The 144,179-nt window shown below is 40.5% G+C and overlaps 1 protein-coding gene across 1 annotated transcript; it reads left to right on the top strand.

Moving 5' to 3' along the window:
* The first annotated feature begins 36,885 nt into the window (after positions 1-36,885).
* PAK5 (p21 (RAC1) activated kinase 5) lies at positions 36,886-143,165 on the top strand. The gene is made up of 8 exons (XM_061208651.1): positions 36,886-37,089; positions 99,314-100,099; positions 119,541-120,032; positions 121,253-121,386; positions 125,949-126,075; positions 138,477-138,602; positions 140,695-140,829; positions 142,928-143,165. Exons 1-8 carry the CDS (start codon positions 36,886-36,888, stop codon positions 143,081-143,083), a joined length of 2,160 nt encoding a protein of 719 aa, XP_061064634.1. The 3' UTR covers positions 143,084-143,165.
* Positions 143,166-144,179: the final 1,014 nt, after the last annotated feature.

Genomic DNA, 144,179 nt, shown 5'->3' with positions numbered 1-144,179 from the left:
GGGTCCCAGAAGAACAAGAGAAAAAGAAAGGGACTGAGAAAATATTTGAAGAGATTATAGTTGGAAAATTCCCTAATATGGGAAAGGAAATAGTTAAGTCCAGGAAGCACAGAGAGTCCCATACAGGATAAATCCAAGGAGAAACATGCCAAGACACATATTAATCAAATTATCAAAAAATTAAATACAAACAAAAAATATTAAAAGCAGCAAGGGAAAAACAACAAATAACATACAAGGGAATCCCCATAAGGTTAACAGCTGATCTTTCAGCAGAAACTCTGCAAGCAAGAAGGGAGTGGCAGGACATATTTAAAGTGATGAAAGAGAAAAACCTACAACCAAGATTACTCTACTCAGCAAGGATCTCATTAAGATTTGACAGAGAAATTAAAACCTTTACAGTCAAGCAAAAGCTAAGAGAATTCAGCACCACAAAACCAGCTTTATAACAAATGCTAAAGGAACTTCTCTAGGCAGGAAACGCAAGAGAAGGAAAATACCTACAATAACAAACCCAAAACAATTAAGAAAATGGTAATAGGAACAGACATATTGATAATTACCTTAAATGTAAATGGATTAAATGCTCCAACCAAAAGACATAGACTGGCTGAATGGATAGAAAAACAAGAGCCATATATATGCTGTCTCCAAGAGACCCACTTCAGATCTAAGGACACATACAGACTGAAAGTGAGGGGATGGAAAAAGATATTCCATGCAAATGGAAATCAAAAGAAAGCTGGAGTAACAATTCTCATGTCAGACAAAATGGACTTTAAAACAAAGACTATTACAAGAGACAAAGAAGGACACTACATAATGATCAAGCGATCAATTGAAGAAGAAGATATAACAATTGTAAGTATTTATGCACCCAACATAAGAGCACCTCAATATATAAGACAATGCTAACAGCCATAAAAGGGGAAATCGACAGTAACACAATCATAGTAGGGGACTTTAACACCCCACTTTCACCAATGGACAGATCATACAAAGTGAAAATGAATAAGGAAACACAAGCTTTAAATGACACATTAAACAAGATTCACTTAATTGATATTTCTAGGAAATTCCATCCAAAAACAACAGAATACACATTCTTCTCAAGTCCTCATGGAACATTCTCCAGGATAGATCATATGTTGGGTCACAAATCAAGCCTTGGTTAATTTAAGAAAATTGAAATCGTATCAAGTATCTTTCCGTCCACAATGCTATGAGACTAGATATCAATTACAGGAAAAAATCTGTAAAAAATACAAACACATGGAGGCTAAACAATACACTACTTAATAACCAAGAGATCACTGAAGAAATCAAAGAGGAAATCAAAAAATACCTAGAAACAAATGACAATGAAAACAGGATGACGCAAAACCTATGGGATGCAGCAAAAGCAGTTCTAAGAGGGAAGTTTATAGCAATACAATCCTACCTTAAGAAACAAGAAACATCTCAAATAAACAACCTAATCTTACACCTAAAGCAATTAGAGAAAGAAGAACATAAAAACCCCAAAGTTAGCAGAAGGAAAGAAATCATAAAGATCAGATCAGAAATAAATGAAAAAGAAATGAAGGAAACAATAACAAAGACCAATAAAACTAAAAGCTGGTTCTTTGAGAAGATAAACAAAATTGGTAAACCATTAACCAGACTCATCAAAATAAAAAGGGAGAAAACTCAAATCAATAGAATTAGAAATGAAAAAGGAGAAGTAGCAACTGACACTGCAAAAATACAAAGGATCATGAGAGATTACTAGAAGCAACAATATGCCAATAAAATGGACAACCTGGAAGAAATGGACAAATTCATAGAAATGCACAACCTTCTGAGACTGAAAAAGGAAGAAAGAGAAAATATGAACAGACCAATCACAAGCACTGAAATTGAAACTATGATTAAAAATCTTCCAACAAACAAAAGCACAGGACCAGATGGCTTCACAGGTGAAATTTATCAAACATTTAGAGAAGAGCTAACACCTGTCCTTCTCAAACTCTTCCAAAATATAGCAGAGGGAGGAACACTCCCAAACTCATTCTATGAGGCCACCATCACCCTGGTACCAAAACCAGACAAAGATGTCACAAAGAAAGAAAACTACAGGCCAATATCACTGATGAACATAGATGCAAAAATCCTCAACAAAATACTAGCAAACAGAATCCAACAGCACATTAAAAGGATCATACACCATGATCAAGTGGGGTTTATCCCAGGAATGCAAGGATTCAATATATGCCAATCAATCAATGTAACACACCATATTAACAGATTGAAGGAGAAAAACCATATGATCATCTCAATAGATGCAGAGAAAGCTTTCAACAAAATTCAACACCCATTTATGATAAAAACCCTCCTGAAAGTAGGCATAGAGGGAAATTTCTCAACATAATAAAGGCCATATATGACAAACCCACAGCCAATATCATCCTCAATGGTGAAAAACTGAAACCATTTCCACTAAGATCAGGAACATGACAAGGTTGCCCACTCTCATCACTATTATTCAACATAGTTTTGGAAGTTTTAGCCACAGCAATCAGAGAAGAAAAAGAAATAAAAGGAATCCAAATCAGAAGAGAAGAAGTAAAGCTGTCAGTATTTGCAGATGACATGATACTATACATAGAGAATCCTAAAGATGCTACCAGAAAACTACTAGAGCTAATCAATGAATTTGGTAAAGTAGCAGGATACAAAATTAATGCACAGAAATCTCTTGCATTCCTATACACTAATGATGAAAAATCTGAAAGTGAAATTAAGGAAACACTCCCATTTACCATTGCAACAAAAAGAATAAAATATCTAGGAATAAACCTACCTAAGGAGACAAAAGACCTGTATGCAGAAAATTATGAGACACTGATGAAAGAAATTAAAGATGATTCAAATAGATGGAGACACATACCATGTTCTTGGATTGGAAGAATCAACATTGTGAAAATGACTCTACTACCCAAAGCAATCTACAGATTCAATGCCATCCCTATCAAATTACCAATGGCATTTTTTATGGAACTAGAACAAAAAATTTCACAATTTGTATGGAAACACAAAAGACCCTGAATAGCCAAAGCAATCTTGAGAAAGAAAAACGGAGCTGGAGCAATCAGGCTCCCTGACTTCAGACTATACTACAAAGCTACAGTAATCAAGACAGTTTGGTACTGGCACAAAAACAGAAATATAGATCAATGGAACAGGATAGAAAGCCCAGAGATAAACCCACGCACATATGGTCACCTTATCTTAGATCAAGGAGGCAAGAATATACAGTGGAGAAAAGACAGCCTCTTCAATAAGTGGTGCTGGGAAAACTGGACAGGTCCATGTAAAAGAAAGAAATTAGAACACTCCCTAACACCATACACAAAAATAAATTCAAAATGGATTAAAGACCTAAATGTAAGGCCAGACACTATCAAACTCTTAGAGGAAAACATAGGCAGAACACTCTATGATGTAAATCACAGCAAGATCCTTTTTGACCCACCTCCTAGAGAAATGGAAATAAAAATAAACAAATGGGACCTAATGAAACTTTAAAGCTTTTGCACAGCAAAGGAAACCATAAACAAGACAAAAACACAACCTTCAGAATGGGAGAAAATATTTGCAAATGAAGCAACTGACAAAGGCTTAATCTCCAAAATTTACAAGCAGCTCATGCAGCTCAATATCAAAAAAACAAACAACCCAATCCAAAAATGGGCAGAAGACCTAAATAGACATTTCTCCAAAGAAGATATACAGATTGCCAACAAACACATGAAAGAATGCTCAACATCGTTAATCATTAGAGAAATGCAAATCAAAACTACAATGAGATATCATCTCACACCAGTCAGAATGGCCATCATCAAAAAATCTACAAACAGTAAATGCTGGAGAGGGTGTGGAGAAAAGGGAACCCTCTTGCACTGTAGGTGGGAACATAAATTGATACAGCCACTATGGAGAGCAGTATGGAGGTTCCTTAAAAAACTAAAAATAGAACTACCATACGACCCAGCAGTCCCACTACTGGGCATATACCCTGAGAAAACCATAATTCAAAAAGAGTCATGTACCAAAATGTTCGTTGCTGCTCTATTTACAATAGCCAGTACGTGGAAGCAACTGAAGTGTCCATCAAGAGATGAATGGATAAAGATGTGGCACATATATACAATGGAATATTACTCAGCCATAAAAAGAAACGAAATTGCATTATTTGTAGTGAGGTGGATGGACCTAGAGTCTGTCATACAGAGTGAAGTAATTCAGAAAGAGAAAAACAAATACCATATGCTAACATATATATATGGAATCTAAAATATATATATATATATGGTTATGAAGAACCTAGGGGCAAGACGGGAATAAAGACACAGACCTACTAGAGAATGGACTTGAGGTTAAGGGGAGAGGGAAGGGTAAGCTGGGACAAAGCGAGAGAGTAGCATGGACATATATACTCTACCAAACGTTAAATAGATAGCTAGTGGGAAGCAGCCGCATAGCACCGGGAGATCAGCTAGGTGCTTTGTGACCACCTAGATGGTTGGGATAGGGAGGGTGGGAGGGAGGGAGACGCAAGAGGGAAGATATATGGGGAGATACGTATATGTATAACTGATTCATTTTGTTATAAAGCAGAAACTAACACACCATTGTAAAGCAATTATACTCCAATAAAGATGTTAAAAAAAAGTAAAACTTTAAGATTGGATTAAGTAAAAAAGAAATAACCGTTATATGCTGCTTATAGTAGACAACCTTAAATATAATGGTATATAAATGTTGAAGGAATAATGCTAATAAGATAGATGATGCAAAATTAAAAACAAAAAGCAGATATAGATATGTTTATATAAAACTAAAGTGGATTTTAAGACGAGAAGCATTTTTAGAAGGAAAAGTATATCATACTTTATAAAATTAAAGGGTGATTCCACCAGAAAGATATCACAATTTTTAATGTCTGTGTGCCAAATAATAAAGTCTTGCACTCTCGCTTACACACACACACACGCACACACGCACACATGCACACAGCTGACCCTTGAACAACTTGGGGATTAATTTACCTGTAACTTATACTCGGCCCTTTGTATCATGTTTCCTCCACATCCGTAGATTCAACCAACCACAGACCATGTAGTACTGTAGTATTTACTACTGAAAATTATCTGCATAGAAGTGGACCCACACAGTTCAAACCTGTGTTGTTCAAGGGTCAATTCAGTAAGCAAAAATTGATAAAACTAAAGAGAGAGACAAATCCACAAGTCTTGGTAACTCTTGAACAAAAAGAATAAGTTATAGATTCAGACAAAATAATTTGTAAACTTGAACTAATCGACATATAAAACACTGCACTTTGCAATTGAAGAGTATACATCCTTCAATTGCTAAGTGGACATGAAATGTTTGCTAGTGTGATCATGTGCTAGGTTAGGGGTCTTCATCTCTCAAAGCACCTCTCAGGCATCCTGTCCTCTGGGAAACCTTCCTTGACAGTGCCCCCACTCTGGTCTGAGCAGACCCTGTCAGTGTTCCTTAGCACTCATCATTTTCCCACATGCCTTTAGCTTCTTTCTGCAAGCACCTGGGATGCCCTCCTGAGGACTTTGCTTCCTCATAGGACTTTGCTCAGGCCACACACATTTCAAGCTGGAAACTCCAGAGTTAACATGCCAGGTAGAGTTTCCAACCTGTGAACAATGGGAATTGCTGAATAAATTGTGACCTCTCAGGTAGGACAATGCTGGGGTACATTCTACATCACCCAGAGGTGCTTATCAGGACTAAACCCCAATTGCTCATGGCATAACCTGCTTGAAAACATACCCTGTATTGGCTGCTTTTTTCCTTTCTGTCTAACTACCTCATATTCTCTCCATGCATCCTAAGATCACCTCCCAAATAAAAGGCTCACACTGAAACTCTTGTGCACAGGTCTGCTTCTGAGAACCCAAACTAAGACAGTGCCTCTATCTGTGCTCCCTAACATAGCTTTAACCAGGTAAGTTACAACTGCCCATTGCCTCTTAATAGGGAACTCTTTGAGGGCAGCGACTCTACTTTTATCTCTGCATCCTAGATCATGGCACCTGGCACATAAGAAGTGCTCAGTGAGTACCCAATAGCAGTTGTCAAATCGATGAATGAGGCTTGTTTTGAAAGCCATCATCAGCTCTCTCAGGACAAGGCTGCCTGAACAGATCACACAGGCGAGGTTTTAAAAAAGAGAGAGTGGAGACAAGTGTGAACTCCTAGAAGGACAGGCCTGGATTACGTGCTGCAGGAAGTATCCCTAGACATACTAAGATGTCAAGAGAGCCCTCAGGGCCTGCCTGGGAGATGCACTCATAGCTTTTGTGGAAGAAGGACAAGGCTGATGAGACAGAATGTCAGGGTTCCTGAGACAGGTTTTGCTATCACATTTTGCCTGGAGTCAGCCTTGCTTATAACATGAAGAGATGCTGTGTTGATTTGGAATTTTATTTGCGATCAATCAGTAATTTGATTTTAAGGGAAACTCTGGAAATGAAAACACCATCCTATACTCAGAAATTGTCATTGAAAGCAAGGTCCTGCCACATCACTGTGCCACTCTGCTGTTGCACCCTGACTATTGAGAATGCTTTATTAATCTATTACTCCTGGGAAAATAGCCTTTCCTTTATTCCTTAAACATTTTTTGAGCGTCTGCAATGTAACAAATTACTATACCAGGAATTGGGAGATGAAAAAAAGTGACCTTTATCATCTAGAGACATAGGCGTGATGGTACAGACAGACACACAGACTCAAAATAGAATCTGCTAAAGGCTGAAGATGGGGAATGCACCAACAGTTTTAAAAGCACAGAGGAGATATATTTAAACATCAGGGAAAACCTCATCAAGCTTGTTCTTCCCAGAACGTTCTTAAAGGGCACATTTTTCAACAGGGATGAAGATCCCAAGAAAAGAGCTATGAGATCAAGACATGAGGTCACGAAAGGTGAATGAATGTTTTTGGAAGAACAGCACCTAGTTATAGGAGAATCATGGAGTAGGTAGAGGGAATCAGTAGAAACAGGCTGGAATAGGGTTTTAACCTTGGTTTGTGCCAAGGGTGGGGATCTGGTGAACGCTGTAGGCCCGTCTCAGCATCATTTCAATTTTTTTGAACTGCAGTTACCAGAACATTGAAAAAAACTTGTGATATGAAAATATCTGTGATTCCCATAAGTGAAAGTGTCACAAGTGACTCTGTTCCTTTTATGGTCTGTTGCTCCATGCATCATTGAAGGAAATAATCGGTTTCTATTAATGGTTAATAAAGATAAATGTTTAATTTTGCCCATCCAACTCCAGCCCTTCAGGATTAGGTAAAGAAGCCATGGGTGAGAAATTGGCTAGTGTTCAAAAGAGTTTAGACATTTTATCTGCAAGCCTGTGGGAGCCAGTGAATGTTGTCAAGGGAGGGATTGCAGCGACCAGCATCATTTTAGAAGCATAAGTGTGGCCGGATACACTCGTGTCTAAGGCTGCCCACCACAGCCTGGGTGCCAGCCCAACCTCCCAAACATTCAGATTGAAACTAGGAAGGAGGAGGTAAATGCCTCTGGACTCTACCAGTCTGAGCCTCTCAGCCCTGGCACTTTTCTACTCCTCCCATTAAGTACGGAGCGCTGGGCTGGGGCTGGAGTGCAGAAACCAGGGTATGAATGTGATGCATCTTATTAGAATGCCAAAGGATGTTAGAATTGTGTGGAGGAAAACCTGAGCTTCATATTAAGGCAGAAAATATTACGAAGTGAAAGGTAATATTCTTCCTTTGAGATAAAAGAGAAGGTGCCCTTCCTCTCCTCACACACATACACAGAATACCGTTTTGTGCCCCTAACAATGTGGCTGTCAGTTCCTTGAGGAACATCTATCTGTTTTCCTCTGTCTTTAGATATTCATCAGTGGTAAAATGTCAAGAGTCCCTGAAATACTAGACAACCATTTGGACCCACTATATTTTATTGTAAATAGATAAATAAATATAAATAGTCTCTTTTTATAAGTGGTTATAATAAAACCACTATTTTATTGTTAGAATATCAGATACACACTTAATACATAAAATGCAACACCTGAAGTAAATACAGATGCAGCAAATAAATTATAAAAATTATATAATATGTACAGTTGGCCCTCCATTTCCATGGGTTCTGCATCTGTGCATTCAGCCAACCACAGATCAAAAATATGTGAAAAATTAAATCAGCTGTACTCTAATGTAAAATTTAAAAATATTTTTAAATGCAAAAAATAATTCCAGAAAGTTCCAAAATACAAAACTTGAATTTGTTGCTTACCAGAAACTATTTACATTGTATCAGTATTATAAGTAATCTAAAGATGATATAAAGTATATGGGAAGATGTGCATAGTTTATGTACAAATACAGTGTCATAAAGGACTTGAACATCCATGGATTTTGGTATTTGCAGGGGGTCCTGGAACGAATCCCATGCAAATACTGAGGGATGATTGTAAACATTTTGAAAATCACCAAATATACAAAACTGTGTGCAGAATTATGAGGGTTGATGGACATAGTTTCTTTTGCCCCCTGGGAAATGAATTGTCACAGTCAGGATGATTTGATATCAAAGAAAAGATTGTGTTTCATACATACATATGTATTTATATGTCTGTGGTTATACTGATATATCCTTTCAGTATTCTCCTAAAGTTTCTTTTATTTGTTGCTTTTGAAAGATTTTTCATATTGAAACAAAAGGTGAGAATTCTGAAAAAGTCCTTTTCTCCCTTTACCTCTCCTTCTCCACCATGTTTTTCAGCAAAACTGAAATGGAAACCACCCCCTCCTCTTTCTTGTTTGTTTAAAAATGGCATTAATAATGTTCACTGAATACTCTTCTATTTTCCTTTCTAGGGAGACAGTAATCAGTTTATTAGGTCCTTCAAAAATAATAAATTATGAAATATAAAAATTATCGTGTGTGTGATATTTTATATATTCATATAAAAGATTTGGATTGACCCAATTGCAATAATTCATACATTGCTTAGAGTAGTTATTTGTTTCATTGTCTTGCTTTACTAATTTACAGTGATGTTGCAAAGAAGTGCTATAGAATTGGAAATTAAACATTGCTCATAGCAAGTTGTCACCAAATAGCCTGGTGACTACCAAAATAAGCAGTAAGACACATGGTATTAGTTGACTAATTTGTTTATTTTCCATAAATATTTTGGATAGCTGTATAGTTTGCTTTTCTTTTTTAAAAACATTCTTTCCTCTGGTAAATTTTAATTTAAAAAATGTGAACTGAATAATGTAAACAGAATGAGGAAGAAGTGCATGTTGGGAATGATGAATTAATTATTGACCTGTTTAGGGTTTTATCCATTCATTTATTCATTATTACATTCAAATGTCAAGCAAATATTTAAAGCCTCTACTATGTGTCATGCCTTGTGCTAAGCACCATTGGTCCTATCTGCTCTTTCAATCCAAATTGAATCTTTTGTCCCTGCCAAGTATTAGAACCCCTCATTTTGTCATCCTTGCATTAGAGAAAGGTTTTCTCTGTGCTTTTGTGGGTGTTCAGCTGGACTGTTTTGATTCCTGCCCTCTCTCTATTTCATTGTTCATCACCTGTATTCAGTTCTATCTCCTTAAAAAGTTCGCAGGATCTCCATGTTTTTGACCATTCTTAGTCTGAAGAATCCCCTTTGCTCAATTCAATACCTACAATTTTTAAATGTACATTTTCTCCTGGGGACTGGAGTTCCTGTTTAGGAAGAGGTGTGTGGTAGATGTTGTAAATACCCCACCCAGTTCCCCAGATGCTGTTACTGGGCCTGTGTACCATCCCTGAGCTGTGGGGAGTGCTGGCTGCCAGTAGCTCACAGCTGGCCCCTTCTCTGGGGAGTTGCCTTCAGCCAATGGAAGACTTTCCATCCAAGATGCTACATTCACAGGCAGTGACTGACCCAGGAGTACAGAATGTTAATCCCCTTGCCTGTGAGGCAACTAACGCTCCAGAGCTCCCTCTGAGATCAGGCTGAGACCAGACTCCAGCTGAGACCACATCCTTGCTCAGCTCCTCACCCTGCCTACCCTGCTCCCCTGAGAGCACTTCCTCAATAAGTCATATGCATCCAAGTCCCTGCTTCCGGCTCTGCTGGAACCCAACCAAAGACAGCAAGAATCATGCCAGGTTTTGCTACCCTCTGTCTGCCAGACTAGGAAATCCTAGCCTTTTCCACGTGACCTTCCTCATATTCAAATAACAGAGTCAGTTAAGATGCCAATCGCAAATGGGTTTTAAAACAGTTTATTAGATCCTCTATGATTTTCTGGGTCCATGTATCTAGCATTGTTTCTAATCACTTAACTGTCATACTAGCTCCAGTTGTTTTGTATCTCTTGAAGTAAATGGAGCATCAGCCTGCATACAGTATAGTCTAAGATGCACTTTATAAGAATTAATTCCTATAAAAACCTAAAAAAATTAAAGTACAAACAAAAACTATGAAGATTCTTTCCAACATTAAAAAAACATATTCCAGTGGCAAGGATTACTCAGCAGCAATACCTAGCAAGTGAAGACCCTCAAAGAGAGACATGTAAGGAAAAGCAATCCACCCTATAAAGCACGTTATCTTCTTCCTCTAGGATTGATCCCCAGCTTCATAAACTTTAGGACCCATGGGGTCTCAAGTTTTTTTTTTTTTCCTTTGGTGGTGAGGGATGGTTTAGTTCTACATATGTATGTTAAATCTATGTATCTTAGTGAACAGAGACTTTCTTAGGTTCAGATTAGCTCAGAAAAAAAGGGTGAGGAGTCACAGTTAGAACTGTGGACCTGAGGAATATCTAAAACATAGTGATCATAGTGAAAATAGATTTTGGAGCTAGTCTTGCTTGTCAGGGGTTGAGGCAATTATGTATTTCCTTCAGCAAGGATGTGCCATTCTCCTCCTATTTCTGCTGTGGGACTTCCTGGCTTCCTTGGGGCTTTTCTTCCCTTTTCCAATTTACACAAGGCCATTATGCTGTGCACATCCCTCTGTAGCACAGTAAGTCATACTGTATTACTTTGGTCCCATTTGCATGCTAACTAGCAGAATCTCCCAGGTTTCTGATTCTAAATCCATGTCTCCCATTAGCCCAGTTTAACTTTACTCACCAGGTTTTAAGATGCTAATTGGCCAGCCTATGAATAGACTGCACTGGGGTCAGTAGCCCTTCCAGGAGTGCCAGGGGTAGGGGGGCGGTGGTCATACATCTCACAGCAATTAGGTTCCCATTCGGTAGGACTGTGTGTGATAGTGAATTGCCCAGAGGGTGTTTGTGGGCAGAAATGTCTCATAAAATCTGTCACGGTATACTGGTGGACAGCTAGGAGCTAGAAAGGAGTTTTTGACTTGATTATTTTGAGAATAGATACTTGGACATTTGGGAGGCAGATAAAGTATCATTAACTCAATCAGACAAATTATAGGGGAATCATTTGTACTATTGATTTCCCTTCAGATAACCTATGAAGTCCTAGCCTTTAGAGATGTCCAGTGTGGTAGCCACAAGCCACATGTGGCTATTGAAGTTTAATAAAATTAATTAATATTAAATACAATAAAAAATTCAGTTCCTCACTTGCACCAACACGTCTCAGGTGCTCAAAGGCCACATGTGGCTCCTGGCTGCTTCACAGACAGCTCACATGCCCAACATATAGAGCATTGTAGAAAGTTCTGCTGAACAGCCTTTTAAAAGCTTGTTATTTTTAATTAAAGGAGGAGATTTGAGAGGTTCATTTCTTTCGAGTTCTTTTTTCTCTTTTCCAATAAACACGGTAATAAACACATTTTGAGTCCCTTTCCTGGAAACACACTAAGGACAAGGTGCCAGATTCCTTCCATCTGTTATAACAGGAAGGACAACTGGTATTTTGTAGTTATTTTAAATGCAATAAGATGTCAAACACACTAAACACATTCTGTGCCTGTCCGTTCCTGTTAAGATTTCTTTCTTGCCCATGCAGTTCTTTCTTTTGTATGGGGAATGGTTTTGCACAGAGACGAACGGGTAGAAAGAAGAAGAGGTGGTCATTATTCTTTTGAGTCTCTACACCTTAGCATCAGAAGGGACCTCACATGTCTTCTATATACCATCCCCATCTAATGCGGTGACTGTGTTTGCTGCATCCTTTACAGGGTGAAGTTATTTCTACTCAAGAATTACCAAATGTAGACTATGTTTTAAGAGCCATCAGTTTGTATTGATACCTCCTACCTGTATACGTGGACAGAATTTTTAAAAAGGAACGAAAACTCACTGTTCTAATTTGGGGATTGAGAAGATACTCATTTGTAATTTTTGCTTTTTAGAATTTATTGAGTGTCTGTTCTGTGCCAGGATTTCACATATATTAAATCCAGTAACCATAAGCACTGATGTAGGCATTTGATAAATGTTACGAGTATAAATGGGTTGCATTTCCAAGGACATTTGGTAAGTATGATTTGGAGTAAAACATGTCCATGGAAACCATTGTTTAAAGTGATGCATTAGTTCTTAGGCTGCCTTCACAAGCCAAATTAACTCACAGTGTACCACCATTTCTAACACTACTTCTATAAGACAGTTTTTCTTCCTCCTCTGATTCTCTCCTTTTGGTCTTTCCTTCAACAAATTCTACATTCAAAGACTAAGGACAGAACTCTCTCTAATCTAGCTTTCTGCAGGATATGGCTGATTTTCATGGAAGGATTAAGAGTTCTATGACAGGAGCAGGGTCTGTTTTAAACTCAAGGCTACCTTTACAAGCACTAATGCTTGCCTGGCTTTCTCCTCAAAAGGGTAAATCAAAAAACCTAGTTGGAAACAGCTGTGTGGCCAATTCTTGTCCCAAACCATGGCAGAGATGCCCCAACTTGGATGTTCTTTGGATGGTGATACACACAGTCCTTTTCTTTGAGAAAAAACAAAATCCTGTTTTGACATACCTTCTTACAAAGCTTATTAAAAATAAGATAATCACTTTAAAATGGTAGTAAGAAAAAGAAAACAGTTTCTCTGAGGTACTTCTGAAAGGACACTAGTTAAATATTTAACAATACCAGGTATATAGATAAATATATAAGAAATTTAAAATAGCATGTAAATATAATAGTAATCTGAGTTCCAGAGAAACTATCCTAGATACACTTTACTAAATGTAAAATAATAACCAAATCACTTTTTACCTCCAAAAAGTGAATATGGCCTGCCATTTGAATTTTGCTGTTTTAAAAGGTGTGTTACAACATGTGTAATTACAGTTACAACCATATTTATGTCAAATGCCTTTTGTTATAAAATTTTTCACTGACTTCTGCAATTAGCGCAAGGTTGGATTTTGTAGTCCGTGTTACATTAAAAAATGTCTCGTATCGAAAGACAAATACCATATGATATCACTTATATGTGAATCTAAAATATGACACAAATGAACTTATCTAAGAAAGAGAAACAGACTCACACAGAGACATGGAGAACAGACTTGTGGTTGCCAAGGGGGAGGGGGTGTGGGGGAGGGATGGATTGGGAGTTAGGGATTAGCAGATGCAAACTATTATATATAGCATGGATAAACAACAAGGTCCTACTGTATAGCACAGGGAACTATATTCAATATCCTGTGACAAACCATAATGGAAAAGAATAAAAAAAAAGAATGTGTATAACTGAATCACTTTGCTGTACAGCAGAAATTAACACAACTAACACAATCAACTATACTTCACTTTTTTAAAAATGTCACTTGTGATACTGTGGATTCAAGGAAAGGAACCCTCTTGAATACGCTGTGGCTGGTGGGCACTGACGGACCCCTTGAGGGGTCTGTGCTGGTCTGCAGGAGGGCTCCATCCTCCTCTCCCCAGTGGAGTGTCCAGTGTATAAATGCACATTCCCTTTTGTTTCTGCATTTAGGTAACTGTGTCTTAGATGCAGCATCCCCCAATCAGATTAGCAAAATTGATAATGGCTCAACAAATTTTCCCAACAGGACAGAGGATATTACATCATCAAGTCAGTGGTGCAGTGGTGTCCAAAAACAGCACATGCAGCTTCTAAAGATGCTTTTGTTTACTGGTTAGAGCATGACACTAATGCCAGTGTGCAAAATATGGTTCTCACCCTCGGTGTTATGCTCTGATAAAGTCCATGTGTTCCCTTTCCAAGTGGCCAATTACCTTTTTGTTGATCTATCCATCGACTGCCTACCTAATACTGGCCATTTTTTTTTTGGTCATGAGAAAGGGCCAGGGAGAAAGAGTGAACAGCTCTTCTGAAGTGCCATCCTGCTGAAGGTATGTCAATATCATCTTTGTAAGTGAATACAATACTATGTTATTCTTCCAGCCATGGAGGATTTAAATCCAGGCAGGAATTGACTGCCTTATATCCACTGCGCAGGCAACAAATCACAAAGGAAAAAGAATGAAAGTGTAGGGTCCAAGATTTCCCATGAAAAGTACAGAGACATAGAGACCCGTTTTACATTGTTTTATGTTTGGGTTTCTGTCACCCTTTGGAATGGTCTTATTTGCTTTCAGTATGAGTTTAGGAGTGCAGGTCCTCTTTTAGGTTGTATGGGAGAGCTGTGTATTTTATATTCTAATAGAGATATTCCAGCACTTGGCTACTGTTTTCATAAGGCAGAAATCATACAAAAGCAGTTCTAAAATTAAAAAAGTTCTTTCTCTCTTCCTGAATGGAGGTTATAATGACTCAAATGATTATCTAAGAAAGATCAAGAAAATTCTGCTCAAATTTCCATGTCTTAGTTTCTATTCTAATCTATTTGATACACTTATAAACTATACATTCAAAGTAGAATGTTCTTAATACTAACAAGTTATTATTTCTTAAGTGATTTGAAATGCTGTTAAACATTTTAAGAAGGAAGTATTTTGAAAATATATTAACAGGATGCAACAATTCATTTTCAAATATGTGAATATAAGAGAATACACACACACACACACATACACACATATATATATATATAAATCTGCATGTGTACATCATGGGCTTTAAATTAGGAAATTCTGTGTTCTGGTGATCTATTGCTTTGTAACAAACTATCCCAAAACTTAGTGATTAAAAAAAAAAGACAGCTTTATGATATCTCATGATTTTGTGAGGCATGAATTTAGTCCACACTTGGCTAGGTGATACTTTTATCTCACATAGTATTGATGAAGATTTCTCAGTAGTATGTAACCAGCGGATGGACTAATCTGGAGAATCCGAGACAGCTTCACCTCCATGTCTGGACCTTGGTGGGGCTGGCTGGAGGTTGGGCTCAGCTGGGGCTGTTGACTGGAGTGCCTGCACATGGTCAACCCAGTATGATGGTCTCAGGATAGTTGGACTTGGTACTCTAAGAGCAAGCATTCCAGGAAACAGTAGCATTTCAGGAAACAGGAAATGGAAACTGCCAGGCTCTTAAGGCCTGAACCCAGAACTCCTGGTATAGCATAACTTCTGCAACAGTCCCTGTTAGCAACCCAGATTTAAGGGGAGGGAAGTTATACTCTACATCCCAATGGGAGGAGCAACAGCAAATTTGCAGCCATGTTTAATCTATCACACTCTGTGCCCTGGCTAACAGGGAGAGATACGATATAGTGGTTAAGAATGCGGAAGAGTAGTTCTCTAACTGATTAGATGTGAAGCTTTCACTTTCTCATGTCCTCATTTAAAAACAAAGAATAGTGATAATACCTATCCATATCTCATGGTGTTGTACTATAAGTCTATGTGATAAGCAACACAGCCTACACAGATACACAGATACAAATATACATGCAAAATACTCAAGTTCTTGCTGTTATTTGTAGTTTTTTGTAGTTCATCTGAACTATAAAGGGGGTGGGGGAAGAGGACACTGTAGCCAGGAGTAAGCAGGCCTCTTGGAAAACAAGAAAAGGAAGGTATCACCGGTCAGGCAACATAATGCTGTAACTCAAAATTTACTATTTCCCACTTGGTTTTGCTTTTACTGAAGACATTTTCTCAGAATGCCTGTCATATTGAAGAATGAAGCATGCCCTCTCATTCCTTCCTGTTATTCCTACTGGACTTCTGTTTGCCGTCAGTTGCTTCCTGTGGACAGTAAGGATGTTGTATCATACTTGTTTCAATATAGTGGATGGCAAATTTCAGTGATGTAACTCAAATTATTCCCTCTAAAGGAGCACATGTGTAGAAATGTCTTTGTTAAAATTATATTGGATTCTCTCTCAGAAAGAAGCTAAGAAATAGTGCCAAGCCCTATCTTTCTCTTCCTCCTTCCTGTCTTCTTTTTCAGCTCATTTACAAGTAAACACAAGGCACTTTCTTAAGTGCTTTCTTTCTTAAGTAAGTCAAGGTAAAAGTTAAGATGCTGTAACAAAGAGTCTCAAACATACAAGGTGTCCCACAGGATAGATGTTTATTTCTCTCTCTTTCTTAATAGTCTAGGGTATGGAAGCAAGCTCTGCTCCACAACATAATTCAGGGATCCATTCTGAGAGGCTCTGCCGTCCTCAAGATGTGGTTTCCAATGTTCTTATTGCCATCATTTCCAAGCAGCAGGAAGGAAATAGGGACCAAGTCCAGGGCAAGCACCTCTACATCTTTAAGATGACCTGGAAGTTGCACACCTAATTTTCATTTATCTCGATGGCAAGAATTTAGTCACGTGATCACAGGTAACTGTAAGGGACTCTGGGAATTGTAGTTTCTAACCAGGCATTCATGTGGCCAGGTAGGAGGTATTTGAGGGTGGGTTGAGGCAGGGGCGGGGTGGGGGTGGAGGTTGGTAGTGCACACAGTTAATTGTATGCCACATTTGCTGCTCTGTAAAACAACTCAACTTTTGTATAACTGATACACAATGGCAACTATCTAATTGTTCCTCCACATCCCACAAGTTGTACTGCCAAAATATGCCTCCCCATGCCCATTTTTTGAGAGGCTCTTCTTTAATAAAATAATTTGACATTTATGGGTCAGGGCTGCGTCTCTACGAATAGTTTTCTGATTTTAAATGTCCTTTAGCTTTGTATTTATGAGGCTACGATACATAGCATGAAGCTTGCAGCTATGAGCCATTTTTTTTTTAAAACAATAACTACCATCCATGCATGACAATTGCCTTTGGCACTGCCAAGGATACAGGATGATAACTATAGAAGAAAGTGAAAGAAATCATTTCAAACAACAGCAGCAGTGAATACATTCTTGGTTCTTCAGAAAAATGAAATGATATTCCATGAGATTTAAAGGATGTCTGGTAAAGTTCCATTGTCTAACCAAAATATTTGTGTCTGGATAAATTATACAGTAATATGCAATTTTTCAACCATTTAAACTCTACATCTCGTTAACTTTCAAAGTCCCAATTCCTACAGCATCAAAGAATCATAGAATTTTAGAGCTGGATGGGGTCACTGGGGGTCTGATTTACTGTATGTAGGAAACCGTTGGAGGTGGAAGAATCTTTTGTGATCACTTTGCTCTCAGACAAAAGAGGGTGTCAATCCATTGACCTGTTTGGAGAGATAAGGGGAAATCCTTCAGTTTGGATTAAACTTTGCAGGCTTGGTTAGGATCTACAGATTCTCTCTTTCAAGCTTTGCTGAGACGAGATAATTGAGTCCCAGAGAAGAGTCTTCACTCTATGTTAAGAGTTCTGACGTGTTGTCTGGGGTTCTTTCCATGATATGGTGTGACCTTGCTGAAAGAGACTTTTCTGCCTGTGTCTGACCTATTTGTAACATCTCCTATCATAGGATGAAGCATGTACTCATTTGTATCTGGCTTTTTTCCATCAACATTATGTTGGTGAAATTCATGAAACTTTTCTCTGTAGTTTTATCTCATTGTTCCCTGCAAGGGAATACACCACAATTTATTTCTGCATTCTGCTGATGGGCATGTGGGTAATTTCCAGTTTGAGATTTTTTTTTTTAATTTTTATTTTATATTGGAATATAGTTGATTTACAATGTTGTGTTAGTTTCAGGTGTACAGCAAAGTGATTCAGTTATACCTATACCTATATCTATTATTTTTCAGATTCTTTCCCAATATAGGTTATTACAGAGTATTGAGTAATGTTCCCTGTGTTATACAGTAGGTCCTCGTTGATTATCTATTTTATTTATAGTAGTGTGTATATGTTAATCCCAAACTCCTAATTTATCCCTCCCCCCCCACCTTTCCCCTTTGGTCACCATAAGTTTGTTTTCTACATCTGTAACTCTATTTCTGTTTTGTAGATAAGTTCATTTGTACCATTTTTTTTTAGATTCCACATATAAGTGATATCATGGATGGACCTAGAGATTATCATACTAAGTGAAGTAAGTCAGACAGAGAAAGATAGTTTGGGATTCTTGAGCAAGTAGACAATGAAAAGTAGAAAAGTAGACGTGGAAAGCAATCATTTTAAATGCTCTTTTCATTCAAAAAGTTATTCTCTTCTACTGAGGGGGAGTGTATTTTAAAACTGACCCTCTTAGTGGTAATGTAAGTTCCCTATATTTACCTGAGAGCTCAGAGAAAGCCTGCTGGATATGACCTCCAAGGTACAGCCTGGCCTCATATGTTCAACAGGAGGGGCAGTCTTTGCTGAGTGTATATATTTCATAATTCTGACATAGAGAGTAGGGACAGTAAGCCCGTCTTCCCTTTTAAAAGAGCCAGAAATCCCCCTGTTCTCCAACAGACATACCCAAATTAAACCGTAGTAATAAGTTGGAGAGGAAAATGCATTTTGACATTTTTTCAAAGATTTGAATTTCAAAGGGTTATTATTATGCATAACAGAGAGAGGGAAATGACAATGCTATTTAAATAACCCTCTCTAGAAACTTCCATACATTTTAGACGCAGTTTCAAGATGCAGAAATTAGGAATTACTATTCTGGCAGTATTTCCTTCCTCAAGGTTATTTTACTAGGCTGACCAGTCACCACATAGTGGGATAACTTTATAGGAACATACAACTTCTAGACTAAAACAAGATTTGGTAAAAACAAAACACTGCCCCAAACCACTGCAGATTTTACCATTGCAATGTTTTTCGTTTATTAATTTATATATTTAAAGGAGCAAATCTTTATCTGCTACTGTACATCACAATAGAATCCATCTTCCAAAGTATGCAATAATTTTGTCACCAACTTCATTAGCAGTCTTCCTTAGAGTATAAATGCTGAAATTTTGCAGAGTGGCTAATAATCACTGTTGCCGCTACTGCATATTTGTGTGTCATTCTTTGGCTCATTAAATATAATGTAAAAACTTTACATTAAAAACCAGAAGAGTTTGACATGGGTCCTATGTCTGCCACCAGCTAGCCAAGTGACCTTAGGCAAGTGATTTCATTCTAATATTCAGTTTTTTCCTCTTTGATATGAGGTTAAAGCTATTTGCTGACAGGATAGTGTTGACAGCAGAAAATAGTGACATGCATATTAGGGTATTGCTCATGGTTATAAAAGCTAACCCCTGGAATTTCATTCGCTTACCCAGGAGAATTTGATTTCTCTCTTGCATGAAGTCCAATGCAGGCGCTCCTGGTCAGCAGGTGGGTCTCCTCCAGGCAACAGCTCAGGGACCCAGGCTCTTTCTGCCTTGAAATGTTACCACCTCCATGCACATCATCTTTCTCTGCATCCAGCCAACATGAAAGCCCTTATTTGGAATTGACTGACTTCACTTCTGCACACATTCTGTTGCAGGACAAATCACATGGCAATACTTGGATACAAAGGGAGTTGGGAGTGTATGTAGTCTGGTAGGCTGGGCACCCACCACCTAGGGTGAGCTCCACATTACAGAAGGGGGAGCATGTGAAATCCATATACATTGTGAATCATTTTGATGTTGTTGCTATTAATATTTTAGGTACTCTTCTCTATAGCATCACCGTTCTGCTCCAGCATCCCATAGTCAAATGGAACATCATCATGTTATCTTAGAAAAGATGACCAAGGAGTCATCACAGTAAGAAATATAGTTGCCGATAACACCCAATGCAGGGTGTACACCACTACCAGCATTTTGCTGAATTAACAAATGGATCCCCATCAGGTAGGGGATCCCCCAAATTAGGCTAACTCTTAAGCCACCATATATAGAAAAATTTCTGTGTTGCAGGTATTTGAGAGTCACGGTGAGAGAGATCTGCAGCTAAACCCAGGCTTCCTTTGCAGGGTGTTGGTATCAGATGGGCATCCTTTCTTCTAGGACCAGCCACTGTCCAGAGAGGCTGAAGAGAGCCCCAAGGAGGCCATGCTAAGGAGGCGGACCCTACATAACCATCTCTCCACCATTCTACCCTGTGGTCTAGGAGAAATGAATGTACCTGGAATACATCCAACCAGATAATCACATCTTAACCGAAATCAGATATGGTTTCAAATCAAATCACCAAACATTCAAATCACCTCTTATTCCACTCAGATTAAAAAAAAGAAAGTCCTGCAGTGACAGATGATGCCCTAAATCTTGGCTTCTCAAACTACAGTGTGAATCAGAATCATCTGGAGAGCTTGGTAAAACACAGATTTCTGGGACCCAACCCTAAGAGTTGCTGATTCAGTAGGTCTGGGGTGGAGCCTCCACGTTTGCATTTTTAACAAGCTGCCTAGTGATGCTGATGCTGCTGGTCTGGGGCCACACTTGAACTCTGTCCTCCTTCATCTCTGTCCTCATGTGTCTCTGTCCCCTCGCTCACCCTTCTCCAGCTTATGAGCCCCCTTTCATGAGCTCACTGGGGATGTCCACATTTCCAGGCCTTTGCCTCCGACTAGAACCCTTTGCCCAAATGTTCTCATGGTTTCCACTCTTACTGCCTTCAGTTCTTTGCCCAAATGTTACCTTCTTAGGAACATCTTCTCTTCCCTGACCCACAATTTAATATATCTCCTCCCCACCCATATTCCCTGTCCCTCTCCCCTGCCTTTCCTGTGTGTGTGTGTGTCCTCCTAGGCCTTACCGCCTTCTAATGCACTAAGTAATTTACTTATTAATTTGTTATTGTTTTTCTCTCCTTGCTGAATATGAGTCCCACAGTGTTGCAGTGATCTTTGTCTATTTCTCTATTCAATCTTCAGCACCCAGAACAGTGCCTGCCATTTAGTATGTGCTCAATAAAATACTTGTTGAAGAAAACGTACAGGGAGGATGAAGGAAGACAGACTGGAGAGGTAATTTAAAATAATCTTATTCAACCACAGATTTGGTCCACCTGGAATGCACATCACATCATATCTCCTGAGCACACAGCCAGTTTGCTTGCAGTGCCTCTGCTTCCTTGTGTGATCCTGAAAGCTTTTAGTACACTGGTCACCTTTATCCTCCTGCTGCCAGCATCATCCTCAGGGTCTTCTGGGGTTTGAGGGCCTTGGGTGGGTGACAGGCATTCAATGAGCTGCTCTGGACAGTCTTACAGTGGGAGTGGGCACCTTAAGGTTTGGAAGGGAGTTATGGAATCAGAGGTGGGTTGTTGTTGATGGTGGTGGCATTATTGGGCCCCTCAACTGATCTGACTTGGGCTGCAGGAACTAAGCCCATCCTGATTCTTCCCCTTTCATGTCATGGAGGAGCAAGCATGAGGAGAACCAGATGGTGAACATTATGTCCCAAGGCAGGAGTTTCTACACATGGAAACTTCAGTTTGAAGCTGACACATCAGCAGGAGTACAGCTCCTGTTTATTTAGGATGTTGGATGATTTGAAGACATACCAAAAAAAAAAAAAAAAAAAAAGAAAGAAAGAAAAGGAAAAGAAAGAAACAAGACCCCCCACCCCCCGAAAACCCAATGATTCTTTGTCTGAAATTGTACTGAGTTTGGAGTAACTACCAAGGAGGTTCCTTTCTTTACCCATAGAAGCGAAATCCCTTCTTCATGTTTTGACCAATATTCTTCAACAGGGAAGAGCTCCTTACACCCAATTCTCTAAAACTACACATGATCAGAAACTTTAGAAGTAGACAGTTTGCCAAGTTCTTCCAGTAACCTCCAGCAAATACCCAATTCTGCGAGTTTTTTTTCAAACAGTTGGCAGCAAAGCTAGTAACTTATTTTTGGAAATAAGACAGGTGCCATTGCCCAGGTGAAGCCCATGTTCTCACTGGAGGTGGTATTAGCATCTGACCTCAAATGAGTAAGAGCAAAATTAGGCAAGTGTTTGTGCAACTCATCTGACCAATCTAAAACAAGCAAAATTAAGGTTACTTAAGGTTCTTTTGCTCCCTGTGAAATTCTGATACATCGGTTTTTATCTTCTTGACTGAAGGAAAGAAAGGAGTCTCTAATATTGTTAAACTTGATGGTGTTTCCAATTATGATTTATAGGAGATCTGTTCTGATTGCCAGCCACACATGCATAATCCTATCTTCAGTCACCTGGGAAGTTGGAGAATTAGATGATGACACATCTACCATATATTTCATAGTTTCTGTTGCAAAGACCTCTAAAATCTTTATAACCAATATGGGAATTTGGAGGGCTTTGGGGAATGTAGCTCCCTGCAATAGCCTTTTTAAGAGAGGACAGGGGTCTTAGTGTGATATCCTGAATAGTGAATGCCAGAAATTGGAGCATTCCACTGCCAATTTCTGGATTTAGAGGTCACTCTCAATGCTGTACTGGAGCTGGCTCATGTGGGCTGTTGAGAGCCAATCACGTGTATCCTTGTTCAGCAGTGTCACATGGTAGCTTGACATCAGCCGTAGTGAGAATATTTGCACCACAGAAATTGAAAAACACTACAGTAAGGGCTGTTTGCTCCTTTCTAACCTCCTTGCCAGAGCAAATCATTAACCATTTACCAGTATACCACTGTGACTAACTGTGATAGATTATAAACATGGTCCTAATTCACTACCTTTCCTGGTAGCCACACCCTTTGTAATGTGACTTTGCAGCTTCTTCCTTTAGGAGGTGGACTTTATCTCTCACATCTTGAATCTGGGCTGGACTTATGACTTGCGTTGTTTATAGATTATAGCAGAGCCAGAGGTGTGCCTGTTCCTAGCCTAGGTCTCAAGAGGCCTTACTTCTGCACTTTCTTGGAACCCTGATACCACCATAACAAGCCTGTGCTATCCTGCTGAAAGAATAGAGTCCATGTGGCCATCCTAGACCAGTCAGTCTCCAGCCAACCCACAGCTGACCACAGATTACAGAAGCGAGCATGGGCAAGGCCAAAAGAAACACCTACCTGAGCTTAGCACAGATTGCCAGCCCACAGTATTGTGAGCTAAATAAATGATTGTCATTTTAAGTCACTAATTATTGGGATTGTTTTTTATGCAGCAAAAGCTAACTAATACACTAGTCTTATAATTTACAGTAAGTTTTAAACAAATGGCAGTATTGCTAGAATTAATACATCAGCCAATGTCTATTTGGGGATCTCTGCTCCACTTAAAGAATCACTTTGAAAGTACTGTATTAAGTACTTTCTGTATTAAGTTTTCCTACCCATTACCCTCAGAGAAAGTAGTTGAGGATATTTGGGCATTAGTATCAATGGAGTAGAATAAAAAAGAAAACTAGAGAATCTGGAGCTATGTAGGTAATGTCTATCTCAAGATGGTGAGCCACACCATTCCCCCTTCAACCCATATTGCTTCTGACACACAGGCTTCTTCAGTTTCTTGAACAAGGCAAGTTCTTTTCTCTCTTGGGGCCATTATCCTCAGTGTTCCTTCTGCTTGGATTGTTCTGTCTCAACTTTTCAAGACCTACACCTTTTTATTCATAAAGGCTGAACTCTAAACATTATTCACCAATATCCATATCACAAGTAGCCACACAACTACTCTCCTCAAAAGTTATTCTATCACAGTGATAATTTAATAGAAATACATGAGGTACATATTTAATTTTAAATATTTTAGTAGCCATATTTTAAAATGTAAAAAGTGAAATTAATGTAAATGATATATTTTACTTAATCAAAATATCCAGAATATTATCATTTTAATACCTAATTAATATAAAAAATTAGTAAGTCTCATGACTGCAGAAGACCTGTACACTGTTGTTCATACCAGCTTTATTTATAGTAGTCAGAAATTGGAAACAACCAAACTATGTCTCAGTAGGTAAATGGTTAATCAGACTGTGGTACACCATGGAATACTACTCAGCAATAAAAAGGAGCAAGCTGTTGGTACACAAAACAACTAGGTGGATCTCAGGGGCATTATGCTGCATGCAAAAACAGCCAATCTCAAATGGTCATGCCCCATGTGATGCCATTTATATAACAGTCTCAAAATTACAAATTTATGGAAATAGAAAACAGATTAGCGGTTGCCAGAGCTGAGGAAGTGGGAAGGGTAACAAGAGGGAGCTCTTTGTGGTGATGAAACAGTTTTGCATCTTGATTATGCTGGAGGTTACATGAATCTACACATGTGATAAAATGGTGTAGTACCAAATGCGCACACTCTACCAATGTCAAATTCCTGGTTTTGATATCATACTGTGATCATGTAAGATGTAAGTATGGGGAAAAACTGGAGGAAGTGTACATGCGACCTCCTGTAAATCTATAATATCTCAAAGTAAAAAGTACACACACGCACACACACACGTATATGAAATATTTTACATTCTTTTTTATAACAAGTGTTCACAATTTGGGTTGTGATATATACTTCAATCTCAGTTTAGACTAGCCCCATTTCTGTGACTCTGTGGTCATATGTTACTATATCAAATAGCACAGCTGTATCACATGATCTTATTTTGTTAATTTTATAGAACTTTTTATACCCTATCATGTTTTATTTCTTTCCTTTGTAATCATAATAGCTAACAATTATTGAATGCCCATTCTGTGCCAGGCAGTGTTTTATGTGCTTGACAGACATTAACTCACATAGATATTAATTACTAGGTGCATTTATTTTTATTTTTTATTTTTTTAACATCTTTATTGGAGTATAATTGCTTTACAATGGTGTGTTGGTTTCTGCTTTATAACAAAGTGAGTCAGTTACACATATACATATGTCCCCATATCTCTTCCCTCTTGCGTCTCCCTCCCTCCCACCCTCCCTCTCCCACCCCTCTAGGTGGTCACAAAGCACAGAACTGATCTCCCTGTGCTATGTGGCTGCTTCCCACTAGCTATCTATTTTACGTTTGGTAGTGTATATATGTCCATGCCACTCTACTAGGTGCATTTATTGATGAGAAAATTGAGGCACGAAGAGATTAAGTAATTTGCCCCAATAAGTGTCAGAGCTAGGATTCAATCTCCAGATGTCACTATACCTGTGTCTTTCTCTCCCACTGGAAAATCTCTCACCTCTACTCTATAAGGTCTTGTCCTCCCCATTCCTGCTTTGTCTATAGTTAAGTGATTAGAAATATTTTTGAAGGAGTGATAAAAACTTATGAGGAAAAAGTTTGAGAGACCTGGGTTCTCTTTCCCACTCTGCCAATGGCAGCTGCATGTTTAAGTTGGGTTCCTTAGAAGCAGAGCCTGAGACAGGGATTCAGATGCATGCCTGTCACACACTGCCAGTCTCACCTTCTGGGTTACCAGTGTGGTTAAACTACAAATTGTCTTTGGAGAGGTAAATATTTTTGTCCCAGTGACCACTCATTCAACAAATATTTATTGAGCACCTACTATGTCCCAGGCACAGATAAGATGGAAATCAGATGATGGAGTTTATGGGGTACTAAGGAAGACCAGCTTTGCTTTCTGACAATGTTGGTAGGAGAGGAAAATGAGCCAGGCTTTCTGAAAACCACCTTGCCAGCATCTTAAAAATTTTAAACATACTTGCTGTTATAGGCTGAATTGTCTGTATCCCCCATCCTCCCACATGCCAAATTCGTATGTTGAGGTTCTAACTGCCAATACCTGTGTAACTGTGTTTGAAGATGGAGTCTATAAAGAGGTAATTAAGTTAAAATTAGATCATTAGTGTGGGCCTTAATCCATATGACTGGCATCCTTATAAGAAGAGGAAATTAGGACACAGATGGGTACAGAGGGGAGACCACATGAAGACACAGGGAGAAGATGGCTGTCTACAAGCCAAGGAGAAAGGCCTCAGAAGAAACTAACCCTACAGACACCTTGATCTCAGATATCCACCCTTCAGAACTGTGAGAAAATAAATTCCTGTTGTTTAAGCCACCCAGTTTGTGGTACTTTATATGGCAGCCCTAGGAAACGGATACATATGCCTTTAGTCCCATCATTTCCATATCTGATGTTCTGTGCTGCAGAACTGATCGTATTTATGCAGAATGATACATACACCAGGATTCTCACCAGAATGTTGTTTTTAAGAACCAAAAAAAAAAAAAAACCCTCTTAAATGTTCATCAATAAAGGAATCAATAAATGAATTATAATACATTCCACTTCATAAAATGCTATGATGTCTTAAAGACAAGTACTGATATGTGTACTACTATGGAAAGATAGCCAAGGTTTGCTTTTTTTTTTTTTTTAAACATAACAGCCAAATTATGTTAAATGACACAAAAAGCAAATCCCACAACAGTGTGCATAGTGTGGTCATGTTTATGTATGAAAATTCAGGTTGTGTGCAGGGATGGCAGAAACAAGCAACAAAAGGCCCATGTTTGGGATTTTGTGGTGGGAAAGTGTATGGCAGTTGACTTTTAGCTTTTATTCTGTATGCTTTTTTATTGTTTGAATGGTCCACACCAAGTTGTGTATTACTCATGCATTTCTTCTGTAATTTGGAATAAGCACAATAGTTATATAAGGAGCTATGGAGGACATAAGAAGAAAGGGATTCTGGGGTTCAAGAATGGCAGGAAAGAAGACAGGGTGATGTAGGGGGCTGGGGCAGGGGAAGGCAGATGTTGGAGGGTCAGGGGGCCTTTAAGTTAATGGAGGTGACTAAGGATAGTAAGGCTTAATGAAGGGGAGAAGGATGTAGGCAGTTAGAGAGCTATGCAAGGGGTAGACCTAGGGAGCCCAGTGAGTTTGGTTTTGTTTTTAAGGTCAATGAGAAGTCATAGAAAAGGCTTAGGAAAGAGAGAGCATGATGCAATCAGATTTACATTTTAGAAACTTGGTCTGCCTGCAAGGTGGAGGGCTGCTTGGAAGGGGGCAAGTAAATAAATAGGGAGATCATTCAAAAGGGCCCAATGCAATCACAAGTGTCCTTAAAAGTAGAAGAGCAAGGCAGAAGAGTGAGTTGGGCAGAGCCATGTACAAGGAAGAACAGTCAGAGAAAAATGTACTATTGCTGGCTTTGAATATGGAGGAAGGTTTTAAGAGTCAAGGAACACAGGTGGCCTCCAGAAGCTGGAAAAGGCAAAGAAATAGCTTCCCCCTTAGAGCCTCCAGAAAGGAACACAGCTCTGCTGACACCTTGATTTTCACCTGGTGAGACCCATTTCATACTTTTGACCTCCAGAATTCTAGGATAATGAATTTACCTAAGTTAGAGGTAATCGTTACAGCAGCAGTAGAAAACTAATATTGGGAATTCTGAGAGATGTACAGATGTAGTGGACATCTGGGGAGTAGAATGGACAGGAACTGGTGGTGATTGGATGTGCAGGATGGGAGAGAAGGGAAGGTCAAAATGGATTCCCAGAATTGGCTTCAACAATTCCATACAACATGGTACTGTATATATACTAGGATTGGGATATCTAGAGGAGGAACACGTTGAACAAGTAGGAAGATTGTGACTTATGTTTTGGAGATGCTGGGTTTCAAGAGTGGGATGAATCCTAGAGTAGATTTGGATGCATAAATCTGGAGCTTAGGAAAGGAGTCTGGACTACGTCGCTATATGTGTGATTATTGGCATAAGGAAGAAGAAACATGTGGTATAGGATGAGACCATAGTGAAATAATAGCTTTTGACTATAACATTTAACACATTTTTTTCTGCATTTTTTTGGAGTGTATACTCTGTTGATGCTATTCTACAAAGCATAATTTTCTTCTTGCTCCTATTTTAACATTATGTTATCACTCTGGACAGTGTGAAAATGATTAGAATTTAAATGTTTTCCTCAAAGCATGCCTTTCGTCCATCCTGGGTGTTGGGTGGCAGACAATATGAGTTGGAAGAATTGAAGCCAGAATGGAGGGTTGCATTAGATTAGAGTGGTCTTGCAATGTGGATGGTCTAAACAATGTGGAGTTGGATAAATGGATATGATAAATCAAACTGCAGTCACAGATTCCAGAATCAGGACAGAATCAGAAAGCTTAGATGAGAAGAAGCCAGCAGATACATTAGATTGAAACAACTTTATCAGTGGGAGGTATCCAAGAGATTCCCATAGTAGAGAAGGACAAAGAAGAAGCAAGGAGTCAGGTTTGGAGGCTGAGTTCAAATCCAAAGGATAAAAATTGGAAGCCAGAGTCAGATGCTTCCAAGGAGGTCGAGAAGGCAGTTGTAGTTGGATTAGGGAGCAAATCAGACGAGCACACAGAGCAAGGTGCATCTGGATCACGAGTGTCTGTATAAATACAAATGGGGACCAAGTAAAGAATAATCCTTTTGTTGACCCAACATGCTTTGAAGCAGTTTTTCTGGAATGGGAAGTACCCCGTGGAACAGTGGCTGCCCCGTGGGTGATGTCCAGGAGACACACTGCAGTAAGAGAATCCGAGGAAAGGAAACCATATCACTTACACCGTTTTGGACATGATACAATAATTTTTCTTAGGAAACAACTTTATTTTTAGATGATATTATAGATCCATCCCAAGTTTTTAATATTTTCCTCTGAACCCCAAATTATATCCATGTTATATTTTACCTAAAAGCAACTTAACTAAAAGCCTGGTGAATCCTTTGTTCCCAAATCTGAGGCTGTGCCAAATGCATATCTGAGCAATGGCCTCTCGACAAGGGCATGGTGTGGCTGCTCTCATCATCTCTGCAGAGGAGTTTCTCAAGTAGCCATCTTTCTTCAACCAACGATAGGCAGGTCATTAACCCTAAATTATCTGAACACAGGTAGGTATTTCAGAAGTACTTAAATATCCATTACTGCATTTACCAAGTTCCTCAAAAGGGATCTGAGGCTAAGAAAAGAAAAATCTTTTCATAAGGGTGTCAACGAGAAAAGAATCACCCCTGAGATGTATGTTAAAGGCGCCATCGTTTAATTCTGTGATCTTCCTCTAAGCAGCCAGCTGTCGGTCTAGCTGAAAACCTTAATAGTCCAGTAGTTACACTGAGTCCTCACTTCAGCTGTAGGGCCTGCAAGCACAGACTAAGCAGTTGTCAGTGCCAAAGGTTAGACCAATACAGTTTTGATGGGGAGAGAGGATAAGAACAAAAAGATTGTCTAATAGATTAGCCCCAGCTCAGCTCACCTCTCTGCCACACCCCATCTTCAATGTGTTCCCTCTCTGCTAACTACTTTCCCCCGTACAGGCCAAAGCTCCTGGGACATGTCCATACCATTATTTATTATTATTGTTATTATTGTAAAATATACATAATATAAAATTGACCATTTTAACCATCCTTAAGTGTACAGTTCAGTGGCATTCAGTCCATGCACACTGTTGTACAACCATCACCACCATCCATCTTCAGAACCTTTTCATCTTCCCAAACTGAAACTCTATACCCATTAAACAATAAGTCCTCATTCTCCCCTCTTTCCAGCCCCTGGCAACACCATTCTACTCCAGGTCCCTATGAATTTGACTACTTTAGGTACCTCATATAAGTAGAATCAGGCCATATTTGTCCTTCTGGGTCTGGCTTATTTCACTTAGTGTAATATCTTTGAGGTTCATCCACACTGTTGCCTGTGTCTCAAATATTTTTTAATAATTTTGAATACAATAGCAAAATAATACCTTGTGAATTTTTATACTCTGGCCCAAACTCCATTCAAAGCCCTTTATGAGCATACCAACATTTTGAAAACTAGAGGTATTTCCTAACAGTATAACACTATTCTTACTGATTATTCCAACTGTTCATATTAATAAAGAATGGAAGAAGTAGTAAAAAAATATAAAATTACCAGGCATATATATATATATATATATATAACAAATTATACTTTGAGCAAGAAAGTTGAAAAAAGAATTTGTAGTCGTGAAACGGACTTTTTAAAAAAAGATTTATTTATTACTTATTTAATTTATTTTTGGCTGCGCCGGGTCTTAGTTGCAGCACGCCTGATCTTTGTTGAGGCACGCGGAATCTTTCGTTGCGGCGTGCGGGCTCTTTGTTGCGGTGCACGGGCTTCTCTCTAGTTGTGGCGTGTGGGTTTTCTCTCTCTAGTTGTGGCACACGGGCTCCAGGGTGCATGGGCTCTGTAGTTGGCTGCACGTGGGCTCTCTAGTTGAGACATGCAAGCTCAGTAGTTGTGGCATGCAGGCTTAGTTGCTCCGCGGCATGTGGGATCTTAGTTCCCTGACCAGGGATTGAACCTGCGTCCCCTGCATTGTAAGGTGGATTCTTTACCCCTGGACCACCAGGGAAGTACACTGAAACAGACATTTGAGCCAAAAATATTCAGGAGAATAAAAAGTGTTAGTGGCCAGTAGTCATGTGTTTTCTAGGCCAGTAGGCATGCTTGCAGTCAAGTATAGTTTTAAAATCTACCTGCAAGGTTACTTCATTTTCTACATAAACAAGAAGAATGTTCTTATAAGCTCTCCCATACGTGCTTGTGATGGTTAATATTATGTGTCAATCTGACTGGGCCAAGGGATGTCCAGATAGTTGGTATATATTATTTCTGAGTATGTTTCTGGAAGAGATTAGCATGCAAATTGGTGAACTGAATAAGGCAGACGACCCTCCCCAATGTGGGTGAGCATCGTCCAATTTCTTGAGGGCCCAAATGAGCAAAAAGACAAAGAAAGGGTGAGTTTACTCTCTTCCTGCTTGAGCTGAGACTTCCATCTTCTCCTGCCCTTGGACCTTGGCACTCCTGGTTCTTGTGTTTTCAGACTCAGACTGGGACCTACACTACCAGCTCCTGATTCTCCAGGCTATGGACATGGACTGAATTACACCGATAGCTTTCCTGGTTCATCAGCTTGCAGACAGCAGATCATGGGGCATCTTGGCCAACATAACCACATTAGCCAATTCCTATGATAAATTCCCTCTTATATACATCTGTAATATATAAATCCTATTGCTTCTGTTTCCCAGGAGAACTCTGACTAATACAATGCTTATTTCATAAGCTAAGGACCTATGAGCTAAGAGACATTTTAGAGAGGCTAGAAATAGGGGGCATTAGTTTATGTCTATCTGTTATATGTGGTTTCTTGAAATGTCTCCACCTGCTCATCCAGTTGTAAACGTGCAATTTAACAATCAAAGGAAATATTTCTTTACTAAGCTAATTATGCCACTTTCAGTGGATATGGCTACCAAAGAATTAGGTAGGTTTTGCCAATATTCAAAACCTTTAATGTAGAGCAATAGAAATAAGGGTAAAAGGGCCCAAGATTAGAAATCTACTCAGTATTCAAACACCTTACTGAACACTCCTTCTGTATGAACGGCCAGTTCTCAGGCAAGATGAGAATCTAAAGTGGCTGGCGCCATTGGGAAGACCAAGTTGTCATCTGATGTGTTTCCCAAGAGATAGCAGCTTCTTGTATCATTTGTGAATGGCTACTCTAGATATAATTTCAAAATGATGGTTGCTAGCCCCCTTTTTACTCTGCTACTCATGTAAATCAATCTTTTCTTCTGAATGTTAACCCAAAGGATGAATTTTTTAAGTTTTATTTCAGTATATTCTGGTACACGCTAACTTTAACGAGTTTTTGTTTTTTTTTTTTTTAATCCGCTTGTGTTGTTGTTGGCCGCACTGCGTGGCTTCCGGGATCTCACTTCCCCAACCAGGGATTGAACCCAGGCCACGACAGTGAAAGCCCGAAATCCTAACCACTATGCCACCAGGGAACTCCCCCTTAACAAGTGTTTCTTTTGAGTTGATTTTAAAATATTTTAGAAAATAAATATACCATACATGGTTTACCAAAAAAATAGTTAAAAAATCCAATGGTTTCCTGATTCACCCTATGATAACTCCAAGTTCTGTTTCCCCAGAGGCCATCATGACATTCCTTCGGTTTTGGAAATTTTTTTTTTTTCAGTTTTTTACCTCTAACCAAAAATATGTGTATGCAGTTATATCAATACTAGGCACCTCCATCCTTTTATTTTCTGTTATGGTAGATAGAATTTAGCTTTATCATACCATCTGCCCAGTGATTGAAAGCACGTACTTTGAGATTCTGAGTCTCCAGTTTTGCCAGTTTCTTACCTCTGAGCTTCTGTTTTTCCTTCTGTAAAATGGAGGTATGATAATAACACCTCTTGTGCCAAAGGAGTTAACATAGCAGGCCTGAGGCTGCATTTCTTAGAGAAACCTATTTGCCAGTTTGGCCCTTGGCTGGCATCTGGGAACTTGGATTATAGGAGGGTTCCCACTGTTCCCTGGTAAGAATGGCTCACTGTGACTAAACTGTTTATTCAAACAATATGATCTAAGCTGAACCCATGTTTCCTTCTGGAATCTGAAGTTTTGGCACAGACCAGGCAGAGGTGTCTATGTGATAGGTACCGAATAAAATCCTCAGGCACTGAGACTTTCACAAGCTTCCGTGGTAGACAACATTTCACGTATGTTGTCACAATTTAGTGCTAGAGGAATTAGTCACATCCTGTGTGAATCCGCTGGGAGAGGACCCCTGAAAGCTTACGCCTGGGTCCCTCTAGACTTGGCCCTTGTGCCTTTTCCCTTTGCTGATTTTGCTTTGTATCCTTTTACTGTAATAAATCACAGCCGTGAGTATAACTCTATGCTGAGTCCTGTGAGTTCTCCTAACAAATCAAACCTAGGGGTGGTCTTGGGGACCCCCACCATAGGGTTATTGTGAGTTTTAAGTGAGATCAAGCACCTTGAACATTTAGCACTTTGCCAGGTACAGACTAAGCATGGGCTCATCAAAGAGAAGAAACCATTTACCAAGCAGGTCTGGATTTGAGGAGGGTTCCCTACCATGTGTCTTTCACCTAAGTGTGAGATTCCTCATTGCTGTCAGAGGAATGGCCATTACTCATGGAACATCACTGTACATCATGGAGATTCCCTTTCTGCTTTTTGTCAAGTGTGAGCTTCACAGGAACATGACTTTAGGATTTAGAACTTCTTCATTTTCTTTTTAAGTTGTTTCCTCTTTAACTCAAACTTATTAGACAGCTAGAACTGTATATATATGTTACCATTTAAATTACAGTTGTATAGTATCACACAATGAAATGTAGGCAAATTAATTCAGCTGTGGGTTTCCTCTCCACAACTGTCTTATTTTAAAACAAGAATGGTATTAGTTCATTGATATTTTCTTTTTTTATATTCTCACTTGAATGGCATAGCAACCACTGAGAAATTCACAGTCAGGAAGGGAATAGTAAGACATTTCTATTCTGGTTCTAAAAATATTTGATCCAACATTCTCAGTGCTTGTTCAGGTATGAATACATGCAAAAGAACTCTTCTCAAATGATTTTTTTAAAACAATTGCCCCCTTGTTTTAAAAAATTGATCATAAAGTTTATTAAAATGTCAAGTGGACTCAGCCAATGCATGACCAGATTATATTTTCAAAAAAAAATTTTTTTTGGCCGCTCTGCACTGCATGTGGGATCTTAGTTCCCTGACCAGGGATTGAACCCATGCCCCCTGCAATAGAAGCACAGAGTCTTAACCACTGGACCACCAGGGAAGTCCCTCAAATATTTTTTATTTTCACAAAATAATACTGAGATATGGTGTATAGAGTCACTTACTTATTTGGCATAATTTCCTGTCCACTGAAAACCTTCTAGGCCCTTGACAAACCAGATGACAAGATCACAATGGAGACTCCTCTGAGTGGACACAATTGTATAACATTTAATATAGTTACCCAGATTGGGCATTGTTACTTGAGACTTTGAATCAGCTAAAATAGAGAAAAATGATGGGCATCTGAAGATGCAAGGTATGGGATGATCATCAGTTAGCTTTTTCTGTGCAACAGTCTACTCCAAAATGTAATGGCTTAAAGCAATAGCCATTTTATTTGTGTCCTGATTCTATAGGTTGGCACTTTGGGTCCAGCTCAGCTGGGGTTTTTTCTGCTGGTTTTGACTGGGCTCGCTAGTGGACAGCTGCTGGTCAGCTAGGCAGCTCTGTTTCCAGGGCTGGTTGTTGCCTAGGCTGATGAGTGACTGGGCTGCATGGTCTGTCATTCCCTAACAAGATGGCCTGGCCTTGTTCTCATGCTGGCTGCCGGTTCCAAGAGCAGCGTGGAGGCAAGCCCCAGTGGGCAAGCACATTTCGTGCTTGTGTCAGGGTTTCTACTGTCACTTTGTAGATTACATATCCTGGTCCAGAGTCAGTGCAGGAGACACCCACCCAAGGGCTTGGACACTGGGAGGCATGAAACACCAGGGGCCATTCCTGTGACAGTCTACTACGGCTGGGCTCCTTTACTTCTTTATACTCTGGCTGAGATGTTCTCAAATGTTTAAAATCATATTTTTATTATTTATTAACCTAATTACAGTAAGGTATTTAAAGAATTTTTTAAAAATTATAGTTATGTTTTTCCAAGAGAGATAACACACATCAAGGTATTTTTGAGCCCTTATCATCCTTCATTAGTTTTTCATTATCACCTTATGTGAGTTTTCTAAATTAGTCTGAAATAACAACCAGGATGGATGGGAAAATGGGTTTTAATAAATTCTGGGGAGTTAATGCTGTGAAGAGTCTGATCCCTGTCAGGAGAATATATCTGCAGTGCTGTGGTCTGAATGTGTCCCTCCAAAATTCATATGTTGAAATACTAATCCCCAAGGTGATGGCAATAGGAAGTGGGGCCTTTGGGAGATGATCAGTTCATGAAGGTGGAACCCCGTGAATGGGATTAGTGCCCTTATAAGAAGAGACCAGAAAGAGCTCCCTTGTCCCTTCTAACATGTGAAGTTACAACAAAAAGGCAGCCATCCAGAAAGCAGGTTCTCACCAGGCACGGAATCTGCCAGCACCTTGATCTTGGACTTCCAGCCTCCAGAACTGTGAGAAATAAATTTATGTTGTTTATAAACCTCTTGGTCTCTGGTGTTTTGTTATAGCAGCCCAGACTAGCATCAGTAGAGGATGGAATAGGAGCTTTAGAAAACTAGAAGGTAAGGAGGAAGCCCCTGCTGGCCAAACAGGGATAAATGGTTAAAAGAGAAAACAGAAGTTTTAACGGAGGATGAAGGGGAGGGAGGGAGAGAGGAAGGAGGGAAAGAGGAAAGGAAGATGTTAACATCTATGGAGCTCTGACCCCAGGTGCTCTTCCCTGAATGTTTTGTTCTGGGTGATTTTAGTCTGTCAGCAAATATTTCTTGAGCCGTACCATATGCCAGGCGTTGGCAAACAGTAATAAACAAGCAGGCAGCATCCCTACTCTCATGGATCTTATATTCTAGAAGGGAAGACAGACACTGGGCATACCGTTACACCCAATTAATTGATAGCAAGTGGATAAGTGCAGTGAAAAATATGTACAGAGCTGTACAAGTATATATATAAAACCCACCTACTCAAGTCTGAGGGCTGAGATAAGGCTTTCCCAACAAAGCAACCTTGAAGCCAAAGCACCATCTTTTATAATACCTGCAGCAGGGGTGTCAGGATTCCCCAAATGATCATGATTGTCATGTTCACAGAAAATTCAGAATGAGAAAATCAGTTACCCAAGATCATGGTGAATAGGTGGGATTCAAACCCAGGTTACCTTACATGTTTTCAATAAACGTAAAGCATAAAGCAACTATTTTACATTATTTTCTAGCGGTATCCCTGTCACAGGGTGTTTTAACTAGGTAAACTACATTGTTTCAAATAAGTAAAATACATTGTACAAAATTCTAAATATTCCGTGAAAAGTGGCTTTTCCTCCCTGCCTTGTCCCCCTGGCTCCCTTCTCTGCAGGCAACGCCTGTCAAGTTTCTGGTGTATTCATCCAGAGGTATTTTTAATACTTGCAGCACTGACTTTGTGCCAGGTACGTTTCAAAGTGTTTTACAAATGTTTACTTGTTTAATCCTGATAATAATTTTATGTGGCAAATAGAATTATTAACTCCATTTTTCATGTTTACGCATATTTTTCCACACAAATGTTTTAGATTTTAAGTGCACACCACACTTTGAAATGCTTCTACCTGTTTGCTAGTCAGCTTTTGCTTTGGTAATATCATGTAACAAACAAGTACAAAATCTTAGTGGCTTCATGACAAACATTTATATCATACTTGTAACTCAGCCGTGGCTCAGTTGAACTTGGCTCCAAACTGGAGGTCAGATTTGTGTCTGCTTCATGCATCTCTCCTTCCAGAATCTTGGCTGAGGGTGTATTGCCCACTAGAGAGATCTTCATGCCAAGTAGCAGGAGCATAAGAGGGAAGTGGAAACATACAATACCTTCAGAAACCTCCACCCTGAAGTGAAGGACGTTCTCTTCCACACACAGTCCATTAGTCAAAGAGAGTCACATGGCCAAATCCAAACTCTATGGGTCAGGAAACTATATATGGCAAGTGCAAGGAGAGAACAAAAACTTTTGAATGAAGTTATCTAATCTACACACCCTAAAAATACAAATTCTATCTTTTGCTGCTGATATATAGAGGAAGAATTGAAAAGATAGAACTCTGAATGAATTACTAATTATCCTATGGTCTTCTGCTGGCGACATATAAACAGCTCCCTGTTTCTGTTTGCATTTCCCAGGTTTTCCACCATGTTTGGAAAGAAAAAGAAAAAGATTGAAATATCTGGCCCATCCAACTTTGAACACAGGGTTCATACTGGGTTTGATCCACAAGAACAGAAATTTACCGGCCTTCCCCAGCAGTGGCACAGCCTGTTAGCAGACACGGCCAACAGGCCAAAGCCCATGGTAGACCCTTCGTGCATCACTCCCATCCAGCTGGCTCCCATGAAGGTATGGCGAGGATTCTGTCTTTAAGTTGGCTTAAGAAGCATGCTCTCTCATTTGATGCAGTGCGCCATCTTTACGGGGCGAGCTATCAAATGTGTAAATCATGTATTTGTTTTTAAATATCCACAGATTATCCACAATCATCTTCAATGGGTATAATGTTCACCACTTAATTTTCATGTAAATTGCAACACATAAAAAGGAACCTCAGCTTTCAGATGTGAGTTTTTTTTTTAATCAGACTCATACAATACAGTCACAAAATAGGAAATTTTTATTTCTACTTTTAATGGTGTTTGTTCTTTTTACTAAAGAATATTATCCACCCACTCTGGTAAATATTGACAATAACCTCTGAGTATACATTATGTTAGGCAGCTTTGTGTTGTTTTGCATTTGCCCTCAGAATGTCTAAACTTTTATATAAATAGTAATAACAGTTTTTAACAATAATAAATGTTTATATATGTGTACACACACACATGCATGTGCGTATATATTTTATATATAAAATCAAATATATATTTATAAGTATATATATATAAATTATATGTATATAGTCTTCATAGTCTAAGAGCTATTTCAAATAAAAGATGAAGCATTTGAGTCCTAGAATAGGCTATGATTTACCTTAAAAAAATGGCTAGTAGATTTTTAAAAGGAATGTTCATCAAAATAATTGCATTAAAGTGGAACTCAGACCCAGTACATTTCAGATATGTCAAGAGACTACAGAGAAAGTCCAGCCTTTGCAGTTTCCTTCTGCACCTCAGAATGATAAGAATTCCCTGGGTCATTTCCCAAAAGCTCCCTATGGGAGTTAAACATCATTGAAGCTTATCATCATGTTATCCAATAGATTAGATTTATATTAGTAGGCATCTGAGCTACATAAACACCTTATTCTGTATTAACACGCATATTGAATACACTGAGTTTAAATGATACGTAAAACAATAGTGGATGCATTTTTAAAGGGAGTAAAGAAGGAACCTATCTGGTAAATTACAAGAAATTCTTATGAGAGACCACCTGAGCTGAGTAAGTTGGAATTGTGATTCCATCATTTATGCATGGTCTTGGTCATTCTATTCTAGTATTGAACATGTGGGTCTCTTCTGCCCAAAGATCGATACAGAGTGTTCTAATCCTGCATCTTGTGAATTTGATGTTCTGATAAGATTTTGAAAGTTTTCAATCCAGCTAAAATGTAAAATACTAAGGAGATAGATATTTGAGAAGATAAAACTTTAGGGACAAAAAGGAACCTCTTATTCTAAGCAGGTATTGATTGATATTTAATAGAAACTGACCAATTAACCAACTCAACTGGTTAATATTAGGCAGTATCTTACTACTGAACATGATTTTCTTCTGAAATAAAGACTAATGCCTCACTAATGACTAAATAATAGGCTGGACCTTATCTAAAAAGTAGTTGAGATTGGAAAGAATTTACTTTTTAGTTTCATTATTTTTCACATATTCCAAGTTTTTATAAAACCCAGAAAACAGAAGACACAGTGTGCCCAGAAAAGTTATCTGCTATTGATCAACATGGCAAAGGAGAACTGCCCAAATGAAACAAGGACAACTTTTTTACCCTTGAGTATAATCATTTGATGAAGAACATTCTGGAAGAAAGCAGTTAAAGGCCCACGATGTGCTTTCTTATCAGGGAGTGTGGTTATTACAGGGTCAGGACAGAGTATCATTTATTTCACCATGGTTTTTCACTTGTCCAGGTCCTAGCAGGTCCTGGCTGGCAGTGAAGTAGGAATCTCCCATCTCAGTGATAATCCACCACGCTCAGTGGACGTAGGACTTAAGAGGACCTTCTAGCTCATTTCTTCCATCTCCTGGATGGGCTGGCTCATTATCCTCTCAGACTTAATTTATGAGCCTCACTGATTGGAGCAAGATTTCCTAACTGCTGAGCTCCTGAGCCCAGTGATTCTCTTACTCATGTCATGGGCTTCCTAGCCCTGATGCCAAATGTGTGAGTATCCAGTCTGTATGAAACGCGAATGTTTGTTTTAGACACTTAAGTGCTAACAGAAAGATGATTGGAAAATACATCTCGAGTATGCATCCAGTCCTGGATTTCTGCAAATTTCAGGCACAGTTTTACCTGCGAGAAAAAAATAAAAACAGACAAGGAGTGACAAAACAAGAGTCAGCTAGGTTGAATTTTCCCCAGAAAGAGCGGAGCTAATTAAATACTTTCTAACTGAAGGACCCCCAAGAAATCCATATTTCATACTCTCACCAAACTCCTTTAGATGGAGCCTCTCTTTCTCCAAATCCCATGAATGCAGTTGGTGCTGTCAGCACATATTGAATCGGGGTCCAAGAGAATCCTACTGACTTTACCAGCCTCTTGGAATAAGGAAAATAGAAGGTTGCAGGGGCCAAAGTATGCCATGAGGTTTGGATGATCTCACTCTTTGGAAATGACTTCTCTGTAGAAATCTTGCAAGTGACTTGAGAAGGACAAATTATAAACCATGCAGTATATATTGCAGAATTTGGAACACTCTTTGAAATACGAAGCCATGAATGAATTAATAGAAAGGAATGAATAGGTAGAGTTGTGCAGATTTAAAGCCATTTTGGCAAAGTTTTTTTTAAGTTAAGTAGAATTGACAATTCTAATTTGGTCAATTTGTCCTTTGAAGCAGACAAAGGAAAATGAGAAAACAGATCATGACATAAAAGCAGTACTGGAAGAGGTGTACAGTGCCTTAGGTGGTGGCAAAGTGCTAGTCCTTCAGGATTGGTCAGTAAGCTTCAGGCCAGCTGGTTCTGAATGGAAATTCACCATTGCAACCAATACTCTCTTCTCTGATTGGTTAAAGAGCCGTTCGTGTTCAAACCTTCTTTAAAGTACATGTCACAATCGCCAGGACATACTCTTCTATGTTGATTCATTTAGGTCAGTGTCTCTCAAACTATAGTCCAACAGAATCACCTGGAAGGCTTGATAAACACAGATTGCTGGGCCCATTTCCAGAGTCTCTGATTGAACAGGGCTGGGATGGAGCCTAAGAATTTGCACTTCTAATAAGTTTCCAGGTGATGCTGATGCTGCTGGTCTGGGGACCATGCTTTGAAAACCTTGATTTAGCTAATTACAAAGGAATTTATCCACATAATGTATCAATACACGTTTACACTGGCCAACATTTTCAAAATCTCAGAAACCAGGAGCCACAGGTTAGCTCCAATTTGTGTGAAAAGTTAAACTCCAGGTACCCAAGCCAAAGGTGTGTAGACAAGGTGAGGGCGGGGTGGGGAGTGCTTTTTAAAACATAAAACATTTGGCAAATATCTTTGAGAAACTCCTTTCTATATGTAACATCATTTTGTCCACAAGAATGTCATAAGCAATATTACCAAAATTCCTGCTGAATTAGATACATTTACATAAAGGACAGGTTGAATTGTCATGTTTGTTCTTGCCCAGTGGTTCTCAAACTTGGGCTTTCAGCAGAATCTCCTGAGGAGCTTATTAAACCAAGATTCCTGGGCCCCACCCTAGAGATTCTGCTTCAGTAGTTCTGGGTGTGCCCCATGGTTTGCACGTCTAACACGCTCTCAGATGGTGCTGGTGCTACTGATGGGTGGAGGACAACTTTAAGAACCACTGTTTTAGGTGGACTGAAGCTTGAGCTTAGTGATCACCCTTTGTAATAGCCTAGAAATCATTTTAAAATGCTAAAAAAATATAAAGAGGAATAATGTTAAAAAGCCTTTATATCACAACATTGTAAATCAACTATACTCCAATAAAAAAATAAATAAAAAGAATAAATGGGGACTTCCCTGGTGGCACAGTGGTTAGGAATCTGCCTGACAATGCAGGGGACACGGGTTCGAGCCATGGTCTGGGAAGATCACACATGCTGCAGAGCAACTAAGCACGTGCGCCACAACTGCTGAGCCTGCGCTCTAGAGCCTGTGAGCCACAACTACTGAGCCCGCATGCCACAACTACTGAAGCCCGCAAACCTGGAGCCTGTGCTCCACAACAAGAGAAGCCACTGCAATGAGAAGCCCGTGCACCACAACAAAGAGTAGCCTCTGCCAAAAATAAATAAATAAATAAATAAATTTTAAAAAATAAATTAAAAAAAAGAATAAATGGCCATTTAAAAAAGCCTTTATAGCTTCTCTTTAAAGTGAACAAATAGCATATCTTAATATTGCTTCAGATTTGTTTTTCATTTTCAAGTAAAACCATAGAAATAATAGTATTATTTGGCATGTTTCAATTTTATTAAATGATACCATACTGTATATAATATGCTCTAACTTGCTTTTTACTTAACATTGTTTTAAGATAAACTCATTTTCTACAAATCAATATGAATTTATTTTAAAGTTGTAGCTGTTTACAGCTTCTCCGTTTCTCAATGAAGGGATATTGCCAAATATTTGCTATTTATAAATAATGTTGTCATGAATATCTTTGTTCTTGTCCCCTTGGGCACATGGTGAAACATTTTTTTGCAGCAGTTCTCAAAATTTGGTCCAGAACCCCTGAGGGTCTCTCAGACTGTCTCAGGGAGTGGAAGCTAAAAACTATTTTCCTTATAATACTAAAGCATCATTTGCCATTTTCATTCTCATTCTCTCCCAAGTGTACAGTAGAGTTTCCTAAAATCTACATGGCGTGTGTTAATGTCATTGGTCTGATACCTAATGGATCTTGTGCTTTGTATTCTTGTGTTTCTCAGTTTGTTTCAAATGCAGTAAATATTGATAGGTAAAACATAAACCAAAGTCTTTTGTGGTCCTCAATAATTATAAGAGGTTCTTGAGACCAAAAAGTTGTAGAACCATTGTCTTAGGGTTGACATCAAATTTGATTATCTGTGGCTTCTACAACTCGCTCCTCACATACTACCCAGGGTTTTTTTGTGTTTTCTTTTCTTCTTATTCTTTTTGTTGTTGTTGTTTTAATTGAAAATAGAGAGTAGTTTTCTCCAGTTGGCTAGTAATCTTCTGGGGTAAACAGCCATCTCACAGAATATTGAATGCAATATTTCATCCCTTTTAGTGTCATAGAATATAATTTCTCCAAGAACATGACTTCTCTGGTTTTGAAGTCATTTAACATGCCTCTGTCCTAGAAAAAGGAACTGTCCTACACTGTTGGTGGGAATGTAAATTAGTACAGCCAATATGGAGATTCCTTAAAAAACTAAAAATAGAGCTAGCATAATAATCCTACTCCTGGGCATATATCCAGAGAAAACCATAATTCAAAAAGATACATGCACCCCAGTGTTCATTGCAGCACTATTTACAATAGCCAAGACATGGAAGCAAACTAAACGTCCATCGACAGATTAATGGGTAAAGAAGATATGGTACATAGATATAATGGAATACTACTCAGCCATAAAAAAGAATGAAATAATGCCATTTTCAGCAACATAGATGGACCTAGAGATTATCATACTAAGTGAAGTAAGTCAGACAGAGAAAGGCAAATATCATATGATATCACTTATATATGGAATCTAAAAAAATGATAGAAGTGAACTTATTTACAAAACAGAAATAGACCCACAGACCTAGAAAAGAAACTTGTGGTTACCAAAGGGGAAAGGGGGGGCAGGGATAAATTAGGAGTTTGGGATTAACATATACACACTACTGTTTATAAAATAAGCAACAAGGACCTACTGTATAGCACAGGCAACTATACTCAATATTTTGTAATAACCTATAAAGGGAAAAGAATCTGAAAAAGAATATATATCTGTATGTATAACTGAATCACTTTGCTGCACACTTGAAACTAACACAACATTGTAAAGCAACTATACTCCAATAAAGATGTTAAAAAAAAAAAAAAGAACTCTTCTTAGAAATAGACATTCTGCATTTGTACCCAAAGTTTGGGAGCTATTTAAAAATAACTTCAACCTACATAAAAACTCTTTGGATTAAAAATAATAGCTGAAGTTTTAAGATTTTTTTATTGATAATCTTTGAAGTTCAGATTTAATCTTGAAATATGTAAAAAATAAACTTTTTTGTTTATTAAAAAATAAATTAATTAAATAAATTATTTTAAAAATAATAAAGTAAAATGCCCCCATCCTTACCATCCCCTTTTCTAATGTAGCCTTCAAATCCTTTCTAACAATCTTCTTTTTATCCTTTCAAGTTTGAAGAGTCACAGAGTCTAGCAAAGCACACTGGCTCTGCCTGGGTCTGTGTCCTCTCCGTGGTCTCTGGTAGTTCATAATCTTCCAAAGCTGAGCTTCCCTCATCCTCATCTGCTCCTGACCATTGCATTAAAAACCACTCTACTCACACAAACAAGTAAAATCAGGAGAGGTAAATCCTCAGGTCCAGCCTCCCCATTCTTGAAGACTTGTACCATTGTTTTGTTTTCTCCCATGTCATAGTTTATGTTGAAGTGTCTTATTGAAGAATGAACCCATCTTAATTACTCTGTAATTCTCTATCTTTTCTCCCTTTTTGTGATTCACAACTTTGCATTCAGGATTTAGGTTTCCAGAGCCACATCATCCTTCTTAGCCCTATCTCCATGGGATTCACACTCTCCTAGAATGTTTTTTGAAAATTGCCTTCCTAAAATACAGGACAACTCTCTGACATTTTCTGGCATGATCTCCCTTTGACCCAAGGTAACAATTTCTCACAAGCTTCCTTCTCATTTCTGCATCACTGATGTGCTTCTCCACATTGGTCAGCATTCAGTCTAGAGGGACTATTTCTTTTAGGGCCACCTCCACCTTCTGAGAGTAGTCATCAAGGAGTTCAAACTGTGTATCAGATGGTTGTCAGGCTCTTAACTGAATGAAACTTCCAGCAATTCCGAGAGCTGCCTCATCATGACCTTTCTGGCTCCCGTCCCTGTTTCGTGACTTGTAACATGGGAGCCTCACACTGACCTTCAGCTGGGATGAGTGGCTTCTGTCCTTTTATTTTCATCCCGATATTGTCCACTGGGTCCCCTCTTAAAGCTCATGGATCCCCCGTGATTTTCTTACCCTCTTAAGTCCATGTGGTTTGATCTACCCCTTCTTTTAGATCTGTTTCCACTAAAATATAATGTTGAGTGTTAGAAATGGGAAGAGGAGGCCCAAGGAGTCAGCACACTGGCATCTAAGTCCAAGATGCCAATTACAAACTGCGTAGCTTTAGATGAGTCATCTACCTGCTACTTTGAACAGAAGTTTCCTTGTCTCTAAAATTAGGGTGCTGGTATTTCTCTTGCAAGCTTGAATGGCCAGATCCTAGCTGTCTAAGGAGGTGTGTGGAGAATACATTCTACTATTTGTACTTAGTTTAATAACGTGATAAAATTATGGATCTATTAAGTAATATTTCAGAAAAATACCAGTACCTACTATTAAATTAATTCCATTGATCAAATTATACATTTAAATATTAATTAGTCAAAATCTCCTAAATATTTCAAGAACATCATAGGTGGAATATATCAAGTTTTCTTGGCTGCTTCAACCATAAATGCAAAAAAGTAAATGCATGCAAACAAAAACAGTAAAGACACATAAAATTTCATAATCATCATAATGGCTGTAAAATATGTTGTTATACCAACACTTAACCGCTTACAAAAATACTGATATTGTGGTTTTGCTTCCTTTCCTCATTATTTTAAGATATATTTTGTAATTTCTCAGGTTATACAGCAATACTTATTTTTAAACCTTCCTAGGGTTACAAAAGTCTTACCAAACCTAAAAGATAAAAGATACCACCTCAGACAAGCTTTTAGGTACTCAGTAAATAGAACCGAATGTTGTTTTTGTTGTCATTGTTGGGAATGATGGTAGTGGTGGTATTGTTACTGTTATTTTCTCAGAGTTTATGTCCTCCTATGTACCAAAACTTGTTAACTCAGAGCCACTTCTGAGATCTGTATCTTTAAAACTCCCAGGATGCAGAAAATTTTACATTAATTTCACTCATTCATTCAACTAATATTTATTGGAGGCTCACTCCATGCCAGGCATTGTGCTAGGTGAAGGGGTTGTCCATGTGAACAGGAAATGCCAGGTCCCTGTCCTGGGGAGCTGGAATTCTCATGGGAAGACAGATAGTGATCATTTAAATAAGCAAACAACACGGCTACAGTAGCAATACATGTGATGAAGAAAAGAAAATATCATCATAGTATAAAGTAACTAAGGGTGAAGCCATTTGTAGTCCTTGAGGATTGTCCTTCCATGAAGGGGACGAGGGAGCCAAGAAGGAGAGGGCCCAGGAAGGGTAGAAATTCACAGGTGGAAGGAAGAAAGAACTAATTCAAAGACCCTGGGGTGGGAACAAGCGTGGGGAGTTAGCCTGTGTGGCTGTAGCAGAGTGGGCGGGGAGAGCGGGTGGGAGACGTGTTCAGACACAAGGGAAAGAGGGAATGGATGGTGTGGGGCTTTGTAAGCCATGGTCAGGGGGTTGCTGTTGGTTAAACCCTCATCCGTGAAGGGCACAGGTCTCAGATCAAGAAATTGTTCTATTACAAAATAAATCGATTCATTTAAAGGTCAGATCCAATTTTTAAGTGTGCCAGTGATATTGATTTGATATGCAATCCTACAGGTTTTAGGGGCATATTAATTAAATGGGTATGAATAGTTGAGATTTGGGGAGTCCTTCTGACTCTATGACTGTCAAAAGACGTTTAAGAAAAACACAGACCTCTTACAGAAGAAATAACATGTGTTGTAAAGATCGTTAATTTTTTTTAAAAAAGAAAAAGTAATTATGAAATGAAACTTTGGGGACAGGTTACCTCTATTCTAAAACCTCTCATCAAAAACACCACTTGGAAACACCTACTGTTAAGTTGACTGGAACCAAAGCTCTCACTGAGAGGACAGGTGATTAACCTTTGCAAAGTTCTAATATTTCTGCACTATTAAACCAGTGAGGACAACAGACTTGGCCTCTCACAACTCTCTTGGTGCCCATTACTTTCTGAAACCTCTTCTTGCATTTTCAATATGCCTTCTCAACCTTCCCACTGCCACAGACACTGTGGAAGAAAAACATTACACTGACCCCAAATTCTCTCCCTTGCCTAAATTCAGAAGATTTGGGCAAGGTGAGCTTTGTCCCAAAGGAGTGGATAAGGCCAAACCCAAAGCCAGATTTATTATCTATCTTCATTTCTATGATCCAACCAAATCTGGAAACTTCCGAAAACCATTTTCCATTGTATAAATGGGGATAGTATTTGGCGTGCCCCATGCCTACCATGCCCCCCACCTCCACTCCACCCTCCCACACACAGCCACCTCCAAAATTTAAAAAAAAAAAAAGTAAAAATTGACATCCACAACTTATACGTACCATCTTTCTTCTTTTACTGCACTGTTTCACTTAAGCTACTTCCTTTCATTTGGAGCAGCCTTAAGCTCATATAGCCTAGTTGTTACTCCAAAAAAGGAAAGGCTGATGTTTTCAGGGCAGAAGGAATCATCACAGGAGAGTGACCCCTGCAGGTACTCACCCCTTCTTCCATTTTGAAGAGAGCAGGATATTAACCACATACCTCATCTGGGCTCTCAGCTGGCTCATCCCAGCACCCATGTGACATTTCTATACTCACAAATGACTGTATCTCACACCTGCAGCTCATGGGACAGGTAGAAAACAGCTAGACTTTCATGTTCCATGATGCTACAATGTGGAAGCTCCTAGGTTTCCAATGAAAAGTGGACCACTAAGGCCCCATGAACAAATGCTCTTAGCCACCTCCTCTCAAGAGTTTGGTATCTGCCTAGCCCTAAAGGTAAACATAAATAGAATGTACCATTTTAAAGCAATTGTCAATCATCGGTTGCATTAGAAAGTAATTTATGACTAATTGTCTGTTTCCGAGTGCCTCCTCTCAGCTTAAAATCCCTGGCCCAGCATTCCTGCAGTGACTGTGGTCTCTGACTGTAGCTCCAGAGAGGAGATGGACAGATCCCACGCAGCGACAGAGTACAGGCACCAAGATGCAAACGAGTAAGCATTCAAATGTCTGCTGCTCCCTTTCTGTCCATGGTGGCCTCCCTACTCCCTGAGCCGATCATATCTGAGGTCAAACATGAACCCTCAGATCACAGGCATTGCGCCAGACTCGTGTTGGTTTCCTGTCGAGTGGCCTGCTCTGAACTACTTCTGACAGCTGAACTCCTCCAGTGAGGATGGTTGTGCTTTGATAACTGGGAAATTCTATATACAGAGATGATGTTCTCAGGGATGCCTTATTTGCCCCAGCTCTTCTCTCCTGGCAGGGGTGACCTAACTGAAAATAGTCCTTCTAAATCCAAAGGCAAAAGAATGTGGCTCCCTGTGGCTCCCACACATGCTTGAAACTTGAAAGATTTAATTTTATCTTTTATTTAGCATCTCAAAGAAATTGGGGCACTAAGATGGCAGCTGTAGGCTTTTTGGGGGGGCACTGTCAAATCCTATAGTTTTTAATCGTTTTGTCATATAATTTTAAATATAAGCATTAAATCGTCGACTCTAAACTAGTAATAAAGAACTTTATCAATGTTTTGATCATTTCCAAGCTGCACATCACCATCCAACTGATTGGATGCTACTACTATTACCTGTAAGGTGAAAATTGCAATGCAAAAGCTGTACCCAAGATGGCACTAATCTAAGAGTTTGCTGTACTCACACAATCTATTGCCTATTGAGAATCTTTGTATTAGTTTTCTATTGTTGCATAATAAATTACCACACACGTCATGGCTTACTAGAACACACATTTATTATCTCAGTTTCTGTGAGTGTGGAGTCTGGGTTCTCTGCTCAAGCTCTCGCAAGGCTGCGGTCAGGGGTCAGCTGGACTTCATTGCCATCCGGAGGCTTGACTGGGGAAGAATCCACTTCCAAGCTCATTTAGGATGTTGGCAGAACTTGCCTCCTTGCTTTGGAGAACTGATGGCACTTTGCTTCTTCACAGCCAGCAGGAGAGCAAGAGCTACCTGCTTGGAGTTTTACATATATGTCATAACATAATCATGAAGTGATGTCCCATCACTGTTGTCATATCATGTAACATAACCATGGGGCAGGTGACATCCCATGACCTTTGCCATATAACATAACCCACAAGTGTGGATGTGGCATCCTACCACCTCTGCCATGTTCTATTGGTTAGAAGCAAGGCACAGGTCCTACCCAGGCTCATGGAGAGGGGATCACACAAAGACATGAGCACCAGGAGGCTGGAATCACTGAGAAGCCACCCTAGGGCCTGTCCACTCTGGTCCTCACTGTCCCTCCCACATGCAAAATGTATTTATGCCAGCCCAAGTTTCCCATCTCATCTTGTTAGAGCATCACCTCAAGTTCAGTGGGGGTCAGGTGTGGACAGAACTGCTGGGGCACCGTTGCTCTCCGTCTGTGGAGCTGTGAACCCCCAGCCCTCCCAACACACAATGGTGGGGCAGGCATAGGATAATCATTGTAGACATTCTGGCTCAAAACAGGAGAAACAGAAGGTAAAAAGGAGTCACCAGTCCAAAGCTGCTGTGAAATCCAGCCTGGCAAATGTTGGGAGTTCACTGGTTAGGTTTCAAGCTTGGGGATAATCCTCTGTGGCTCAGGCCCTACTCTCAGGGTACTGGTGCTGCCCTTCTTTCCCATGAAAAGTAGCCTGTTTGCAGCCAAGTAGTTTTATCAGCCTGCTTTCTATTGCTGGTGGAATGGGGGGAGGGGGGCTCTGAAAGCCTCCTGTCGTGATATCTTGGTCCCTTGCTGTCCGAGTTGGCAGTGCTTCTATTGAAACAATTTCTCAAGAACTTCGTAGACCTTGTGTGGTTATCACTGTGGTCCCCTCCATGAGGCAACGGCTACATCCACAGATATTGTTAAGATAAACCCTCCTGAACCTCGGCCTCACCTGAGATGACTGAGGGGCAGTGCCTTTAAGCTTCCTAGAAGTTTTCTGGTTTGATTGAGAAGGTCTGTGGGGCACACCCTTAATTTCTTCAAAAGGCCTTTTATGTGACTGCATACCCTGACCTTGGGTCTTTCTTCAGTTTTTTGTTTTTGTTTTTTTTGATGTGGACCATTTTTAAAGTCTTTATTGAATTTGTTACAATATTGCTTCTGTTTTTGGTTTTTTGGCCACGAGGCATGTGGGATCTTAGCTCCCCAACCAGGGATCGAACCTGCATCTCCTGCATTGGAAGATGAAGTCTTAACCACTGGACCGCCAGGGAAGTCCCTTTCTTGAATTTTTAACTGAGAGTTGATTGTACGGTCACACCCTTAGCCTTTATTCTCAAGCAAGCTTTCCTGAGTGCACCTCTTCATTTTCTCACCTTTGCCATGTAGAGAGGCTCAGAATTTTTTAAGTCATGAGATTCTGGTTCCCTTTTTTTAAAAAAAGTTCTTCCTTCAATGAATCTCTTTCCTCCTACATTTTACTGCAAACAGAAAGAAGAAACCAGGAAGTGCTGACCACACTTTTCTTGGAAATCTCTGTAGATATGTCACGAAATTTATCACTTACAGCTTCTGCTTTCCACATAACTCCAGAAGACAATTTTTCTAAACTTTCTGCCAGTACATAGCAAGGTTCCCCCTTCCTCCAGTTTCCAGTAACATGTTCCTCATTTGTTTCTGTGCCCTCACCATCTGTATCCTCAAAGTCCAGATTTCTAGTAAGAGGCTGTTCATGGCAAGTTAGACACTCTCTACCGTGTTCCTCAACATCCCTCTAGCCTCCACCCACTTCTGGTTGCAGAACCCCTGTGTTGTTATGTATTGAATCCCCACCAAAAGCCATATGTGATTTTATGTGGTAATAGGGTCTTTAAGGGAGGTAATTAAGGTTGAATGAGGTCATAAGGATGGGGCCCTAATCCAGTACGACTGGTGTCCTTATAAGAAGAGGGAAGAGGTGCCAGAGATGCACAGGAACACAGAGAAAAGGCTGTCTGCAAGCCAAGGAAAGCAGCCTTAGGAGAAGCATCCCTGCAGATACCTTGACCTCAGACTTCCAGCATCCAGAACTGTGGGAAATAAATTTCTGTTGGTTAAGAAATGTACCAGTACCAGTCTGTGGTACTTTGTTATGACAGCCCTAGCAAACTAAATACTCAGGTTTGTAGGTATTTGTTACAGCAGCACCCCACTTCCAGGCACCAAAATCTGTATTAGTTTTCTATTGCTACTACTGTATTGTACTTTCTATTGTAGTAAGTTATCATAAACTTAATAGCTTCCAACAGCACATATATATTACTATCCTCACTGTTGGTCAGGAGTTGGGCACAGCTTATTAGCTGGATCCTCTGCTCAGGATCTCACAAGGCACAGATCAGGGTGTGCAGTGAGCTGCCCTCCCAACTGCCTTCCTATCCAGGGGCTCAAATGAGGAAGAATCACTTCAGAGTCTATCTAGGCTGTTGGCAGAATCCATTGCCTGTGGCTTTGAGGAAAGAAAGTACTGAGACCAGGAAGGAAGAGAAGCCAAGAGAAGGTGTGTTAGTGAGCAGGTAGCTGCTGTGCAACCGGGTCTCAGTCCCGCTGAGGATGTGACTTTGCAGGACACAGCTCAGAACTGTCCCTGCACGAAGTGAGGAAACTGGGCCATCTGTCCACCAACTCCAGTCCCTCCCTGGTTGTCGGCTGCTCCTGGGAGTTAATTCCTGGCAAAATCCAGCCTCCCCATATTTGGCCAAGCATTCCCCAGCGCCAGAGGACGCCTTCAGGTAAAGAGACTTGGGTAGCCCTCAGCGGGGGCAGGAAATGGCTGCAGGTGGCCTCCGAATTGGGCTGAGGACTTAAAGGCACAGCACCGGTGCAGCTGCTATCAGTATAACAACGGCTTTCACATCTTCAGCAAATGTGTTTTGTGGACCTACTGTGTTCTCAGCAGTGACGCTCTGGAGGAGGACAATGTGTGGTTCCCCCTCTACAGGCACACAGTCTAGTGGGGGAGATAGATTTATCAATATAAAGACAAAATAGAATATATAACACTTAATAGAATATATAACAATAGATTATGTAAACACTTTGTTATGAAAACTTTGAGAGTGGAATGAATTCCTAGAAAATGCAGGGAAGGTGTGATCTTTGGATTTTGAAAGAGTGTAGTCTTCTATTCATGCCTAATGAAAGGATACCCCTTAGATAAGAACATAAATTTACAAAGAGGCAGTAACAATGTCTTGCTTAAGAGCCCTCTAGAGCCAGACTATCCAAGATAAGCCCCAAATCTTGGTCCTGCTCATTCTAGATGTTTGACCTTGTGCAAGTTACTCGCCCTCTGTGTGCCTCAGTTTCCTCATCTGTTAAAAGCAGATATAGCAGTACTGCCTCATAGGACTGGTGTAAGGGCTGAACAGTCAAATACATTTAAAATATTAGTGGTCAATAAATTTAAAAAGGAAACAAACCCAAATATCTCAAGTACAAAGTATAATGAAAATTGCCTTTTTAAGAGAAAAAAAAATTTGTATTATTTTCTTTAATTTTTATTTTACATTGGACTATAATTGATTTACAAAGTTGTGTTAGTTTCAGGTGTACAGCAAGGTGATTCAGGTATACAGATACATATATCCATTCTTTTTCAGATTCTTTTCCCATATAGGTTATTACAGAATACTGAGTAGAGTTCCCTGTGCTATACAGTAGGTCCTTGTTGATGATCTATTTTATATATAGTAGTGTGTATATGTTAACCCCAAACTCCTAATTTATCCCTCACCCCTACCTTTCTTCTTTGGTAACCATAAGTTTGTAGGATAAAAATATTTTGAGTTTGTTTCCTCTCACAATCAATAAATCAAAGACTACATGCGTATGTCTCAGTTGTATAGATAACCCCGTAGTTTTATAAAATGTGAGTTCTCAGGAGTTCATCAATTTTAACAGCAAAACACCCTAGACCTCTTTCACTCAAGAGTGCTTTCACATGTGAATTTCCTCAGGGCAGGCTCCCAGTGACATCTTCCACCTCAGACCTGCAGGATGCTGCAGGCCATTCCTTCTACCATGAAGCAGGAGCCAGAGAAATGACAGTCCCCACAGAGCATCTGTGACATCAGCAGGCCCTGCCTCTCTGCCCTGTCAGTTGCAGCATCTTCTTAGATCTGCCAGCCGTTGGGGTGAGAAGCCCCATCCGCTGGAAACTCCAAGCCATGTTCACTATCTGAGGGCTGCAGGGGTGGGAAATGGGTGTTTTTAAAAAAAAAAAAAAAAAAAAAAAGCACAAAAGAAGACATACACATAGAAACAGGTTTCTTCAAAACCTCAGTGTCCTAAAGCCAGATCCCGCATTTTTGGAGCAGGAAGCTGGAGAAGTTAGCAGAGTGCAATAAAATCTTCTTCAAAAATGAAACTCTCTGTTATGTTTAGCAGCTATTTTTATTAAGAGAAGCAAATATGCTCCCATAGGGAGTCACTTTTAATAACCTTTCATTGTTTTTAGCATATAACACTTATTCATCACAAGCAGGTTAGTAAATATAAAAAACTATGGAGAAGAAAGACCTACCGTATCTCCACTGTTGAATTTTGATGTATTTTCTTCCATCGGTTGAAAAAACATACACACTCGGAAAAGCAAGATTGATTACAATGTTGATGCAGTTTTTATTTCATTTTTTTCACCTAATGCAGCAATTCCCAAACTTTCTCAGTCCACAGCGCCAGTGAATCTGGTGTCTCAGTAATTTTGTCACAGCGCCCCCTAGGCAAAAAGAAATAGTTAATCATTTTATTTATTATTGATAAATACATAGTTCAATCCAAACAACTTAAGTATTTATGTCCTAACAAATAGTACACAAAATTAAGATATTTTATGTCATTCTGAAAGAAACACTGATGAAAATGTGCACATCTGCTGAGCACTGCACTTCTTCTTCAGCCTTGGAAGCAGGTTGGATCCCTCAATACCTCACACTCATTTCCTGTTCCATTGATTTTCACAAAGCCTGCTTTTTTCATCGTGACAACTGCCAAATGCACATCTTTACATTCAGTGATGTCATCAACAAGCATGTAGTGCAACTGAGTGTAGAACCTTGAACTACCTTGAGCTGGTAATTTACAAGGTGTCATGTCATATATACAGTGTTTAGATGAAGGGTGAAAAATATATTTGTTGTTAGAATCATGCACAAATAAGAAATGTTATAATAAAAAGTCTTGTCAACTTCAGAATTGTTTTTTAAAAAGGTTAGACATTGCTGTCTCCTTCAAAAATTTAAAATATCCTACCACACTCATAAGAGTTCACAGCAGTCCTCTGGGGCACTTGGATATACAGTTTGGGAACCATGAACCTAACGTATTGTTATATTTTCTGCAATATTATTTTTAGTGGCCACATTAGGACAAATGTGTCATGATTTGAAAACCCTCGTATTGTTGGAAATTTATGTTGATTGCTAGTTTATTTTTTATTGATAAGTTCATTATATTCAAAAGGGTAAGAAGTTCTGTTCTTTGATAGAAAAGTGGAATTTTTGAGGGCACAGTTACTACCTACTGAGTTATTTGGCTTGTTTACATTCTCACCTTGCAGTTTCAGAGCCCAGTTAGCCCAATTAGCTTGTAGCACCTGCAATCTTGAATGCTATGATTTTCCGTCTTCCAGATCCTATGATCTTCGTGGTTTTGTCAGTGATTTGGCTTTAGAAACAATAAGCCTAAAACAGGAAGCAATTTTGTAACCCATCGGCCATGCTTCACATTTCCAAGTTAATGACTAAAAATAAAGCCAAGGAGTTGACAAGACTTTGTAAATTAGCAACAACTGGAGAGAAATTAACCTAGAACACAGAAAACAATGCAGGCAAGTTTAAAAAAAAAATGGTCAAATTACCAAAACTCTGATTTTTGGTAGCTTCACACCAAAAACTTGGGCTCAGCGCTATCTCCTACCCCTTTGGTGAGCTTGGCTCAACAAGGAAAGACATCAATTTGCTACTCAGCTTTTCGCTTCTCTCCTTGGCACAGTTTTATAGACAACAGTTCAGGGTGGGAGTTACGTCTTCAGTTAAGGATAGATCCCTGCCCTGTGCTCGGTTAACATTCCCTCAGCTCCAGACTACATCTTCCTGCCTTTTAAGGTTATTATGTGAGTCAAGTCAAAGAAGAAAGAAAGAAAAAGAATAAAGGTGGTGATGGTGGGCATAATAATAGAGGTGGTTGGTGGAGGTGGGGATGGGCGTGGGGACAGTAGTAATAATACTTTTTTAAACCTTCATGAAAGGCTCCCTGTAGATGGAAAAAGCCTACAGCTATTTTGGGCCCAGTTATAAAGTTCAGTGTCTACAAACCAGTGTGAATATTGGGTACTTGTGTTTCTTGCTTCCAAATCTGCTGGTAACAGATTCTCAACGTGGTTTTCTCTGGGAGGGATGTGAACTCCCTCTGGGGAGCAGGGCTGGGGTTAATTGTACTAACACATTTGAATAGACAGATATGACCTCATCTGAGCCCTACTAAGCGAGGGTCGGTATGTCAACCTTATTTTACAGATGGGAAATCTGGGCTCAGAGCACACAGGCGCTTCGCACAGGCCACACAACCATCACATGGTAGAGCTGGACCTCAAAAACTGTGTTTAAGATGGATGGTAGTTGCTGAGGGTATAGCGGCCTTAGTAGCATATTACAAGGCAGGGCTGTGTGGAGAAACCAGAAATCTCAATTATCATGAGCACAGATGAGTTGGAAGAAACTCTGCTTGCATTATCTCTGTAAGTGGATAAGGGGAAGGAGGGGAAAAGATGAAAGTTTTCTACATGTCTTATGAGAGCACAGGGTAGGGAGGAAATATAGCATCTTTTGGGGGGACACAGTGCATCTCATTGGGGGAATTAGTTGGGATTTTGTTTTCAGAATATAGTAAGGAAGGAGAAATCTGATCCCAAGAGCAGAGAAAGGGGAGAGAGAATCCATTGATGGAATGGAAAAGTGGGACCTCCTTGTTAATGAATGAAAAGCAATGATGAAGGTTAGCCCAATCCTGGGCATTGCATGAAAACCTTCCTGTAAGCACCTTCCAAGCATTCAAGATCTCTTGATTTCTGATTTGTTCACTGCATAGATACCTTTAGTAGGTTTTCAATGTTTCGTTTGTTTCTCAAGCTGGGCATGGTGCAATGCTTGCTGAGATGTGAGATAACTAGCAGAGGCTAAAATGTTTATAGAATCGGACCAGATTTGAATTTCCCGACACAATTCTCCTATGCCTTATTTCTTTTTATAGCAAAAATTCTCTATTTCTGCCAAATTCCGAGAGAGGTATATTTAAGTCTCTCTCTAGGATTGTGATTTTTTTTTTAAACATCATTATTAAAGTATAATTGCTTTACAATGGTGTGTTAGTTTCTGCTTTATAACAAAGTGATTCAGTTATACATATACATATGTTCCCATATCTCTTCCCTCTTGCATCTCCCTCCCTCCCACCCTCCCTATCCCACCCCTCTAGGTGGTCACAAAGCACCGAGCTGATCTCCCTGTGCTATGCGGCTGCTTCCCACTAGCTATCTATTTTACATTTGGTAGTGTATATATGTCCATGACACTCTCTCACCCTGTCACATCTCACCCCTCCCCCTCCCCATATCCTCAAGTCCATTCTCTAGTAGGTCTGTGTCTTTATTCCCGTCTTGCCACTAGGTTCTTCATGACCTTTTTTTTTTTTTCCTTAGATTCCATATATATATGTTAGCATACTGTATTTCTTTTTCTCTTTCTGACTTACTTCACTCTGTATGACAGACTCTAACTCCATCCACCTCATTACAAATACCTCCATTTCATTTCTTTTTGTGGCTGAGTAATATTCCATTGTATATATGTGCCACATCTTCTTTATCCATTCATCCGATGATGGACACCTAGGTTGCTTCCATGTCCTGGCTATTGTAAACAGAGCTGCAATGAATATTTTGGTACATGACTCTTTCTGAATTATGGTTTTCTCAGGGTATATGCCCAGTAATGGGATTGCTGGGTCGTATGGTAGTTCTATTTTTAGTTTTTTAAGGAACCTCCATACTGTTCTCCATAGTGGCTGTATCAATCTACATTCCCACCAACAGTGCAAGAGTGTTCCCTTTTCTCCACACCCTCTCCAGCATTTATTGTTTCTAGATTTTTTGATGATGGCCATTCTGACCGGTGTGAGATGATACCTCATTGTAGTTTTGATTTGCATTTCTCTAATGATTAATGATGTTGAGCATTCTTTCATGTGTCTGTTGGCAATCTATATCTTCTTTGGAGAAATGTCTATTTCGGTCTTCTGCCCATTTTTGGATTGGGTTGTTTGTTTTTTTGTTATTGAGCTGCATGAGCTGCTTGTAAATCTTGGAGATTAATCCTTTGTCAGTTGCTTCATTTGCAAATATTTTCTCCCATTCTGAGGGTTGTCTTTTGGTCTTGTTTATGGTTTCCTTTGCTGTGCAATAGCTTTTAAGTTTCATTAGGTCCCATTTGTTTATTTGTGTTTTTATTTCCATTTCTCTAGGAGGTGGGTCAAAAAGGATCTTGCTGTGATTTACGTCATAGAGTGTTCTGCCTATGTTTTCCTCTAAGAGTTTGATAGTGTCTGGCCTTACACTTAGATCTTTAATCCATTTTGAGTTTATTTTTGTGTATGGTGTCAGGGAGTGTTCTAATTTCATACTTTTACATGTACCTGTCCAATTTTCCCAGCACCACTTATTGAAGAGGCTGTCTTTTCTCCACTGTATATGCTTGCCTCCTTTATCAAAGATAAGGTGACCATATGTGCGTGGGTTCATCTCTGGGCTTTCTATCCTGTTCCATTGATCTATATTTCTGTTTTTGTGCCAGTACCAAACTGTCTTGATTACTGTAGCTTTGTAGTATAGTCTGAAGTCCAGGAGCCTGATTCCTCCAGCTCCATTTTTCGTTCTCAAGATTGCTTTGGCTATTCGGGGTCTTTTGTGTTTCCATACAAATTGTGAAATTTTTTGTTCTAGTTCTGTGAAAAATGCCAGTGGTAGTTTGATAGGGATTGCATTGAATCTGTAGATTTCTTTGGGTAGCAGAGTCATTTTCAAAATGTTGATTCTTCCAATCCAAGAACATGGTATATCTCTCCATCTATTTGTATCATCTTTAATTTCTTTCATCAGTGTCCTATAATTTTCTGCATACAGGTCTTTTGTCTCCTTAGGTAGGTTTATTCCTAGATATTTTATTCTTTTTGTTGCAATGGTAAACAGGAGTGTTTTCTTAATTTCACTTTCAGATTTTTCATCATTAGTATATAGGAATGCAAGAGATTTCTGTGCATTAATTTTGTATCCTACAACTTTACCAAATTCATTGATTAGCTCTAGTAGTTTTCTGGTAGCATCTTTAGGATTCGCTATGTATAGTATCATGTCATCTGCAAACAGTGACAGCTTTACTACTTCTTTTCCGATTTGGATTCCTTTTATTTCTTTTTCTTCTCTGATTGCTGTGGCTAACACTTCCAAAACTATGTTGAATAATAGTGGTGAGAGTGGGCAACCTTGTCTTGTTCCTGATCTTAGTGGAAATGGTTTCAGTTTTTCACCATTGAGGACAATGTTGGCTGTGGGTTTGTCATATACGGCCTTTATTATGTTGAGGAAAGTTCCCTCTATGCCTACTTTCTGCAGGACTTTTATCATAAATGGGTGTTGAATTTTGTCGAAAGCTTTCTCTGCATCTATTGAGATGATCATATGGTTTTTCTCCTTCAATTTGTTAATATGATGTATCACGTTGATTGATTTGCATATATTGAAGAATCCTTGCATTCCTGGAATAAACCCCACTTGATCATGGTGTATGATCCTTTTAATGTGCTGTTGGATTCTGTTTGCTAGTATTTGGTTGAGGATTTTTGCATCTATGTTCATCAGTGATATTGGCCTGTAGTTTTCTTTCTTTGTGACATCTTTGTCTGGTTTTGGTATCAGGGTGATGGTGGCCTCGTAGAATGAGTTGGGGAGTGTTCCTCCCTCTGCAATATTTTGGAAGAGTTTGAGAAGGATAGGTGTTAGCTCTTCTCTAAATGTTTGATAGAATTCGCCTGTGAAGCCATCTGGTCCTGGGCTTTTGTGTGTTGGAAGATTTTTAATCACAGTTTCAATTTCAGTGCTTGTGATTGGTCTGTTCATATTTTCTATTTCTTCCTGGTTCAGTCTCAGCAGGTTGTGCATTTCTAAGAATCTGTCCATTTCTTCCAGGTTGTCCATTTTATTGGCATAGAGTTGCTTGTAGTAATCTCTCATGATCGTTTGTATTTCTGCAGTGTCAGTGGTTACTTCTCCTTTTTCATTTCTAATTCTATTAATTTGAGTCTTCTCCCTTTTTCTCTTGATGAGTCTGGCTAATGGTTTATCAATTTTGTTTATCTTCTCAAAGAACCAGCTTTTAGTTTCATTGATTTTTGCTATTGTTTCCTTCATTTCTTTTTCATTTATTTCTGATCTGATCTTTATGATTTCTTTCCTTCTGCTAGCTTTGGGGTTTTTTTGTTCTTCTTTCTCTAATTGCTTTAGGTGCAAGGTTAGGTTGTTTATTCGAGATGTTTCCTGTTTCTTGATGTAGGCTTGTATTGCTATAAACTTCCCTCTTAGAACTGCTTTTGCTGCATCCCATAGGTTTTGGATCGTCGTGTCTCCATTGTCATTTGTTTCCAGGTATTTTTTGATTTCCCCTTTGATTTCTTCCATGATCACTTCGTTATTAAGTAGTGTATTGTGTAGCCTCCATGTGTTTGTATTTTTTACAGATCTTTTCCTGTAATTGATATCTAGTCTCATAGCATTGTGGTCGGAAAAGATACTTGATACGATTTCAATTTTTTTTAAATTTACCAAGGCTTGATTTGTGACCCAAGATATGATCTATCCTGGAGAATGTTCCATGAGCACTTGAGAAAAATATGTATTCTGTTGTTTTTGGGTGGAATGTCCTATAAATATCAATTAAGTCCATCTTGTTTAATGTATCATTTAAAGCTTGTGTTTCCTTATTTATTTTCATTTTGGATGATCCGCCCATTGGTGAAAGTGGGGTGTTAAAGTCCCCTACTATGATTGTGTTACTGTCGATTTCCCCTTTCATGGCTGTTAGTATTTGCCTTATGTATTGAGGTGCTCCTATGTTGGGTGCATAAATATTTACAATTGTTATACCTTCCTCTTGGATCGATCCCTTGATCATTATATAGTGTCCTTCTTTGTCTCTTGTAATAGTCTTTATTTTAAAGTCTATTTTGTCTGATATGAGAATTGCTACTCCAGCTTTCTTTTGATTTCCATTTGCATGGAATATCTTTTTCCATCCCCTCACTTTCAGTCTGTATGTGTCTCTAGGTCTGAAGTGGGTCTCTTGTAGACAGCATATATATGGGTCTTGTTTTTGTATCCATTCAGCCAGTCTGTGTCTTTTGGTGGGAGCATTTAATCCATTTACATTTAAGGTAATTATCGATATGTATGTTCCTATTCCCATTTTCTTAAATGTTTTGGGTTTGTTATTGTAGGTGTTTTCCTTCTCTTGTGTTTCTTGCCTAGAGAAGTTCCTTTAGCGTTTGTTGTAAAGCTGGTTTGGTGGTGCTGAACTCTCTCAGCTTTTGCTTGTCTGTAAAGGTTTTAATTTCTCCATCAAATCTGAATGAGATCCTTGCTGGGTAGAGTAACCTTGGTTGTAGGTTTTTCTCCTTCATCACTTTAAGTATATCCTGCCACTCCCTTCTGGCTTGCAGAGTTTCTGCTGAAAGATCAGCTGTTAACCTTATGGGGATGCCCTTGTGTGTTATTTGTTGTTTTTCCCTTGCTGCTTTTAATATGTTTTCTTTATATTTAATTTTGGATAGTTTGATTAATATGTATCTTGGTGTGTTTCTCCTTGGATTTATCCTGTATGGGACTCTCTGTGCTTCCAGGACTTGATTAACTATTTCCTTTCCCATATTAGGGAAGTTTTCAACTATAATCTCTTCAAATATTTTCTCAGTCCCTTTCTTTTTCTCTTCTTCTTCTAGGACCCCTATGATTCAAATGTTGGTGCGCTTAATGTTGTCCCAGAGGTCTCTGAGACTGTCCTCAGTTGTTTTCATTCTTTTTTCTTTATTCTGGTCTGCAGTAGTTATTTCCACTATTTTATCTTCCAGGTCACTTATCCGTTCTTCTGCCTCAGTTATTCTGCTATTGATCCCATCTAGAGTATTTTTAATTTCATTTATTGTGCTTGTCATCGTTTCTTGGTTCCTCTTTAGTTCTTCTACGTCCTTGTTAAATGTTTCTTGCATTTTGTCTATTCTATTTCCAAGATTTTGGATCATCCTTACTATCATTATTCTGAATTCTTTTTCAGGTAGACTGCCTATTTCCTCTTCATTTGTTAGGTCTGGTGTGTTTTGAGCCTGCTCCTTCACCTGCTGTGTGTTTTTTTGTCTTCTCATTTTGCTTATCTTACTGTGTTTGGGGTCTCCTTTTCACTGGCTGCAGGTTTGTAGTTCCCGTTATTTTTGGTATCTGTCCCCAGTGGCTAAGGTTGGTTCAGTGGGTTGTGTAGGCTTCCTGGTGGAGGGGACTAGTGCCTGTGTTCTGGTGGATGAGTCTGGATCTTATCTTTCTGGTGGGCACGTCCACGTCTGGTGGTGTGTTTTGGGGTGTCTGTGGCCTTATTATGATTTTAGGCAGCCTCTCTGTTAATGGATGGGGCTGTGTTCCTGTCTTGCTACTTGTTTGGCATAGGGTGTCCAGCACTGTAGCTTGCTGGTCGTTGAGTGAAGCTGGGTCTTGATGTTGAGATGGAGATCTCTGAGAGATTTTCGCCATTTGGTATTACGTGGAGCTGGGAGGTCTCTTGTGGACCAGTGTCCTGAAGTTGGCTCTCCCACCTCAGAGGCACAGCCCTGATGCCTGGCTGGAGCAGCAAGAGCCTTTCATCCACATGGCTCAGAATAAAAGGGAGAAAAAATAAAAAGAAAGAAAGAAAGAAAGAGGATAAAATAAAATAAAATAAAGCTATTATAATAAAAAATAAGAAAAAAATTATTAAGAATAAATTTATTAAGAAAAAATTTTTTTTAATTTTTGAAAATAGATTTATTAATTTTTTATAATAAAAAATAAGAAAAAAATTACTAAGAAAAAAATTTATTAAGAAAAATTTTTTAATTTTTTAAAATAAAAAATATGAAAAAACTTATTAAAAAAATTTTTTTAATTTTTTAAAAATAGAAAATAAGGAAAAAATTATTAAGAAAACATTTATTAGGGAAAAAAAATATTTTAACTAAAAAAAAAAAAAGGACGGACCTAACCCTAGGACTAACAGTGAAAGCAAAGCTATACAGACAAAATTTCACCCAGAAGCATACACATATACACTCACAAAAAAAGGAAAAGGGGAAAAATTAATATATCCTGCTCCCAAAGTCCACCTCCTAAATTTGGGATGATTCGTTGTCTATTCAGGTATTCAACAGATGCAGGCACATCAAGTTGTTTGTGGAGCTTTAATCCGCTGCTTCTGAGGCTGCTGGGAGAGAGTTCCCTTTCTCTTCTTTGTTCGTACAGCTCCCAGGGTTCAGCTTTGGATTTGGACCCGCCTCTGCATGTAGGTCGCCTGAGGGCGTCTGTTCCCCGCCCAGACAGAACGGGGTTAAAGGAGCAGCTGATTCGGGGGCTCTGGCTCAGTCAGGCCGGGGGGAGGGAGCGGTAAGGAGGAGGCGGGGCGAGCCTGCGGCGGCAGAAGCCGGCGTGACATTGCAGCAGCCTGAGGCGCGCCGTGCATTCTCCCGGGGAAGTTGTCCCCGGATCACGGGAGCCTGGTCGTGTCGGGCTGCACTGGCTCCCGGGAGGGGCGGTGTGGAGAGTGACCTGTGCTCGCACACAGGCTTTTTGGTGGCGGCAGTAGCAGCCTTAGCGTCTCATGCCCGTCTCTGGGGTCCGCGCTGATAATCGCGGCTCGCGCCCGTCTCTGGGGTCCGCTCTGATAGCCGCGGCTCGCGCCCGTCTCTGGAGCTCGTTTAGGCAGCGCTTTGAATCCCCTCTCCTTGCGCGCCGCGAAACAAAGAGGCAAGAAAAAGTCTCTTGCCTCTTCGGCAGCTGCAGTCTTTTTCCCAGACTCCCTCCCGGCTAGCACCGAAGCCCGAGCCTCAGCTCCCAGCCCCCGCCCGCCCCGGCGGCTGAGCAGACAAGCCTCTCAGGCTGGTGAGTGCTGCTCGGCGCCGATCCTCTGTGCAGGAATCTCTCCGCTTTGCCCTCCGCACCCCTGTGGCTGTGCTCTCCTCCGTGGCTCTGAAGCTTCCCCCCTCTGCCACCCGCAGTCTCTGCCCGCGAAGGGGCTTCCTAGTGTGTGGAAACCTTCCCTCCTTCACAGCTCCCTCCCACTGGTGTAGGTCCCGTCCCTATTATTTTGTCTCTGTTATTTCTTTTGCCCTACCCAAGTACGTCGGGATTTTCTTGCCTTTTGGGAGGTCTGATGTTTTCTGCCAGCGTTCAGTGGGTGTTCTGTAGGAGCAGTTCCACGATTAGATGTATTTCTACTGTATCTGTGGGAAGGAAGGTGATCTCCGTGTCTTACTCTTCCGCCATCTTGCCCAGACCTCTCGGATTGTGATTTTTAATATACTTTTCTTGTAACATTTTATTCTCTGATGCTAGACTTCAGATGCAGTGTTGAGTTAAACTTTTTCTTGACTACGGGGCATACTGTCACTCTGGAGTGGGATTGCTGGGTCATGGGCATACGTACACTTAAATTTAGTGGCACCGCCAGATGGCGAACCAGAACAGTGACACCAGTGCACCCCAGCCAGTAAAGTACAGGAGTGCTCATCTCCTTACACCCTCACCATGCCTTGGCGTGATAGTGATAAACCTTTCTAATATTTTCAGCTCTAAGGAACGTGTCATTGTGGTTTTCATTTCCTCTCTCTGATTGCTAATATGTTTGATTATCTCTTCATATCACTGTTAACTGTTGGACCACTCGTTCTGTGAACTGCCTTTTTTTCAGATCGTTTGCCAATTTTCCTACTGGTTTTCCAGTCTTCTCAGTTGTGTTGCAAAACCTTTTTCATTAGTAAGTTTGTTCAGTGCATTTAATTTTAAATGCCCCCGTCTGATACGTACATTTCCAAACCTGATTTCTTTTTGTTTATGCTTATCTGATATATCCTTAACTAATACTGTATTTTTTTGTGTTAACATTTTTTTGCACATAGCATTTAGGTATTTGGTTTTATGACATTTTATCTTCACTCTGTCATTTATTAGAATTCAGTACATTTATATTTCAGTATCATGACTCATATGCTTGATTTTATTTCTGCCATATTAGTGTTTTATTTAATGTATATTATTATTTTATTCTTTTCCTTATTTTTTTGCTTATTTTCATCATTGCTTTTCATTCATTAACCTGGAGGCTCCACTTTTCCATTCCATCAATGGATTCTCTCTCCCCTTTCTCTGCTCTTGGGATCAGATTCCTCCTTCCTTACTATATTTTGTAAACAAAACCCCAACTAATTCCCTCAATGAGATGCACTGTGTCCCCTCAAAAGATCCTATATTTCCTCCCTACCCTGTGTTCTCATAAGATGTTTAGAAAACTTTCATCTGCTCCCCTCCTTCCCGTTATCCACACGATACGGATGCTTTTATTTCTCATACACCTCCCAAACTTTTTAATTTTGATGAAATTATTTTACATTTCTATCCAGCCCACCAGTTCCTCTGTTGAGACGTCCTCAGTACCCAGGCCTTGCTAACGTCCAGCTGCCCACTGGCCTCGGAAGCCATTTGGTGGAGAGAAGTAGACAGACTGGAATTGAACATGGAGAGGAAGGGAGCGATGTTTGGGTCATCGTGGTTCCAGAATCCTCCTCCTTTCTGCCTTCTGTGTTCCTTCCAAAGAGACCTGAATGCAAATTTCTATTCTTCCATTTCAGGTTACTTTGTTTCAACAAATGCCTGCCCCATGCTGCATGCTGGGGACGCAGCAGTGGATAACTCAGGCAAGAGTCCTTCCAGGAATGTTTACTCCAGAGGGGAAATAATTACAGATGTGGTCCAGAGATAGAACTCTAGAGGGATGTGATGGAACGGCAGTGTGTCCTTCTCACATTTCTGCTCTCCAGGCCCCCCTAGTTGTCACAACAAACCTCCTGCCCTGTTAGGTTCACTCTAAAGGTGTCCTATTCATTCCATTTCATCTTTAGACAATGTTTAACCAGTGCATACAAACAAGGGTGGCCAAGATGATGGGGAGTCTAGGTCAGAGGCAGTTTGGCAGCTGGTTGAGAACACTGGTAATCCTTGGTCAAAGACTCTGGGGAGGAAAGTGCAGGATGGCTTTCTTCAATCACTGAGTGGCTGCCCCACAGGAGGGGAATTCAGGATCCTCTAGGAATCCCCTGGAAGGAAATACAGGCAGAGCAAAGTAGAGCGAGCACAGAGAGGCCTCAGAGCTGCACACTGAGTAGAGCAGGATTTGGAAGCAGTGTGTGTTCTCTGGCAGTGGATGGGGCTGCCTTGGAAAGTATTGGCCCAACTACACACTTAGGAGGGAGCTGGACACAGCAGATGGGGCAGCAGTAAAGGCCAGGAAGGACTGGAGTAGAGACATTTGTTGGGAAACTTGGTGTCTGAGAGGCTGAGGACACCCAGGAAGGGGAAGAGTATTGGGAGGAGTGGAAAGGGAGTGGGTAGGAGGTTTGAGAAGTGTGGCCTTTGTTCAAGGGGAAGTCAGGAAAGAATATAATTGCTTTTCAATTATATCTTTACAAATCCTGGAGGACATCTAAGTTCCCTAAGATTGGATATAGCCATGCTTTTTTTTTTTTTCCCCCCAGATTTTTTTCTTCTCTTTTCCTCTCTAGTCCACCAAGAGTAAAACAATTAAGAATAGAGTCTACATTCCTTACCTCCTCTCAAAACCTTAGTCCTGAAACATATGCTATGTTATGAAATATTCATCTAGGCTTTCTTTAATTTGCTTGTACATTCTACTTATAGAACTGTGCCTGTCACCGGGCAGGTGCTCAATAAATATTTGATGATTGAATTAATACGTTCCAGCTCATAATAGTTTGTCATATGTATTAACACATGCCCCAGCAATAATACCTGGCGGGAGATCTTAACATAGAAAGTACTGCAGCCACATGGGGTAGAGCTGTTTCTTCAGATTATAATGTAGTAGGCTAATAAAATTTGGGAAGTTCCTGATTTTTTTTATCCGTATACATAACGTAACTTTAAACTTTACACGTTAGGCATTTAGCTCATCTGTTAAAGTTGTATTTACTGTACTAGTACAGCTTTACTCTAGATGGGCCCAAGCATTGTGCATTCCTAAGGGTATGCTGCCATCTACTGGTATTCGGGCCACATTACAAGCCTACCCATTTTTGTATACTTACAAAAGGCTTATTTTTCATTATATTAATATTAGCTCAATTGAAGGTTAAAAGTTGTATAATTTATTTTGATAGCCTTGACCTTTTCTTCCATGGTGTATCTTCGATTTCGGGACACACTTTAGAGGTTTAACAATCCTTTGATGCTTTGACAATTAAACGTGTTTAAAATTCTCACTTTTTGTTTTCCGTGATTTGGTAGCAAAGCCGTTGAAACAAGCGGCGGGATTCCTGTCTCCTTGTCTGGTTCCTGCAAACTGAATAAATCTTAGCCTCAGTTTCCTTATTTTTCAGTAATGGGTTTAATCGTTTGCTGTTTTTAACGCCAGCTCATGCCAGCACATCAACGGGCAGTGTAGAAAAATCATCTGGGAAGAGTTACTTAAAATACTAATTCCCAGGGTCCAGCCTCCAGAATTCGATTCAGTGTCTTTGAGAACCACTGAACTAACAGGTTTCTTTCGGTTGATTCCAGTTTTAAATTCTGGTTTTGTAAAGAAAGATGCTGCAGCGCCACCTAGAGGTCCTGAACAATTTGTACAGCCTCACGCTGAGAATTGGCTGAATGAATGTAGCAGTGGCGGCACCTGGAATTTCATGTTGCTACATCCAATAAGGACATACTGAAGCTTTAACTTGTCAGCTTTTCCAGTTATAAATGCAATAGTATTTGCATTTAATTAGTTACGCCGAGGCTGTTGTGAGATAAGTCAGTGTTATCCCATTGAGTCACTTGGAATAATTGGTTTGCTTTCCCTTTTGATTTATGACTTAGTCTTTTTTCTGAACTCTGTTATGCCTCTCAGCCTTATTGTGCCAGAATCACACACAATTGCGGTGGTCCAGCTTTTTGCAATTATCTATATTTTTACACACAACTCCAGGAAGACCAAAGTGAAGGAATGAAAGACTTGCAGAGGAAAATGGCAATTTCTCACTCCTCCTCATTCCTACTGGTGAGAAGCGGCAGACAGCCGAGGAATCCAACAGCTTTCCTCCACCCCCTGCCACCCACCCCAGACTTCTATCCTTAGGGTCTAACTGCCCACAGAGAGCTAAGTTTATCAGGCCCCTCGGGAAGGAGACATGCTTTTCTTGGGTCACGGGCCCTGTCTGGGCAATGAACCCCTTTTGTACCATAGCGCCTCGCTTCCCAAGGTGCAGGCCACAGGCCAGCCTCAGCATCCCCTGGGAGCTCCTTAGATGCAGAATCTCAGGCTCACCCCAGACCTGCTGAATCAGAATCTGCATCTCAACCAAATGCCCAGGTGATGCACGTGCACGGTAAAGTTTAAGAAGCACCGTCATAGAGAACACAGAGGTTTTAGCCAGAGAACTCTGATTTGCCTCCCAATGTGCTGCTTCCCTTTGCTGCATCCCCAGGAGCATCAACTAGTCTAAAAGGATGAACACCAGGCAGATCTGGCTTTGGCATTAGAATCTGCCACTGACCACCGCTGTGGTCTGGGCAGCTCCTTCATCGCTCTCTGCCTCCAATTCCTGGCTGTAATATGGGGGCTGTGATACCTACTTCGGGGAGTTGCAGGCTAATGTATGTAAAGCACCTGGCCTAATGCCTGCCTCATAGTCTGCCCTTTATGAGTATCTGTTCCTTCTCTACCCACCCACCCCCACTCCAGGTGAAAATGTAGTTGAGTATAGTTTCAACATGGTTTTGTTCTTTGACACTTTTCCTAGCAGAGGTGGTGTCTACTTCCCCTCCCCATGATTCAAGCTGGGCTCTGATTCCCTGATACCCAGGAGAATGTGTGGGAAGTGCCACCGCAGGACTCTCGGGGCTGGATGAGGATAGGCCCTGCAGCTTCCATCTGGTTCTCCCATGATGCAAGCTCTGGGAGGAGCCCGGCATGGTGTAAGAAACTGCCACCCTGGAGAGGCATCATGTAGGTGCTCGGACAGCCTGTCTGAGCTCCCAGGCAGGAGTTGCCACCAGCTGCCATGTGAGTGAGCATCTTGGACGTCCAGTCCCTGTGCCTGCCGCCCCAGACAGCATCTGACTGCAGTTACAGACAACTGGCCAGCCGACGCCTTTTCCAAGTGCCTGACCCACACAATTATGAGCAAAATACCAGTTGTTTGGGGATCATTCATTATGCGGCTTTGGGATTCTTTCATTTATTTCTTCAACAAGAGACCTAAGTCAGGAGTCAACAAACTAAACCTACTGGCCAAATCTAGCCTGCCATCTGATTTGGGGTTGTCGTTGTTGTTGTTGTTAACAGACATTATTTTTTAGAGCAGTTTTAGGTTCACAGCACAACTGAGCAGAAAGTAGGGAGATTTCTCATACACCCCATTGCCTCACATACGCAGTCTCCCCCACTATTAACATCTCACATCAAAGTGGTACATCAATTACAATGGATGAACCTGCACTGACACATCATTACCACCCAAAATCCATAGTTTATGTCACAGTTCACCCTTGGTGTTGTACATTCTATGGATTTTCACATGTATCCATTATTATTATATCCTACAGAATAGTTTCACTGCCCTAAAAATCCTCATGCTCTGCCTATTCATTCCTCCCTCTTCCCTAACCCCTTGGCAACCACTGATCCTTTTACTGTCTCCACAGTTTTGCTTTTTCCAGAATGCCGCATAGTTGGAATCATATAGTGTGTAGCCTTTTCAGATTGGCTCTTTCACTTAGTAATGTGCATTTAAGGTTCCTCCATGTTTTTTCATGCCTTGATAGCTGACTTGTTTTTAGTGCTGAATAATATTCCATTGTCTGGATGGACCACAGTTTATTTATCCATGCACCTACTGAAGGACATCTTAGTTGTTTCCAAGGTTTGGCAATTATAAATAAAGGCACTATTAATATTTGTGTGCAGGTTTTGTGTAGACACAAATTTTCAAATCATTTACATAAATACCAAGGAGCACGATTGCTGGATCATATAGATGAATCTGCTTAGTTTTGTAGGAAACCACTAAACTGTCTTCCAAAGTGGCTGTACCATTTTGCCTTCCTACCAGCAATGAATGAGTGTTCCTGTTGCTCCACATCCTCGCCAGCATTTGGTGTTGTCAGTGTTTTGAATTTTGGTCATTCTAAAGGTGTGTAGTAGTATCCCATTGTTCTATTTTGCAATTCTCTAGTGACATATGATGTTAAGCATCTTTTCATACAGTTAATTGCCATCTTTGGTGAAATTTCTGTATATCTTTGGTGAAGTTTCTGTCAGGTCTTTTGCCCATTTTTAAATTAGATTGTTCATTTTCTTATTGTTGAGTTCAACAGTTTTTGGTATGTTTTGGATAACCGTCTTTTGTCAGATGTGTGTTTCGCAAATATTTTCTCCAAGTCTGTGTCTTGCCTTCTCTTGACAGTGTCTTTCACAGAGCAGAAGTTTTTAATTTTAATGAAGTCCAGCTTATTGAGTCTTTCTTTAATGGATCATGCCTTTGGTGTTGTATCTAAAAAGTCATTGCCATGCCCAAGGTCATCTATCTAAATTATCTTCTGGAATTTTATAGTTTTGCATTTTACATTTGGGTCTATGATCCACTTTGAGTTAATTTTTGTGAAGGGTATAAAGTCTGTGTCTAGATTCATTTTTCTTTTTTTTTTGCATGTGGATGTCCAGTTGTTCCAGCACTATTTGTTAAGAGATTATCTTTACTCCATTGTATTATATTTACTCTTTTGTCAAAGATCAGATGACTATATTTATACAGGTCTGTTTTTATACACTCTATTCGGTCCCATTGGTCTATTTCTCTGTTCTTTCACCAATATCGCACTATCTTGATTACTATAGCTTTATAATAAGTCTTGAAGTCAGGTAGTATCAGTCCTCTGACTTGGTTCTTCTCCTTCAATTTTGTGTTGGCTCTTCTGGATCTTTGCCTCTCATATAAACTTTAGGATCATTTTGTCAGTATCCACAAAATAACTTGCTGGGATTTTGATTGGGATTGCATTGAATTTAGAGATCAAATTGGGAAGAACTGACATCTTGACAATATTGAGTCTTCCTATCCATGAACATAGAATATCTCTCCATGTGTTTGTTCATCTTTGGTTCTTTCATCAGAGCTTTGTAATTTTCCTCATATAGATCTAGTACATATTTTGTTAGATTTCTACCTAAGTATTTCATTTTAAAGTACACAAATGTAAATGGTATTATGTTTTTAATATCAAATTCCTCTTGTTCATTGCTGGTATATAAGAAAGTGATTGACTTTTTATATTAACCTTTTATCCTATAACCTGGCTATAATTGCTTTTTAGTTCCAGGAGGTTTTCTGTCAGTTCTTTCAGATTTTCTGCATAGACAGTCATGTCATCTGCAAACAAACAGTTTAATTCCTTCCTTACCAATCAGGATACCTTTTATTTCCTTTATTTATCTTATTGCATTAGCTGGAACTTCCAGTACAATATTAAAAAGGAGTGGTAAGAAGGGACATCCTTGCATTGTTTCTGATCTTAGCAGTAAAGCTTCTGGTTTCTCACCATTAAGTATGGTGTTGGTTATAGCTTTCCTGTAGATGTTCTTTATCAAGTTGAGGAAGTTTCTCCTAATCCTAGTTTTCTGAGAGTTTTTAATCATGAGTTAGTGTTGGATTTTGTCAAATGCTTTTTCTGCATCTATTGATATGATCATGTGATTCTTCTTCTGTTGATGTGGTAGATTACATTAATTGATTTTTGAATGTTGAACCAGCCTTGCAGACCTGGGATAAATCTGTGGTCATGATGTATAATTCTTTTTATGCATTGATGGATTCAATATGTTAATGTTTTATTGAGGATTTTTACATCTCTGTTCATGAGAGAGATTGATCTGTGGTTTTCTTTTCTTGTGATATCTTTGTCTAGTTTTGGTATGAGAGTAATGCTGGCCTCAGAGAATGAGTTGGAAAATATTCCCTCTGCTTCTATTTTCTGGAAAAGATTATAGAGAATTGGTATAATTTCTTCCTTAATTATTAGGCTCTGGAAAAAAAACAACAACAGTACTTTAGCTCTGGTAAAATAGTTTCTCTTGAGGGCAGGCCTTATTAAGAAGAACAGAATGCTCTGGCATTTTTCAAATTGGTTTCTTTTTTCCTCCCGCTGTGGGAATCAGGGGTGGATTTTTCTCTGATATTTACTGTGAGAACTTGGTTGAGCTCCTAGAGGTAAAACTCACAAAAGTGTGGGAAACCAACCCCCCCCCCGCCATGACTGGATCCCCCTGAAGTTTTTAACTCTCAGACTTGTCCACACTGAGCCTCCAGCAAGTTGTCAGTTAGAGTCCAAGATTTCCTATTGTGGCACTAGTTCCCATGGAGGTTTCTGCTCTGTTAAGTTGTGATTCTCTGTATTCACCCATCTCTCCAATTTGGGGGGGGCAAAAGTTTGCCCTGTGACCTCACTGCTCTGATGGAGCTACAAAGAACTATTGATTTTTTCAGTTTGTTCAGCATGTTACTTGTTAGGATGGAGTGGCAACTTCTAAGCTCCTTACATGCTGGACCAGAAACCGGAAGTCTGGTTTTTGTAAATAAAGTTTTATTGGAACATAACCACACTCATTCATTTTCATATTGTTTCTGGCTGCTTTAGTGCTACAGTGGCAGAGATGAGTCGTTGCCATAGAGACCATTTGGCACACAAAGCCAAAAAGACTTACTATTTGGGCATTTACAGAAAAATTGTGTTAATCCCTGTTCTAGGTGATAGGGGTCTAATGATATGTAAAATAAAGTTTCTGTTTTTTGTGGAGTTTATATTCTAATGAGGGAGAGATAAAGTAAAAGCTAATAAATATCAGGTGGTGATAAGTGCCAGGAGGAAAAATAAAGGGGACAAAACGTGAGAGGGAAGGGAATAGACAGGGTGGTATGGGAAGAGCTGGTGGTATTTCAGCAGAGGTGGGAATGAGGTGAGGGATCAAGTCTGGGAAATGTGCTCTCCAGGCAGAGAAGACAGGATGACAACCAGTGTCAAGGTGAAGTAAGCTGGGAGGAGCAGCAGCCTGGAGGGCAGGGGGGCCTCAGGGCCCTGAGGTCAGACCTCAGTGAGAACTTTGGATTTGGACATTCACCATCCATTCTGCTTCAGAGTTTGATTAACATGAACCACTGAGGTGTTTTCCGTAATGGACCAGGCACCTTGGGTTTCCATAATGGAGCTGAATAACATTGTTCATACCTGTTTAAAAATTTTTTTAAGAAGAGAACAGAACTGTCTCAGGATGGGTTCCCTGGAGGAGACTTTAAGGCAAAGATTCATGTGCAAAGGATTTATGAAGGTTGTGATCCCAGGAAAAACTGTTCAGAGAGCAAGGGAAACAGGCAGAGAGAAGGAAGAAAGAAGCTCAGCAGTAGGGCAGTTTCAGGCAAATTCCCAGCCTCAGCCTGGTCCCTGGGGAGCCCTGGAGCATAAATGACTCCTTTGAGTTTATTCCCTGTTGAGGCAAGGAGCTAACTCTCACATTCCCACCACAGGCAGGCTGGCTGAGGGCCCCTCCAGGTCCGGGGAACCGTAGATTCCCAGGCACTACTGCTATCTGTCTACGCAGGCAGAGTGGCCCCAAGGGCAATCCTTGGAAGATGAGTTACAGGAGCAAGTCGTTAGAAGCAAAGCACACAGAGGCCAAGGGAGGGACACACGGGTACAGTAAGAGAGACCCAGCATATCCAAGCAGGTTATCAGCAGTGTCTGCTACAAAGACTGGAGGAGAAATTAGAAGAAGAAAGAGGAAATACCTTAGGATCTTGTGAATATGTCCGCACCTTATATTTGCCTATTTGTAATTCAAATATCAGGCACATCTCCTGTATTCGATTCAGTTAACTCTATTAACTATATGATTCTGGGTAAGGATGGGGCAAGCACACTGTGCAGGCTGGTTCTCCAGTCGGGGAATGCCAGCCCACACCCAGCAATGTTGTTTCAGAAAGTCAGAAAGTACAGCAGAGATAACAGATAGCACCGGCCCTGTGTGTGAAGCCACATTCAAACTCTACCTGGGGCAGCAAAATGGGAGGTGTTTAATGATAGTCTGGAGGACAGAGGCCATACCTTTGACATCCTCCTTAGTGGCTAATCTGGTTTTGAATACATTCAATGTAAAAACTATTGTGGACTTTATTAGCCCACCGTACACCCTTGTGTTTGTGTATAGCAGCGTGATTTCAGCCTTATCCGCAAGGTACTTTACTTAGATGCCTTTTAAGCACCTTAAGTAGCTGCAGTTGCTTTTACCGTTTCCAACACCAGGGGGCAGACTTGAGTCTGAAATCTGATGTATGTCCTTAGAAAACAATAGCTGAGTGTAATTTTTAAAGAAAATAAAACAAAAAACAAAACCCACTACGCTTGGCTACCTCCAAGGAAATTACCATCCGGTATTTTACTTCTTTTAGTTTCATGGGCTGGTTACAAGCCTTCTGTGGACTAGATTTAGAAGTGTTGCTATCCATCTGTCCTGTCTGTTTTTTCTACTCCATTTGGGATAATTTTTGAGAATTCTTTTGTTTTAAATGGGAGAATACATTATCTGTGTTGAAGACCGACCAGCTAATATAGGGCCACAATTTCCAAATTCCTAGAATAGAAAGTTTGCCAAAGTTAGTCATTTTTTCATGTGTTCTTGCTTTGCTAGTGTAAAATCTTTCAGTAGAGCATGCCCAGTGGCCAAATGCAGACAGGCCCTGATGTCCGTGCCTCTGACGGCCTTGACTGCTGGTCGCAGAAGGTTGGCTTCAGAGCTCGAGGGCCATGGGCTCATTTGCCTGGTGTGATTCCCTCATCATAAATGTCAGCCTCGCAGAGGGAAAGGAAGGGTTGCATCTGTGCCTGCTTGGCCCCTTTTGGTGTCTTTGCCCTCAGCTGGAATATGTGGGCAACTGTGCAGGGTAAAACTGTGATGTGTCTGATTCTCATCAGTCTGGAAGGCGGTGACACTAGCTCGGTTGCTTAGGGCAGCACAAAAGGGCTCCAACTGCAGGTGACCTCCTCGTGTGACTCATGCTTACGGCTCAGACTCTGCCTGATGACCACCTAGTCAGTTGGCAAGTGAGAGCTGCTGGCCTGGGCCTGGGGAAAGGAAGGCAAGACCATCTTTATTGCTAAAGAGACCACGTGGAGAATGCTCTACACACACACACACACACACACACACACATCAGCAGGTCATCAGTTCCCTGTTACCCAAAGCCCGGTGTCTGGCTATAAAGGGAAGCCCTTCTCTGGTCCTGGGAAGGGGGTTGAATTCATACCTTCCAGATAAAGAGTATCACTTGGTGAAGAGGCATCATTAATTTGCTCATTTGGGAGATGCTTTGCTTTATTCTTCATCACACTGAATAGCTTCATTTCCCTTTCTCCTCTTTCAGTCTCGTTTCTATTACCAGTGGCATCTGATGAAGGAACAGCAGCTGGACAGTTTAATTTATTAGGGTTGTCAAGGCCAATCTACCACTGATAATAGAACACGGTGGAAGTGGACCCGTCCAGAAAAGCAGATTTAATCTAAATGATTCAAATCGTGTTTCAGCAGCTTCCTATAAATTAATTCATTTTAAATTAATTCATTTTAGAGTCTTCCTATTAATTTTGTTTAAATATGAGACTATGTGCACATTACACAGGAATTTTTCTTTAAAAAAATACCTTGTCAGATTTTGCAGAGAAGATATTTGATATTGAAAATATTTCCCTCTGGTTTTGAAAACAAGATTGAAAATCAAATAAGAAGACATTACACGGGATCAAGGGTGTCTGAACACCTTGTCCGACTTAGAAAGAGCTGAGGCTCGCTGATCACCTTAAATCCACTCCAGGAAGGAGCATTTGCACCTCGTGTTCTTGGACTGTGTGGCTGTCCTCTGAGATCGGGAATCCTCTTGGCTAAAGCATTCATGGAAATTCCTTTACTTTTCACTTTCGTTTCAAATAGTCTCAAATTTACACAGAGGTCGTAAGCACCATATAAAGAACTCTGTCCTGAATCTGTTGAGAGTAAGTTGTCAACCCAGTGCTCCAACACCTCCAAATCCCATAGTGTGTTTTTCCTACTGAAAAAGAGCATCTTCTAAATAGCCACATGCCACCATCTACATCAGGACATTAACACCGAGACTTTACAGCCATTTAATCCTCAGGCCCCAGTAAGGTTCTCCAGTGTCCCAGTAACAGCCTTTATAGCAAAAGGATCTAGTTGAAAATCACCTGTTGTGGGGAATTCCCTGGCGGTCCAGTGGTTAGGACTTGGCGCTTTCATTGCTGAGGCCCAGGTTCAATCCCTGGTCAGGGAACTAAGATTCCACAAGCCCCACAGTGTGGCCAAAAAAAAAAAAAAAGAAAGAAAGAAAAAAGAAAATGACATGATGAAATGTTGCATTTAGTTGTCACATCTCTTTAGTCTCATTGAGTCTAGATGAGGTCCTCAGCCTTACTTTATCTTTCTTGACCTTGGCACTTCTTCATGACCTAGGCAACTCATTTTACAGAATGTCCCTTGATTTGGTTTTTTCTGCCGCTTCCTTGTAATGGGGTTCAGGTGATATACCTTTGCAACCCTATCAGAGAAGTGATTCTGGGTCTTCCTGTTGCATCTGGTCAGTTTCAATGTATCCCGTTGCTGGTGGGGCTCACTCGATGAAGGTGGGGTGTGCCAGGGTTCCCCACTGTAAAGTTACTCTTTTCCCCTTTGTAATTAGTAGTAAGTATTGGAGGGGGAGGTCATTTGAGAAGATGAAATACTGTCCTTCATTTTTAAAACAGCCATCAGCAAAAGGTTTTTTGATCCTAAATGTTAGTTGCTTTTCTAAAAAGGCTTGGCTTTCTTAAATTTTTTTTTTTTTTTTTGCAATACACATAGAGGGAAATTAACTCTGGGTGTCTCTGTATTTCTCATTCGGTGAGGACACAAGCCCTAGGAATGCTTAAAAGCCAAGCCTACACTCCCCCACTTCCACTTTTTAAAAAAAGTCTTGATGTTTAAGATTTATACAGAAAAGTGCACAAATTATAAATGAACAGCCCAACACATTTCAACAAAGGGACACACTAGAATCACCATATTCTAGCACCTACCCCCTACCCCAACAGATGCCAACCCTGTGCCCCCTTCCATTCTCAGTCACACCCAAAGGTAACCACTGTCCACCATAGATTTTGCCAGTTTTGGGACTTGACTTTAATGGAATTGTACAGGATCTGCTCTCTTGTGCCTAATTTTTTCTGGACTGTTTTTAAAATTGAAGTGTAGTTGATATACAGTGTTTCAGGTGTACAGCAAAGTGATTCGGTTTTATATATAGGTGTGCATATATATATGTGTATATATATATTCTTTTTCAGATTCTTTTCCATTATAGGTTATTACAAGATATAGAATATGGTTCCCTGTGCTATACAGTAAGCCCTTGTTATTTATCTATTTTATATATAGTAGTGTGTATCTGTTAATCCCAAATTTCCAATTTATCCGCCCCTCCCCCCCCCCCACCACGCCTTTCGCCTTTGGTAACCGTAAGTTTGTTTACTATGTGAGTCTATTTCTGTTTCGTAAATAAGTTCATTTGTATCATTTTTCTAGATTCCACATATAAGTGATAGCATATGATCTTCATTTTTCTCTGTCTGATTTATTTCACTTAGTGTGATAATCTTAGTTCCATCCATGTTGCTGTAAATGGCATTGTTTCATTCTTTTTATGGCTGAGTAGTACTCCATTATATATATATGTGTGTATGTGTATAAATATACCACATCTTCTTTATCCATTCATCTGTCAATGGAAATTTTGGTTGTTTCCATGTCTTGGCTATTGTAAATAGTGCTGCTATGAACATTGGGGTGCATGTAACTTTTCGAATTATGATTTTCTCTGGATATATGCCCAGGAGTGGGATTGCTGGATCAGATGGTAGCTCTGTTTCTAGTTTTTTAAGGAACTTCCATACTGTTCTCCATAGTGGCTGCACCAGCTTACACTCCCACCAACAGTGTAGGAGCGTTCCCTTTTCTCCACACCCTCTACAGCATTTATTATTTGTAGACTTTTTGATAACGTGCCTAACATCCTTCACTCAATATCACTCAAGATTTGCTCTCATCTGTGCCATCCTATACAGTTGTCATTACTGTCCCTCCCAGGTCACCATCCAGATTAGGGGTCTCTTATTCCTTCATTTATTCCCCAAACACCTACAGAACATCCAGAACATTAGGTAGAGACTGGCCCTGGTAGACAAACTTTGCTGCCCTGTTGCTTAGGGGGATAATTCTGACATGCATTCTGCACGCATCCTTACAGGGGCCACTACAGGACTGAGCCCCAGTCACCCACAGTGGTAAGCAGCTCGTTCATGCACCCATTTCGGATTTCTCTCATTTCCTCTGCCCTTTCCTCAGTCTCTCCATGGATTCCTGGAATCTTCTCCCATGTAAAGAACCTGCACTAAAGACCTTCGTTAGGGTCTGCTTTCAGAAGAACCCAGATTAGGATACCTGTTCTCTCTGCAGTTCCCTGATGGGGTACCAAATTCCTCTGAATAGGGTAACATCCCAGGTAACACCCATGGTTGCTTGTACAAGCCCTGGGTTTTTCCCTCCCTCCCACAGGATGCTTGGTTTCAGCATTCAGTGGCCCCTCTGAGGGAAGAAAATAGTGTCAAGACAATCAGGCGTCTTCCTCTTCTCTCCAGAGTATAAGGAGGGAGGAGAAAGGCTGGTGTTGGTGTGTGGGTGACAAAGGGGCAGAGTTTCCCAAGTTTGGAGGCAACCATTTTGAATAGGGATTTAAAACTCTTTAAGAGCAAAAGCTTTTGGATCTAAAGCAACCTAGCTTCAAACCTTGATTCCTCCACTTAAACAGGCTGTGTGACCATGACTGAGTAAGCTAACCTCCATACCCCACTTTCCTCATGTCATAGGGTGATAATAATTCTGCCAATCTTACAGGTTGTTGAGTGGATTAAATTTGAAAATGTATGTAAAGCCCTTAACATAAATCCCAAAAGATAATCTTTTTTTTTTAGCCATGTGGATGTGCTGGCTGGAAGGCCTGGGTTCAATTACACAGCTTTCCTACTTACTGGGTCAGGTCTCAGTTCCACATCTGTAAAATGGGGATAATAGTAGTACAGACCTCATAGAGTCATTATGAAGATTAAATAGAGAGAGAAACAGAGAGGGGTGGAGGGAGGGAGAGAGAGAGAACTTTAAACAGTGTGTAACACATTAAAAGCACTAGAAAATCTAGAAAAACTCGAATCCAGAAGCTGTTTAGAGACAGGGTCTTGGAGGACGGTCATGGCCTGTGGCTCCAGAGGGTGTGGGCTGACTAATATGCAGAAGGGACATTGGCTACTCACAATGAACAATGTGGAAAGACAGTCCTGAATTTTCCTCTGGGGCAGAAGCCCTGTGTGAATTGGAGACCAGCTAAGGGGAGACAGAAACCCTCAGGTACCAGGAGGTACTGATTCTCTGATTAAAGTAGGACAGAACTTGAAGCCTTTGGGGAATGAGGTGGCATAAGGGGAAGGGATTTGCAGAAACGGGAGGAAGAACAGAGGAGAAGGAGTGGATAGAAATGGAGAAATGAATGGCCGCCTCTCCCCACCAGGTAAAGCTGGCTGCTGCTTACATGTCCTCCCTCCCCACCTAGAGGCACTTCTGGGAGAGGCCAGAGGGCATCCCTCCCTAAGTGTTCCATCTACCCAGAAAGCCATTATGTCATTGGCCAGGTAGCTAATAGGGATTTTGGCTATTTTTGTATCTAGAGGCAGCTGTGATCTTTCCTCTCCAGGCCACTATACCTACCAGCCTGCTATGTTTTGTGATGCTTCTATGTTGGAAGTGGTCCCATCCAGCTTCCTGGGTTCTGTGCCAAGACCAAATGGGGTAAAATAAATCAACTTGGCTTTTCCATTAAAGACTCCTCTGTCTCAACCATCTGTGATTTAGGGGAATAGGAACTAAAGTGCATGACTGATTGTACATGTTATTTTTCTTTTGTTCATTTGCTTGCTTGCTTTTTGTTTTTTTATTTTGTTGTATTGTTTTCTGATTAAAGACTAGATTAAGTAAATGGCTATTTTTGCCTGCAAAAGCTGTATTACATATCAATTCATGCAAGATGAGGAATTCCTTGGATTAAGTTCAAATTATTCCCTGAGAGGAAAGCAAACTTTGGTTGATAAAGTGGGTCCTTTCGGCATTTTGCTCAGATGCTGTGGTCATGTTTGACTGATTTGGAGCAGCTCTGAAATCTCAGCTCTGTCAAATGTTGCATGTAAACCAAGCTTTTTACTAGCTTCCAATGTAGCATGGAAAAGTCCTGCAGTGCAAAATGATTAAAGAAGTGCAAAAGAAATCTTTAGATTCTGAGGAACTGACTGACAAATCAGCCTGAAGCTTTATCTATAAAGATGATTAATCCGTGGCATGTGAGCATCTGTACTAAGCACTTCCCAGACACCAAGGGGCTCTGCTCCACCTGAATATAATGGGGCTAGCCATGGGCAATGTGATTCCCTAGGTTGTATATTAGGGAGGTTCGGAGCAAAGGCTTTGAATTCAGACAGTCCTGGAATTTAATCCTGACTTCATCACTGTATTAGTCAACTATGGTTTCAAAAATGCTGCCTAACAAACAACCTCCAAAATGTAATGGCTTATAAGTACAAACACTTATTTTTCTTACTCTTGGGTCTGCAGGTTGGTAGGGTCACTCTGCTTCAAGCTTCAGGACAGCTGAAGTTGGCTTCAGGGTTTAGGTTGGGTTCAAGTCCGTTTTGGATGCCTCTTGGTATTCTTGGATGAGCAAGTGCCCAAGTCAGGTTCTTTTCAGGGAAGATGGCAAGAACTCAAGGAACCAAGCCAAACCATGCAAGCACATGAAAGCCTCTGCTTGTGTCTATTCACCAACACTTCAATGGCCAAAGCAAGACCCATGGCTAAGCTCAAAGTCAATGGATTGGGGATATATATATTCCACATACTCTACTGAGAGACACTAAAAAGTCATGTACAAAGGGTTGAATTTATAATCATTACGGGGAGGGGGGTGAAGAATTAAAACAATATTTCATCTATTACAACCATTAACAAGCTTCAAACCTTGATAACTTCTCTTTGGTCATTTGTAACATGAGGCATAATAGTACTTGCCTCCTAGAGCTGCTGGGAAGATTAAAAACAATAGATGGAGGATAGCACATAGTGAGTGATTAATAAAGGGTACCTTGATTGTAACAGATCTGCCCTTTCCCTTTGGACTCTTTTTCTCTCCTGATCTCTTCTCTCCACCATCCCACCAGCAGCACTTTCCTCCTTCAATTCCTGAATTCTCCTGCGTGGCCTCTTCTCATTTCCAGGACCAATTCAAATAATTATAATTGCACATGAGGTTAGGGCAATGTGGACATCTTGGTGTTTATGCTGTGGGAAAGAGATCGAAATCCAGAAATCAGCTTTATGATTGTGAAGCCCCATTTGCTAACGAGGCCTCATATAATACACACCTCCACCACACCCTCCAGCTTAAGTATAAGAAAGAGCTCTGCAAAGCTGATATTGATCCAGGGGAGGGAGGATCACTTCCACATACACTCATCACATACCAGTATGGTGTCAGAATGGGATTGCTGACCTCTAGACAAGGAGTTCTGGGTCCTTGACACATGGAAGTAGAAGAATACCCAAGCCATGCAGACAGGAAGACTGTCCAGAAAAATAAAGAGAAGGGTCCTCAAGCCATGCACTCGCCCTAACCCTTCTCCCTTCCCTCCATCAGATAAGCCACACTCCCTGTCACATGCAGACAAGTGAGTAGCGGAGGCAAGAGAATAAAAGCATTATTCCAGTGGAAGACCCGTCATGGAAACATGAGGACAGAGGAGAAGCAGTTTCCCTGACAACCTGTTTTACAAATGAGGAAGTTTAATCCCTTGCTGGGAGCTTTCTCAATAAAGTAATCTATTATCACAAATAAGGTTGTGTAACAAAGCACTCCAAAACCAAAGAGCTTAAAACATGCTGAAAACTACAAAGTATTCCTGAAAGAAATTAAAGAAGACATAAATAAATGGAAAGACATTCTGTGTTAATGGATTAGAAGACTTAATATTGTTAAGATGACAATACTACACAAATTGATCTACAGATCAATGTAATCCCTATCTAAATCTCAGCAGTGTTTCTTACAGAAATAGAAAAACCCATCCTGAAACACATATGGAATCTCAAGGGACCCCCAAATAACCAAACATTCTTCTTAAAGAACAAAGTTTGGGAACTCACACTTAGTGATTTCAAAACTTACAAAACAATAAGAAAACTATTACAATAATAAAAACCGAAGTATGGTGCTGGCATGAGAATAGACATCTAAACCAATGGAAGAGAATATAGAACCCAGAAACAAACCCTCACATTTTTGGTCAAATGATTTTTGATAAGGGTGTCAAGACCATTGGATGGGGAAAGAGCAATCTTTTTAACAAATGGTACTGAGAAAACTGGATATCCATATGCAAAAGAATGAAGTTGGAGGCTTACCTTATACCATATACAGAAATTAACTCAAAATGAATCAATGACATAAACATAAGAGCTAAAACTATAAAACACTTAGGAGAAAGCATAATGGAAAAGCTTTATGACTTTGTATTTGGCAGTGATTTCTTGGATATGACACCAAAAGCACAGGCACCAAAAGCAAAAAGTCAATAAACTGGATTTTATCAAAACCTTGTATGTCAAAAGACACTATCAAGAGAGTGAAAACACAAGCCACAAATGTGAGAAAATATTTGCAAAGCATTTGCCTACTAAGGAATTAATATCCAGGATATATAAAGAACTCCAACTCAACAACAACAAAACAATTTAAAAATGGGCAAAGGACTTGAATAGACATTCTACAAAGAAGATATACAAATGGTGCATGAAAAAATGTTCAACATCACTGCTCATCACTGGGGAAAATGCAAATCAAAACCACAATGAAATACCACTTCACATTCATTAGGATGGTTATTATAAATTTTTTTTCTAATAAATAAAAATGGAAAGTAAAAAGTTCCAAGGATGTGGAGAAATTGGAACCCTCATGCATTGCTAGTGAGAATGTAAAATGATGTAGCTGCTGTGGAAAACAGTTTGGTGGTTCCTCAAAAGTTAAACATAGACTTACCATACGCAACAGCAATCCTTATTGTTACATACCCCCAAAGAATTCAAAGTAGGGACTCAGATATTTGTACCCTGATGTTCATAACAGCATTATTCAAAATACAAAAATTGATCCATCAATAGGTGGATGGATAAACAAAGTGTGGTATATACATATAATAGGATATAATTCAGCCTTAAAAAGGAATGAAATTCAAACACATGCTACAACATGAGCCTTGAAATCATTATGCTAAGTGAAATAAAACAGACACAAACTGACAAATACTGTATGATTCCACTTATATGAGACACAAAGAATAGGCAAATTTGTGGAGAAAGAAAGTAGATTTGAGGTTACCAGTGACTCAGGGGAGGCAGATGGGGAGTTATTTTTTTAATGGGCACAGTTTCTATTTGGGATGATGAAAAAGTTCTGGAAATGCATAGTGGTGATGGTTGCCCAACAACGTGAATGTAACTAATGCCACTGAATTATACACTTAAATATGGTTAAAATGGTAAATTTTTTATTTTACCATGATTTTTTTTAAGAGCTGAGAACAATAAGCATTTGTTGTTCTTCACAATTCTGCAAGTTGGCAGTTTGAGGTATGCTCAGCTGGCAGGTCTTCTGGTCTCATCTGGGCTCACTCAGGCATCTAGAGTCAGCTGCTGAGTGGGTTGGAGGCTGGCTGGTCTAGGATGGGCTCAGCTGGGCTCACCCATCTTTGCTCTATGAGTCCCTCATTGTTCATCAGGCTAACTTAGGCTTGTTCTCATGGCAAGTGGGCAGGGTCCAAAGCTGCACAGCCTCTAGAGATGTAGGCTTGGATAGGTATGACATCACTTTGACTGCATTCTATTGGCCAGAGCAAGTCATGTGGCCAAAGGGGAAGAGAAACAGATGCCATCTTCTGATAGGAGGAGCTGCAGAGTCACATTGGAATGGACCTGGATACAGACAGGAGAGGAAAATTGGCACCATTTTTACATCAACCTACCACAGTTTGACATTGTTAATACAGAACATGTCAAGACACCAAATGGTTTGAGGCAGGATGGGCTCATGTATCTAACCTAGGAGTTGTTTACAATAGAAGGTCAGTGTCTGATCTAGGAATTTAAAAGTGTAGGAAAGTATACACAAACTCCAGTTAGTGCACATTATTTTCTCTCCCAGGCATTAAGCACCTGTCAGATTATTTTTCAGTCAAGCCAGCTCCTTTGCAAACTTGGCACTTTGTAGGAGCTGTTAACTCCTTGGAGCAGCTGGAATGTGGAGAGTCTTCAAAACAACAGAATTTTGGAGCTGGAAGGGAGCCAGGCAGATCTCAGCACAAACGGGAACCATAGACCCAGCAAGTTAAAGCAGCTTGACAAGGCTTCATAGTTCCCAATGACCAAACTTGGACTAGAACCCAGATTGCTGAACTCATAATCCCATGCTCTCTCTAGGACACAGTGGTGATCTCATTTTCCTTAGACTATACAGACCCCAGCTCAGTTATCCAAGGAACTTGATCTGTTCTTTAGGACTTTGCAACTTAAAGTTGTCCTTCAGACCATCAGCCTCACCCAAGAGCTTGTTAGAAACTCAGAAATTCGTGCCCCACATCAGACCTGCTGAACTAGAGTCAGCAAACTTACAGGATGCCCTGGGCATTTGTATAGGCTAGAGCTTGAGATGTATTGCATTGGGACACTGGTGTTCAACCTTGGCTACTCACTGGAATCACTGGGAGAAGTTTAGAAATACTGATGCCAGGGCTCTACCCCAGAGATCCTTACTTCTTTGTTCTTGGGTGCAATCTGGGAATAAGGAGTTTTAAAAGCTTGTCAAGCCACCACTTCTCTGTTATTGAGTCCAACCTCATACTGCTGCACTGCACACAGGCTAATCGAGAGACAAGTGGTCGGAGCAAGGAATAGTGACTTTATTCGGAAAGGCAGTAGACCGAGAAGATAGTGGACTACCGTCCCAAAGCACCATTTTATCCAAGTTAGAATTCAGGCTTCTCTTATATTAAAGCGGAAGGGGGTGTGGTTGGTTGGTGCAAACTTCTTGGTGTCTGAATCCTTTGTTCTTTTTTTTTTTTTTTTCACACACACACACTGTATTTTATTTTTACAAGATATAAATAGACTGACACCAAGCATTGTAAATGGATGACCACAACAAAAGCAACAATGATTGCAATTACCAAACACGAAACACACTCATGCTATGTCATAATATTGACATTCAGTCCAGTAATCCTCCACTGTAACAGCTCCTTTACTTTGCAGTGAAAATTGATTTGTATATTCTTTGCCTCTGTGTCCTTGTGGGTGAATCCTTTGTTCTTGCAGCTGTCCAGGTATGTCAGGTCATGATATTCCTGTAAACCCCCAACAAGACAAATGATATTCTCTGTTCTGCAACTTCTTTATCTCTATATGACTGGAAAAGTGTTATATCTTTAAAGTCAGAGCCTTGAGAATGGGCTATCCTGTGTATTTCAGGCTATTGACAACATTCTTAATTTGTAGCAAAAGAGACAGGATACAAAGGTTAAAGTAAAAGAAACAGATCCAATATGAAGTCAGATTTGTTCTTCCCTATTACATCTGTAGTCTGTCTCTAATGTGCTAAAGATGTTAGCAGTTTTTGATTAGGTTTTCCCTCCATGCAATGAGCTAGTATTTTCTTAATAAGTACACCCAACCTTCCAAAGACCCTAACTGATGACCTTACTCCAGTGTCCTGTGTTGGATGTAGGATTAAGGGATTTATAAATTGCTGAGAATTATTTAAATTTCCTTACAAGGGAAGAAGTTTAAATACTGGAACTGGTATTGAAGAGAATTTTTTAAACCTATTTTGTTCTCCAAAAGGATTGGCACTTATGTACGATGAAATCCCCCATAAGAAAAGTTTGTCATATTATAAATGCAAGATTGAGGACTGAAAAATATAAATCATGGAAGAGAAAAAAGAATAATAAAGGACACAAATGTGAGAACCTCACACGTGAACATAATCAATAGTTAGTGTATACTTTTGATTTTTTTTTCAAGTCTCCTGGGAGTCGAGTTAAAAGAGTTGCAAAATTGTTTTTTTTCAACAGAGTCAGGGAATGAGAGAAACAGTCTTTCCTACAGGAAAGCAAAGCTTGCTAACTCCAATTTGTAAATAAGTGTTTCATGAGGTCTTTCAGTGAGGACACAATGACATTATGAACCATGTCTTCGAGAAAGTTCCTAAGGCAAAAGCAGGACTGGATTTCATCTGTTTCGTATAGTGTCTTTTTGTTAAATCTGTTGTCATCACACGAAACACAATTGATGGAATATGGCTTTGGAAAAAGGAAAGATAATATTGTTTGAGTCTCTTCTGGGGTTCATGTGTGGGTGTTGTGTGTATCCCAGCATAATCGAAGATATAACTTAGGGAAGGGGAGTTGTAAAATCACCCCCTCTTTAAATTTGGCCAGGTAGCTGCCATCTGCCTAAAGGTAGAGTAGTGGGTTTTCTCTCTGTGCTGGTGCAAGGGCTCTTGCTGTTCTGTTAGTATCCCTGAGTGCGTGAACAAGATTATCCAGTAAACTCTTTTTGGACTCCTTCATTCCAGCCTTAAACTTTCCCTCTGGGATGTTTGAACACAGTCATAATAGGATAAATGTGCTCTAGCATTAAGTCACAGAACATGTTCTAGGAACATAATACCCCAGAGCTTCCCTTTGTGTTATGAATCAATCATTTTCCCTTTTCTGCTTTGGATGGCTGTTTCTTTTCTTTATAAAACAAATGACTCTATTAATCTGGAGTTCAAAGACTAGGGAATATTTTCTCTATGATAATGTATATCTATAGATATAGATACATCTAAATATAGATACATCTAAATATACAAATGTTATAACTAAATATATATGCATATGAGTGTGTGTATATATATTTCTCACTGAAAGAATTGACTGATTTTCAAAATTTCTATTGAATTGAAATTTTTTTTGAGTTGTGAAAAGGGGACCTCACACAAATGATCCACCAGTGCTGTTCAGACTTCAGTGTGTATGTGAATTACCTGGAAGCTTTGTTAAAATGCAAATTCTGATTGGAAGTTGAGCTGAGATTCTGCAGTCCTAACATGCTTCCAGGGGATGTTGCTGGTCTGGGACCACACTTAGAGTAGCAGCGGGAGAAGGCTACTAGCAGCATCGTTCCCAAATTTGGCTGTACACAGGACTCACCTAGGGAACTTTAGAGATTAGTGACACCTGGAACCACCACCAGAGCTGTAATTGGTCTGGGGAGACGCCTTGGCCTCAAAAACGTAAACTCCCCAGGTGACTCCCATGTGTCGCTCTGGCTGACAGCCTCTGCAGTTGAAACTGCCAGATGGAACTGAAGCTCTCACTGCTTTAGCCTTTGCTAAGAGCTATCAGAAAACCTCAAGGTGCATTCTTAAACATTTCATTAGGTTTTAAAGAAATAAAATCATTTAAGTGTGAACAAATCTTATATTTGTGCTGGAGGGAGAGATAGGTACATACATACATACATTCATATTCTTGTAAAAAATCTCATTTTGCAAAAAAAAAAAAGAGAAACCACGTGATTTTATTCTGTACAATCAAACATTGAGGACTTAGCACCTCTGCTGTGCAGAAGGAAAGCCCCACCGACTTGAAGGTTTCTCTGCGTGAGCCAAGTTAAGAGCTACAGAGGCATGAGGCTTTACCAGTGGGAATGGTGAAGAAATTAAAGATGAAAGGAGCCTCCCAACTCTTAAGAACATCATTTCTTTGACACTTGCTAAGGTACTAGAATATTCAGTGTGCAGTTCTATGTCTTTGATGGAGGTTGCCATCTCTCTGACTCAGCTCCCATCCCACAGCCACACCCCACAACACCTGTTCTTCTCCCATCCTTAGACGTCCAATCTTCCGACGCTGGCTCATTATCCTTACCTATCCTCCCCCTCCTTTATTAATCACCTTCCAACTTAAACTCATGGTTCGTCCATTCTATCCCTCATTGCTACTTACCTGCTGTTAGTCATCCATGGCAACTGCCTGGCAAATATGCATTCTGGGATATATCCAGTGTCCCACATTTGCAGAAGCTGCCTTCAGGGTGCTACGTATTTGCTAGGAAAGACAAGCAACCACTTGGTTTGGTGCCATTCCAATATATTTTAACAAAATAATTTACATATAATAAAAGGCAAATCATAAATGTACAGCTTGCTGACTTTTTACATATGTATATTAGTGTGACCACAACCCAGATCAAAATATAGAAACTTTTCATGACCCAGAAAGTTCCCTTGTTCCCTTGGGCTTCTTCCCAATGAACATCCTTCCCCTGGAGGTAATGATTATTCTGACTTTGATCACCAAAAAGAAATGGATTCATAACTATTAATAATAATATTATTATTTAGTAAATAATTAATAATTATTCCTAATAACTAGGAATATTTTGTATATTTCTGAAATATTTGGAAAATGTGGAGCCCAGCTTTTCTCCACTTTTTCCCCACAGGGGCATATTTTTTGTTTGGCATCTAAGACCAGTCCATTTCTGAAATATTAAGTACATTATTTTAATACTAACTTTATACTTTAAATGTCATTTAACCACCTAGCAGTTTTATTTACAGATTAACAAGTTTCTTAACATTTATTATGCCTCGAAGAGATCATTTTTATGTTTGTTAAGATTGCTTAAAATGTCAGGTTAAAAAAAATAACAAAGTTTTGGACACTCAAAGGTAAAATTCTGTTGACCAAATTTAAAATAAACATGCCTTGTGCTTCCTTATATAGCCTATCAGAGAAAGCAAAAAATGTTGACATTTAGCATTGCATATTAGCAATATTTCAAGACTTGGTTTGTCTTTACAGGGGGAGAGTGGCAATCAATGCATATACTACACATTTTGTTAGTTATTAAATTTTTAAATGTCAGAATCTTGAGCAAATGCGATGTAACAAGATACTTCTTTTGTTACAGTGACAGAATTTTGAAGTTGCTGCAAGGGCTAATTATTCCAAAGAGCATTCAACTTGTTTTTCCCCAGTTCCCATAATTCTGAGTTTTAAACATCCTTTCTTAGGAATGTTTTGTTTCTGGAAATATTTTATTTTTGCTTGCCATGGTGTTTGCTTACATTCCCTTCATTGTATCACAGAGTGATACAGCTTGTCCTGATGCTTTTGCTGTCTTTTCTGCCCGTTCAGAGGGTAGAGTTGTGTGTGCTGACAGAGGTGCTGTGATTTCCATATATCGTGAGAAGCAGTATTTGTAATAGATAAGAGTGGGCCTGGCTTTCAAACCCTGCACCTGCCAGCTGAGTGACATCGGGCAAGTGACTTGGCCTCTCTGAGTCTTATTTCCTTCCCTTGTACAAAGGGGTAATAAAGCCCCTATTTCAGAGTCTTGTTGTAAGGATTAAATATGGGAAAAACACTTCTAATTGTCTTGGCACACAGTGACTGTTTAAGTCAATGTTAGTGACTGGAAGCTCTTTTAAACCAGTGCATGGAATGATGGCAGCCATTTCAATCATCTCACAAATTATTTAAAGCTCACATCTTACGTGGAGGAGGGGAGTGCCCAACTCTTGCTTATGCCAATCTCATCTGCGATGCCTAAGGTTGAGTTCAACACCCAGCAAAACTCAGTCAACTTGCTTCTCTACTGTCACTTGAAAATTCCTTTGAGAACAGGGTGTGGTTTCTTATTCTAGTGGATTGACTTGGCCCACAAACTGAATTGCTTCAGGAGTGGGGAGACCTGTGTTTCATGTCCCTTCTGCCACAGAACCACAGATTGTCCATGAGCCAAGAGTGCTCCTTTGGTGCCAAGTGACCACATCCCTCTGAAACCACACACCCAACTTACTGGGAGTCTTCTTTTTTGTCGTGACACATGAATCAAATACTAGAACAGTTTTCCCCAAAAAATGTTCCTGTCCAACTAGTGATACTGTAGATTTTATGCAAACATTTTATGTAAAGAGCTTGATAGTAAATATTTTACATTTTGAGGCCCATGTGGTCTCTGTTGCAACTACTCAACTCTGCCAGTTGTGGTGCAAAAGCAGCCACACACTGTAGCTACACAAATGGATGCGGCTGTGTGCCAGTAAGATGTTTACAAAAACAGGCTAGATTTAGCCCATGGGTCATTGTTTGCCAACCCCCGTTCTACCTCAATGCTGTCCAATTGAAAGATAATGCAAAACACATATTTAATTTTACATTTCCCAGTCACCACATTTGAAAAGTTCTTGATATATTTAAACATCTCAATCTTTCAGCACTTTTAAAAGATGGAATAAAAAAAAATATCTTAGAGTAGAAAGGGACAGATGCCTTACCTCACAAATACCCTAAATTTGTTGAAGCAACCTGATATCTAATGACTTCATTAAGAAATCTTAAGTGATAATAGGAAACTCTGCATAAATATTAAAATGCCCATTTTGACTGATTTTTTAGAGTCCATATAAATAGAACCAAAATTATAACCATGAGGCTATGTCAATTTCAAATAATTTTGCCATAAAAAAACCCTAAAACCCACTCAAAGATAAGCTTTGACCACACCCCTGTTTGGACTCCATGCGGACTCATCCTTTGTGGGCAAAAGCAGACGATGGGGGCTTCATGAGTAGCACCATTTAAGAGAAGCCAGTTTTCCCAGACTCATCTCTAGTGAGTTTCCACTCATATAAATGCCCCTTTCTGTAGCCACATCAAGGGTTAGCATTCCCTACCCACAGGCACGCAGACCTTTCTCCCTTCTGCAGTCTGGTTCACCTGCCCTAGTATAAATGGGCCCAGCTCCCAGCTTTTGTGCCTCCTTTCTTCTGCATCTCCCTACTCTGGCCAGCGTGGAGGAAAGGGGCACATAGATGAATTGGGGCTGGCTGGTCTAAGATGGCCTCAGCAGGGATGGCTCATCTCTGATCCTCCAGATGGCCAGTCCAAGCTGGTTCACCTGGGAAAGGCAGGGAACAGAGAGAGCAGGGCTTCCTGCAGCCCAGACTAAGAATTAGTATCATGTCGCTTCTGCCACCCTCTTTTGTCTCAGGAAGCCATTTGGCCATCCCAGATTCAAGGGTGGGGACATAGACTTCACCACCTCCCAATGTGAAGAACTACAATGTCACATCGCATCAGGAGGGGATTAATTGTGCCCATTTTGCAAGCAATCTATCACAGGGACTAATATCAAACTACAGGATTGGCCCTTGTGTGATACACTCTAATGAATATGCCTTCTTTCACTATCTGTGTGAGTTTGTTTCTCATCCTGAAATACTGAAAAATGAAACACTTCTTCATCTGTGGTCAGCTCTTCTTGATACCCAAGCATCAAGCTAAGATAAGTAGTTCCGGTCACAGCTCTCAGTGCTCCGTCTTGGGCTCCAGGTGCTGCAGTTCATGATCAGTGCATGTCTGGTTCATAAAGTGCTCCCCTTGGCGTCCCTTGGAGCTGGTGGAGGTGACCTTGGCTCCATGGCCAATGATGGAGGATTAGCCTGGACACACTTTTTTTTTTGAAGTATAGCTGATTTGCAGTGTTGTGTTAATTTCTGCTATACAGCAAAGTGATTCAGTTAAACATAAATATACATTCTTTTTTATATTCTTTTCCATTATGGTTTATCACAAGACGTTGAATATAGTTCCCCGTGCTATACAGTAGGACCTTGTTGTTTATCTATCCTATATATAATAAGTTGCATCTGTTAACCCCGAACTCCCGATACATCCTTCCCTCCACCTCCCCACCCCGTCTGCCTGGCACCCCCAAGTCTATTCTCTATGTAGCCTGGACACACTTGATAGAGAAACCAGGGAAAGTCTGTCCCTCTTTACTCTCTTTTATTCCAGGAATGCTTTATAATTCCAGGCTCACTATAGTCATCATTATGATTCATGAGTTAAGGTAATTCCTTCCAGCTGCTATAACGTATTAACCCATGCACCTCAGTAGATAAGCTCAACGAAATAGGAGTTTATTTCTCACTCAGTATCCAATGTGGATGTTCCTGTCCAGAGTATGGCATTGCACACGGTCATTGGGCAATGCAGATTCCATCACATGGCTCCGGCATCTCCTAGCAATTTCTGAGAGTATCCTGCTAGATCTTCTCCAACCAGCTGGTAGACAAGGGAATAAAGAGAAGAAAAGACATTTCTTTGTAACTTGCCTGGAAGGACACACATCACAACCTGCTCATAATCCATGGGTGAGAGTTGGTCTGATGGTCCATTTAGATGCAAAGGGTGCTGGGAAATATGGTCCCTGGCTGGGAACAGCTTGGCAGCAATAAGGTTGCCCTAAGGAAAGGGAACGCACATCTTTCGTGCATATCTACCACATTAATTGAGAATACCGATATTCACACCCATTGGTTTGTGAGCAGGGGACCCTGCCTTACTTCATTTTAAATTTTTTATTGTGAAATATATGTCTAAAACAGGTGTACTGGATACCTCTTGTGTCCCATCGCACATCTTTTAGGCCAACCGTTTTTCCTCCAGCCGTTGCTGAGACAGCCTGCTGTCACCTCGGTCGCACCACTCTGCTTTTGGACCTGGTGATTTTTTTTACTGCCACCTGGTGACATGCGTAGGGGGTCCTCTTAGCCATTCTGACAGGGGAGATGGGAAGATGAATATTTGCATCTTCATTCCCTTGAATCTTCAGCTTTGAGACTGAGAATTGACCCCTAATTGTCCACAGACAACCAGCTTGATAATGTACCCCCGAATTGCCTTCCCTCCTTCCCTGTTTCACTCTCCCCACTGTTCCTTGACCTCGCTTTCCAAAATAAACTATTCACATGCAAGCCATTGTCTCAGCTCTGCTTTTGAGGAAGCCAGGCTAAGATGTGAATATAGCACATGGAGAGCGTAAAGAAAAATACTAAATTCTTACATCTTATGCTCAAATTAAAAAACAGATTGTGGGATATTGTCTCATTCATCTCAGAGTGCTCCCTGCACCTAGAAACGATTTTTGGTTTAATTAAATGGATAAATTACTGAACAGAGATGCCTCCATAAACTTCACTGCTACCTAGACACCAGAAGCAAAAAACGACAAGCAGGTAACAGTTAAATTCCCAATTACGGTACTCATAGTCTCAGATTGACTTTAAATACAAACATAAAGCCCTTCTGACTATTAACTCTGGGTGAACTGGCTTCAGTTGACTTCAGCCCAGCTGCCTCGCATTGCAAGCAGCAAGAACCAGAGCTATAAACTACACATTTGCTTAGCCAAGTTAACAATAAATAGTCACCTTCAGGGGTTATCCTTGTATGGAACTGATGAGTAAATGTGTTAGATTCATTGTGCTTTCAAAGGCAGAGAAAATGGCCAACAATAGAACATTTTCCAATTACCTTAATGAGGAAATCTTGATCTCCACAAAATTCACAGAACTTTCCTTAGATACATTCTACTTTTTTAAATAATTTGTGCAGAACATAATAATATTTTTAGTAAAGGAATTGGCTTATTTGGATTCCACGTGATTAAGATTGTTGCGTAATTTATTTTAAAGGGTTTTAATGGTTAGAAACCCTCACCACCCCCTCTGCTCTGAGACATCCTGCCCATAATTCCCATGTTTTGCAGGAATATGTGATTCTCAACTACTCGCTCAATTAGCCCCACCCCCTGTGGTTACCAAAGGAACAATTATACTCCAATAAAGATGTTTAAAAAAAAATTTTTTTTTAAAGATTTAAAAAAAATGAAAAAAAAAAGATAACAACAAAAAAGTGTATGTAGAAAACTGAAAGAAAATAGAAGGTCTGAGTTCTTTTGATGTTAAAAAAGCCAACATTTCTTCCCATAAAAATCCAAGTGTATCAGGTCTTTTTGTTGTGATTATGTACTCAGGTGTTTCTAGCCACATTCCTTAATAAAAACAGGGAATTGGTTCTCTGCAAAGAGGGTAAGAATTTAGATGGAGTGTTTAAAAGTCGATTATTTTCTGAGAGGTCCTGGCTTATTCTTGAATCAGGGGACTATTTGGCTTATTGAACTCCAGAGAAGTGTTTACCAGAAAGACAAAATGAAACACATTCTTGAGGAGGATAGAAGACATTGTTTTGGAAAAGAAATGCGAGGTTTTATTAGGGCAAAGCTGTTAATTACACACTTTATTATTGTCAAGGTTAATACAGTTTGTGAGAGCAGAGGCACTTTTTCATCTCTTCCCGGGAACAAGGGGAGACAGCTGTTCTTAGGGACAGATCCATTATAGCTTATCACCGGCCAGCAGCCTGAGGAAGGAGCACCATGAAATATGGCCTCTGTCACCAGGAGCCAGGGCCAGTGCTGAGCTGGTCTAGGCACAGAGCAGAGACAATGAGAACCACGGCACTAAACTCAAGTAGATTGGGTTGCATTGATTTTTAATGCTCGGCTGTTTTGCAGTGTGAAATTTACTGGTACTCTTGCAATTATTGTATTTATTGATCTCTACAACACTACACAATCTTGCTTCAATAAACATCACATCCTGACAGTAATAAATAGCGGTTCTTACCTTTTGAAGCCTGGTTAAACCGTGTTGTAAAATTCTGTATGTTTGGATTTCATTATCATCACTTTGCTGCTTAAGATTCCTTAAAGTGAAACCCATGTCACGGAAACACATATTGCCTCGGTTCTAGTTTAACTGGTTTTTCTGATTACATAAGGTTATTATACTCTTCTTTTTAAAAAATTTTTGGAGGGTGGGTCAACAATTTATTTTTAAGGTTGACATTTTGTAAGCCCCTTCTTGTTAACACTGATTTAATAGTTTTCATTGAAAGAGAGAAAAGTTTCCTTTAAGAGGGATTCATGTACACCTTCAGTAAATATTTTCAAATGCATTTTTTTGGGTCTCCTTTTAGCATTGAAAATGCTAAAAGACAGTGCTTTCGGTTCTTGGGGTTTTGTTTGTTTGTTTTCACTATAGATAAGATTTTCTTCTTTTCAAATGTCTGCAACCATACCTTCATTTCCGTGGTATTCAGCTTTTATTCATCAATAACTCCAAGGCTTGGAGCTTCACGGTAAGATCACGATGCTATAGAAGATGTTCCAAAATGGTGAGATCTGTTAAAGTCTTCATTTTGGTTAAACATAAGTATTTCTGCCTTCATAGGGAAGGCGGAAATATTGAACAACTATAGCAATAACCAACTATTACATCAAAAATGTACACAATATGTACATATTTAACACTATTTATGTGTATATAATATATTTAACACTATGCTATATATATTTAATAAAATATGCATTATATATTTAATACTATATGTGTGTGTGTGTGTATATATATATATATATATATATATATATATATATATATACACTACTGAATCCTATTATGCTGAAAAGCATGGCCCAGTCTAACTTTTTTTATTATAAAAGTAACCCTGATTATAGAAGAATCTGGAAAATACACTCTGAGTATGTTCCCAAGTGCAAACCCATTTTGCTCACCACACAACAGGCCAATAAGTCAGGAGACGAGTTTTTAGGGCAAGCAATAGCGACTTTATTCGGAAAGCCAGCAGACTGAGACGATGGTAGACTAGTGTCCCAAAGCACCATCTTACCCAAGTTAGAATTCAGGCTTCTTTTATATTGAAAGGCGGTGGGGTTTATTTGAAAGTATCCCATTTTTTAGATCTAATAAGAAGTATCTATTTAGTATGTATAACAACTGGAAGTAATTTGAGGTTCAACTGTTTAAATTCAAGACATTTATATCTAAAATTACTAATAGTAATTTTTTGAAGTCTACTACATCAATTATCCTTTTACTTCCAGTGTATAAAGCTGAGATTTATTTCTTCTATCTGTTTGCAGCTTCTTATTTTCCTAAATTATTATCAACCTAATTTAAAAGTAAATTTTTCCCATAAAATAGTGAAATGACTGCCATTATTAGTACTTACTATTAGTATGCCAGGAATCATGCCAACTACTCCGCACATGTTATTTCATTAAATCATCACATTAACCCTATGAGGCAAGGATTTATTCTTGCCATATTATGGATTAGGAACTGTGACTTAAAAGGTTAGGTAACTTGCCCAGTACCACAAGGCTGATAAGTGCTGTGAGCCTAAGATTCAAAACAAGGGTAATAAATACATACTACTTGTTTTTTTGAAATATTTCTTATTCAGTAAATAGTCTTTTTTTTTTTCTAAATAGCATTTAGCTCATAGCAATATTAATATTTCTACTTCCATATTAACAAATGTATAGAATTCTGTGGATTGGGTTTACTACTATAATTTTACATGTAAACTGAACATACTTTGGCTATTCAAGACAAGTGCACAGAAACCGCAAACTCCCCAATTCTGAGGTCACAGGTTAATTTGTATGCTTAAACAGCGACCCTCTAATCCCCACGGAAATCTAAACAAACATACTTGGGCAATTAAAAACATTTGTGAAATAGTTGTTTATAATTGTTTGGTTTTTAATTTTTTTCAAATGTAAGACATTTGAATGTGTAGTGGGTAATCTGTAGGAATGTGCAGAGGGTAATTTCTATCCAGAATGCTGGCTAAAAAGACCTTTAGTAGATACACTGTGATATAAACAAATGGATACTATTTTCTTGAAAATTACTACAAACACTATTGAACAGAAGAGGAGGCCAACAGTTTAAATCCACAGGAAGTAACAGTACATATGTCTCAGAGGCTTTGAAGAGCATCTGAGCAAATAGAGAATGAGAAGTGTAAACAGGTAAGACCCACCTGCAATGCAATAGGAAGCTGCTCGAACAGGCTTGGTACTTTAGAGGGTGAGTTATTAGCATTCATATTTAATGCATTAGAAGCTGTCCATTTCATCTTTGCCTCTTCCCAGGCTGCTTCCTCTTTCCTGTTCATAGGTATTGTTTCTCCCAGGTTTATGTGTTGGGGGTTGCATAGACATTGCTCTGAGAAGAGGTCCAAGTATATATATGATATATGATTCTTTCTCTCTCTGGGGGATGCTTCAACAGAACGTCACCTATTTTGGCAACCAATCAATCAATGTATACCCCTCTCCACAAAAACAATTACAACATTCCATATAAAGGAACACTATTCAGTGATAAAAGGGAATCAGGAAAAAAAAGAATAGGCTATTAATTCACAGGACAACCTGAATGAACCTTAAATGTATTATGCTAAGTGAAAGAAGCAAGACCAAAAGACTCCAGAATGTGTGGCTCTGTTCATGTGATATCCTGGAAAAGGCAAAACTGTAAGGATGAAAAACAGGGTTTGGGGAGTGGTAGTGTCTGACTAGGGGAAGGTCAGGAGATTTGAGGAGAGAGAGGGTAGAACTAATCTGTATGGCACTGCCGGTGGTGAATACATGATGCTTTGCATTTGTCAATTCCCATTGAACTTTCCAGCACCAAAAGTGAACTAATCTATGCAATTAAAAAAAAAAAGTCAACCAGGAGATCAGAGCATCCCAAGATGGAATGCAGAGTGTGACAAAAGAATCTATTATTACACGTGTATGACATAACCTCCTTGAAGGGGGTGTGAGGAAAAAAGACACCAACCTAAGTAACTTTTAAAAACAGTGATTTGAATGGAAACTGTAAGACTAAAGTAAAAAAAAAAGCCCTGCACATAAACACTATACTCTAGTTGGCACAGTTGTTTCCCATAGTGATGTGGGTTCATAATTCTGAAACTGCTATACATATCTACGGGGATTGAATAGGTAAACGAACAGCAGATGATGGAATCCAGGTTTTTCACTGTTGGGAGAGTGGGGATTACAGACAAGTAAGGGGGAAAGCTAGAATGAACCATGTGGTACTAGATTAGATTCAGAGATATCCGTCTGAATTCAGGTTTAATTTAATATGATAGAGCTGGATTTATAGAATTATAGATGTATGTGTACATGGGTGACTTTACATATGCATATTTCATAGCTCTGTTTACTGAGAGAGGCTTGGAAACAATGACACCCCAGTAGCAACGTGCATACCCAGCACCCAGATATTGGTTTCTAATATCATTCTCCGGTAAATGGAACCAAGGCTCCTTGGAGAAATGGCCGATTTTAGGGCAAGGACAGGGAAAATACAAGATGAGCCTGGAGCACCTTATAGCTCCAGAAAGTAAGCAAATGCTCAAAAAATAAAAGAGTGGGGTCTTGTCATAGGGACACAGCAGCCAGCCTGAAAAAACTCTTAATAACCAAAGCTGGAACAATTTGAGCAACAAAACAACATAGTACAGGCAAACCTCAGATATATTGCGAGTTCAGCTTCAGATCACTGCAGTAAAGCAAATACCCCAATAAATCGAGACTCACACATTTGTTGGTTTCCCAGTACATATAAAAGTTATGTTTATGTTATACTGTAGTCTGTTAAGTGTACAGTAGCATTATGTCTAAAAAAATGTACATACCTTAATTTTAAAACACTTCATTGCTGAAAAATGCTAACCATCATCTGAGGCTTCAGCGAGTTGTAATCTTTTTTACTGGTGGAGGGTTTGAAATATTTTGAGAATTACCAGGATGTTACACAAAGGCAAGAAATGAGCAAATGCTGTTAGAAAAACGGTGCCAATAGATTTTCTTGAGGCAGGGTTGTCACAAACCTTAAATTTGTTAAAAAAAAAAAAGCAAAAAACAATCTTTAAAGAGCAATAAAGTGAAGCACAATAAAATGAAGTATGCCTGTATTGAATTATAACCCAAAGTATAAAACAAGTAAATATCCATGATTCCATCCCTACTGATTCAAATAAATGATTGAATAAATAAATAGGGAGGCTTGCCTAGTCTCCTGTGGAGAAGAATTCCAAGTACTTTATGTAGATATACCCTCTCAGGAAGGTAGATCTTGACTTGACACCCCTTGAATATGGGCTGCACTTAGTGACTTGCTTCTAAAGAGTGAAATGTGGAAAGCGGGAGGGAAGGGAGGGGAATATAACTTTACAGTGTGGAAACCAGGCAACCATTACCTTGGCCAGGTGATCAAGGGCGACATCATCAGTTATGAGCCGTGTGTACCCTGGATATGATGTAATGAAATTGGTATATTACTCTGTGATCTTCCTCCCCAACAACCAATAACCCCAGTTTAACCATAAGAAAAACTTCAGACACACCCAATTGAGGGACATTCTGCAGAATACCTGACCGGTAAAATTGTCAAGGTCATCCAAAACAAGGAAAGTCTGAGAAACTGTCTCAGGTCTAAGGAGACATGACAAATAAAGGTAACGAGGTATCCCGTATGGGACCCTGGAACACTAGGGAAAAAACTAATGAAATCTACATAACTGTGGAGTTTAGTTAATAGTAATGCAAGATGTTAACAATCAAGGGACTAGGTGAGGGATATATGAAAACTCTCTTTGCAGTTTCTCTGTTAATCTGAAAGTACTCCAGACTTAAACGTTTATTTAAAAGAAAAGGGTAGAGACCAAAGGCCTTAGTCCAGGACTGATTGGGGGAAAAAAGACCAAACCTTGTCTTTCACTATGGATAGTTGGAGAAGCACTGATCTGTAAAAACATATGCTCTAGGACAACTTTGACTTTTTCTTCCAGTTTGAAATCTATTGTTCTAACTGAGATAGCTTTGAATTCCTTGCTACTTTCTCAAAGGTGTTTTTCTCTTGAAATCCCGAAGTCTGAAGTCACACTTTGTTCTTTGTTCTTTTATCCACCCCCGTCATATTTTATTGCAAACCTTGTTATTGTCAAGGTGCAGCTGACTGGTTTTGTAAGTAGTTTCTGATTTCTTTCTGTTCCTGTTATTCATTCCAGTGTTATTTAGGCTCATTAAAGGGAACATTTGGGCTTGGCAATTTGTCACTAAGATTCGGGTACAAGCACATCATTACCAAGCTATCCAAAATTCAGCAGTGATGATACTAATGATACACAGAAGTGTGGCCAAGAAAGCATTACAGTTATATACTTAATAAGAACATCACATTTGATCACAAATTAAATCATACAGGTAATCTTCATGCGGTTCCCTATTTACAGCTCAGAAAGTTTCTTCCTCTTCTATAAAATCTGATAACTTCAATTATTATGTGTCTTCCATAAAAAGGTATAAAAAAATGTGCACCTCTTTCTGAGTATGTTACTATTCGAGTACCAATGTTTTTGATTTTGCAAATAATCTGGATAACAAATGTAAAAAGATAATAAATATACCTTTTATAATAAAAGAGTTATAGACTTAAAATTATAATCATCAGTTTATTGTTAGATAGCTAAGGTTTATTATTAAGCGGAGGAACAATGAACTGGAAAATAAGACAATAATATCCTATATATAGTCTTCTAAATGGTTTTTTGATGTTTGATCTCTCTATTGAGAGAGGTAAGGAAGAATTTGCAGTTTGAGATTATTGTTTAATATTTGATTTATTTCACCAGTCAAATCAACCAACAGACTTTTTTATCTTTTTTAATGAAATGTTCCTAGGGCCTATTTTCCTCTGTGGTTTAAATTGGATGGATTCGGGGTGGGATTCTTCCATCAATTTGAAAGCATGAAATGTTTTCTTTAAACAGTGTTCCCTTTCTTATTCCCAGACAATCGTTAGAGGAAACAAACCCTGCAAGGAAACCTCCATCAATGGCCTGCTGGAGGATTTCGACAACATCTCCGTGACCCGCTCCAACTCCCTAAGGAAGGAAAGCCTGCCCACCCCAGACCAGGGAGCCTCCAGCCATGGTCAAGGCCATCGGGAAGAAAATGGATTCCTCACCTTCTCACAGTATTCCAGCGAATCTGATACCACTGCTGACTATGCGACGGAAAAGTACAAAGAAAAGAGTCTCTATGGAGATGATTTGGACCCGTTTTATAAAGGCAGCCACTCGGCCAAGCAAAATGGGCACGTAATGAAAATACAACATGGGGAAGCCTACTATTCTGAGATGAAGCCTTTGCAATCCAACAGAGCCAGGTTTCCTGTTGATTATCACACACACTTGGACTCACTGAGCAAACCCAGTGAGTACAGTGACCTCAAGTGGGGGTACCAGCGAGCCTCAAGCAGCTCCCCTCTGGATTATCCGTTCCAATTCACACCTTCTAGAACTGCAGGGACCAGCGGGTGCTCCAAGGAGAGCCTGGCGTACAGCGAAAGTGAGTGGGGACCCAGCCTGGATGACTATGACAGGAGGCCAAAGTCATCATACCTGAGTCAGACAAGCCCTCAGCCCACCATGCGGCAGAGGTCACGGTCAGGCTCCGGGCTCCAGGAACCCATGATGCCCTTCGGAGCAAGTGCATTTAAAACCCACCCCCAAGGACACTCCTACAGCTCCTACACCTACCCTCGCTTGTCCGAGCCCACAATGTGCGTTCCAAAGGTAACGTCCACCGCCTCCTTCCTTCTGGTGTATGGGGTCTCCACAAAGGTGTGCTCCCATGACCTTATACAGGTTCTAGAGTGCTGATTTGTCTATAAGTGAGAATCCGTATCAAAATTCTACCACGAGCCCCAAGGGCAGAGAATTTAGGGCAAGGCACATTTATTCATTAAAATCAAAGCCTTTTAGGAGCTCCTACAAGGTTTCTGGTTAAAAGGCAAAAAAAATTATGTATTTGAAAGATATTCTGATATACTAATGATAAATGTTATGTGCTCACATGGCACTAAGTCCTGTGTTAAGGAGTATACAGTTGTAGACCATTAGGTGGGGTAACAGTGGTTCGTGCATTCTGGTAAAGGTTATGTGGAACTGTGGACGGGGGAAAAAATCACGATAACGTGGTAAGTTTTTAATAAAGTTAATTGTGTTCAACTCAAGAGATGGTCCCGCATTTTGAGAGTATGTTCTTTCTACTAGTTTAGTATTCAAATGTCATTGTTTTTTCGTATGAAACTTTGGGATAATAGATGGAATCTGGTTGCTGGGCCTTCTTTGGTGTGCTTTTTATTTTGTTTTGTCTTATTGTAATTCCTCTCTTGATACTTTTTCTTTCTAATGTTAGCTGCAGCAAATTTGCTTTGAAATGTGGCTGGTCCGTGATATCCCAGAGTTTGGGAATGGCTGTTGGAGGAGTTACTGACTTTGCAAAAATGCCTTGGAAAGTGTGCCAGGGGTTTATTTTCCTGGAGTAACTTAGAAGTGTTTTCGCTGCCTCCCCTGTACAGCAAAGTGAAAATGGGACGTCTGGCAGTGGGCTCTAGATTTCAGAGGTCTCAGACCAGTTGAGGGAGACTTGACTTCTTGAAGCGTGATCATGGACCTTTCACTGAATACTGTCTCTTCAACCACTTGATAGGGCTGCATAGCAAACCCTGAAAGGCAAGCCTGCCTGCATCATCTGTTTGATTGACTGTCAATACACAGTATTTTTCCTTTGCTCATTATTTCTCATAAACCCAATCCAAGATGTTGAAGTCTTTTAGGGACATGGTGGGAGTGACTAAGCCATACTTAGTCATACTAAGCCATACTTTAGAAAAAGCAAAAAAGTTATCACTTTAGTTCCCAATATATAAACTTAAAAATAAATCTTGAGGAAATAAAGACCTGAAATACATACTGCCAGTTAAAATTTAAATATTGAGAATGTTTTCCATCTCACTGTGTTATTTATTTGAATCCCCATGATCAGGGTATCATGGCTGCCTTTTCTTCCTATGTTCTTGCCGGGGCAATGGTTGGAAAGAAGTCTGTCTAACTAACCAACAGACAAAGTTATAAGAAGCCATATGCATGTGTCATGATGCATGAGATCGTTTATTCGATTTACTGTGCACATCACTCAACCAAAGGAACCTCTTCATAGTTCTAGAGTGAGCTAAGCAAATTAATACATTCTGTAGCTGAATCTAGTTACATTCTCTGGTTTTTGAACATCAGTGGTTACTTTAGGAATAAAGAATGTGATTTTTTTCAGCTTAACTGAGGTATAATTGACAAAATTATAAGATATTTAAAGTGTACAAGATGATGAACTGATATACATTGTGAAAGGATTTCCCTCACTGAGTTAAGACATTCATCAGCGCACATGTTTACCATTTTTGTTTATGTGTGAGAACATTTAGGTTCTACTTGCTTAGCAGATTTCTACAATATAGTGTTATGAACTATAGTCACCATGTTATACATTCGATCCTCAGACCTTATAGCTGAAAGTTTGTAACCTTTAACCAACTTCTTCCTTTTCCCCATCTCCTAGACCCTGGCAACCACTTTTCTACTCTCTGTTTCTATGAGTTTGACTTCTTCCTTTGTTTTTTAAGATTCCACATACAAATGATGCCATTTATAGTATTTGTCATTCTCTATCTAGCTTATTTCACTTAGCATGAAGCCCTTCAGCTTCTTCCATGTTATTGCAAATGACAGGATTTCATTCTCTTTTAAGGCTGAGTAATATTCCTTTGTATATATATATTTCTTTGATTCACATTTTCTTATCCATTCATTCGTTGATGGACACATAGGCTGTTTCCATACCATATCTATGCTAATAATGCTGCAATGGGCATGGGAGTACAGATATCTCTTCCAGATAATGATTTTGTTTCCTTTGGATATATACCCAGAAGTGGGATTGCCGGATCATATAGTAATTCTATTTTTAATTTCTTGAGAAATTTCCTTACTGTTTTCCATTGTGGCTGTACCAGTGTACATTCCCATCAACAGTGTACAAGGGTTCTCTTTTCTCCACATCTTTGCCAGAATTTGTTATCTCTTACCTATTTAATAATAGCTATCCTAACAGGTGTGAGGTGGTATCTCACTGTGGTTTTGGTTTGCATTTTCCTGATGATTAGTGATGTTGAGCACCTTTTTATATACCTGTTGGCCGTTTGTATGTTTTCTTCAGAAAAATGTCTATTCAGGTCCTTTGCTCATTTTTAAATTAGATAATATGGTGTTTTTACTACTGAATTCCTCACTATTATTTCCCAGTATACTTTGGATATTAACTCCTTGACAAATATGTGATTTGCAAGTATTTTCTCCTGTTCTGTAGGTTGCCTTTTCATTTTGTTGGTGGTTTTCTTTGCTGAGCAGAAGTTTTTTTTAGTTTAATTTAGTCCTACTTGTTTATTTTTGCTTTTGTTGCCTTTGCTTTTAATGCCAAGTCTAAAAACAAACCATCGCCAAGAGCAATGTCAAACAACTTACTCCTATGTTTTCTTCTAGGAACTTTATGGTTTCAGGTCTTATATTCAAGTCTTTAATCCATTTGAGTTGATTTTTGTGTATGGTTTAAGATAGGGGTCCAGTTTCATTCTTCTACACATGGCTATTCAGTTTTCCCAGAACTATTTATTGAAGAGACTATCCTTTCCCCATTGTATATTCTTGTCTCCTCTGTCAAAAATTAATTGACCATATATGTGTGGTTTATTTCTGGGCTCTCTATTCTGTTCCATTGATCTAAGTGTGTTTTTGTGCCAAAACTATACTGTTTTGATTACTATAACTTTGTAATATAGTTTGCAATCAGGAAATGTGATGCCTCCAGTTTTGTTCTTTTTTTCTCAGGATTGCTTTGGCTATTCAGGGTCAAATATCATTCTGTGTGTATGGTGTATTTGAATGCTTGTTGTTGGGAGCTGTTTTAGGTCATGGTCATCGAGAAAATTGTGTCCAGAGGCTTTAACCTTTCAGTCATGGAGCTGTATTTGGCCCATTGACATGTTTAGTCACCCAATAGTCATTTTCAACATCTGAAAAATCAAGATATTTCACTTAGAATTCTCAGCTTTTGGGTCTCAGATTTCTCTTATGAAAAATGGGACAACCTGTTATCCCTGGGCCCACATTTTCACGTAACATTGGAAATAGGATTGGCTGGAGGTAAAAGCTGCCCCATTACAAGGAACAGGCTCTGCCCAGCCCACTTCATTAATTTTTCCCATTAGCCTAATCCCTAGAGGCATTTGAGATTTAATATAACCACCAGCATCCCTTGCCTACTCATTTCACAGAAGGGGAAAGTGAGGTCCAGAAAGTCACATGGCACACTTAAGGTTTCACAGTTGGTTGGTTGCAAAAGAAGAACAAGAATCTAGATCTGCAGTTTCTCCCAGTTCAGTATTTTTCCCATTATATTGGCATATGCAGTTTTAGGGGTTCAACTGCATTTGCCAATAAAACCCATGAGAAGTCCCAGTGGCCACCAAAACTTTAGGTTAAGTGGAGGAATAGGAAGAGGATGGGAGGAAGGAGGGAGGGAGGGGATGGATTGCTTAATTCTTCACTGATTCCCTCTTCTTGCAGACTTCCAAATATAAGGCAAAGCAGACTTGCTTTATATTTGGCTATTTGGCTATTATTGTGGCTCAGAAAAAAAAGAAAAAAAAAAACCCATAACAGTTCCTACCAAGTGTTTTTCAGTCCTTATAATCAGAACTCCAAAGGAGTAAGCTGCTTCTCCATGTTTCATAGGAGACCCGTGAGAAATTCACGAGCAGGTCTTGTGGGAGGGTAGGAGGTAGGAGGCCTGTTAGTAATTAAAACGTTTACTTGATTAAAAATATAACATCTCTCTAAAAAGACTTAGGTGCCTGTGTCCTTAGAACTAGAGTCTTAAAAATCTACCAATCACATTTGGATTTCCTGCTGAGAGAAGAAACAGCAATCATGACTCAGACAATTTGACTTCGGCTCATGGAAAATTCTAGAAACTGGTGGGTAATGTTCACATCTCCAATAACAAGAGAAAGCATGAAACTTGATTATGTTTCCAGATAGAGCAAAAATGAGGAGGGGTGTGTGTGTGTGTGTGTGTGTGTGTGTGTGTGTGACACCAGCTTTACATTTTGGATTAAATTTTTTAAAAAATTCACAAATGTTAACCCACAGTAAAGAACTCCTCCAATGTTATCTACCTACCTTTCCCATTAGTGTGACAGGAATAAAGGATGTTATGAAATCTGTAGATATTGGCATCCATCTCTTTACTTTTAAATGTTTTTTTTCTGGGGCTGAGCAGATGAAACCTTGGGAGAAAAGATAAAGCCAAACCATATCCATACAGCACCATTCAGATCACAGAATTACCAAAACGGATATGGAGAGAGACTGCTTTCCACCCGCCCCTGCAGACAAGGCTGCCTTATAGGGAGGGAAACTGGCTGGAGACCCTGTTCCAGTGCGTTTGGTTTTGCTCATGCCAATGCTTTCCAGGGACGAGGCGGCTGTTGGCTTGGGTGTCTGGTGCTGGCTCGGCACATCCATCCCTTGTTCTGGCTCCAACTGCCAAGAAGCCCCCAACGTCATCCCAGATCTGCCAGTTCACGAAACACTGGTTGGTTGCCAGATCCATGTGTTGCCTTGTTGAGCCTCACAGTCCTGTAAATTCTGGAGGTTACCTGGGATGCATGAAGTGAGAGGAAGGGTTAGTAGAAAAAGAGACCTTTAAGGATGCTGAGGAAAATGGCTGTGTAGCAACCATCCCTGTGATTTGAGAAGCTGGTATTTAGAGTGTAGATAAGTGATCTACACTCTAAGTACCAGAAGAGAAGAGTGCTGCTTCCTCAGAGCCAGTGGGAGGGAAGAAGGTATAGAATGATGTTGACAGCACTTCTGATGGGCAGCTGGAGACTTTTCAGGAAAGCAGATGTTCTTCAGCTGGGATCCCTAGAAGCTGAGCCTGAGACAGGGATTCTGGAACAGGTGATTTATTGAGGGAGAGAGAGCAATAGGAAAAAAGCAGGATAGGGCAAGGGAAGAAGTCATCAATACAGGCTTTCCACTAAAATTGAACCTCTGCTGATCCCATGGGAGTTCTAGAACTTTGAACAGGAAACAGCCCAGTCAGTCTGCTCATAGCAGAGCTGGGACCCAGCTTTCTGGGCTCAACCCCCTCAGCCGGACATTGGCTACATCCCCAATGGCACAGGAATAGCTTCTGCGGTGCCACGCCTTAACCTGGCTCCTTACAAGCTCCTTCTAACACCTGCAGCAATAACGTCCCCTTGGTTTGTGTCATCCTGTTCCATTCTATAGCTGGATTTCTCAACCTTGACACTATTGACATTTTGGGCCTGGTAATGGTTTGTTGTGGGGCACCCCATGCACTGTAGGATATTTAGCAGCATCCCTGACCTCTGCTCACCAAAGGCCGGTAGCACCCCTTCCTCACTTGTAACAACCAAAATATCTCTAGACACCGCCCAATGTCATATGGGGCAGGGGGAGCAGAAGCAACTCCAGCTGAGAAGCCCTGTTCTCTAGCTGTCGTTTCCCAAATGCTTTCTGGCAGTCAAGGGTATAGGTTCCGGAGATAAACTCCCTGGGTTTGAGTCTTGATATTGCCACTTACAGTTGGGTGAATAAACTGCTTAACTGTGCCCTTACTTCTTTATCTATGAAATGGGAATAAAGACTGCCCCTGCCTTATGATGTTGAGTGAAGTTAAATAAGTTGATAATTACAATAGCCTAATTATTAATATGCATCATCTGTATACATCAGTCTGTGTGTATAGTGTGTAGATGGATGACGGCTGTGATGTGACGCTGGAGGTTACTGTGTGCCAGGCACTGTGCTAGACATTTTACAAGCATGACCCAATTTTGTCCTCGCAACAACTCTGGAAGAATTCAAGATCATCTCCCTTTTACAGTGAAGAAGCTGAGACTCAAAGAGACTATATCTTTCCGGACATCCCAAGGATATGAAGACAAGCAGCTGAGCCAGGATCCAAAATTAGGTCCGTCTCACTCTAAAGCCTACCTATTCCAGAGCATTCCCATTTCCACCAAGAAAACCAAGGAGCAAAGAGATGGATATGAGGCCTTGGGGGCTAGATGCACACACCGCAGGCAGCCCTCACCTTTCTGACAAAGAATGGGTGCTGATTCACAGGTGGATTTGAGGTGCATGGGAATGCACTTTATTCTGTCTGTTCTTGGTAGGCTGGACTCCTCTAAGAAGCTCCTTAGCATCAGCAGACTGTGATTTGTGGGTAAAGCTGGGACCATGGGTTGCAAAGGAAGCATTAAGAGTAGCGATCAAAAAAAAAAGAGTAGCGATCCCTGAGGCTCTCCTACACACTCACTGTACCTTGAATGATGGTCTTATTTGATTTTATAAAAGACAGACCAGATTTTCTCACCCATTACAGAAGGCATTGAAGAGCACAAGTTCTAGAATCAGATCCCCAAGATTCCAGCACTTTCTAACTGTGTGATCTTGTCTGTGCCTCAGTTCATTCATCTGTAAATAGGGTGTCTCAATACCTACTTCAAACTTGTCCTGAGGATGAAAAAAGGTTAATAAATGTAAAGGAGTTAGTTAGCACATGGCAAGCCCTCAGTGTCAGCCCTTAGTCTCAGGAATATTTCTGGTTGGAAAACATGTCACCATATCTGCTCTCGCCAGTCACAGGAGCATCCTGTCGGTATAATCTTTTACATATTTTCAAAATATGGGGACAGGTTCTATCTGACTCTGCCCTCACGGCCACTCTGTGCAGCCTCATAATTACTACTGTCGTCTCTTTAGAGATATGGTTTACGGAAGGCCAGAGTAGCCGTGTGACTTCTCAAGGTCATGCAGAGCCTTAGCGACTGAACTGGCCTGAGGACCCCAATCCTGCCACCCCAGTGCTTTCTCTACTCTCCAGGATGGAAATGACATTCTCAGACTTCTTATGGAAGACAGCTGCTAAGAGAGAACAGAAAATTTAGCAGCATTAAGGCAAGAGCCATCATCTCTATAGATGCATATTTGTGATGGTTCCTGCCAACCAATCCCTCTACCTTGCCCTCTTCATCTCCACTGCACAGAGCAGCAAAGTGACCAATGCTGGCCCCAGGTCATCCCAAATAGCTAGCATATTAAGGGGCTCTGAGTGAAGAGAGAGGATGCGAGAAAAACAGTGGCATGGTTCCCTAGACCTTCATTCTGGGGTCACCAGTGCAATGATTTTTCCCTGCTCAACTTCACTTTGCTTTTCCTAGAAGGAAAAAGCAGTTGAACCAGTGTGCTCAGCCTTCCTGAATCAATAGTTTAATGTCTCACCATTCTTTGTGGTACTTGTCACACCCAGATTCAACCAAGGCTCCAGGAACAAAACTGTAGCTCCTAATCTACTAAGGATCCCAGCAGAACACTTTTCAGAGATACTTTAGGGCCTGATGGGTAGTGAAATGATGAGGATGTTGAAATCTGATGGGCTGCATCAAAAATCTGAGAGGGGGGCAGGGGGAGAGAGAAAAGTGCTTAATTGCTTAATATAACAATGGATAGTATCGCCTGTAGATTTTTCTTCCTTTACACATGGGCTCCCGCAAGATGTTCATTAAGGCTCATAAAACATCAAAGAGGTGATTCAGAGCAACATCTCTAACATCTGTCCCTTCTCATGGAGACTTTAGGCATCATTTGCCTATGAATGAACTCATCTTCCCATGAACGTTCTTGTGGTTCAAAGTAAATTGTATTTTGGTCATTATAAGTGGGTTTTCCCATTACCAAATTAAAAACGAAATGAATCTAACCTGGCATTGTCTGTCCCAGTGCTCTTAGAGGCCCTGACACATTTGAACCATATTCTACAGCAGTGAACTAATCCCTAAAGGTGCAACCCCCTTCCCCCCACCATGTCCCTGCAGGCGGTGACAGATCACGGGTCAGAGTAACCTGCTCTTGAATAGAGGATGCGTCCTTAGTTTGGAGCAGCAACGGTGGGGGGTTAATTGGATATACTGATTCGGAGGTGGAGGAAGAGCCCGAAATACCCTGTCCTCTTGAGCCTGCTGATGGGAGATTGATTCATTTCTTCAAATAACTAGGGTTTGCCTCTTTGTAGGGGTCATGAGCCACTTGTCAGAACTCTCCGTGTGCATTTGCCATCCGTTTTGTAAGGCAGGGAAGTACATGACTCTTCAAACTTCGTGTCATAAGGTGTAAATTCCTACATGCCTAAATAGGAATCCAGCCTCACGGTGTGGGAGATTTTCCTGCAAAAATGCTAAATATGGTGAATGGCTTTCTGCTACATGCAGTTTGGAAACCCAGCAAGTGTCTGATCATCCAGAACTGAACCTCCTTCCCAAGTTCCTTGCACCAGGACCTTAAGGAGACACCTTGATCCCTGAGGTTCTACTGGGCCCTGCTCTTGACCGCTGCTCCCTGCTGTGATGTGTGTGCCTCTTTCACCGAAGTTGAATGCCAGCTCAAAGTGTGTGCTGTGTCTCTTTTGTCATCCGGCCAATATAATAGGCTCTGAAACAGGGCCACTCCATTTAGTAAATGAATATAAGTAATTCAGAGGAAACTGAACATGGTTTTGCCTCAAGCGGGGACAGTAGCTGTTGTTTATTAAGATGCCATTGGAGGTGGAACAACTCCCTACCATCCGGTAATCGGAGCTCTCGTGTCAGCAGTCACTTCAGCGGGAGAAGTGGAGGCTGGGAAGTCATGGATGGAGACACAGGAGCCCATCCGCCACAGGCCAGGCAGGTGGGGACTGGCCACCATCAGTGGCGTTCCTGCTGTGGGATTGCAGAGCATAACAGCAGGGATGCAGGTCACAGGGTTTAATGAATCCCCTTCCCCTAATTATCAGTCTCTAAAATGTCGCTACAGAGAAAGCTAGGTACTGATTCTCTCCCAAATCCTTACAAGCAGACGTTTTTCTTTCCCCAAGCCAAGCCTGGTCCTGTTACCTTTCCCTCTGAGTCAAGTAAGGACAATTTGAGATGCCCTTTTCTTGCTCAGAGCCTTATGATTCACTTTTATCCTGCATTTGATTTGTGGAGAACAAGCAGCGCGCAGTCTGGCTTTTTCTCATTTGGGGGATGAGCAGTGTCTTTGCTTTATTGTACTTTGAAAGGTGTATTGGAGCATCACACTCAGGCACTGGAACCGGCTGCCTTCCCATCCCCTATAACTGCAAGGAGTGGATAGAGAGACACCATCCTTCATGGAAACTTCTGCAGTCCCCATTCTGTGGACGCAGACTTACAACACGCCTGCCCGTGCACACACACACACATCCAGCACAATCCAGCCACAGCCTCCCTGTCACCAGCATGGAAGGCCACAGTGACAAATAGATGCTGGCGCAGGGTTTTTTTCCTTCTTTTCTTTCCCTCTCCCTCCCCCCACCGAGCCTTTTTTCCTAGCCTTGGCATAAAATGGTCAAATGATGTTCTACTGCAGAATTCAATTTCACAGTTCAGTTAGGTCCTTGATTACACTGCCAAATTCAGATTAATGTGCATTTAACTAACATGGATCAGGGGAATTCTGGCTGGCAGCCAGCTGTAATCGGAGTAATTGATAGCTGTGTGGAGTTTTATGCCCTATCCACCCCAGCACACCACTGGTGAAATTGATTGATTAAATGAATTCATTGCTATAATTATTTATAATTTTGATACATCACAAGCCTGTGACTGGCCCTATCCTTGGAGATGTGCTCATTGTGGAAGGGGAATCTGGCTGAGTTGTTAACTGAGGATTATTTATTCCCATATAATACTGCTTTTTTTTTGTTTTTTTGGTCCTTCTTATTTTTTGATTGGGTTTGAATAGAGACATGAAAAAGTCCGTTTCTTTAAGATTTAATTTATATTGAATTCTAAAAGGCATTGGGAAACTAAAAAATGAATATATGTTATTAACCATTTTAGAGGAAGGAAACTAAGACTGTTTCTATGTCTTTTCAGTATCTTTAAAGATTCCTGTAGCGAGAATTCCTTCTGAGAACGTATCTGATTTCCAATGACAATTAGTGGTCCTGTGACATCAACTAAGCACTTTGGCAGTCTGGTGATATCAGCCTGGGTAATAATTTACAAAATAAATCTGTTCTCCTCTTATTACATCTTGCCATATGGAGATCACCCTTAAAAGTATGCAGACCATGGTCTCACTTGTATGAAACTATTGATACTTTTCCACAAAATCACAGGACTGTTCTCTTTGGAGGAGTGGGGGAAGCCTTTCTGGTGTCTCTTTATTATTTTCTCTCCTGCCTTGTGGCTTTCCACCCCTGCTCCCTATGCCCTTGCAATAAGGTCTTAGAAGGTAAACTATATGCATAGATCTTTTGGAAATGGTTCGGGGCACGGATGGTGGGAGGCACATTGGATTCGCTTATTAAATATCTGTACCTTTCCCTGGTCCAATTTTACCACATTGTGGTTTCACTAGATGATAAAATCCTACATCCCTCTTGAGATGCTACAGTCCTGCCCACGTGGACTCCAAATGTACTCCTTTTGTTCTAGAATATATTTGTAAATCAGGTTGTAGAAAAGGTAGCCCAGTTCAAGCTTCACTCTTCTGCAAGTCTCTCTTATAGACATGAACGTGTATATATGTACAAAACAGTATATATGGACAAAATCATCATTTTTGTTTCACCCATTTATAATTATAAGATATCATGGGAAAGATGATTTAGAGTAGAACAGTTAAATAATTATAACAGTTTAAGAGCCATGTAAAAAGGGCCAGGAGGCCATGTTATAGAAGAAAGCTTGGGCTTTCTTTCCTGAACAAACACACAGAAGGAAGTTTGGACATTGCAGCTGAACACAAAATTCGGCTCTGGCCAAAGTAAAAATGAAAGCAGTGAATTATGTATATATGAGTAACTCATTTTGCTGTGATGATTATTCCTTTTTTGTATATTTTGAGCTGATTTCTATAAGCCAAGACTGTTAACACACACACACACACACACACACACACACACACACTTAATTTTTCTTTTCACCCCCCTCCCCCAGGCATTATCATCCATCATTTTCTGGCCCAGTTCTTGCATTTGGCCTCAGGCTGCTCAGACATCTGGGCCCCCAGTAAAACACCCTAATCAGGCTTTAGCTCCGTAGGAGTCACTCTACACTGTGCCCACCTCTGTCCTGACCCTGTCTACCTTTTCATCATTGAAAGATAGCTCTGAGAAGGTATCAAGGACCCACGTTCTAAAGTGACACTGTCTGGATTTGAACCCCAGCTCGACTTCTTAGGAGCTTTGAGACCTTTGCATGACTACTTAAACCCGTGGTGCCTCAGTTTCCTTTTCTGTAAAATGGAACAATTACAGGACTTTATCTCACTGTGTAACTTGGGATTTAAATGTAGCCATGTACATGAAATGCTTGGAACACTCCCTGGCATGTGGGAAGCACTCAGCAAATGTCAAATATCATTAGTAACATCAGTGTGAGTTACTCCTGTGAGACAGGCTTCTAACAGAGCAGTTGGTTAATGGAAGGGGCCCCGACTTTGCTCCCAGTAAAACACCCCTACTTTTTATCAGATAGAATGTCCACCCTTGATTATGTAGGCCAGAGAGGTGACAACTAGTGGAAGAAATGCCAAGGCAGGCAAGAAAGCAGGCCTGTGGTGCCAGTGTGTCCGGCAGCTGGGATATGGACACCCTCCCACTGGAGGTGAAGGCCTGACCCGAGCCGAAGAATCGGGTTGTGTAATCTTCTTGGAGGTTTGGGGCAGTTGGCCTCGGATTGCTTGGGAACAGTTTCACCTCCCAGAGCCTCAGCTTTATCAATACAGTGGGATTAACTGCCTTCTGCTTGACTCTTAGAGTGAAAAATCATGAGGCCAGCCACCAACGTGTGGGCCAGCGATAGTCACCATCATGGAAACCTTGGGTCATCAAAACCCAACTGAGAGCCATGGTTCTGCAACATGGTGGCCAGAACAAAGTCACCTATGAATTTCTCCTTCCCAAAGCTGGCTGTTTGTCCACCATCATCTCTTTGAGGGGATGGAGTCTGGAGGGAGGACCATGCATTCTCTCACTGGAACCAAAAGTCCATTGTCCTTTGACTGGTATCCCTTGAGTCTGGTTCCAAAAACTGTCTCCTGTGATAGTGTTTGCTCCTCATCCATTGTTTTTTTAAGAGTCTGCACCTCTTCCCAGCAGCCATGAAAGACAATGGCACCGTTTTATCTCCAAGACCTAGTTTCGAAGACGTTTAGCTAGCACTGAACAACTGTGCATTCTGTCTGACTGGAAATTGTCCCATTTGTGCAGACAAGCGTCCTTTACTTTCTTTTTCTTTTTTTTTGTATTTAATTATTTTTTAATTTAATTTTTATTTTATTTTATATTGGAGTATGGTTGATTTACAAGACAAAGGAGGCAAAAGAATAGACAATGGAGAAAAGACAGTCTCTTCAATAAGTGGTGCTGGGAAAACTGGACAGCTACATGTAAAAGAGTGAAATTAGAACATTCTCTAACACCATACACAAAAATAAACTCCAAATGGATTAAAGACCTCAATGTAAGGCCGGATACAAGCATCCTTTTCTTGATGCATCATGCCAGCCGTGAAGAGTAGACTCTGTTAAGGAAGAGCAGTGTCCGGATGCGATTCCTACAGGAAACAGCCTTTTATTTCTGACATTTCTTCAGAGACCAGTTATACATGCTTGTGGGGAATGAATTCAGTTTCACTTAAACTACAGGAGGAGATCCTCCCAGGAAGACACCAGGAGATGATGGCATGTGGTGGCTCCCAGGACACACTTTCAAAAGTAAAAGTCACAGACCCCGCTTGCCCTCACACACTGGCCTTGTGACTAGACTGGACTTGGCTAATCTGGAGCTTAATTTAAAGGAAGAATTGAATTATTTAATTTACACTGACATTTGTCTCCCCCCCAGCCCAGCACATACACACACCAGTTTTCCTTGTGTATGGCATAAATCCAGGGCCTTAGACAAAAATCAGCTTGATGTCAAATGTAGCATTTTAATTATAATACAGTGCTGAATATATTATAATTAGGAACACTTTGATCGTTTTAGAAGGTTAATGTATGGGAGTATACATGCTACCAGTACATTGTACATATTCAGTAAATGCTCACTAGTCTTATTACCACTGTAGTTACTATTTATTATTTTCTTTTATATTCCTGCTACTGTGCTAAGCACTTTATATAATAATAACACTACCCAGAATGAATTAACAGACTGTATGGAACAGTCACTGTTCAAATCCTTTGATCTGTATTCAGTTCTTTAGAGTTCACAGTGACCTAAGGAGATAGGTATTATTATCATTTGGTAGGTATTATTATTATTGCTCTCATTTTACCAGTAAGAAAACTGAAGCACAGGAGTTGAAATAACTTGCCCAATGTCGTACAACTTGTAAATGGCAGAAGAAGTTTTCGAGTCCAAAGTCTTTTCTTAAACACCAGGCTGCTCTAGGATTCCCCCAGGTAAGCCTCATAAAAGCCCCATGAGGGAGGTGTGATGACCCTCATTTTACAGATGAGGAAACTGAGGTTGAGAGAGGCTAAATGATTTGACTCAAGTCATTAGAATCAATATTCAGCCCTGAATATGTCCTTCAAATATGTTCTCTCTGCTCTGCAACCAGGCCAGGGCCCTGGCTTAGCAGGACCCCTGCCCCTGCTGGCTGATGCTAGGCTGTCTGAGTGCAGCAGTACAGGAGGCCAGTACAGGAGGCCAGCAGTGTGATCTGGGAGCCAATGGACAGTGCATAACTGAGAATGGTACCATGGCAATTTTCAGGAGGCTGCTGTGTGCAGATCTTGCTCCCTGACTTGTTGAAGAGGCATCTGTTCATGCTGTGCAAGGGGCCAGAGGTTCAGACACCTTCCTTCTGCCAGATGACCACCATGTTGTCAGATGCAATGAGCAACATGCCGCATCCAACTTCACTTCTCTGTGGCATTTGATGTGGTTCATCACTCCTTCCTTCTTGAAATACTTTCCTTCCTGGGCTTCAGGACATCCTAGTCCCTTAGTTTCTTTCCTACATCACAGGCCACTCCTTCTCTGCTCCTTTTTGCAAGTTCCTTCTCCACTTTTTAGTCTCTAGGTGTTGTAGTCCTTGGACTTTCTCTTACACATTCAACACCATGGCTTTTAACACCAGCTAAATACTGATGACTCTCAGATTCATGTCTTTAGCGTCAACTTTTCCCTGGACTGGAGGCATGTCTAAGTCACCTAAGTGGCATCTCCGCTTGGATGCTTAATAGCTCTCTCAAACTTAATGTGGCCATGATGGAACTCTGGGTTTCACCCTATGTTTTAGTTATCTATTGCTGTGTAACAAATCATCCCCGAACTTAATGGCTTAAAACAACAATGAACATTTATTACCTCACACAGTTTCTGTGGGTTTCCGTGGCTAGCTTAGCTGGGTGATTCTGGCCTCGAGTCTGTCATGAGGTTGCAGTCAAGAGGTCAGCAGGGCTGCAATAATCTGAAGGCTTGACCGGGGACAGAGGATCACCTCCAATATGGCACACATGGCTGTTGGTGGAAGGCTTCAGTTTCTAGCTGGCTCTTGGCAGGAGGACCTCTCTATAGGATTTTGGGTGTCCTCACGACATGGCAGCTGGAGAAAGCCAGAGCAAGTGATCCAAGAGAGAAGGCAGAGAAGCCACAAAGTCTTTTTTGGCCTCAGAGGACACTTACTATTACTTCCACCATATTCTTTTGCTCACAGATCAACCTGATACAATAGGGGAGGAGACTACACATTCATGTCGGGAGGCAGGGATCACTGGGAGCCATCTTGGATGCTGATTCACAGCCGAGAAGCCTGCTCCTACCCCTATGCCCTTCATATTATTAAGTGGCTTGCTCCTCAGGATAATATCCTGGGAGTCATCTTTGATTCTTCTCCTTCATATTCTAATCCAATCCATCAGCAAATTGGATCAGCTCCATCTTCAGACCCTACTCTGGATCCCGTTTCTCACCCTATCTACAGCACCCACCCTCATCTCTGCCCACATTGACTGCAGTAAGCTAACTGGCATCCCTGTTTCCACTCTTGCCACCAAAGCCTCTTCTCCAGCATCCAGAGAGTCAAGTTCATGTCACTGTCCTCTGCTTAGCAACCTCCAGCGGCTCCCACCTCCCTCAGCAACAGCCAGCATCCTTGCCATAGTCTGTATGATCTGCCCCCTCACTGCTTCTCTGTCTGTCTTTCCAAACTGCCTCCTCTCTGCTCCAGGAGAGCTTCCAGGCTGTTCCTCAAGCCTGTGTGTGCCTCAGAATCCTGTGTATGCTGTGCCCTTTGCCTGGACTACCCCTGCCCCCCATAGTCACAGGGCTTGCTCCCACATTTCAGCCAGGTTTCTGCTCATATTACACCTCTCAGAAAGGCCTTCCTTGGCCATCCCATGCAAGATGGCAACTTGTTACTCTCAATCCCCTTGCTCTGCTTTATTTTTCTTCATATCACCTATTACTACTGGACCACATACTGTATATTTATTAATTTTCTTGTTTATCATCCGTCTCCTTCCCTAGAATGTCAACTCCAGGACAACAGAAATACCATCCATTATGATTATTGCTGGACCTTCCCACAGCACCTGAAATGGTGCCTAGCACATAACGGTTGCTTAAATATTAATCTGTGCACTAAACGAATGAATGAATGGACCACGTGGAAGCAATGAATTCAACTAGAATAGTGCCACCCGATAGAACATTCTGCGATGGTGGAAATATTCTATATGTTCTATAAATATTCTATATCTAGTCCAACGTGGTGACTCTTAAATACCTAACATGTGACTAATATGAGTGAGGAATGGAATTTTTTAATTTTAACTTTTAATTTCTATTGATTTTAATTAAATAGCCACATGTAGCCAGTAACCATCATTTTAGAGCAAATCTGGATCCTTGGAGTGGGCATGTAAATGTCATTCCATGTACATCCTGGTAGAGTGGTAGAGACTTCCTGGGACTCTGTGTTAAGAAAGTGCTGGAGGTCCAATCAACGAATCATTTTCAAACACCTTCTATGTATCCAACACTCTCGTTATCATCAGGATCTTACACAAAACAGTGTATTCATCTATTAGCACTTTCTGCTTTGGGCAAGGAGGCGAGGGTGGTATGATGTGGAATATTCACCATCCCTGACCTCAGTCATTCCAGGGGTGACCAGAGCTCCTTCTTGACCTTTTCCAGAGAGTGATTGCTGGAACTTACACCTAGTGTCATGGCAGCCCCTCACTGGCTTCCCCCACCCCTGCCCTGTGTGTCCTCCCCATCCTCTCCACTAAGTTCCCTCAATCCACTCTTCACAATCAGAGTAGAATGTTCTTGCCTGGAATCCTTTTGAGGGCTGAGCAGATTTCTCTTTCATACACACACACAGCCCTGCAGATTTTGGATTTTCTCAAACATTATACATTTATACTGATTTGTATGTGTTTATCTTATTGTCTGAAAAGCTGCTTTGCACAGGGAGTTAGGTTGTCCCTTTTATGTATTCGGTGAGTCCCCTACATATGAACCTTCAAGTTGTGAACTTTCAAAGATGTGAACGTGCATTCGTATGTCCAATCACGTAAGTTAGTTCACATGTCTGGTGTACATTGTCACATGCGTGCATCCTCTACAAGTGGTTGTGCTTTTGTGTACTGTACTGTACAGTATCTTTATTTCAAGCCCAGGATGTCCAGAAGCAAGCGTAAAAGCAGCAGTGATATAGCTGGTACTGCTAAGAAGCACCAAGCAATAACGATGGAAACAAAAGTGAAAATAATTGAGAGAGTGAAGCGAGGAGAAATAAGATGGTAGACGCCGCTAGTTCTTATAACATGAATTGTTCAACCATTGGCACGATCCTGAAGAACAAGGACAAGATCATGGAACATGTGAAGTCTGCTGTGCTGATGATGTCGCCAGTAATATCGAAGAAGCATGGAAAAGTGATGGAGGAGATGGAGAAACTTCTCAGTGTGTGGATGCAGGATCACATCAGTGTCGAGTCCCGCTCAGCTTAATGTTGATTCAAGAGAAAGCTAAAAGCCTTTATGAAGATTTGAAGGAGAAACATGGTGAAGAATCAGAGGGCTCATCTTTTAATGCCAGCCATGGCTGGTTTCATTGGTTCAAGGCTAGAGAGAACCTTCACAACATAAAGGTAAGTGGTGAGGCAGCAAGTGCAGATATGGTAGCTGCCTGGGAATTTCCTGAAATGCTTTGAGAAATTATTGATGAAGGAGCATATTTCCCCTAGCAGGTTTTTAATGTGGATGAGACAGGACTGTACTGGAGAAGGATGCCAGACAAAAGTTACATCAATAAGAAAGAAAAGTTGATGCCAGGCTATAAAGCAGCAAAGGACTAGCTAACTCTGTTGTTTGGTGGCAATGCTTTCGGCAATATGAAGCTGAAGCCTGTCTTAGTTTATCATTCAGAGCACCCAAGAGCCCTTAAAAACATAGCCCAGGGCTCTCTTCCTGTTGTGTGGAAGAGTAACCCCAAATCCTGGGTTACACACACCATTTTCCAGGACTGATTTTTCCACCACTTTATCTCGGAGGTAGAGAAATATTGCTTGGAGCAAGATGTCCCATTCAACATTATTTTGCTTCTCAACAGTGCTCCAGGCCACCCCCCGTTTATGGACGACTTTCATCCCAACATCAAAGTAGTGCATCTGCCACCAAATGCTATGTCGCTCATCCAACCCATGGACCAGGGAGTTATTGTGATTTTCAAGAAATATGTACGTCACACTTTTTGTCAGGCAGTTAAGGCGAGTGATGAATCAGGAACAACCTTGCGACAATTTTGGAAGGACTTTAGGATCTACAAGGCCATAAAAAACATTAACTTTGCTTGGCGTGAGGTTACAGCCATCACCATGAATGGGGTTTGGAAGAACCTTTGCCCGCAGTTTGTTCACGATTTTCATGGATTTGAGAAGGTGGATGAGGAGTCCAAAGAGGTCTTCATCAACTTAGTGACCCTCAGTGAGAAGCTGGAGCTAGTTCTGCAAGAGGACGACTTCATTGAACTTCTTGCTGTGCAACATGAGGGGCTTACTAATGAAGACTTGATGGAATTGGAGGCCCAGAGAAAGGGCAGAGAGACAAGAGGAAGAAGAAGTAACTGAAGAACCGAAGAGATTCACAATGCAGGAAATGGCAAGGGGATTTTCTTTATCCGAGGAGGCACTGTTAGTTTTTGAGGCACAGGACCCGAATGTAGAATGGTACGTGAAAGTTGCAGCAGCTGCTCAGAATGCAATCCAGTGCTACCGCATCATCTAAGATGAGAAAAAAGAGCTACTACCCAGACATCACTGGATTGTTTTTTTTCCAAGACGGTAGGTAGAATTGAATGCAGCAAGGAACCAGAACCTGTGTCATCCACATCAGGCATGAGTGAAATTGCAGCTTGCCCTCCATCTCCTATTGCTGACGATCCTTCAGCTCTACCATCTCCCACCTCCTCTCCCTCCTCCGGTCAGTAACTCTTCTTGCCTGTTCAGCCTCTGTATACCAGCTGTTGTACTGTAGTACTGTATTTTTCAAGGTACTGTACTGTAAGATTAAAAATGTTTATTTTTTGTTTGTTTTTTATGTATTATTTGTGTAAAAAGTATTATAAACCTATTACAGTACAGTACTATATAGCCGATTGTGTTAGTTGGGTACCTAGGCTAACTTTGTTGGACTTAAAAACAAATTGGACTTATGAACACGATCTCGGAACGGAACTCATTCGTATGTAGGGGACTTACTGTATTGGCATTTTCCCCTCATAACCCCTGGGATCACCTCCTACTACTTGCATTCTAATCCAGGTCTGAGAGTCTACTTCTGGGGATTTTAACAGGGAAGGAGGAAGAAATAGGCAGGATGGGGAGGTCGGAGGGCAGGTAAAGGGTGGAAGAGATGCATCCTGGGACCCCACGAGGTAAGCCTCACCCACGAGTGGGTTGCGCAGTGGTGCTCATCATTTGGACCAGCTGTGTGATGGCTATGGTGTTCAGATGTAGCATGTGAATTTCTCCATCTGTGTCTGTTTTCCCAGGTGGATTATGATCGAGCACAGGTGGTCCTCAGCCCTCCACTGTCAGGATCTGACACCTACCCCAGGGGCCCTGCCAAACTACCTCAAAGTCAAAGCAAAGCAGGCTATTCCTCAAGCAGCCACCAGTACCCATCTGGGTACCACACAGCCACCCTGTACCACCACCCCTCCCTGCAGACCAGTTCGCAGTACATCTCCACAGCTTCTTACCTGAGCTCTCTCAGCATCTCATCTAGCACCTACCCCCCACCTAGCTGGGGCTCCTCCTCAGACCAGCAGCCCTCCAGGGTGTCCCACGAACAGTTCCGGGCAGCCCTGCAGCTGGTGGTCAGTCCAGGAGACCCCAGAGAATATTTGGACAACTTTATCAAAATCGGGGAAGGGTCAACCGGCATTGTGTGCATCGCCACCGAGAAACACACGGGGAAGCAAGTCGCCGTGAAGAAAATGGACCTCCGAAAGCAACAGAGACGAGAGCTGCTTTTTAATGAGGTAGATGGTGTGTTCGTATCATCCTTTCTGTCCTATGTAACATTTCTTTCCCATTTCAGAAATAACACATGTACATTTTAGGACATTAGAAAACACAGAAAATATAAATACAAAAATAACATCCTTTTTTCTATGCCTGTATGGCTGCCTCTTTATGAAGTACTACCTGTGGATCAGCCACTGTGCTAGGCATTGGTCTGGTTTGATTCTCACAACAGCCATAGACAGAAAAATGTTATCTCCATTTAGCAATAAGGAAACCTAGCATCAGATTATGTTACTACCCCGGGGTCAGACAGTAGGTTCATACAGCTGTAACAATGCAATCAGCTGTGACTTTGGACCCTCTTCCGTGGTGGCTTACGTGAAAGCTCCACCCAGATCCAACTCCCATAGGTGTCCATTTCTTTTCCATGCTCCAAACCTCACAGAGAGCATGGGGTGAGTGGGATTCAGCTTCTTCCCAGTCCACAGATCCTGATTTCTGGAACTTATTTCCAAATCACAATGCCAGAACAGACAGGGAAAATATAACTTAAACAACTGTATAATTTATTATTTAACACTCATTCTGAAAATATCACCAGAAGCAGCCACAGGATGGCAATTCCTGGATGCTCTCTCCAGCAAGCACACACAAGGTGGCCTTTTAATGCCTAAGTCATAATGTTTTTACCTTCAAGACTTATCCTTTGTATTCAGCCCAAACTCTTTCAGACTCAACCTAGACCTCCCAAGAGGTTAAATTGGTGTCATGTGGCCCCAGCCCTAATAACTGTTTACTTCAGTCACTTCTGAGACTCACTTACCTTGAGTTGGTGACCCTTTTGCCCAGTTAACCAATAGCAGAGTATGGACAATGTGTTTTAAAAGTAACCTGTGGGATATCTGATCACATCCCCCAAAACAGTCAACTAAACTCCCTCTTGTGAATGCAAACTCTGCCATGGTTCTGCCTGTTTTTACTCCGTATTCTCCCCCAACCCAGTGTCTGGTTGACCTGCCATTTTCTCTGAAGTTGCTAACTTGATCCCCTCTATTCCTGCCAGCTGCTCTCAGTGCTGTCCCTTTGTCTGTAATAGACTTCTGAATACCCCCCCACACACACACACAATCAGTACTTCCCATCAGTTGAACTCACAGCCCAAATGTAGCCATGAGAAAACAAAAAGTCAAATTTCACGGTCCGAAGTCAAACAGTGTCTTTCCATTTTGCCCAGGTTGTGATAATGCGGGATTATCACCATGACAACGTGGTTGACATGTACAACAGCTACCTTGTCAATGATGAGCTCTGGGTGGTCATGGAATTTCTAGAAGGTGGTGCCTTGACAGACATCGTTACTCATACCAGGTAAGTTTCTTTACTATCCAGGCAAGTAGTTCAAGGTGCTTATTATTCTTTTCCAGGGTAAGGCCTCAGTGACTATATTTATGAACCCTTCATAAGTGGTTAAGCACTTTGAAGGTAGAGAAATGACTGCCCTTTTTCTCTGTATTCCCCGGTGCCTATCACAGTATCATGTATGTATAGTTCATTCACTCAATTCACATTCTCCCTGCCTTCCAGAAGTTCATTGATACCCACTGATTTTAAATCAGCAAGCTGCTGAGAATGGAGTTTCGGTGACAAATAATAGAATTTCCCATCCCTACGTAGATTTCTAAAACTGAGTTTCATTCTCCTAAGTTGCTATACCATTGCTATGTGTTGATAACACCAAGGGTACCTGGGGAAGGCAGGGGCAGGTGAAAGATCAAAATTTTGTGTCATAATAACAAACTACATAAGAGAGAGAGAGATTCTTCAAATCTGTTTTTAAATCATCTTGCAATTAACAATGGTTAATTGCCACTGTTGCCTCAGCTACTTGCTTCTCTGATGTGTCAGTTGTGGTCATTTCATCAAGTGTTTATTAATCACTTTTTATGTGCCAGGCTCTTTCCTAAGTGCTGGGGCTACAAAAGATACAAATGAATAAGGCTCAGATACACCCTTCCAAGGAAGTCTCAGATTAGAAATAAATACATTATAACACCTGTGCAGAATTAGAAAAAAGTATATAAGTAGCATAGAAGAATACCTGAGTATCTCTATAAGAGAGTCAAGAAGGATTTCCAATATACGGTGATGTCCAAGATGGGTTTTGAGAGATGCATCAGAGTTTACTAAGAAGGCAAGTGGGAAGAAAAGGGCATTGAAGGCAAATGAAAGAGTATGTGCTAAGACAGTGCTTCTAAAATTTTAATATGCGTACAAATCACCCGTGGATCTTATTAAAATGCAGATCCTGATTCAATGGGGGGCATAATACTCTGCATTCTAAGGAACCCCCAGGCGATGTTAATGATGTTAGTCATGGACCGCGCTGGAAAAGCAAGGTTCAAAGGAACAGACATGTAAAAAAATCATGTTACATTTGGGAAACTTGAAGTTTGCTCTGCTGGTAAATAAAATACCAAAGAGTTGAGAGGATTGTCATGAAGGAGCTACATTGGGTATTAGCTGATGTCACTGAAATGGCATCCAAATCATAAGTGAATCCAGTTGAGCGACAATAGGTGGAAAGCAAGGTAGCAAGAAAGTGTTAGGAAACCCGTAAGGGATCGAAGGTTATGCTTTGTCTCCACTAAAATGAGGCAGTGTTTCAATCATGACTCCCTATAGCTCTGAGTCTGCGGTAGACCAGTTAAAAACAAAAGGACATGAGGGAAGACACCGAATGTTTATCACCAATATTTCAGCTGGCAGATTCCTATTGGTATAGCCATACAACCACCATATCTATCTATCTATCTATCTATCTATCTATCTATCTATCTATCTATCTATCTATCTATCTATCTATCTATCTATCTATCTACCTATCTATCTATCTAATCATCTTAAATTGTAGCAACAAGTATACTGAAGAGACCTAAGAATAAGACAAATGTGACTTACATATAAAACAATTAATAAAAATAGGTCCAAGGGAGGGGCTTTTTTCTTGCCTCAGAGAGCATCAGAAAACTACAGCTCTCCCTTTGTCAAGTTCTTATTTTGTATCCGTGGGATTCACTGAAGAGCCAGCCTCTCTAGAATCCATTGTGTTTTCTAATTCTCTCCATCTAGTTTTGTCGATGGATTTCCCCTTGAAGGCAGAGTAGCTCCAGCAATTGCGTGTCAAGGAATACCATGGATATTTAGAATTTGAAATCCTTAAGCTGGTAGTTCAGAGAGTTTCCTATAGTAGATATTCAATAAGTACTTCATTGAATGATTGATTGATTGGTTGATGAAACATTTAACTGCTTGCCACTCAAAGTGTGGTCTGGGGACCAGCAGCATCAACATCCCCTAGGAGCTTGTTAGAAATACAGCATCTCAGGCTCTACCCAGATGGACTAAAAGAATCCATGATCTAGCCAGATGCTCAGGAGTTTCTTCTTTTTTTTTTTTTAATTTATCTATTTTATTTATTTATTTTTTGCTGTGTTGAGTCTTTGTTGCTGTGCATGGGCTTTCCCTAGTTGCGGCGAGCGGGGGCTACTCTTCGTTGCGGTGCCCGTGCTTCTCATTGTGGTGGCTTCTCTTGTTGCAGAGCATGGGCTATAGGCACATGGGCTTCAGGCACATGGGCTTCAGTAGTTGTGGCGGGTAGGCTCAGTAGTTGTGGCACGTGGGCTTAGTTGCTCCGCGGCATGTGGGATCTTCCCGGACCAGGGAGCAAACCTGTGTCCCCTGCATTGGCAGGCAGATTCTTAACCACTGCGCCACCAGGGAAGTCCCCTCAGGAGTTTCTTATACATACTAAAGTTTTAGCCCTATCTAGCATCTTGTTAAATCATATCCTACTTTTTTTCAAGGAAACAGTTCTAGAAGGGAAAGGAAAGTACCAAGCTCTGTCAGGTTCTTTATACATTAACTCATGGAACCTTCACACATCTCAATAAGGTAGGTGTTGATGTGCCTGTCTGTTAGAGGATGAAGCTATGACTCATAGAGGTGAAAACTATCTTTCTCAAGATCACGTATTTAATAATAGGCAGAGGCAGGATTTGAATTTGGAGTTGACTCCAAAACTGAGGTGTTTTTATCCCCACCTGACTTCCTCCTTGCTGAAGTAGGAAAGCACCAGGCTTTCTACAGTGGCCCATGTCCATTTCAGAGTCATTGAATTAAGAGTCAGTAGCATTTGTTGTAAATTCCAGGGGATCTTTCAGTTTGTGAGTGGGGGCTCAGAGTCAATTAATTTTTGTTACCATTGACCTGTGAAAAATCTTTATGCCTGCTTCAAGTAACTCAAATCTCATTGAATCCAAGAAAAATGGATTTTATTTTATTAATTTTGTTAAAGATGATAATTCTTGGTCCTGAATTAATTTTAAGATGTAGTTGAACTTGTCCCTGTGGCTGATGCTCTAAACCTCTCAGGACTGTGCTTTGGGCAGATGTGAAAATTGTCATCTGAAAACAATCCAGCATAATGACCAGCCCACTTACCACAAAACAAAGAACACAAAAGTTGTAGGTTTCCACTCTGTTTCAGACATCTGCCTTCCTATGAGGCTAATTCATTGCCATGGTAGGAATCCTCTTCAAAGAGAAGGACATGTTTCTTCATACTCATCCACTTTGTACCTTTAACATTCTCCTGATTGGTTATCTCCTTGGATTTTACTCTGAACCCTAGTTTTACTCGGTTGGGGTTTGTTAGCATCAACAAGACTGAAACACAGATTCAAGGCCATCTATTTACTTGTCCTGCTGAGCTAAAAGTTACCTGGGATTATTTCCCAAGTCAATTCTTAAATTTGGGCTCTGGTCAGTTACGCACTGTGTCTCCTGATAGCCTCCTCTGTTTGCCTGATAGTTTGTTTTAGGAGGTCTTTCACATTTGCTACCTAATTTGGGCCTCTCAATATCTCCGTGAGAGGGAGGAAGTTTTATACCTAGATGAGTTAGGCACATGCCTAAATGGGTCATTGTGAGGGCACTGAGGGACTCCATTCTCCACATCATTCTTCCCACCTGGGTTCTTCAGTGGCTGAAAATCCATTCTTTTGAGTTACAATTGCTGCATGATACAGTGGGGAAAGTGGAAAAGCATGGGTTAACTCATAAAAGGTGGGGTTTGAATCATGATCTGGTTACTTTCTGAGCTATATAACCTTGGGCAGGTGACCTGACCTCAGTCTCCTCTGAAACCAAAAATACCTTCTTTGGAGGGTGCAGCCATGAAATGGGGGAGCATATCCAGTGTTGTGCTTGCCTTTCTCATTCCCATGGTCTATTTATTAGGGTATCACGCATTCACGCTTGGTTATTAGTAACTAACTAGGCCCAATTTCCTTCTTGACAGAGGGATCTGGAACAACAGAAGCTTCCAGCTCCTGGAGGAGGGAGAGGAAGGGCTGGTGAGAGGCAGGGCAAGTCCCAGAGGGGGATCTTAGAAATCTAAAGACCACTGTGCCTGAGTCCAACCTTGAAGAGAACCATGGCCTTGCCCATTTCCAGGATGAGGAAAAAGAGACCCGAGGAAGTTAAAGGACTTCCTCAAGGTCATCTAGCAGCCACTCCTGGAACTTTGGCATCATTCATTGTGCCCTCTCTGTAGGACCCTGGAGGTTTGTCAGTACCTGGGGAATTACCTATAAGAGTCCAAGGAAGTGCATTTGCACTGATGACCCAAAAGCCAGCCAATGGGGGTCTCTTTACTTTAGCTTATACTGAGCCCATATCATCCTCAATGCCAGGCCTTAGGTTCTGGGAATCAGGTCCCAAAGACTTCCTTTTCCTTCCCCATAGATTTTCAAGACATGGGCTGGGGAGCATGGACTGGTTCACTAGAACACAAGGGAGCCACCTCTCTTGATCATTTCAAAGATGGTCTTAAGCCTGACCTTGCTCCTTCAATGTGACTTCCTTTCTAGAATGAATGAAGAACAAATAGCTACCGTCTGTCTGTCGGTTCTGAGGGCTCTCTCCTACCTGCACAACCAAGGAGTGATTCACAGGGACATAAAGAGTGACTCTATCCTGCTGACAAGTGATGGCCGGGTAAGATTTTCATGTTGGGTCCCTCCCCGGTTTACCTTGTCATTTCACCTGTCACAGGTATTATATTCCTAAGAACACTTTCTCATAATTCTAATTTTCCATAGTTGCAAGTCACCCACTCCCCTTTCCAGGAGGCTTTTGAAAAAGAAATTACCGTCCTCTGTGTCATCCTGTTATTCAGAACTATCTGTGAGCTGAATTTGACGGATAATTTTCTGCCTTAACAGTAAGTGCAGGAAGTAATAGAAACTATAGAAATTTCTTTTATTTTTCTGCCACATTCTTACTTTCATTGGTGGAGAGAAAATGACTTTTCTAGGACTGTGTCCACCCTGTTCGTGTGACTACGCATGTCTGCAGTATCTCTCAGAGTCCCTGCAGGAAACAGATGACAAATTCCAGTGCTTTGAGGAGAATTTAATGAAGGTGTGGGCAGATGAGATGTAGAAAAGCCAAAAGGAATTGTCATGAGGACCAGCATAGGTCTCTAGAATGTAACACCACTCTTATTACCCCATGACTGAAGAGGTGAGGTGCAGAAATAGTTATTGGAATCTTGAAATAGAGATTGTTGTGTGAAGAGGGCTGCCTGGCAGGAGCTCTGATCTTCAGTGGAAGCCAGACCATAGTGAACCTGCTGGATGGGAGCTGGGCCAATAAGTACCCGAACCTCACTCTGCTCCTTCCTTCCAGTCTCTTACTGGTGCTCCCCATTGGCTGAGTCCAATCAGAAGCCATCAATGGTCAACACAGGTTGGCCTCCCAGAGCTCAGGGTTCCCAGATCTGAAAGGACAAACAGAAGATATCCATCACACTAGTGTATCCCCAGGCCCAGATATCTGCATTTCCCATCATTGCAGCCTGCTCAAGGGATTCACTTGAAACTCATCGGCCACACCAGATAGAATACAGCAGCCAAGGAAGGCATGAGTTGACATTCCCAGGAAGGCTTAGTTAGATGGAAGAGTTTTGAAGCATAGATTTTTTTTTCCCCCTATTTAGACCCTTTTAATCTTCCTGAAACTCCCAGCAGATGTAGTAGACTTGTGATGAATGGAGCCAGCTGTCCCTTTAATGCACCTGTCTTTTACCACCCAGCATCCTCAGTCACATGGAAAACGTTCACGTCACATCAGAATTTGCCCAGGAATGATCAGAGGGCAACCAGAAGAAACTACCCAAGAACTTTGGCTTTTCTTCTTTTGTTTTAAAAAGATTGTCAATTTTATTGTGGAAAATTCAGCAAATTCAGAAAAGTATAAAGAATAAAATAAAAATAACCCATAATCCCATTTCCTAAGTATATATATATATATATATATATATATATATATATATATATATATATATATATACATATACATATGAACATACACACACACACACACACACGCATAATTTATCAACTTAGTATTATGTTTAATGGGCAGTTTTAAGTCCTGCTTTCTGCATTACTCTGGCTGAATTTTTTTTAAGAGCGTACAGGAGTATGTATCAGTCAGTTTTTGCTACACAACAAACCACTCAATACTTAGTGGCTTAAACCCAGAACCATTTATTTGCTCACAATTCTGTGAGTCAGCTTTTGCACTGACCTCAGCTGGGACAGCTTACCTCTGCTCCACGTGACATCAGCTGAGCTCACTCTTGCATTTGTGGTCAGTTTAGGGTTGACAGCCTCACTAATTAGCCTGGTGGTTGGCTGGATCTCAGCAGTGGTAGTGGAGGTAACTGGGCCTAGATGCAAGGGGTGGAGAAGTAGCACCATAAACACCACTGCCTCTTGACGGGAGAAGATGCAAAGTTGCATCCAAAGGCATGTGGATACAGAGAGGGGAAGACCATGTGGCCATTTTGCAGCATCTCCCATAGAGAAGGGGAGCTATAGGAAAAGGGCTAGAACTCTCTCCTGGCCTGACTCAGAAAAGCACCAGGGCAAGGTCCCATGGCCTCAGAACACAATTTGCAGAGCATTGAACTGGTCCACAAATTGGATCTGGGGACTGGAGCTTACAGGAAAAAAAATCAGGACAGTTTCTGCCAGGCTTTCTTTCCTTGATTTTAGAGATTGAGGGTGTAGGCTCACCCTTGCTGTGAGTACCTGTTGGATGTCAAAATCAGACATGAGACAAAGACAGTTCATTATTTAATTAGCTTACTTAAAGATCTCCTCTCCCCACAATATATGAAAGGCTAGATCATTCAGTGTCATTCTTGAGGGCAGAATCTCCGTTTCAAACATTTCTTTAGTTTCCACGCACCCAGCAGAGCTCACAGGGACTGGCACATCCTCAGTGCTTTCAGTCTGAACGGTTTGTTCACTCACTCATTCAATAAATATGAGCTAAATGTCATTCTGTGCCAGGGCAGTGCTAGGTCCTAAGGATGAATAAAGCAAAATCACTAATTTCATTCAGTTTATTTGGAGAATGGGGGTGTGATAATAAACAGATAGATAAACATACAAATAAAATCACCACCAGATTGCAGGGTGATACATTCTAAGTTTTCTATGATTAAATAACTTAAGTAGAGTAAAGAAGGTGGAGGGTGGAGAGTAGAGGGTCTGTAGAGGCCGGTCAGAGAAGGCCCCTCCACAGTGAGGTGGTGACAGCAGAGACACGTGAGGGGCGGGGCCTGTGGCCTTCAGGGATGAGAGTGTTCCAGGAAGAAGGAACACAGCATGTGGAGCGGAGCCTGACTCTCGGCCACGTTGGCCAGGGTGAGCTCATCCAGATTTAAGAACAAGGTGCCATATTGACTCCAGTTTCTATAGAGAAAGGAAACTTTTTTTCTTAAAAGAGAGAACAGAGATGGAGTGTGACTACTCCAGGAAAAGGCTGAGAGTACAATTTATACTAATCTATTGGAGCTTTTACAGCATTCTGTAGTGCAGAAGACATATTCATTTATTGTCATAATAACAAATCACCTTAGGTCTTAAGTCAAAAGTTATTTTTGTGCCAGTACCATACTGTCTTGATTACTGTAGCTTTGTAGCATAGTCTGAAGTCAGGGAGCCTGATTCCACCAGCTCCATTTTTCGTTCTCAAGATTGATTTGGCTATTCGGGGTCTTTTGTGTTTCCATACAAATTGTGAATTTTTTTGTTCTAGTTCTGTGAAAAATGCCAGTGGTAGTTTGATAGGGATTGCATTGAATCTGTAGATTGCTTTGGGTAGTAGAGTCATTTGTGACAAAGTGAGAGAGTGGCATGGACATATATACACTACCAAATGTAAAATAGATAGCTAGTGGGAAGCAGCCGCATAGCACAGGGAGATCAGCTTGGTGCTTTGTGACCACCTAGAGGGGTGGGATAGGGAGGGTGGGAGGGAGGGAGATGCAAGAGGGAAGAGATATGGGAACATATGTATATGTATAACTGATTCACTTTGTTATAAAGCAGAAACTAACACACCATTGTAAAGCAATTATACTCCAATAAAGATGTTAAAAAAAAATGTTATTTTCACATTCTCACATGACTCTGAGAGTTGGCTGGGCTCAGCCAGACAGTGCTGCTCTGACTTGTTAGACGGTGCATCTAGAAATCTTCCTCAGGCATATGTCAGGAACATAGTGCTGACTGTTGGCTGGATGCTCAGCTGGAACTGTCCACCAGAACACCTACCATGTGGCCTTTCCATGTGGCCTTCCTTACAGCATGGAGGCTGGATTCCATGAGTGAGTGTCCCAAGAAAACAGGGTAGAAGTATGGCATTTTTATGACCTCAAAGTCACATAGTGTCACTTTTACCATGATCACAGCCCTTCCAGATTCAGCGGGAAGGAACATGAAACCCTCCTGAGTGGGAGGAGTATTGAATCACGTGTCAAGAAGATCTCATGGGCTGGACAGTATCGTTGTTGGCATTTTTGGAAATATTGTCTGTCACACAAGGTGTGCTGTTGGGAGATGTTCAACATCATCAGCCCTTAGAGAAATGCAAATTAAAACTATGAGATATCATTACACACTTATAAGAATGGCTAAAATGTAAAATAGTGATAACACCACTAATTCGTACAATGCTGGTGCAAATGTAAAATGTAGAGCCACTCTTGAAAAATGGTTAGGCAGTTCCTTTCAAAGCTGAAAATGGACTTACCATGTGACAAGCAATCTCACTCTTAGGCATATATTCCAGAGAAATGGAAACATTTCCACACATAAACTTGCACACAAATGTTTATGGCAGTTTTAGTCATCATAGTCCCAAACTAGAAAATACCTAAATGTCCTTCAGAGGGTAAATGATTAAATAAACTATGGTGTATTTATATGGTTTATTTATACCAGGGAATACTGCCCAGACAAAAAAAGAAATGAATGAGTGACACATGCAAGAACTTGGATGAACCTCAAGGAAATTATGCTGAGTGAAAAAAAAAAGTCAACCTCAAAAGGATACACACTGCATAATTCTATTTATGTAACATTTGTGAAATAACGTAATTATAGAGATGTACAGCATATTAGTGGTGGCCATGGGTTAGGGATTGGAAGTGTGTGGCTATAAAGTGGTAGCACCATCACCTTATGGTGATGGTACAGTCGCGTATCTTGATTTGTGACGGTGGTTGTGCAAGGCTACAATGTGATAAAATTGCAGAGTACACACACATATACACTACATACACCAATGAGTTCATGTATAACTGATAAAATCTGAGTGAGCTCTATGGACTGTACCAACATCAATTTCTTGGTGTTGATATTGAGCTATAGTGCATAAGATGCTAACGTATAAGGAGGACTGGATACACATTTCTTTGTAACCTCCTATGAGCCTGTATATAGTATTTCAAAATAAAAGATTTTTTTTTAAAACAGTGAATTGCTCAGGTTTAAAAGGATAAGTCCTTTCTGGTCTCTTCAAAGACTACAAGGGAAATTATTTGCTATCAACTGAAAAGAAATCGTTCACTCTTTGTACATGATAGAAATAATATCTAGTGAGTCACTAATTTGTATTAAGCAGAGATGTTTAAGGAGTGGTGTTTGGGGTTTGAAAGGGAAAATAAATAACATGTCCTAGAGTGGTTTCAAGAATTACATGAAGTAATTAGTATAAAACCATAAGAGGTAAACCAGGTACACGGTAGATGCTCAGAGTGAAGGCAATCCCCCTGCCCTTGCAATTAAGGGTTGAGTAAATTCCTCCACGATTTTTCCTTGGCCTGGGGCTTGCATTTAAGAGATGATACTTAGGGACCACTAAGCAGTGAGTGACTTTTATCAAATTCATTGGCTGAAATGGAATTCAAACCCATGACTTCTTAAGCCCAATGCATCTATTAAAAAGAGGCATTTACAAGTAATCTTTATGGTTTTTCTTTTTACTATAAATTGGTTGCCACACTTTAAGAATTAGGAGATTTCACGTAAAATTTCAGATTCCTGTCTCCCTTGAAAAAAATCAAAGTGTCTGGCAACACTGTGCCTGACTTCACACATGGCAGTAATGGAGGTGGTGTGATGAGGGTGAATAGCACTACAGTGCAAATGTTGCTGGTGCCCCACCCTTATCTTCCCATTTCAGTGCTCGCTAACTCCACCTCCAAATGCCACCACCTGCATCTCTTTGCCTGGGGACTTCTCTGGCTACTGTAGTCTGCTCTTCCAGCACAAAGCAGGCTAGAAATTCCAGGAAATTAACATTCGTGCTTCCCAGGAGCAGCCCTGAAAAAGTGATGGGAGTTGGTGTATAAATACCCCAGCTCTCTCGCCCTTGGATGGAATAGCTCTGAGGCACATGTTCTACACAGCCTCCCAGACGTCCTCAGCAGGATTAAGCTCTAGTTCCCATGGTGGTAACTTGCTTGCTGATTAACCCTTGACTGACTGCCTTCCCTTCCCTGTTATACTTCCGCATTTCACTGCTAGTGTTTCCTGTATCTCCCCAATAAATGACTTACACCGAATCCTTGTCTCAGCATTTTCTTCTGGGAGAGGGGGGCCCAAATTAACATAGCACCCAGAAATAATAAATATGTTTGTGCCCTTTCTCCCACAGGATTTGAAGGGAGGGTTAAAGGATAAATAAGGGGCCATAGACGGGCAACCAGCGCCTATGAGTGTTCCACACCTTCTCTACTGGGCCCCTGACAATCAGTTGGAAGTTAGTGTCTCTTCACCAGGGACGTGTGTCCCTAGTTTTCCATTGTCTCCACTGGTTCATTTAATTCATTGGTATTATTGGGTTGGCCAAGAAGTTCATTCGGGTGTTTCCATTAGATGTTACGGGGAAACCTGAACAGAATTTTGGCCAACCCAATATTTCCTTGGCTCCTTTAGCCATTTGAATTTTGTTGTCTCTCAAATTGCTAGAATTTTACAATTAGAAGAAAACCTAAAGATTATCTCCCAGAAGCTCTTCTTAAATAGAGACTTGGGCATATTAAATAGCTTGCTTAAATTCATTCCTTTCCAGTAGTCTCTGAGATACACCCAAACACTCCCTCCACAGAAGTTATTTTCTAATGCAGGGAACACAGCATGAAAAGTCAGGAGACCCCAGGGTTGAGTTCACTGCTAATACTGTCACATAGTCTTGGGCAAGTTCCTACCACTCTCTGTGCTGTGCCAAGTGGCAGAGGGTCTGGCTGAGGCCTCTAGGCCATTCCAGCTCAGCCGCTATGATGCCTTCCCTCTCCTCTCAGGTTTGGCTGCTGAAGAAGTGGATCTTCAGCTGGAGGCACCATCACCAGTCTGGCCCCTTCTATTACTTTGGTTCCTTTGTCCCTGGGTCATTGCTCTTCTTAAAACAAGTTCTCAGACTTTAGTGAGCATCACAACCCCTGGAGACCTTGGCAAAAAACAGATTCCTGCACCCTTCTCTCAGAGATTCTGATTCAGTCAGGCTGGATGTATCTCTGAGCAATTTCCAGCTGATGATAGACACTGAGTACCATTGCCTTATAGGAAGCACCCAGGAACCAGGCACAAAAGCATCCATCTTTCTGCCTTAGCAAAAACCTGGAGCAGATGCAAGAATTCTTTAGAGCATATGCAATTTACAAAACGAGGGTTTTACATTTTATTTTAAACCTGTAGCTATCTTGTGGGTAGATTCTCTTTTGCTCCTCCTCTTGCAAATTTTTGTGGGGCCCCTTACTCCTAGCCGGGATGCATTGAGATGGGTAAGATCTCAGGTTTAAGTAGCAGCTTTGTCTGACCTCTGAGCTCTAGTTCCTTGTCTGGCCCCTGTGGAACCAGCTACATCTCCTCTTAGGGGGCGGGCAACATGCTTGCTTCAGTTCTCTTAGCCTAACTGCATTAGTGAGACAAGGGTGGTTTCCTAAGTACCCACGCTGTACAATCCTATCTAAAATAAGGCTCAGCTTAAAGTCTATATGATTTGCTTTTGTGTGTGTGTGTGTGTGTGTGTGTGATTTGCTTTTAATAACTGCCTACAATGCTTTATTATACTCATTACCTGAGTTCTTATTATCTACTTGCAGATCTATTTGGTCGAATGTTGTGTGCAATTATGTTCTTTTAGAAAATTGTCTCTTTTATGTACTTGGATGAGTTAAAAAAATCATGCAAAAGCACTTATACTCCTACAACAGAAGAACAGGCCTGGCTTCCAAGTGTTGAGTTTCAATTTCTCATCTTATATTTTGTCAGGGAGATAATTATTAGTCTGTCAGGTTTGGTATCCTTTTTTTAATGTCTGGAAAAAGAAAGCCACACTAGAGATATTGAAATTAAAACTGCCAATACCAAAATGCTGATACATTCACCTCCTGAATCATTCAGGTTTCTTAATTTTACAGGTAAACAAAATATATTGGCAAAATTGTTCCTCCTTTACTATCTGTGTCATAGGGTTGCAAACTTACTCAGGCTTGAGCTTTGGCAATAACCACACACACACATACACACACACAACTAATCTCGACTTCTTCACAAAGCCCCAATGACTAGAATTTTTTTAAACTCTATTTTAATTCAGTCTATTAAATTTAGTCTGCTTAAATAATTTAAACATTGTCTATCAGAGTTCAGCCACATTATTGTAAGGTTAAACTGATACCTTTAAACCCTCAGTCTTTCAGGTTTGGCCGCCCCCTGCTCCTTCTTTCCACCTCCCACCCCCATCATCTTCCGGATGGAGACAAATGTGGGTTATGGGACCTCCGGGTGAAGGAGATACGATCCATCTTCTTGTTCCTTGCTGGTCCCTGGCTTGGCGTGACAGCCTCTTCTGCTACCTGGACTCGTGACCAGTGAGCATTAGCTGGTCCCATCAGCTGCTGGTCTTTTCAGGAAGAGGCTGCTCTGCAGTATTTTACTCCAGCCTCTTTCCTCAAGTCTTGAAAGCTATCCTTGAGACTGCCTCTCATGTCAACCATAGTCTTGTGCCTATGGTTCTTTGAGATTTGGAGGAGCTTCTGGAGCCCTGCATACCGCACAAAGGCCATGGAAACCAGTAGCATTGCCTCAAGTTCATTTCCAACCACTCTGTTGTGCCATCTCTCCATAGAAGCCATGTTGGGCATAGCCAAAGCTGATGTGCAGCTGGTATTCACCAGTGTATCTATACCCATCGTTAAAATGTTGCAATATTCTCATGCTTGTTGGTTAATAGCCACTGTTTCCAGTCATTGGAGTATTATCCCCCATGACCCCAGCCCTTTACCAGGACCCCCCTTGCCTCATTAAGGATGGTAATGCCCACAGGATAACTCCAGAACAAAGCTCAACTTTATGTCTAGATTCTGATTGGTCTAGATGAATCTGGTTATTAAATATTTTTAATATTACCTCTGAACACAGATGCATGTGGCTTCTCCTATCCCTTGTTTGTGTGGGGATGTATGCTACTCAGATATTTCTGAAGCGCACCACCCTCTGCTCGGGGTGGTAGGAAATAGTGTATAATAAAGAGTTGGGGCCTGACATAAGTTACAGCTCTTTAGCCTCTTTTGCAAATAATCCTTGTCTAAAAGGGATGGACTGTAGGGCTTTCACTTCTCAGAATTGTAGACGCCTTTTACAATAGGGCAGCAAGGATTATGGACCAGCTACCACGGCCATAGGGCACTCTTCTTTCTTTTTTAGTGTATTATTCTTTTCTTTTTTTGGCTGCATCTTGCAGCTTGTGAGATCTTAGTTCCCCAACCAGGGATTGAACCCGGACCCCAGCACTGAAGGAGCCAAATCCTAACCACTGGACTGCCAGGGAATTCCCAGGGCACTCTTCTTTATACCACATGGAAATTCTGTGATCTGACACATCTGGGCTTGATTCTTGATATGCCAAAGTGATTGAGAAAAATCATCTCTCTGTTAAACCATCTTTCTCTAGCATTCCATCTGGTACAATCCAAATTGAAGGAGTCCCATCCCAAACCACACCCCACTAGTCTTGGCCTGATTAGAGAGCAGATCATGAACAAGGAAATGGAAAAAGAAAAAATAATAATTTCCAAAACATTACCTCCATTTCATCTGTGTTACAACTTTGGTTCTAGAAACACTTGTCTTCAGTAAGTCAATGATGGTTTCAGAAGGAGCACCAATGTGTTTTCTATCACGTGATCTGTTGTCCCATGTATGTATGTATGTATATATATGTCAATATCAGATAATATCAATCTAGTAGCATGAGTTTTTTGAGTATCTACTGTTTTCTCAGCTCTTAAGGAACACAGCGAAGCTTCACAATTAAAAGGCAGAGCTATTGCCCCTGAGCAATGTCATTTCTAGCTGAGGGAAAAACTCAGCATCAGAAAACAGTTCAAGATTAAATGAATGCTAAATTCTCTCAAATTTGGTGAGGGGAGAGATCAATATGGGCTCCTGAGAAAAATTCTGGAGGAAGTGAGAAGTGATCAGGGCCTTGAAGTATCATTAAGAATTGAATATGCTTTCCAACTAAGATTAGGAAAAAGGCAAAGATATCCCCTCTCACCACTCCTTTTCAACATCATACTAGAAGTACTAGCTAATGCAATAAAACAAGAGAAGGAATAAAAGGTATACATACTGGAAAATAAGAAATAAAACTATCTTTGGTCACAGGTGACATGATCATCTATGCAGAAAATCTGAAAGAATCAACAAGAAAATCTAGAGCTAATAAGTGATTATAACACGGTTGTAGGATATCTAGTTAATGTACAGAAGTCAATCACTTTTCTATGTACCAGCAATACAAGTGGAATTTGAAATTAAAAACACAATGCCATTTACATTATCACCCTCCAAAACTAAATACTTAGGTATAAATCAAGCAAAATATGTACTACATCTATATGAGGAAAACTACGAAACTCAGATGAATAAAATTAAAAACACTAAATAAATGGAGAGATATTCCATTGGATAGGAAGAACTCAGTATTGTCAAGATGTTACTTCTTCCCAACTTGATCTATAGATTTAATGCAATCTCAGTCAAAATCTCAGTGAGTTATTTTGTAGATATCGACAAATTGATTCTAAAGTTTATATGGAGAGGAAAAAGACCAACATAATCGTCAACACATATTGAAGAAGAAGAAGAACAAAGTGCAAGACTGACACTACCTAACTTTAGGACTTTTTGAGACAGTGTGGTATTAGCAAAGAATCGACAAATAGACCAATGAAACATAATAGAGAGCCCAGAAGTAGACCCACATAAATAGAGTCAACTGATCTTTGACAAGGAGTAAAGGCAGTACAATGGAGCAAAGATGGTCTTTTCAACAAATGGTATTGGAACAACTGGACATCCACATGCCAAAAAAATGAATCTAGACACAGACTGTATACCTTTCACAAAAATTAACTCCATGTGGAAACAAATACTCGATGGATGTATAGGTTTAGAATGAAGGAGAGAAACCTGCATTAAGCCTGGGAGGAAAAAGAGTATCTAGCAAGAGCACCTAAAAAGAGATGAGGTGAGAGTTGGGACCCAAACTCCTGGAAGCCCCAGTATTTAAGTTGTGGGCAGCAGAGAAAGAGCCAGAAAAAAAGGTTGAAAAAAGTTCAGAGAGGTATCAAGAGAATCAAGGGAGAATTTGTGCCTTAAAGACTATACCTTTGATCTATGGAAATTTTAACTTCAAATGGCCATTCTGAACCATTGCCAACCAATGCCTGAATCATTGATTTTTTTTTGTTTTGTTTTCATTTAATGTATTCTGTCATCACCAATAATCCTAAGTGGCAATCCTTTACAATGAGGCTATCTGAAGTTCAGACCAGGTCACCATGAACAGGAATCAAGCCTCCCAGAAATAAACTGAATCCTGGTCACCTAGAATATATAAACTGGCAGGGTGCCTGAGGGTGCAGTATGTTCCTAAGAGTATTCTTAAAGGCTCTGGGCAAGAAATATCAGGGTGTTTTTCTTTTTGATGACCTCTAACATAAATAACATATATGTATATTGGGTAATTAAGATGACCACCTTGTACCCCTGGTAACTAATTGCTCACACCCAGTTTCTATGCCCGCATTTCCACTTGCATTGATATTCACATTGGCAACTTCAATTGTCCTGAGCAAAGGAGGAAAACCAAAAGAAAAGGAGAGCCAGTAAAGTGATATCTCAACATCCTTTATAAATGGGGTCTTGCAATAATTCAAACATAGAAATGAGGTTGGTTATTTGAATCATCTCATGGTACTTAGAAATCTAAATGTCTTTGGCGCAAAAAAAACCCTAAATTGCAGCAGTTTGTAGAAAACTCGTGTTGAGAATAGCAGTTTACTTACACTAAAGCATCATCTCTTACATTAAATGAAAGTAGTAGATTTGAATTTTAATGAATTTGTTTTGGGTGTATTGTAAATTTTGGGGTTTCATAATTTTATAAAAGATACCAGTAGCAGGAGTTAAACACTTGCAAGTCAATCCTGCTGGAGCCATAAGAGTTTTTTCACTAAAATGGATTGTACCTTTCCAATAAAAGGGTCTGATAGCCCCTCCTCTGGTATTTTCAAGGCCTGTTAATAATGAGATAGTGGTTTTGTTTTGAATTTGAAACTCTTTCTAATTTCTACGTCTCGAAGCCAGTAATTTTTTAAATCTATTGAAGCATAGTTGTTTTACAATGTTGTGTTAGTTTCTGGTGTACAGCAAAGTGATTCGGCTATACATGAATATAAGAGTTTGCATCTGCTAATCCCAAACTCCCAGTCCATCCCTCTCCCACCCCCACTCCCCCTTGGCAACCACCAGTCTCTTCCCTATGTCTGTGAGTCTGTTTCTGTTTCGAAGATAAGTTCATTTGTGTCATATTTTAGATTCCACATATAAGTGATTTTGTATGGTATCTGTCCTTCTCTTACTGACTTTCTTCACTTAGTATGATAATCTCTAGGTCCGTCCATGTCGCTGCAAATGTCAGAGCCAGTATTTTTAAATTGTTTGTTGCATTCCTTTCCTTTTCAGATAAAGTTGTCTGACTTTGGTTTCTGTGCTCAAGTTTCCAAAGAGGTGCCAAAGAGGAAATCACTGGTTGGCACACCCTACTGGATGGCACCTGAGGTGATTTCTAGGCTGCCTTATGGGACAGAGGTAAGGGAGTGATGGTCATTGTTGGGGAGTGGCAGGGTCTGGTTAGGCTCTAGGATGCAGGGGTTCTGAGATCATTAATGACCACAGGAGATCAGGGTGATGACTTTTAACTCCAAATTTGACCCCCATTCACTAGGCTTGTCACAGAGTAGGTTGTGGAAGAAGGGAGACTGGCCACCCCTGGGATATTGCCACAACATTGATCCAGGAGCGAACTTAGGTCCCAAGTTGACAGTGGGAGAGAGTCACTCAAACTATTATCTTACCCTCAGGGCCAGGCATGCACAAAGCGAGAAAATGCAACCTGAAAAGTGGCCGGAGACCCACAGATGAGTAGGTGTGATGATTCAAAGGATAGAGCGTCAGAGAAAGCTCCACAGGATTGGGGTTAATATTTGGATGAGAAATAATGTTTTCCTATAGGAAAAATTATATATGAATATTGCAGCATATTTTAAAATATGGCAAAATGTTTGTTTCCTCTGAAAAGAAAATAATCACTCATAATCTATCTTTTGTTTTTTGTTTTTTTAATCAAAAAAATTTTTGATCTCTTTTTATTGAATGAAAGATTCTTTAAATTCTACAGTGCTTTACAATTTTCTAAAGTTTCACACACATGATTTCATATAATTCCATAATAACCTCCCCTTTTTAAAAAAATTCTCTATCCCTATATTGCCCTTCCTCCTTTCCCTCTCCCCACTGGTTTGTCCTCTGTGTCCATGAGTCTGCTTCTTTTTTGCTTTATTTACTAGTTTGTTGTAGTTTTTAGGTTCCACAGATAAGTGATATCATACAGTATTTGTCTTTCTCTGTCTGACTTGTTTCACTTAGCATAACGCCCTCCAAGTCCATCCATGTTGCTGCAAATGGCAAAATTTCATTCTTTTTTTTTATGGCTGAGTAGTATTCCATTGTATATATACCACATCTTCTTTATCCATTTGTCTGTTGATGGACACTTAGGTTGCTTCCATACCTGCTCATAATCTATTAAGGGACAAGGTTTGGATACATAAAACGAGGGGCCAGAAGTGGAGGAGGGCCTTCTAGGGGGAGAATAGTGTGAGTAGAAGTTCTGAGACACACACACACACTATACACACATACACACAGAGGCAAGGAGCTCATTTCGCCTGCGCACACAGTGTTTCCACACATTATGGTGCAGAAGGTGATCCTAAGAGGGGAGAAGCCTGCAGGTGGTGGCACAGACAAGTGAGCAAAGGAGAGTGGCAGAAGTTCAGCAGACTCTGCTCTCTTTCCCCGGTTTACTTGCCCTTGGATGAATACTCCACTTGTTTATCTCACTGTGGTCCCAAGAGCATCAATTCTCAGTGAAGGTCACTGTGCTGGTGAGAGCAGGAGTGCGAATAACTGATAAGAGGTGTAATGAGGCTGGGAGGGGGAGGCGACAGTGCCTGGGAATTTATAGCACGGCTGTGGCTCCTCCCTTGTCCTGACTTCCCATTCTTTACCCAGAAAGGATTGCTTTTTGTCTCTCCCTTTCTTTCCCTCCATTCCCTGAACGTGGTTTTATAGATCATGGTTTTGTGCACACTGCTTCAAAGTGATAAAACACAAAGAAAAAAAAAATACGGGGGCAAAGAACTATTTTTAAGAATCAAAGTAATAAAAGAATCAGGATATATTGTGCTGTGTAATGTAGCTCTTTGGAGTTTGTTATGAATATGCCAAAAACTTTTCTTATTTTCTTATGGTTTAAATGCAACTTTCCTCTCCGTTTATAACATAAAACTTTGGATGGTTTTCACATCTGCCCTGTAGACCATGAACCACCCAAGTTAACAGGATTAAAAGAAAGTTTTAAACTTCAGAGTCTTAAGACATTCACGTGTATTTAATTGTCAGAATCTTCGTTGAAGTTGTATTTTAAAAGCAGACAAAGACCATTAGCAAACACTTGGTCACTCAACAATTTAGCCTATAAATATGAATTGTATATTTTGAGAGGTTACAAATACCATATTAATTTATGAATGAGTATGAATCTGTTGGGGTCCCTGACACATCTAACCTTTCAGAAGGTTCTCTTTGCCTGAGATAATCAGTGGGGTGTGCCTAACAGGTGGACATCTGGTCTCTCGGGATCATGGTGATAGAGATGATTGATGGCGAGCCCCCCTACTTCAATGAGCCTCCCCTCCAGGCCATGCGGCGGATCCGGGACAGTTTACCTCCAAGAGTGAAGGACCTGCACAAGGTGAGAAGCAGCATCCGTTGCTGAAGTTCAACATCGTTCTTCGATTTTTCTGTCTCTCTGTAGTTTTAAAGACTGGTATGTCGCATCCAGGAGTAGATCCTGGTTTATGGGCATGGACTTTGGAATTCGAGCTGCTTGCATTCAGAGCTCTGCTATTCTTGTTCACTCGCTTGGGCAAGTGAGTCAGCCCCTCCATCTCTGAAGCTCATCTGTAAAATGGGGTACACCTGCTCGTCTTTCATGGGGTTGGCTCTACTCTGCACTCCCTCCTTGAGAATCTATTGCATGCTGGGGACTGTTCTAATGGCCGGAATATAGCAGCTCAAAACCCCACATTTCCTGACTCTCATAGAGGTTGCATTCTAGTTGAGGAAGCAGTTAATAAACCACACACAGATGGATGAATAAAATAATTTCAGAGAGTTGTACCTGCTATGAAGTGAATAGAACACTGTGATGTGATGAAAGGGGCCGGAGAGGGGGCTGGGAGCTAGTTCTGGCTGAGGGGTGAAGGAGGCCCTTTCAAGGGACTGGAGCCTGATTGGAAAGAAGGAGCTAGTTATGCAAAAAGATCTGGGAGAAAAATGTCCCAGGCAGAGGGAGGAGCAGTGTGAAGACCCTCAGCCAGAGCAAAGTGGGCACGGGGAAAGGGTGAGGCATGTCAGAGGGTAGGCAGGGGCTAGATTGTGCAGGGCAAAGAGCAACATGGTTAAGGGACCAAGTAGGGTCTTTCCTGTTTTCCAAAGATTGTCAAGTAGGGCCAAGCTCAGAACATATGATGCTAAGTCAAAGAACTGCCATTGTGGGGGCCATCAGTGGGGGCAGAGCTTGCTGAGAGGTGCCATCTCCACAGATCAGCTCTATAAATGCTGACCCCTCCCATCCGCCTCCTGACAATAAGAGAGGGAGTGAGGCTGCCTTAGGTGAGGGGATAGTTTGTAATGGCTGCTTCTCCTCTTCCCTCACCCCTAAACCTTAGGGAAGAGCCCCAATAGAATCACTCATATAGGTTGTGTGGATCTACCAAAAAGATGGGAGACTGCTTGAATTGAACAGGAGATTGAAATTTGTACTGCATTGGACTGGGTTTAAATAATAAAAAGTGGCTAAAATAGTATGGTCTCAAATAGTCCCACACCCAATACGAAGGAGTGTGATGTTCTTCAAAGTCACAGACAAGAGCAGCTTTCATCCTAATGGTCAAAAACTGGAAACCTTCCAAGGTTGTTTCCCAAAGGGATAAGTGATATGTGGGATGATTCAGCAGTGAATACTACACAGCAATGCAAAGGAGACAGCTTTTGCCACACACATCAGGGATGCATCTCACAGACACGATGTCGAGTGAAAGCAGCCAGAGAGAGAAGGGTTGACAGCCAATGACTCCATTTCTATAAAGGACAAAAGCAGGTAAAAATTTATCTTATCAGAAGTCAGGATAGTGGTGACCCTTTGCAGGGAGACAGGTATTGATTGGAAGGGGGTTGGAGGGAGAGATATTCTATATTTTGATAGGGGTTGGGAATATATAGGTGTAAATATGTGTTTAAAAAAACTACTGTAGAACATAAACTTTTTACACACTCGAATGTACGTAAGCTATACCTCAAAAAGTAAATTACATGAAATTAAAGGAAAAATGCTGTCTGTGTCAGATATCCTTACAGAAGTTTGTTTCTCTTCAAGAAAGGGATTCCACAAAGCCTAGATGGTTTCAGTGGTTACACAAAGAAAACTCATTCCATGTTTACACCACTGTTCATCAAACATGTGTGGCCAGCACCTATACACAGTAAGCACTTCATAATAGCTGCTATTGTCACTACTATACCATTATTATTTTATTTAGTAAATATTCTTTGTTGTACCATCATTTAATCCTATTATTTCAGACTTGAAGAAGGTAAGGAAAACAGCATATGTTAAGAAAGGCAATTCCTGCTTTTGCTTCCATAACCTCTTTCTCCTCAAGCTGACATTCTGGAATTTGATGTTGTTGATAGAATGACTTTCCTGGGAATTCGCTGGGAACCCATTTTAGGGGAACTGGGTTGGGTGTCTGTGTTAGTCCTCAAGATGGTATCTTGTGTTTTCACAGGTTTCTTCAGTGCTCCGGGGATTCCTAGACCTGATGTTGGTGAGGGAACCCTCTCAAAGAGCCACAGCCCAGGAACTCCTCGGACATCCATTCTTGAAATTGGCAGGTCCGCCATCTTGCATTGTTCCCCTCATGAGACAATACAGGCATCACTGAGCAGAGGATTCATAGAGGTGACAAAGCTAGATGAGGACCTGAGAATAATTCAGGAGAACACAAGGAAACCAGAGAACGTGTAACAGACCTGTATATTCCAGACCAGCTGATTGATGGGACGGTGTGATGACCGGCAGGGTTTGGCAGACCAGGGCATCTTCTTGTGTCTTAAACAGGCATCTCTCCACTAACAGCTGGTGTGGTCATTTGGAACACGGCTTTAATAAGTCATTATTATATTTTTCAGCCTTTCATTCAGCAAATCAGAATGACTCAGTACAAACTCCGTTATGATATATCCTAGCCACATGCAGGGTAACGCACAGGATTTTCTATATTGAAAGAATACTTTTCTGGCAAAAAAAGAAAGGATAACAAAAAGCACTTTTTTCTTAATGGTAGCAGTGTAATGTATTTTGCAATGAATTTGTAATTTTTCTGTACAATAGTTTTGATAATTTATAGTACTTTGATGTCACGTAGCCATTGTATCAGTTGAAGTAATACCTGTTTACTAGCAAGAGTTTGAACAAAGTCTTTCCTACTTTTTTATCCCTTTCAGAGAACCAACAATTCTTTAGGAACTTTGAATACCGAATGACTCTCAGTCACCGTCAGCTTTAGTAGAATACCTTTCTTATCTTAACAAGTGTCTTATGTGATGGAAGAAGACTTAAGAGTGATGGTGATGGGAGTGCACATTCCATTTATCCAGCCAAAAATAATACAGTACAATAAAATGTGAGCCACAGTATACCACCAAAAGTACTCCTTGGGAGAAAGCTAAATATTCTGAAAAATCACATTTTCCTTCAAGCCTATTGGTAGCAAACCATCTTTTGCACATCAGGATGTTTCCCCTAGTACCCTCTCTTAAAGGGGTACGATGTCCCCTTGGGGCGAAATTTCCCCTCCAAGGAACAATTTTAGTGCTAGGATCATGTGATGTACTTGTAGGAGGCTGTGAGCTCCGCGTCCTACTCCTCCGCCATCTCGATCCGACAAGTCAGTGCCAGGATCATTTGGACTCCGTTCCCCAAACTGAATGTTTCAAGAAGGCTCTGAGAATTCCAGTCTCACAAAGGGAAAAAAGAAA

The sequence above is a fragment of the Eubalaena glacialis genome, chromosome 13 (assembly GCF_028564815.1).
Source record: "Eubalaena glacialis isolate mEubGla1 chromosome 13, mEubGla1.1.hap2.+ XY, whole genome shotgun sequence".
NCBI lineage: Eukaryota > Metazoa > Chordata > Mammalia > Artiodactyla > Balaenidae > Eubalaena > Eubalaena glacialis.
This window is presented reverse-complemented; position numbering and strand designations above follow the sequence as displayed.

Excerpts from the sequence above, each read along its gene's own strand:
- PAK5 (XM_061208651.1), top strand. The coding sequence starts at position 36,886 with ATGTTTGGAAAGAAAAAGAAAAAGATTGAAATATCTGGCCCATCCAAC. Across the intron at positions 100,100-119,540 it reads CCACAATGTGCGTTCCAAAG|GTGGATTATGATCGAGCACA; the intron begins GTAACGTCCACC and ends CTGTTTTCCCAG. Across the intron at positions 140,830-142,927 it reads GAGTGAAGGACCTGCACAAG|GTTTCTTCAGTGCTCCGGGG; the intron begins GTGAGAAGCAGC and ends GTGTTTTCACAG.